This window comes from Indicator indicator, chromosome 28, assembly GCF_027791375.1.
Source record: "Indicator indicator isolate 239-I01 chromosome 28, UM_Iind_1.1, whole genome shotgun sequence".
Lineage (NCBI taxonomy): Eukaryota > Metazoa > Chordata > Aves > Piciformes > Indicatoridae > Indicator > Indicator indicator.
The window spans coordinates 8,497,336-8,640,681 of record NC_072037.1 but is presented as its reverse complement, the minus strand read 5'-3'; the positions used below and the strand labels follow the sequence as shown (position 1 = coordinate 8,640,681).

Sequence of the window (143,346 nt, the reverse complement as noted above, 5' to 3'; positions counted from 1 at the left end):
TGCCCTCTCTGCAGCAGGCTGCTTTTTCCAGAACGTTTCCTAGAGGCAACACAACCTACCTGCAAGTGTTTTTTCAACTCCTATTTATAGTAGTTCTGAAGATTAGAATCAGAGATGGCTTAGACTTGGTACATGTACCTTCTTGATCTGAAGGGTGTATAGCACAAACCAGACCAGGCTGCAGCCAAGGGGATGCACAAAACCCACCAACCAGAGAGCTGCTACCTGCAGGAAGAGCCAACTCTACCTGGGCCATGCCTGCATGTTTGTCTTGTGCTTGAGAAGTAGCAGATAGAAAATGGGACAAAAAAAGGGCAATTAGTTCTAAGCACATCTTCTCTCTAGCACGTCTTCTCCCTTGTGGTTATTATACTCTTCCAGATCAATGATTAATTGGATTCAGACCATTTTTCTTCTCCTTTTTGCTATTGGCATTGTAAACTATCTATCACAGACCTGAGCACTGGAGTCACCTTGCTGCAGGCCATTTGACATCAAGCAGCAGGAGAGGATTTGATCCTGTTACAGTTCTGCCACAGGGGCAAAAAAAAATAGCAGCACTACATAAAAATAAAACTTCAAAGCAGCTCCAGCAAACAGCTCTCCCAGACCCCTCTCCAAGGCAGGTTTTATTATGATGCTAATGTGCACCCTGTCTGCACGACAGACTTCACTGAATCTCATCCTGAATATAAATTGCAGCTACTTTATTTTTAAATGTGCTGATATCCATGCTCAATGATTTAATTCCACGGAACTTTCATGGGCTTTTTTAAATGCAATTCTGAGCTGAAAAGAAATAATCTCTTACCACATTGTAAAATCTGGATTTCTGCCAGTTGCCTTAAACCAGCCACAATTTGTGCCAATTCGGTAATTTTTAATTACAAATTCTTTATTTTTCTGCTTATACTACTTTTTAAATCACAGTTCAAAACAGATACAATTACAAATTCTTCTTTTTCTATCCAAGATCCATTCTTGCAAGAACCCACTGCTTACACAGAGACATTTGCATTTCTTCCTGGTGTTCCAAAGTGCCTTACATAAAACTTGCAATTATATTTAATCATAAAACATGGCATTACACTGGGTCATATATTTAGCTAATGATAGTCTACTTTCCTCAAAATTAAAAAATAACAGGCAAAGTAAGCAATGTGTGAGAAAGTAAACGTGTTGTAGTATCAAATTAAATACATAGAGAGCGCTCCAATAACAACTAAGTACAGAGCACACACATTCACTGTGCTCATTTGCACTATGTACATGGCTTGAGCAGCTCAGCCACACCAGCCTGTCCAGTAAAGCTTTTTCTTCACCCTGCATCATCTGAAGGTTTTGTGCTTGCATTTGCTATAAGCTGTTACATTGTTAATGACTTCTAATGCCATAAGCCAGGTTATCTCACAGTTATATAGCATCAGCTTTGCTGGAGGCAGGGTGAACATTAATGGAAGAGAAACCTTGAAAATTATTTCCCTGTATTTTAATCAGATTTAGGAAGGAAGCAGAGCACAAACGAAAGGCTGAGGGATTTCGGGCTTTTTAGCCTGGAGGAGAGAAGACAGGCTGAGGGATTTCGGGCTTTTTAGCCTGGAGAAGAGAAGACAGGGGGAATCTTATCAAAGCTTATAAATATTTAATGGATGGGTGTTAGGAGGATGGGGCCACTCTTTTTTCAGTGATGCACTGTTGCAAGGTAAGAGGCACAAACTTGAGCATAGGAAGTTCTGCCTAAACATGAGGAGAAAGTTTACTTTGAAGGCGGTAGAGCACTGAAACAGGCTATGCAGAGAAGTGGTGGAATCTCCATCTCTGAAGTCATTCAGTACCTGCCTGGATGCCATCCTGTGCAACCTGATCTAGCTGAACCTGCTCTGGCAGGTCTCCAGAGGTCCCTTCCAAACTCACACCGTTCTGTGATAATAAACAAACCCACTTTAACAAAAACATAATCACCAATAAACAGTAAGGACAAAGGTGCTGGCGGGAAGCGTCACGTGCAGCTGCTGCATTCAGTAGCAATGTTTCTAAAGAGGCAAACAGGCTCAGCCAGTGCTGTCCAGAAATGGGGATCACCTTGGGCTTTTGGGACAATGAAAATTTTAAAGATCAGTGTCACTGGGCAACTAAAACAGCTAGAAGAGAAAAATGAAAGGAAGAGAGCAATGCCTAGCACAAGAACATCCCACAGTACAACTACACCTACTGGTCCCCAGTACAAGTGGTTCAGTCTATTTCCAGATCACTGTCCTCACTGTAACATGCAGACGGATTACGTATAGAAGTCAGGAGCACTAGGTCTTTTTCCGGAAGCAAACCACACTCCTGCAGAAAAGCCTCCAGGTCTACAGCAAAAAAATCTTCTCCAAGCTGGTCAGTGATTCGCACAAAGTTGCCAATGAGCTCCCCTGCCTTATAGATCAGCAAGGCTGGCAGAGCATTGTTAGTGAAGCGAGCGCTGGCGCCGATGAGCGAACTCTTGACTCTGCAAAACTTAACTGTTGGATACTCAGCAGCCAGGCAGATCATGCAGCCATTCAGGGACTCGGTGCCAGGAATATCATCTTCATAAATATGGATCATGATCAGTGTGCTCTTATGCTCTTTATCAACAGTGTCAAGAAATGCTTCTCCACTGGTAATCTCAAAGACCTGTTTGAACTGCTGCCCACTGTACAACTGCTGTCTCATCTCCTCCATTCTCTGCTTCCTGTATCGCTGCAAAAATTCCTCATCATCTTCATCGTTGTGAATCATGTTATATTCTTGTAATGTCATCTAAAACGCACACAAAGATACAGGAAAAAGAGATCTGCATCACTATACGGGTCACTTATATAATGAGAACTGAAATCAAGAGGATTATGTGGGTCGTCTTTAATAACAGCAAAGTGCCAGCTGTGAAGGCTCAAGCACCCTCTATATTCTGCTCCATTTTGATCTAATTAGAAACCACGTCCAGGGACAACCGGGATCTCAGCTCTGGGTATTCTAGTTCCCACAACCTGCATTAATAACACGAGTGGCTGCTCCATGCTCCCACTTTAATTCAGGTGGCTATGTGCTTTCACTGAATTGTAAGCACGGATTCGGACACCATGCCTCAACTAAGTCTAGCTTCTTCTTCAGTAACTTTTTAATTTCATTTTTCATTTAACATTTTGTGGCAACTAAATGCATTATCTTGTCTGTAGAACTAAAATTAACTTAATTTGCTTTGTTAAACATATTTACATCACTCAATGTATAGGACAGTGTGGCCAACTTTCATCATCTGAAGCAAGAAACATTATCTGCTGATTAGTAACTTTTCTGACTAGAACTGTAGGAGCTATTTACACAGCCTGGTTGACTAAAACCATTCACTACTTCAAACAGCTTCTGTCTTTGGATCTAAACATAAAACCCAAATTCTCACCATCCACTTGCTAAATTCAAAATCAAAAAGGACTCCCAGTTCTTGGTTTAGATAAGGGAGGCAAAAGAAGGCAGTATTCACACATATGCTGTACAAGCCATTGTTATGAGTCCCCTGAGGTTGACTTATTTGATAAACAGAGAAGGGAAATCCGTGGAAAGGATTTGGACTTCTTTTGTATAGCTCTTAAATTGCTTTGAATACCAATTGCTTGAATTGCTGGAACACCACTAAAATGCAAAATAATTAAACTTGACAACACTTGGCAAATACAGCTACAATGCACCTCTTACACTGCTGCTGTGTCCCCGTTAACTGGGAAGAAACAACACAGATCTACTACCAGAACACGGGCTCCTATCTGCTTCACGTACACAAACAAGTGAACTGAAAATGTTAAGTATTTAAGTAGTATTTTAATTCTTTCATGCCATGCTACCTTTCCATTGATTTTTTCCTGAAGCTCTTTCTGTTTATGTTTATCAGTCTCTTCGTCTAAGTGAGATCTACATGTCATAGATAATTTTTTAATCAGTCGTTCCATTTCTCTGCGCTGCTCCTGACGCTGTTCAGTTTCCAGTTGCTTAAATCTTCGCCAGTCATTAATGACTCCCTTGGGACCTGAAATTAAATATGCAGGTATTTCTTATAAAAGGGTAATAAAATGGCATCCATGATTAAAAATTCAGGTAGTAAAATGTAATTCAGCAGTAAAATAGCTTCTGCTATAAACTTTCTGTATACTGTGCAAAATGTAGAAATGAAACAAGCAATTTGCCACTTACTCATCCTTGAGCATCTATGGTTTATTATTAATAAGACTAAATCTGATCTAACTAGGCTATCCTCATAATTGTCCCAAAGATTATTCCAAAGATCTGTGCTCTTGAAATAGAACCACCCTCAAGAATTACTCTATTGTTAGCATGGCTTTTATAAGAACAAAAATAACCATGGGAAGGTATAATCAAGTTTGTCAACACTCCGGTACAGAAGCACATTTTCTGATGTACAGTAGTGTTAGCTCTTACAGACTGCAATTTGCTGTCACCTTGCTGCTGGAGCCCAGTGGCTTTACTTTTTCAGGTCCTCTCTATGTAAGCCAGTTTAGTACTAGAATTTTTCTGTTCTTCCTTCAGGTGAAGGATTTTTCAGCATTCTCAGAGAAACCATAAAGTACAGAGGGACAGTATTTCTTAAGAACCATCCTCTGGATCACACCAATGATCCACATTGTCTGATACTGGCAATAGAGAACATTGTTTTGGGAAAGTCCAGTGTAATGGTTTAGTGCAAAGGCCAGCCACTTTCTGCCTATTCATCATGTATTCATTCAGCACCTACTGGTTAGTGGTTAATAACTGTGTGGTTTACAGGAAAGAAATTTGTGTGTTATCAACTAAACTGTACCAATCAGCTTTGTATGCAAAGCCTAACTGCTTTAGATGTGATGCTGAAGTGTCTCAGAGAAGTCAAACAGTAAAAGAGCACTACCTATTAAAAAATACAGTTAGACTATAGCCAGGAAATGATCCATCCCTGACTCAAGATGCATAAAGCCAGGTCTCTAGGTTTGAAAAATTTTAGAAAACCCCATGAATCTCCCAACAAACAGTATTTACAAAACAGTTAGTCTGAAATGATGATACCTGTGTTGACTGCACTGCCATCACTGCTAAGCTCTACTTCCCCAACACTTTCAGGAACGGTGCTTTCCCCTTCTTTATCTTCTTTCTCACTGTCTTCATCCTCACCCTCACTACTGCTGTAGTAATACTGGAGCTTCTCACCAAGCACTTTATCATCCAAAGTAGTCATTCTGCTCTAAAAAATGAATTAAAAAAATAGAGAACGAATCTTGCATTTGATTTTGCAATGCGATACCACTCACAACGATACAATGGTAGTCCTTTGCTTCCTCAAAGCAGTTTTTTAGCCACCTAAGAACAGTTTACCATCTGCTATTAAATACACTACAGTTCAATCAGTTCATTTTTGCCACAATTTAAATTAAATAAAAACTTTTATGAACAAAACTGCTTTCAGGCTCATTAATGCAGAAACGCTTTATGCATGTTCTCATTCACAGAGAATTGATTTTTCTAACCCTGCCTGACGGAGGAATCTTAACAGGCTCACTCAGCTCTATGAAGTTTATTTCCCAGTTATTGAAATTTAAATTTCCAGTATTATTTACATTATTTTAACAATGATTTATCTGAGATGAAAAACAACCAATATAATTAATCAGATTAAAATGTTCTGACCTTAATTCCTTTCCAGTCTTTCAGAGACAAGCCTCTGTCGAAACCTGGGAGAAGAAACTGCAGATTACATTCATTCAAATTTTCAAAGACGATCTCAAAGACATGTCTGCATCAATCCAGCACACTGATAGCAGAACAGTTTCTCTGCCAACCGCTGCCAGGTTCTGCAAGAGTTAAAACCTGATGAAGAAGATTAGGGAAGGGGTGGCCAGATGTCCCAGAATTACGGAGATTACTCCTCGGAGCGCTGCAGAGGACGTGCCCCAGCAGCCCGAGCTGCCGCGGGGCCAGGCTCACCCACAGGCATGCCTGGGCACGGCCTCACCGCGAAGCAGCGGATGCTTAACGCAGCTCCGCACCGGGCGGTGCAAAAGCACAACGCAAAACGATGCAACAGGAAAGTGCGAGGGCGCTCAACGCCCGTTCCCAGCCGCTACTCGGCACGGCCGAGCCCGCCCCTCTCCTCCCACCTCCCCCTTCCGGGTCCCCCAGTCCGCGCCGCCCAGCCTTTCCCCACAGGAGCTTCGGGCCCTCGCCTCAAGTTGCGCTCACCGCCCTCCAGCTCCCGCCCCACCCTCCCCAGTGGTCTCACCACTCTGGGCCCGGCTCCGCCGACACCCACTCACCCGTTCCCCACCGCCTTCCGGGGACGCCCCAGCCAGCGCGGGGCAGGGCGGGAAGAGGCGGCGCGGCGGGGCCGGGGCGGGGGCAGCGTTAGAGAACCAGCAGAGGAGGGCGCAGGAGGGAAGGAAGCGCTGGGGAGACAGCGCTCCGGAGGCAGGCAGAGGCAGCCGCGTTCGCCCCGCCCCGCGTTTCTCCCTCCCCAGCCCCGGTTGAAGGCAGAGAGGCGGGTTAAGGTGGACAAATAATTTTTATTCGTGCATGCAAATACATGTCAATACTGCAAACTTCGTCCATCGAGTCTCTCAAACACCGAAAACCAGCTGCTCTCCCCCGAGACCAGCCAAAGCTACAACCTCTGCACGTCAGTGCGACAGCGAACACACACGGCACCGCCCGCCGGCCCCCCCCGCTACCGCTACCACCACGGGAAACATGACCATCGGGAACTCAAAACCCAAATAAACGGAATAGAATTTACTCCCCCATATATCCCCATTTCATTTTACAGATTTTTATTTTTTTTTTTAAATTATAGTTTTAAATAGAAGCTGAGAATGCGCCATAAAAATGAGCATTAAATCCATCGTAGCGATGGTGCCTGCTTTATACATGATGGGTGTACACCATCTTTTATTTCATTTACATTTCAATCGAACAATAGATTTGCAAAGAAAATGTCTAATACAGACGTAAAAATATTCACACTAGAGCTTCACAATCGGTTGTACAATTGACAAACAGGCCTCTTTTCCCAAACTTTCCAGCTAAGCAAATTTATAAAATGTAATCAATGCAACAAGAAAAAAAAAATACTTTTTTTTCCTTTAAAACTTCCAGGGAAAAGAATATGCAGTAAACAGTATAAATGCAGACAGCAGATGCTGCAAGCTAACCACAATACTTCAGAGTGGCTGTACAGTGGGTATGTGCAGTACAAATAAAAGCCACATGTGTTGTATCACAACTACCGTATAATGTACTTGTTTGCCCAGCTAAGAAAACGCATGCATTCCATGCCTGGGTTAACTGAGAGCTACTCTGGGTAAATCCATGGGCTATGTGCAAATGACCTTGGCTTTTGGCAGTAATAAATGCAGCCAGGCTCTGTTTTATTTCAGCTTTTACAGCAAAATCTTGAGTGATTAAAAGCTTCCACAAGCATCCTTCTTAAATAATGGGGTGTGGTATTCTGTTCAGGTATTGGTCATTTTGATTATTCAGGTTTGTTTAATCTCATCACTGACAGTTTGGGGTGGTTTTTTCCCCCCTTGTCGTGCTCCCTTGCCAGCAAAGAGAAGCATGGTGATGACCACTGCCAAAGTCAGGTGGTTGTTTATAGTGGAAAATTGGGTCATTTCAAAAAGCACATTTACTGTGTTCTGCTTGCAGAAGGGGTCCCTTCAAAGAGAGGGAACTTCCTAACAAAGGGATTAAACTACAACAAAAAGAATGGACTTTTACATACTATAGGTAATCTGATCATTTCTCATTGTTACACTCTCAAATTCAACATCTTCCTTTAATAACAGTCTAATAATAATGCAAAGTCTGTTCACAAATATGATCAAGGAGCTGCTGGTATACAGTGTTTATGTACAGCAACAGGTACAACTTGACAACTTGTGCTTTAAAAAAGCAAACAAAAACATGTTTGGAACTATTCTGAGTTGAGATCAAGTTATTTTAAGCATTCTTTCCTCAGCTATTTCTGACCACTGTGCATTATTTTGTACCTCATCCAGCCTAGTACACTATTATACAAGAACAGCATTCAGCTCTTGAGTACAGGATAAATTAAACTTCCAATTGTGTTATCAAACCTTCCAAATCAGAGTTCTACAAAGAGCAGTTAAGAGCTTATTTAACATAATCAGCTGCGTACAACTTCTTTATTTTCCTAAATCAAACGTCAACCTTTAGTGTCCCTGTACTAGACTACCAAGAACCAGCGCCAGTTTGCTTTGCAAAGAATCTAACCTTTCCTTTGAAGGGTCTAGTATACATTCTACAATGCAAAATCTGCATAAACACTAAGATTCATTTCTTGTCACCTGTTTACAGGAACAAAGTATCAGTAGCAGGGCAATCACTCTGCTAGAAGTATATGTTAAGAACGTACAGATAATTACTTTCTCATACAAGCACTCTCCCAGCACAAGCATTAGTCTCTATTAAGACCTATGTGGGAAATGAGGCAAACGAAGGAATGAATCCAGGTAGTGAGGCAACACAATTAACTTAGATACTAATAATTCCTGTATCTCTTGCATGTGAAATCCCTGCTGTACCCCAAAATGGGGGGAAACCCCCAACAAAACAACAACAAAAAAACAACAACAAAACCAAAACAACCTAAAATGCTTGTCCAAGCAAAGCAAAAGAGCCAATCTCTTTCCCCAATCTGCTATGGGCCTTTTTTTTTTTTTTCTGACAGCTCAGCTAAATTAGGCCAACACCTACAGGGGAATCACTGCTATTAACACACAAAGGTAAGTCACTATATTTCAGTGTCAGAAAGTGAGCCCTTCCACAGCCCAAAGGCACCTGATTTATAACTACACAAATGAATACATACTTGCTCATATAGGATCAAGGGCTGAATCTTCACCAAAGACAGCCAGAACTAGGTTCCCACCTGTAGCTTCTTGTCAGGGCACTGGAGGGCACAGTTTCACAGCAAAAAACCCTACACAGTCAGTGTTAAAACTGTAAGACAAAGCTGGCATGTTGTTGAAACCTCCAAATAATTCTTTTGCCTGTCATTCCATCTATTGAAATTCCAACTAATAAAAACTAGCCTCAGTTAAGAACCAACTTTCCAAATGAAGTGTATGGTCATCCTAGACAACTGCTATACCATGGGACCTCCAGCCACAGACAAGAGTATATTAGTTATATTTTTTTTTTTAATATGCCAATATGGTTGGCAGGAGTACATTAGGCTTATGTAATTTCACTGGACAAACAGGCAAATGTGTGTAAGCAGCTTATCCCAACCCCCCTCCAGCAGAGCACAACCAAGTTCTTAAAATCGCAATTTTAAAATTAAAAAGTTAAGGTAAATACACAATCAATTTATGTAGTATATATTCACCCTCAGATCATGCTGAAGATGTTCTGTGGAGTTCTGGTGCACAGAGGGCTCTTTCCCTGAGGGCAAATAAGGACTTCTCAAACCTTTATATTTTCTCTATTTTTTGTAACAAAATAGCAATTTAAAATTTAAAAATCTTTTAAAAAAATTACATCACCTTCAACATGGAAGATCTCACTGTTTAAATATCCATGAAAGAGACATACTTGTTTGCATATCTGTTTTGGAATTACATTGTACAGCAAATAATAGTATCTCAGAAGCATTTCAAAAGTAATATAAATTCATATTTACAGAATGGTCTTGGTATAAAATATACAACAATCATATTTATGTCTAACATTCTAAGTTAAAGGTAACATTGATAGGAAATAAGTTAAGGTGACAAATGTGGTCTGGTTCTTGGATCCATTCACTTCAAGTTGCAAGTGAAACAAAGCATCAGCCTAATCCTAGCTATGAGGTGGCACTGGCTATAGGAAGGTACAGCAACAGCCAAAGGAAACTAAGAGAAGACTACTTGACTGCTTTTCTACATACATTCGAGTATTAAATAGATGTGTAAGATCTTCCATACTGACACCAGAATATCAAAACTAACCCTTGGATTTTCAGGCATATTTACAACATAATTATTTCATGGACAGGTTCATTAGGAGAGATATCAAACACCAATATTTAGTCTAATCAGTAACCCTCAGGGAAATGCCAACCCCCACCCCCCAGAAGCGTGCACAAAACAGTTATCAAAATCTTACCCGACCACATAGCTGTGATTTTGTAAAATAACAACTCAGACGACCAGTAACATGATCCTCTTTAAGCATTTTGCTAGCAGGAAAAGCCCTTACATGCAGTACACCTGGTGAAAGATCAGCTTGGCTTAAAATATTCCAGTACAATTTTCAGAGTAAACAACTTCACAGAAGTTAATAAAAACGTAACAGAAAAAAAAAAATCATGTACAACTTGTCACAAAGAAAAGAAAGAGGACAAACAAGAAGATAGTAATCATCAGGAGGGAGATGCTTTCTTTTCCAAAAAACAAAAGTGGATTTTTAAGCTTCTCAAATAAAAATATGCCGAGGGCTCTAGTTTGTGTGTATTTTATGAAAACCAATTTTCATTTGAGATGTCCAACATGATTCTAAGTCACATCTTAACAGGGCATAAATTCATACACTTTTCAGTACTCTGAAGGTCAGATAATGCTATCTTATTGTATTTTCAAGGTCTCTGAAAATAAGTTGCCACTGAATTAGCAAACATTAAACCTGAATACAAAATTATGATTAACAACATTTAACAAAGGTATTACAACCACATCAAATTCCCAATATTTAAATTAAAAACAAAACAGTACAAGAAACAGCAATACCATCTTGTTAGTCAGTGCAAACACTACATACAGGGTTTTCAAAGGAAAGCCAAGAGCACCTGATACTTTTTGCCAAGTCATCTGGATTCGATAACCTCCAAGTTAAGAACTATCAATAAAAAAGAAAAACAAACCTAAAATTGCTGTTACATTAGTGCATAACTTCTCTGAATGGTTGAAAATTGTTTCACCTAATAACTTGGGGAAATCAATACCTAGTACATTAGCTGGAGGACTTAGGCACTTGGTTTACTTCTGGTAACTTTACTTGGACAAGTAGCCTGCGTATGTGTATCTACAGTTCTAAAGCAGAAATTGGGGGAGGGGAAATGGAAACAAAAAGCTGCAGCAAAGCACTGCACCACAGACCTGCAAAGAACATAGCAGTGCAAAGCTAATGGTGTGTTAACCCTGTATAAGTCTCAAGTCCAAATCTCCACCTCTCAGTCTTCAAACAGGAAACAATACTCCATGCAAAGTTCCACAACTAAAGAAAAAGCAGCTGCAATGAGACACAAGTTCTTCTCTTGTGAAACAAAAGAGAGACAAATAAGTTAGTCTTACTTTCACTAGATGTATCATCGTAGGATCCTGCTAGTTTAAATAACTGAGTTGTTAGTTTTCTACAGAAGCCATTTTAAACAAGAATGGCTCAGATACCGCACCGGATTGCTACAAACTCATAAAAAGCTGCTTTAAGCTTAAGTAAAACAATGTCCAAATTCCATTCAATTGTGGAAAGTGAACGCCTTACTCTAGTAAAGTAAGTTTTTTTTTTCTTCTTCAGAATGCTAATGCGAGAGGGGCTTGAAGTATCAAAGAGTCCACAGGAAATGCATGACCCCAATATTATTTTTTTTAAAAAAAATATACATTATATAATATATATTATATATATAAAAAGCTAGTGTAAATGCTTCCATGGTGTGGTCACAAGCTGGAAAGATGAATGCCTTTCAGCTGTTAACCATCCTGCCATTTGCAACAGGCTTTAAAAAGTCATTTTTATCCTCAGACATAATGTGAGCTGTTTTCAAAATGAGGCTGCCAACACTGACTGATGTGCTGATGGGCAGGCAGCTTGCATTGCTAACAGATGTTGTGATCGGCTGACTGAAGCAAGAAGTTACGGGCAGGATTGTTTTCTGCTCCTCCCTGAGGAGAAAAATAAGTTACACAAATATTAAACAAGTACATGCACAAGTATTCGGAACTGAATTGTGTGCATTAAATAAATACTGACAAACTCATTCTTAGCAACAGGCTAAACAACCTACTATGGAACAGTACGCTCAGGATGTTAAATGTAATCTGCCTCATTTCAAAGGCTGCATTACAGATTAGACTACAGAACATATAAACCTAAAACAGTGTATTTTAAAAACTACCTCTCTGTGGAGATTTGTGCAAACGGTATGACATTTAACCTCTTGAAGTTTTTTCTTCATTTCCATTAACTACAAAAATACTGCATTTTTTGCTTACTGAGTGTGAAAGGTATTTAACAGCTGTGACATGTTTCAGTATATATGGTTACAACAATGCATACAAACAATGGTACCATCCTGCGGCTTTCAGATTTGTGACTTAATTCTATTTCTGAACACGTTCTTCTCACTTCACCTTGTATACACAATGCAGGGGTCTAATCCACGTCTGAGCAGGTACATAGTTCATCCTTAAACCAACCATGCTTCAACTATTCTGATGCTGCTGTTTGTCTAATACTGGCAGACACTGCTGTTTTGTCTAACACTCACAGAATCACAAGGTCTTCACCTAAACTTTGTCTCTTCTGTTCCATAGATTCTTTCTGGTGCTGCTTTAGTGGATGGCCATTCTCTACAGTTGTTCCATTGAGCAGCTGATCATCTTGAGAACTAATACCTAGCTGTATATCCAGAATCTCCTGCAGGAGAAAAGGAGAAATGCCCATCAATATAATTGCTTCCAATTTTCAATTTTCCTATTACATTCCACTACATAAAGCTGATGGAAATGGAAGTCTCATCTTAAAGACTCTTCATTTTTATTTCATACTACTGGAATGTCTACCACATTTTATGATAGGAAAAAGGGAAAAATTATTCATAAATGGCAGTGAATGACAACAGCAGTTGCTAGAAATGGCTTTTCATGTGGAATACAAAGAAGACCACACTGAGAGCTGTTTCGATGATTAGGGGGAGAGGAAAGGCCAAAGATAAAAGATCCTTCCTTTCATGTCATGGTGATTCACATACTACAGCACTGCATCACTACCACACAGACAGAGAAAACAAAAGCAGTGGCCCACTACTGTAGACCAGTATTGAAATGTAGTAGGGAATATGTTCCAGACAACCTTCATGCGCTTCTTTTAAGTGTATGATGCTTTAAAATAAGGACAATTGATCCTAATGCTTGGAATGAGCATCGGAATATTTTATGACTGCGCAGCAAAGAAGGAAACAGCATAGAAGAACCTGGAGCAGAGATACAGTATTACAGTGAAGTAGCAGCAAAAGAACACTGGTTTACAGTGATTTAAATGACTTTACTATTAGAATCAGTGAGCACAAGGTTTAAATTAAATGACCATATTTAAGTGTAAACTTGAATGTTAAACGTTCTTAACTAGTTTCAGCACTGGAGAGGAAGGGGAAAGGGATGGACTCCCTATCATTACTAATGCTAGCAAAAGACAAAAAGCAAAGCTGAAAGCTGTGACAAAGAACACAGTGAGCTGGTTTTAACTTTGGTTATATTAACTGCCAGGTATCCAAAGGAGAAGTATGAGACCCCTAGTGTTAAAATAAGGAAAATGTTTGACCTCACTACAAAGGCTAAAACCAAAAGGCTTTGCTATCAACAGAATCTACTAATTCAAGTAATTTTTAGAAGTTTTTAAACATCTAATGGGAGGACCTAGTAATCTCTTTAGACGGATTTTTGTACTCACTTCTATTTGTTCACCTTGACCATCAGGCTCATCTGTATCAAGGGCTGACAGCTCCAACTCAATGTCTCGATCTGGCTTTGTGTCTGCAGAGTCTTCAGTATAATCAGTCTAAAAAAATAATTAATACATTCTGTAAATATCAAGTTGGCTTTCTACCTGCTTCACACACTACTGAAGTATTAAACAGAAGATGCATTTTTAGGACACAACATTTCTACAAAGAGCTAATTAAGACACATATAGAACTTTGGGCATAGACAACAGAAGATAGAAAGCTAAATCTAATCACATTGAAGTATTGAAACAGAAATAAAATGAACAGTGAAGCAGACATTTCCATAGAGTTCATTGGCAGAATGTTTAGATTTTTAACGCGTACAAGTAGAATGAAAAGTAATGATTGCATGAAAATGGATTGTCACATTCTTCCCATTTTGTAAATGGATGATTGGAGCAGCAACATAGCAGGTGCACCAACTTGATCTCAGGGAAATAACTGAGTGCAACAACAGTGCCTTAATTTGCACAGAACATGCTATAAACATTTGGGAATGGCAAAACTAAGAGCATGCACTTATGCATATATAAAACACCTCAAGATCTGTTTCACCCCAATTGCCCCTTTATTTACCTCACCATTCCTCAAATCAATTTCCTTGCTTAAAAGATTTAAGGTAAGACGACTGCCTTCATCTAGAGAATTCCATTTCTGTTGCATGGCAAGTGCATTCGCCTCTCTCTGAAGTAATAATGAGTTACTCTTGGCCTGTGGAAAGAAACATCAGTTACCAACAGATACACTTAAATCATGAATTGTCCAATGGCAAAAAGCTTTTAAAAAAGCCATTCTCTTGCTGGATGGGTAACTCTCTATTCCTCTAATGCACAGCATTTATTTTGCTCTGTATTGATGACAGCCTTACTGATGTCAATAGAACAGCTCCTATTAATAGTCCTCATGCATCATAGTAAGTGTTGCAGGACTAGTGTCTACTTAATTCTTATTGATCATTTTGTCAGTTATACTATTTAATAGGCTAGACTAAGAAAATTAATTTTAAATCATTGTACTAAATAACTTTTGTTTAAAAAAAAATTAAAACCCACATAATGTAATATCTGATCTTACCTGCTGTAATTCAATGCTCAAAAGATCTCCAGTGCTGGAATGCTTTCTATGACCAGATAGATCTGTAACAATGAACCTGTCCCTTTAAGAGGCAGAAGGCAAAACTAGGAATTAAAAACAAGTTCTCTAAAACAAAGACATCAGAACCTTCATCAGTCTGTCAACATTACATTTTTGGACAGAAACTACATGACTAAGATAAAGTGCTCTTCGTTTTTCTTTGGGCTTACAGTACCTGAAGGTATTGTATGAAGCAAACATCTTTATTTTACATTCGGGTAAGATGTGACAAGAAAACCTGAGCGAAACTACTCAAGACTGCAGATTATGACATGACAGCTTGGCAGCACCTGACTCCAATTCTTCAATTAGGTCTCAAGGGATATATTGCTAGTAACTGGGTATTATTAGCTGCCATTAAGTATTAAAGACTACACAAGTTTTAACCCAGTTTTTCCAAAGCTTTATACTGGGTAGGGAAAAAAAGAAACCTTCTACTTTAAAATCAGGAACATGTATTAATTGCAGATTTTCCCCTCACATTTGAGACCTTGAAGAACAGCAAATTACAGAAAATGCTTTTAACAGAACAGAAAAAATGGTCCATACCGTTCTGCGTAACGTGCTGATGAAGTAGACTCTGAGCCATAGGCACTCCATCTTGAGTCAACAGCATTGACGTAAGGGACATAATCTGTAACAAATTAAGAAACCATTCATTACCTTCTCTGTTCTTGAAGTGAGATACACAGGGAATTCAGCGCTCTGCATCTTCACAGTAAGAATGAACAGGATGAAATGCTCAGGATGGATGCTATATTGTCATATGAAGCCTGTACTTGTACCTGATACACTGATGGGCTTAGTAGCACTTCCTTGGGAAGCAGTGGCCTGAATAGGATCTGTCGTGTGATAACCTGTGCGGGATGACCTGGAGATCGCACCCCACTTGGAGATGATCGGTCCGTCACTAAATGGGATTATAGGATCTTCCTCCTTTACCCTTCTCTGAGTTTCAAATAAATGCACTCTCCTTTTAACATCTCCACTGTCCAAATCCTACATATTTAGGAGACAAGACAGATTGACTCATTTGAGATCATTCAGATTCTTCAGTTGGCCAATACCTCTCTCATTATTGCTGAATAAAGTGCTGAAAATACATCCAACTGGAAAGCCAAGATGGGCCTAAATGATTTAACTCGTCTTTTAATGGCAAACTGACACCTAGAAAGCTATTGCCAGTGTTAGAAGAAATCATTTTGCTTTGCCATGCTTGTGCTTCCAAGCAGAAAAAAATCCAGTATGCTTTAAAAATCCTTCAGTACCCTTGCCTATACTTGAAGCAGGCAGCAAAGAAGACTGAGTGTATGAGATTTCATACATCATAGAATCGTTTTGGCTAGGAAAGACTTTTCAGATCAAGTCCAACCATTATCTAACTCCACCAAGTGTGGTGCTAAACCATGTTCACTTAGCACCATGTTTCTGTGGTTTTTTTAAACACCTCCAAGGATGGGGATTGGGTTACATTTGTTTCATAGAACATAAAGGTAACCTGGTACATTATATAGCAAGAAGTCTCCAAACAGCATGCGCTCCTACCCCTCCAGAGGCAAGCTGTATGCCATAATTCTTACTACTGTTTCTTGTTCCCTCAAGTCTTTCAGTTAGCTTTTTATAACTCTCAAGGAAACTGGATGATAAAAAAAGAAGTTGTATTTTATTTTCTCAGATTTGCTGCTACTAAACTATTTATTAGAGAAGAATGTGTCTTCCAACAAGTTAGAGTTGTAGTCTAAGAAGCCAGTTCAGACAGATTCTCTGTGGCTACAAAACAGCCAATATTAAGTTCTTGCTCATTATCCTGGCTCCACAATATTGCAACTTTTCTGTGAGAGTGTGTGTTGCTTTTAGGATTAAGTTCAAATTACAATTTTCTGAAACAATGGCAGCATAACAGATCTCAGAATCCTGAAAAGGCCGGTGATTGGTTCATACAGCATGGACTACTGCACTTAAGCCAAACAGGAAATGTATTTCTGCACTGGAAACACCTGGTCTGGCCTAGCCATGATGACCTGTATTAACCAGTCAAGCCTGTCACTACAACATACTCTGAAACTATTTTAGATGCCTAAGAAATTGTTAAGCACTTGCATATACACATATGCAAAGAACTCTAAAGAGAGACATACAAAATTAAGCAGTCAAAATTTTTTATGCCACTAATAATCAGAGAACACATTTTAAAATTACTAAGTTCTCATCTGTTTACAGCCCATTTACTCAAAATATTTTGGCTGCAAGCTTGATTTACAGAGATCTATTACTAAAATAGCTGTTTCAGGCAGATGAGAATTTTATTCAAGGCACTGTGTTCTGTCACTGAAGTTAAGTATATTGTTTACTAACAAAACTGGGAAAAGATATTCCAAACAACTTCCAATGGCCAGAACTACTTCAGGATACTAAGAACAAAAGATACCAACTTTTAACAAAAGCTTGTTTAACCGAACAGAAGACACTTCAGCATCTAAGTATCATTACACTAATGAGATAACATACAGAAAACCCCTACCATTAGCACAGCATTTGAATTGGCAATCACATCCTTGGGCTCCGAGTCGATAGCATTTATACAAGAGCCAATAGTGCCACAAGACCATGGTGAATAGTGAGAGAGGTGGTCTTCCTCAAATTTAGTTCCACTCAAATCACTGACACTTTCTGAGAACTACAGAAAAGGGAATAAATAACCAGTGAATAATAAAACCAGGGAATTCAGTCTTGAAATAAGAAAATACATTTACTGCTATTTAATTAAATTATCTCAGAAGTAATTCAAGAGATTCTAGCCTTATTCAAGGCTTGATCTAGGGACAACATAACCCGTTCTGTCAAATTTTAAACCAGTGCAGCTGACAGCCGTCAAAGAACGGCAGGCTTTGTCACAAGTAACTGCCTGGTCTGCCATGATGAGAGACTAAAATTAGTGTTACTAAGTTTGTGGCAGGTCTCTTACAGGCAGATACCTACAGTAATTAAACTGAAAGACAAGCACTTTCCCTTAATATATGAGCCAGTGGCAGATGCAAGTATGGCTTGGAACCCTCCAACCTGGATGAAAAGGATGAAATTCTGATCTACTTTGAATGCATCTGTAAGGGACTTCACGAATATCTACTTTAGAAGGCCTTTTTTGAATAATCAGTCTTATCAACTCAACTATCACCAATGGAACTGTCAAACCACAGCAAAGAGAGCTTTGCACAGTGGTTATCAAACTACTTTCTTGGATACATTTAATTTGCACATATAGAAGGACTCTTTTTTCTCAACAGCATACTGTTCCTATTTATTGAGTTCCCATTCTTTTTTACAAAACTTACCATGCAAGTACACAATGCTCTACACCCATGCCTTTTGCCATATTCTTCATAAAGCTGGTATGGGACCTTATTTTGGATTTGTGCTGAAAACAGCATTGATAATACAGCAACATTTTCATTGCTACTGAGCAGTGCTCACACAGAGTCAAGACCTTTTCTGCCTCCCTACACAAAAATCCTGGAGGTTCACAAGGCCAGTTCAATAAAACTACATTTAGTGAGGGTAAATTGAATCATTTCACTTCTTGACCATTTCTCCCCACAGTCATGTTTAGCATCACCTTAATATCAAAGTGAACACGTTCATGTTTAGAGATTACTTCCCTTTCAATATAGGATTAAGTTAATTTTATGAACAAGAGATGGTGGGCAGAAATCCTTTACTAGAAATATTAAATGGCATTTTACAGAAACAGGAAAGGAAAATAAAGTTCTTTGGCTTTCCCACCTCTGTGCTGAAATCTACACTGAAGAGAGGAGAAGGTGGTGTTGGAGATGGTGTTGCCATAGGAAGGGTAGATGATACCAGAGGAGTTTTTTGTGTGTGGTACTGTGCCCATTGCTCTGGCTTCCGTCTTAGCTGCTCCTCATAACCAGTCTTCAAATGGCCACAAGGCTCCTAGTAATAACGAATACAAGATTGTATATCCTATCATACTCAATCAGAATGAAAATACTTGCATGGTCCTACTTGGAACTCCAAATTCCCTTGAGTCTGTAACCTTCCATTCATATCACTAGAACAATTTCAGAAGGCCTTCCTTGGAAAAGAACTTAATCCATGTATGGCAACTCAAAATATATGCAATTAATTCAAACAATATACATGGGAATTGAAGAAGCAGAGAAGCTCTTGTTTCTAATGCAGATTAGGGTGGTCTATTTTATAAGCTATTTTATTAAGGTTAAAATCAAAACAAGAACTTGGTACATGTCACTTGTCTTGATCGTTCTAACCCCAAATAAACAGAAAAAAGTCTATGCTAATTATTTACCAATTTTGTATTAACAACCTTCAGAACCAAAACTACATCCTTCCCTTTCTGGCTGTCACTTACCCTCGGTAAAGGCACCGTCCTCTGTTCGTTTGGAGGTTGACAAGCTACAGAGTAATACCCATCCAAAGAGTTGTACCTCTCACGCAATGATGTCTGATAGACAGATGAGTGCATCACATCCATGGGAGGTAAAGAATTGCTCCTAATAATATCATCTCGTGGGTACATCTGTGGGCGCCAGATGCGCCTGCTGTCATAAACTGGAGCATACATTCCAGAAGGGACAGGAGGAACTGGTCCATACGGCTGCGGAGGAGGAGGTTGGTAAGGAGAATTCAGTCGATCTCGAGGGGGAAATGTACTGTAATGATCGGCATATGGCACGGAAGCAGGTGGGAGGGAGGATTCTGGAACGTTATTGGACCTCACAAAGCGAGGAACACAAGGAGCCACACCAGCTGGTACTGTTGGAGGTGGTGGATAATATCCTTAAAAATTGGAAAAAGGCATATTTAATGTAACCACATATGACCCAGAATTTTACACCTTCTAGAACTGTAAGTAGTGCTCATAAGACCTCTAGAGAATGAAGAGTCACACTTTACAAACTTGTTACTGACCCTATCTTTTTCTGTGGAATATAATTTAACACACAACCATCATATTTGTAGATGTAGTACTGACCCTTTACCATCTTGACCCTGAGCTTCTCTGCAATTGCTCCTTTGTACTATGGTATGACTATGGAACTGGAGAGACAGTATCTTCAGCACTTCATTATAGGAAGACAAAATAGTTCTCTCTAAAAGTAAAAACTATACTGCTAAAAAAAAAAAGTAAGTCCAAAGGACCATAAATAAGCATTTCACACTTGGCTTATTCTTTTTTCTTTTCAGAGGGTTGTCAGAACACCTCTACCTTTTGTTTGAGAGCCTGTAAATGACCCGAGTCATAACACCCAATTATTTTCCTGAATATAAATGGACACACTGCAACCTAAACAGAGACCAAAACCTTTCAAAAACATTTGAGAAGCACAAAGATATTTAAGTATCACAGTAGAAGCAAGCTATGTCTCTGGGTCTGAATCCTGTCTATGGATAGCCTCACGGAGAGGCCATGAGGTGAGCAAGTCTAAATAAATGCAATTAAATGCTAACAAAGGGAAAAGCAGATGAAAGACCTTGAGGTTCAAGTTCTTCTGGATGCTAAGATAGAAGTTGCATAACATACAGCACACAAAGACAAGAACCACAAACAGTGGAAGCAAACTACAGGTCCCTCCCACACTCAGCAATAGACCAGAGTAGTATTCCATTAAGTGAAGATTCAGCTGATATTAAAAGATAAATCTACAAGATTGACATTAAAGTTACTTTTTCCGCACTCAGATTATCTAGAGAAAAGTTCAAAGCTATTTTTGACCCAGTACTCATTTCACTCACCTGTCTGTGGGTACTGTGGAACTTCATATGACAGCTGAGTCCTGGGATCTTGGAAATATTGAACATTATCAGAATGTGGAGGGTAGACAGGTACTCTGGGAACAAATGGGCTGGATTTTGGAGGCACAGAATTAACTTCTGTTCCAATATTAGGAGGACCAGCTGAGGTAGCAGCTGCCTGGCTTACAGGAGTCTTGGGTGGAGAACCGATTTTACTGAAAAGGATTACCATAAAATCATTAAGCAGATCTTTACTTATTTCAGTTAGTCATCTCTTCATGTATGCTCTCATGTAATGTAGAAATTTGGGCCTTGCCATTTCCTCTGTAATTTTTTATACCCCAAAGTATTTGTATTATGTCTCAGATGTTCCCCTAAGGGAAGTCAAAAGCAGGTATTTTGGAATAAAGACAGAAGCTTACACACCACTTGTGAAGTGTATTCTGGAAAAGGCAAAGGCTTTGAAAGGTTGTTTAGAGGCTCAGTGCTTCGGAGAGAAGTATCTGAAAAGTTTTGAAGGAAACCCCCAAAACTAAAAGCTTCCCAAGATTATTAAGGCATTGTGCACTATAGGCATCCTTCTTGACATCAGGAAAAGCCAAAGTTTGAGTGCCATTTTTTAAAATCTATTTGTTTGCAGTAACTCAATACCAAGTAAGATACCAGGCTGAGAACACAGTAAAAGGGAGAGATTTACCATTTTATTTATATTGCATGGCAGTAGTCAACAGCTATAACAACCCATGCTAGCTCTGGCAACTTGAATCCCCAGACTTTGTATAACAGTATCTGCACTGCAGTAGATCTTACACAACTCTGCAGCCACTGAGCACCAGCAACAACTCCAAAGCAGGGCCAGAATTGAGTAACTATTGTGTCAGTGTGAGCTGAAATTCCCCCCACACCATCGCACCTATTGTTTGCCATCCAAAAGCTCTATAATCTAAAGGTAAGAAGTTGTGCTTAGTTGTCTTTATGAAAAAAAGTTACTTACTTTTCAGGTAGTGATTCTGTAGGGGATCCAGAAACATTTTGGCCATTGACTCCACTTTTCCCTCCCTTCTTGGTGTTCTCCAAAGCTCTCAAGGAGGTGTCTGCACAGCGAGGGATCAACTGGGGAACACCACTTTCTAGGTTAGTCATTCCATTAGTACTTGGCACCATCTTCCCTGTTGCTTCAGGACTTCCTATGACAGATATTACATTTCCTGTTGTGGTTGAGACAGTGCTATTTACACCAACTTTATTTAGTAGAGGGAATGTTCTCACTGTTGCACTGATTTTTTTGTTCCTCAAGCGGTATCTATAAACAAACACATGTACAAACACACAAAAGAAAGATGACTTCAAACGTGCTTCTGGTGAAGCTTAATGTATTTGTAAAACCAGACAAAGGAAGGGATAAAGAGGCACATGATAAAAAAATTACAAGACTTCAGAAATGTGTGCTTATTTTCAACAACCTGCAAACAGAACATCAGTGTCTTCCTTGTAAGCAAAGATTGTCCTTTGTTAGAATAGCCACTTCTGCAGTACTTTGAAAATGGATTTGGGTGAAAACAGCTTCAAGAATGCAGATATTGTACGCCGATCAAATAACTCACTTTATTTCTTAATCAATTAAACTTTAATCATCATTCTCATTCTTGTAGGTAATATAATCAATCCCTGACAGGCACTGAGCCGAGACTCATTTTTAGGAAAAGAAATTTTACTTCATCTAAAATTGAAACTAATGCGCAGACATTGCTTTACCATATCTTCATTTTCATGTAAAGAGTTGTCACTTCAAGAGGATTCACAAATCCTTCCAAATGCATAGACATGCAGAAGAAATTGGATGGAGATGACAGGCAAAGGAAGGGGCCAAAATGATAATAATAAAAAAATATCTCCCACACTCACTTTTCAAGCTCTTCCTGAGAATGAGCAAATGTACAGTTTGTTCCTCTTGGACAGCCCCCTTGCTGTCGAAGGTCTCGGCACATACTTGTTTTATATTTGCTATTTGGTTGTGGCTTAAAAAAAAAAAAAGAAGAAAAAAGAAATAAACAATCTAACATACAGTGACAAAAATAGGCTTAAAACACACAAAACATATCCATGGTAGATTTGTTTTACATTTGGCATCTTTAATCAGAAAACCTAAGGAAACTTCTTGTTATGCGCTATGTGCATTGCCATTGTGTGGATCTCATGACAGCAACCTCTGCTGCATTTCACTTTCAGAAACATGAAGTTCTCAAAACCTGAATGCAGTCATTATTATTATCATCAATTATTCCACAGAAAAGACCACAAATATTCCAATCAACAGTAATGTTTCAAAGTTGCACCTTTCAGTCAATGTACATTAAGACATATAATGCAATGACTGAACACAGCTACCTGTGGAGTTTCATGGCCTTTTCTACTGTAATTCTGGATGAAATCCACCAGCCCATGCACCACAGTCTTTACAGCCACCATTGCGTTTTCCAGCTGCTCCCAGGTTGGAGACGCTGCATCTAAAATGATTCAAAGCAGAGTTGTCAGTCTTCAGTAATCCCTGTAGTATCATAAAGAAGAGGCAACTCTTCTAGTACTTCAAAATACCAAGTACTAGGACAGGACTCGGAAAGCCCTGAATAGTTTATGATACAGTATGCTAATTAATGAGAATTCTGAAACCAAGAATGGAGTTTATCATCTCAATTTACTTTGCTAGATATGAAAAATATCATTTGCGTACCTGGATTTGGATCTATGTTTGCCAGGAGCTCTAAATGAGGCCTCAGCCTGTTTAAGTTTGCAGGATCCCCTGTGCGCTGCAAGACAATTGTCAACTCTTGTACACTCTTTGCAAAAGATTCTGGAGATTGGAGCTGAAAACAAAGTGAGCATTAGTGTGCTGCATCTTACAACTGTGAACTACTGAGCTAAAAAAGATTCTCAATATGCAGTGTCTTCAGATGGCATCTAGAGAGAATCAGTGGAGAGAAATTTTATTCTCAGCTCAGAATCTGCCCTATGAAGCTTCATCACAAGACACAAGAAAGGGAATGTCAAACTACTGAAAACCACAATGTCTTCATATGAAGAACACACAGCAGTGGGGGAAAAAACCCTTCATTCTTTAATTAATATTTGATATGACTAAAGACAAAAATTTATCTCAAGCAGTTTTTTTCACTGTAATATTTAATAGCAAAATCTAATTCTACAAAGATATTAAAATAATTCCTTTGACGAACCTTGTCAATAATGGATTGCATGTGTGATTTATGTGCCAAGTCACCATAAAGAAGAGAAGACCATTGTTCTGGTGATATTCGAAGTCCTGCTTCCATCGCAATGTGAACTATTTGGGCATCGTGCTCCCTTCGCAAAGCCTCGTAACTACGAAACTCTTCTTTAAGCTGCATCAGAGAAGAATCTTCATCTCTTTTAGTGACCTAATAAATAGTAATGGTTAGTTAAATACTCCTCCTTTAACAACAAAAATCCCCATTAGAAAAAGACAGCACAAATCACAAAAGTATTGGTTTCCAACCAGGAAATTGATAGGATTTGCTCAAGTCACAGGAAATACTACTTCCACTAGTAGCTTTTGCTACACAATATTAAAGGATGACTTAAAGAAATAGGAAAGTCTCCAGAATTTACTTAAATGAAATGTTTTAAGATATCAACATTTAAAGAACAGAAGAATTAACTGAGAGCCCACTATAAATGCTAAATAAAACTCTTAGGTTATAGAAGAAATTTGTCAAAGGAGAGCAGAGGTTTTCATTATTTTAATGATTATCACAGCATCACTAAACCAATCAACATTTCACAGTGATTCAGAAAAAGATCCATTGAATTAACTTTTCATTCTTCTCCAGGCAGACCTGGGAATATTCAGTTTAAACAACCCAGCCCTAGATATCTAAATTATAGCAGCTCTTCAAAGCAAGGCAGAGATATAGACAAAACAAAAGACAGTGACACAAACATGTGGCAATACAATGCCGGAGTCCCAGCTGACAGCACTCTTTGTATGGTGCCACTCTCTCACATCTGGCACTCAGGCTTGTGAAGCTCTCAGTTACAACACTCCAAAAGTTTTTCTTGGAATGTTGTGATTGGATTCTAAGCTTTGGGAGCATCCAGGCCAGTGTGGCCATGGTCAGCTCTTATGAATCTAAATAAAGTCAATAGTGATTATATTAATATATTTAACTTCTTCCTGAAGCAGGCTGGGAGTGCCTTCAGAGTCTGGTTTCATGCCTCTTTCAGAGATGATGAGGAGCAGCTAATCATGAGGGCAGCAATTTTGGAATCTATTCCAGCTAATTGCATATGTGACTGTCCTTTTTTTTCAGGGAATTTAAAATATCAAACAACTACTTCGTGACAGCTCTAGATAAAAATCTTACAGTCTACACTATTCAAATGTGTGGAAACTGAATTTATGTAACATTTTACAGGTGAAAGATACTATTTCTAGCTCAGGTTCTCTGAAGCTGCATGAATTCACAATAACAAACTTCAAGGATTAGTATTTTACCTTAAAGCATGATGCTCTATACAGTAGCTGCACAACATGACCAATGCTTGTTTTAGAGGCCTGAGGAAATCTTGGTTCTAGCCTTTGCACAACAAAAAGTACCAGAACTTTTCTTGAGAGTGCAGAGCCATCTTCCAGTGCCAGTAATACAAGCTTCAGTGCCTCCTCTTGCATAGCTTTAAGACACAAAAGACAGGAAGTGAAATGTATTGCCAGAAAATAGCAAGGCTAGCATATATTAACATGACAAGTAAGAGCAGCTGAAACATCCTGATCATAATTCCTTTCTTATTTGACTAATCCTAAGAAAAAAAGATCTTTGTAAACATTAAGAAATTTTCTAGTTTAGAAGTATTCGGAAGCTCTCTAAGCTCAAATTTAAAAAGCTAAAACTAAGTTTCAATAATACATACATAAAAAATGCATTTTTTATGCTTTTCTCCACTGTGCAGTCTTGTAGTCCTTGTCATTTTGGAATCAATGCTACACCACAAAACTGTATAAAATACTCCAGGACCAGTACAGAAATGCTATCAGTTATTAGAATCAGAGAACTACTTCCAGTTTAAAAAGAATTTCCTTTTCATTTCTGGGCTTGCCTTCAGCAGCATTCTTAACTAAGAATTTGCTGTTTCTGTCAAAGATATAAACATGATCACTATAAATTTATAAAATTAAGATATACTGCAACTAAAGTTAGGCTGATTTTATTTACCATTAGAAGCACGAATGAGAGTGCGTTTGCTGTTTTTTTATCCAGTTCTAATCACAGGTAGAGGGACAACTAGCCTGTGTTAGTTACAGTGCACTGTGCAGAAGACATGCTTATCTACTCCTCTGCTAGGATTTTTGAAATACTTCCTCACAGTTTTGAAGAAGAGTTAATAAGGAGGGAAGTAAACCCTGTAACTTTAAACCAACAGATTTTACTGTCTTTTTTTTTTTCCTCTCTTCTTTCTTCCTGGCAAAACGTTGAAAAAAAGAAGTAATTACATCTTCAGCTGAACAGAAGATATTTCTAAAGAATTTTCTCTTAAAACCAAGTACAGATAAATATACTCTGTGGCAGACTCTACAGGTACCTTACCTGGGCCTAGAAATTGGCATCCTCGTGCCCTGACAGCAGCCCAAAGATTGGCAGAAAGCTGCTGAGGATTTTGGTGCTGCAAGATCAGTTCTGTAACAGTTCTCTCTCCCAGTGATCGAGCTGCCCTCATAGCTCTAACCCGACCCTCTTCCTCCACCAGCTGACAATTCACCAGTGTCACAAGCTTCCTTTGCATTGGACGGCTCAGTGCACTCTGATTCAAGCTTGCAACACCTTCAAAAAAAAAAAAAAAAAAAGAGAGAAAAGTTAACTATTGCTTCTGATCAAATTTACCTGAGTAAGACAAACAAAAAAGCTTAACAGTCTGTGTCTTTCTCTAGGACTCGGGATATTAGCCAGAAGTACCTTTTCTTCCTTTCTCTCAGGCAACTCTGTGTAATTAAGTAAAATTCTTTCTGATAATGAAAGTCTTAAAGTGACATCAAACCCATCCTTTGAGGATGTGTTCAGCTTTAGTACAAAGTTAGCCTGAAGGTATTACTGTTAGCTAAAGAATATTTTGTAAACTTAAAATAAACAAATAGAAAAATCTTCACAGGTGTGGATAAGCTTTTAAAGACAAAATGGAAATCTTATTACAAAAATGAGGATTATCCCACTGATATCTAAAATCAGTACTGAGAACGCAATGCTGTCAGAAGTAAGCTACATCATAATTCCACTGTTCAGTACAGACTCACCTTTCCCTCCACTTAATGGCTTTAAGTAGAGTGCCAAATCCTCAACACACTTCTTTGCTACTTCATAATGTTTGTTCTCTCCTACATTACTCAACTTTACAGTTTGATGATCAGGTACCTAAGACAATGCAAAGGGGAGGAAGGGGAAGCAGAATTACATATACCAGCTGACCTACCCAATATGCCTATGATGGTACCAACATCACTACTGTTAATTATATAACACTGCAGATGCACACAGCTTTTTAGAGAAGACAGGACCCACCCATAACAAAAAGGGATGAAGATGAAAATCATGGTGATGAAAGATTACTTCTGTTAGTACTCAACAGAGTAAAACCCAATAACCAAGGTCTAATGAGAAGGTACTTAAAAGATGAATAAAGAATGTAAGACTTGAGAGGATGGTCAGTATACAAGATCAGCACGATTTACTATACAGGGACAAGGAAAGGTAGAAGACAAAATTAACAGGAAAAAAATTAATCAAAAGCAAAGTTAAAAGTAATTTAAGCATAATTTGGGCATAATGAAATCTTCAAAGAGAAGAACTAGCAAACTCAACTTGGTGGAAAAACCTCAAAGTAGAATAACAAGGTCAGACAATGAAAATAGAGGCAGTATTAGCCACAATACAGTGAATTGTTTGAAAGATATTGTGAGAAGTTAGGAGGACCAGGAAAATGAATGTTGTAAGATCAAGGCAGTGATTTGACACAAACTGAGAAATAAAAAAATGAAAGGGAACATGTATGCTTGAGAAACAAACCCTATTTGACACAGTGTCATTACCAATAGCTGTGTCAAGACGTAAGACATTAAAAGGCAAAGTAAAAAACATCTTACTGCATCCCCCAGGTGTTACAGAAAGAGTAAAATAAACAAACACATGAATCAGCATAAGGTGAACAGACTTATTTAGTCTCCATAAAGCACAGCACTGGTTATATAATGGCTGTTTTGCCACTGCTACGAGACAGCACAGGGAACATTCCTGGCCTGATTAGCCAGTGTCTGAAAAGGCAACTGAAAAGCTATCATCATGCATATTTAAAAAAAAAAATTATACACACACTTCTGAAACATGGTTGAACAGCTGGCTACTATTGAGCATGTGACAGGTAGAAGCCAAAATCCTTGCAAGAGTACAACGAATAAATCCAATTTGCAGGTTCATTTTTCTAATGACAGGTGTGACAGATAATTGTCTATTTCCTAGTGGGTATTTTTCTCCAGTCACTGCTCAAGAGCCTTTTAAAACAAGAATTCGACTTACAACCAGAACACATTTTTGTTTTATGAGGAAGTTGTTGAAAAGGTGTGGTTGTTTTAGAGTATGGATGGACTTCCAAATATTAGAATAAAAGTCTTATAGGGTTTTTTCTTTATTTTTCAAACAAGAAAAAAGGTCAGCATGTACTGCAACTGGCATGTAAATGCTTTTAACACAAAGTGGCAAAACAAAGATTTGCTTAAATCATACCTGGGCTCCAACTAACTGAAGGAGTGCAAAGTTTACAGGAAGCACATCGATGTCTGTATTGATGGCAGTCTGGTCGAAAGGACATGCCTTGCGATGAAGCTTGTTCAGGCAGGTCTTACAGACAGTGTGAGAGCAACCTAAGCTGATGGGTTTGTGCACATTCTCATCAAACTCGTTGTAGCAGATTGGGCAGGACAGAAATTCTGTCCACTGAGCTGCCTGCACAGGCATTGTGGAAGCTGGACACTTGTTTAGCAGGCTAGCAGACCATTATTTCACTGTACTATGTTTTGGCAGCTGTAAGTGAATAACAGAGTATTTAACACATGCTTGCTGTTAATTTGGAATGATTTTTAATTAAAAACAAAACCCCAAACATCACCATTCCAGTATTTTATACAGTAAAACCAAATCATTATGTTGCAAGTACTGAAAAAACCCAGCTTTGCGTTAGATTAACAATTACACCAAAAAAGGCTCATGAACTGAATTAATGCAGACTACCATAACTTGAAGTCAAATCTATTCGCAGTACATGGCATTAAAGTTCTTCTCTCAGCATTAAATACACCTTTAGTGTAGGAAGGCATTTACTGGCACAGAAAACATGAAGACATGAATCACAGTAACCATCTCTCACACCATCTCAACTAATGTCAACTTTTCAAAATCCCTGAAAGCTCTCCCTGGTTGTAAAACAGGCCTGGGGTAGGGTCAAGGCATAGATTTTTTTTTTCTGGAGGGCTGCTATAGGAAGTTAAAAATGTTATTTCCATTTGAAGTGAAGCAGAAGGATGTCTTCCTTCTGCCCACCTTATTCAGGCTTAAGACACCAAACTAAATGCAGCTTTGCAATTTTTTTTTAAGAAAGAGACATTTTCTCCTTCTGTAAAAAGCAAATCAATTAACAAAAGTTACTAATTCTAAGGAAACACTAAAAGAATGCAGGATTAGTTTTTAGTTTTATGATTCTCTTTCAATGCTTCTGCCCCTTTTCTCCCAAGAACCCACTGGAGCACTTGAGGGCAGAGATTGATGTACTCAGTTTTGCTTTATACATCTCTATCTTACGCAATCACACAACTCCATTTCCATGAATTCACAGTGAGGAAAATCTCTGATGTGGTAAAGTTCAGATAGTTAGGACAAAATTTATGATAAGGCAAGCAATTTGGCTTGCTATTGTTTTTTCTTGAGACATGTCACTCTGTGTAGTAGTGCCATGCAAATCATTTACATAAATGTATCCTGAAGAAAACAGAGATTTACAGAAATTGTCCTAAAAAGACACCCCATCTCATGAGGCCCAGGAAATTCATCAAAACCATTTATGTTAAAGCTTTCATCATGAAGGTTTAAATTCACACCTCCATGGAAGAGCTGAACAGCCCCACCCTTCACGGCAATGAGCGATGATGTTGACTTTCCATGCAACCTAGAGACCAGTTAGTTCACTTGAGGGCTATGAACAAGCTTCTCCAAGCAGCTTGTTAGAAATGCAAATACACAAATGTTGTAGTTACAGATTTAACATTCTATTTTTTTTTCTTCTGATGACAGAAAAAAGGTAACTGTTTTGAGGAAGCTGAGATCTCCACTCCGCATTTGAATTTGGTAACTCCTTCATGCAATTTCATTGTTGGCTGTGCTACAGTTTAATTAATGATGAAGTATCAGATCATTGAAATAATTACTAGAACACCAAAGAGACTATCTGTGGATGTATTTTATGTTAATTATGACCATCTGTTTAAAAATTCTATTTAGTACTATGAACATTCAATGCCCTTTAAGTAACAGGATACTTGTACAAGATGTCCTTATCTCAGAGCTTTCCAGCATTATGCAGCAATTCTTCCCCCAAATGAATTCCCACAGTTAAGTACAAAAGACAAAGTGAAAGTTGAACCTGTCCCTTCAAAACCAAACTGCTGAGGTAACACTTTCAATAAACCAGAATATTCACATGCACTGGACAAAACAGATTTTGATCCAACTTCTAGGAAAGCACAATCAAAGCTTTTGCTGGGATGAAAACAATTGCAGTCCTCTTTAATCTGCTATTGCTACATGTCTTTTAACCAAGGAAACTCAGAAGGAAAATAAACAATAGCAAATCCAAACAATAAGCCAACGTGCCTAGAAAGATTTTAAGTCCTTGATAAAGAATCCCACCATTTCCTTCAGCACACCTACTTCAACTTCCCTACCAAAGAGCAGAACAGAAGACACAATTGCAGCATAAAGCCTTGCAATAAAAACTCTCCTTAAAGCTTCTTGCCAGCATTACCAGAAATGAAAAGATATGGACACCAGCACTACTTCTGCCCTAGGAACCATATTGGTGATTTTTCACCTTTCTGACTGCACACCCAGGTCACAGCACAAACCATATCTGGGAAGTGTGCTATGGCCATGACTCACACAGGGAAAGGTTTAAGAAAAGGTTGGTACACACACAGCTCAATTGCTGCTATGGTGTCAGTCACTAACAATCTCCCAGTAAACAGTCTTCATTTCCACACTGCTCAGTAATTATCTCAAAAGCAGGAATCTCTGCTCCAAGACAGTACCCAACTCAGTTTCCACAGATCATTGCAAGTGTCTGCAGTAACAGCCACCTCTATTTACAAGCTTTCAAAATACAGTTTGGTTTCCGGACCTGCACAGAAATGAATGCAACGAATTCCTGGAGTGTGCACCACACTTTTTGAAGGTCTATCTCTGGGTATTTAATCATCATAAATGACAGATTCTACTAAGAATTGTACTGACCTTCAGATTTCTTTACAGGAAAAAAAAAAAAGTCTAATAAAATCTGCAAACAGGTGGGGAAAGCTCTCAACTCCTCAAACTTCAAGCAGCCATAGGGAGGGAAGTCTCCATACTCTATTAAGCATGCCAGCTCTCCTGCCCTTCTTGCACTCCAGTGTGTTAAGAAAACAATCTCACATCTCCCAATTATCATGTCAACTTCTACAAAAAGCATAAGCCAAATCTTTAATAGATTCTTGCTCCCTGTCAGAAACAATGTATTTCAGGGATGTCCTCTTGAGGAGCAAATTGCTCCAGTGCTCTGAACTGAGCAAACACAAGGATGAAAGCATAATAAAGGCAAACTAGAAATAATTTTGGGGTTGTTTTTAGCAGGCACTACACTCAGTCAGAACCACTACCGTAGGTCTATCTGCTCATCCTGGCAGGTGTGCTATCTAGCTCTACACATATACAGAGCTTCCTTTCCTTGTTCCATTAGAAGTACCCTGAAAAAAAAAAAATCCCCAAGAAGTAGGCTGATACAGTAACTGGCCAAACATACATGGCACAGAGAGATGATAGTTTCTGCTTAAAAGATCTTTACATAGTATAGTTAGAATAATTTTATAGTATTACTGTTAGAAGCAATACTTCAGATGACAAAATGAAAACCACACAATCCTAAATTCTGAAAACATAGAAAATTCCTCAACTGAATTTATTTTTATTTCTAGTAACGTTTTTTCCACTGCAGTAGTGGTTGCAATGGAGTAACAATGATGAATGACTGACTTTTCTCATTATTTAATTTTAGACCAGAATTATATGATGAAATTGAAAGGTGGTGTGGAAAGGAGAAAGGTGAAGCTCTCAAACCTTCCTCAAACAGCTGTACCACTTAAAAGTGATGGAAGTTGTAATTTAGATTTTTTTTTATATTAACTTATCCTAATCCCATGACATTTGCTACAATTAATCCAAGTCCTGTACTTAATGACCTTTGTACATGATAAATGTCATTTAATCCTGGCTTCTTGGAGGAACCAAGCTGTGATCATGCTGTTCTGTTAGTTCCTCTCACGCATCAACCTCTGGGCCATGTTTGAGCAAATCTCAGAGTGATGCATCATGTTTGAAAGGCACATACATTCCATGAAAACTGGTTTGTGGAAAAACTTCAAATTCACAAGCCTCTCAGGCTACAGCACCAGGCTCACCAGTTTTCTGTCTACTTCTCTGACTTATCAGCATATACACACCAGCCAAAAAATACCACATTTTGTTCAGCTATAATAAAGGGCTTTTAGAAGGGAAGGATATGACACAACCTGCAGGAATTCCAACAAACTTTTCAAGACAGGGGGCTTGATCTATGAAGACCTATGTTGACCATTTGGTATTTGGCCTCAAGTTCTTGCTTGTTAAGCAAGGCAAGGAGAGGTTTCAGAACTCCACGGCAGGACACCAAGCCAGCATACTGAGTTGAACCTGGCCTGGACTAGCTCATTAGAAATTCTGATGACAATATTTTAACTTAAAGTCTACCTTTACCCAGGGCTTAGAGGCCTACCACCAGAAGGAGATGTTGACTTCTTCACAACAGAAGTGAACAAACTCAGTGAACAAACAACGTTACACAAGAACAGAGAAAGGGATTTCTTTACTTAGCTATCCCAGTCTGCCTTACACCTTAACTTCATGACTAGATTCCTAACCTACATTAAGAGATACAAATTCAATTACTTCTAATCCATGTTCCCATCTCACAAAGCAGCATCATTGAGAGATGGGGCCATTTCAGTTCCTCCCCTTGAAGCTATTTCTCAAACATAAAAGAGCTGTATATTTATGAGGTAACTCATCTCATCTTCAGCTGTCTAAGCAGACAACTTGGATTTTGCTTATTTTTCAAGATAATTTGTACATTTTTACTAATCAGTCATTCCATCAAACCTAAGTATAGTTCTTTGACCAAGAAAAAAAACCAAACACAATCAGTGCCTCCTCCCCAGCAATATGCCCTAGCTCCTAGGCAGCATGGTGAGCATGAGTCTCAACCTAAGAAAACTTCCTTCTCTTCAAAAGGTTCAACATGAGGTAGGGATCAATCCCTACTGGAGCTGCACATTGCCCTGAGTCAGGGCACTTACCAACATACAGATGCACAAGTTCCAATCCTTTACAAAAGAAGGGTTAAAGGGTTGAACTCAGTTCCACCACAGCCTGGGCAAACGCCTAGTTAAAAAAGAAGAGCAGCAGTGTCACCAGCAGCCATGTTTGTGAACAGCAGTGGCAGCCTGGCAGCTTCATGTGAGGGCTGCTCCACGCAGGCCTACTTCATTAGATCCTTTATGGGACACAGGCAAAAGGGAAGCCTAACCAGCAGAGCCTGAATGAGAATGCCACATGGAATAATTCCATCAGTGCTGAACAAAGACAAGTCTTCTCTACAAATAAAGGAAAATCTTGAAAAACCTTGTCAAATCACAGCATTTTCACAAGGTAGCCCAATTAAAATCTGTCTGTGGATTTAAGCTTAAGTCTTAGAATTCAATTGATTTTTAATGACTAAATTAAATAGTCCTTGATATTGACTTTCTCAATGCTGACTGCAGAGATCATGGTATTTTCAAAGTGACCTCCATTATAATTTTCCATTTATGCAGATTAATCGCTTGTTTGCACTACAAGGAGGCAGCTTTTTCAAGCCTTCCTTCCTAAGTTATGTAGCTGTGACAGCTTGAAATTAAAATAAATCCTCTTTACAGAACATATTTGCTTATTTCTACATTCCATAGTATGTCACATGTAAATCTCTCTATATTGTGTGCATATTTTATACGTAAAACAAAGTCTTTAACACCCATTAAAGACAGTTTTTCAATGCAATTTTTTTTCACTGAACACTAATAACACTGGTAGTACCTACAGTCCAACTTTCCAGGAAAGTCATTATCAAAAGACATCTTGGTGCCATAATAGAATATTTATCTATCCAGATTATGCTCTGCCAAGACACCTACAGGATGCTTTACTTGCCATCTTCTTAAAAAATTAAAACTTAGATCCCCTCTACCTCCTGAAAATATGTGGCTACAGAACAACTCCCTGTGAACAGTGGCACAATTCATTAATACTACTTAAGTTTATGGCTTCTCAGTGACTGCCAAAATTCACCCCATTTGGAGGTAAATCCCTGCAAATCAACACTGAAATCAGTGTATCCTCAACACTTATCACCTGCTCTTTCCTGTTTAAGCATTGATAGCAGAAATCCTGTTACTACATTTTCAAAGTTTCCTGTACATATATGTAATGCCACTGGGCAGGTTTTAGTGTTCCATAGGTGTCACTCAAAGCAGTCCTTTTCCTTGCCACAAGCCCAAGAGGCATTCAGGATTGACTGTTAAGGACCAACTAAAGGGTAAATAAATGAAAAATTTTCTCTGCTACTGAAATCAGTTGACATTTCACTGAATGCAGAGAATCTATTTCTAAGCAGACACAATTACTTTAAGAAGAGACACTGAAGAATTCCTAACTCTTCATCAGTATTTTCAGAAAATACGACTCTTGCATATGGCTTAGTTCCTCATGCCTTTATATTTTTCAAACATGACCTCCATGCTTAAACTATACATTTTACAAAGGAGAAAATCCACATTCTACTATGTTTCAAATAATTTTAATGAAATACTTATTTCATTCTAAGACAGAGGCACGAAAATAGAGGAGTAAGAAAGCCTTTCTGAAGTTTGTACGGAACAGTTTAATATGCCCATGGATAGAAGTCTTCCTTTTCGTAAGGAATGATGTCAGGAAGGAGAGACCACTTCTGTTCATTGCAGTGAGAGGTATACAAAATCTTATCAAACAAAATGTAACCTACACCTAACAAAATAAATACTAGTAGCTATTACCCTCTGGATATTGCAAATATTCAATCTGCTCTGAATCAACGAGGCCCTAAATAAAAGGGGCCATGCTAAGGATGAGGCCTTAACTTTAAGATCTCAAGCACTGAGATTAGTGGAATTTAGTATTTTTTTAGATAAATGGTCATGACCTCAAATAAGACATGAGTTAATATGAAACCTTTCCTTGTGGAAAGCTTTGCTTACATTGCAGAAACAAGTTCATTAACATGGCATGCAAGTTCTCAGGCAAGTGATTAATTACAAAAATTAAGAATTTGGTCCTTCACAGAATACTTCTACTAGCAACACCAGCTTCAATTTCTAGAACTTCCACTGGTATTTTCACAGACCAAAGGTCAAAAAACATTATTTTGATTCAGAAAATTTACAGTTGTATTTGTTGATTCTCATTTAGAATGAGAATATCTTTCCTGCCACAGTTACAAGCTGACACCCTTGCCGTCTTAAGGGCTGTTTCTAATTTTTCTTTCAACATTATGATGTAGATATACTGGGCATGAAAGAATGATTACAAGAGTAAAGGAATTACAAATAAACCTAAAGAAAATCCCACGTTTGCACTGGGAGTGAAACAGCACTACATCAGAAATTTTCCTGGCTGTCACCCTAAACTTCGTAATTTTCTCTCATTAAAGATACATGCTACTTTACTCAGAACCTGCCTGTAACTGAATACTCATCACTCTCTAGTCACACTGCTGCCTGCTCCTATGCTTTGTGCTGACTTTCACGCTTAACCTAAAATCCTTAGCACACCTCTAGCATCAGCAGAACCGAGACACGCTTTTCCTGTTCAGGTGTTTTGTTTTATTTAAACCACTTTAATTGTGACACGATGGGTGCAGTTCTTGGGCCTGTTTGCCATCATGACTCCTCTCCACCATTACCCTAACACACAGCTCCACAGGAACGGGAACGCTCTTGATAGCGGTGCGATTCTCCTCCATGCTGGAGGCCACTACAGAACAGGTACCTTGGTGTTGCGGCCTTCCTAACAGGCTGTCGGTGAGGTAACCGGGGGCCTCCCCGCCTAACGCTCGCCGGTGCAAGCGCAAGGATCAAGAAGCAGCCCGGCGGGTCCCCTTGCAGCCTCATCCCTCTTCCGCCAGGCCGCTGTCAGCCGCCACTGGCCTCAACGCGCACCTGTGCCCGGCTCCAGCTCTCGCCGTCATTTCGGAGCCGCCACCAAATGGCTGCCCCAGGTCCCCCAGCTGGCCCAGCGGCCTAGAGCGGGGCCGGCAGCCCCCTCCCCCGCGCCGCAGCGGCAACCGGTGCCCGACAGGGCGGGGGTACTGACAGACCACGTACGACGGGCGAGGCCCGGCCCCATCCCGGCTCCCACCCGGATTCCGCAGCGCCGGGACCCCGCAGGGCGCCGGGAGGCGGGGGAAGGGAGGAAGGAAAAGGGGGGCGGGCGGGGCCCCTCCGGGTCACCGCGTCCCCCGCGCCGGCCGCCCCCGCCCAGTCCGCTCCTACCTGCGAGGCGCGGGCGGCGGGGCCGGGAGCAGGCGGCGGCCCCGGCCTCTCACACGCCATGGGGCGAGCAGCGCGGCGCGGCCCGGCGGAGGCAGCGGCGGGGGCCTCGGCGGCGCCTCCTCATCGCGCTGACAGCCGGGAGAGCCACCCCGCCCCCTCTCGCGAGATCCGCCCGCCGCCGCGCGAGAGGCTCGCGGCCGTGCCGCGCCCGCCACCGCCCCGCACGTGACCACCGCGGCGGGAGGGGAGGGGGTGTCGCGGGGCATTGTGGGAAACTGCTAGGGGAGCTGCCATCGAGACGGCAGCCCAGACGCAGTGTCGGACGTGCGCCATTCCATGGGGCAGAGGCGGCCATAGAGATGGTGTAGCAGAAAGGCAATTGCCACCGCCGCCTGCGCCCCCTTGCGGCTCGCTTAGCCTTGGGGGTGCGTCGGGCTTTCCTCGACGCGCACTGCCAGTGAGGATTATTTATAATCCTTTTAAACTTTAATAAATAGCTTTGGTATTACTAGCGCTCAGAAAGATGATGGGATTGAAGGCCCTCTCTGCCGTGTGGCGGTTGTCCTGGGCGCCCGCCATGGCCTCCCGAGAAGGCGGGAGACGAAGTGGCCACACAGACCGCGAGCCTGGTGAAGCTCCTCCCGGGCCGGCAGGGAACGAAGGCGGTGTTGGCAGCGGCTCTGTGCTTTCTCCCAGGTTGCCCCAGAGAAAAATCCTGGTGCAGCTCCTCTTTCTCTGGTCACTTACAAAGATCAAACCAGTTTTCCTATGGCCGAAGCAGGGTGGAGTTGTGGTTTCTGAGGAGAAAGCTTTTGCCTGACAAGTAGGTCAGACATCCTTCTGAAGGGCTGAAAAACTGCGTTACTAAATGACTGCCACTTGAACACCATATTTTGTTTACAACATCGTTTGCTCAACCTTGCAAGCCAAAATACCAAATACTAAGGTATGCACAATGTAACTGTGATAAGCGTTCTTCTAATGCATTTCAGGGAGGACGTCTTGTTTACATTTCATTTATTGTGTTATGACAGGATGAGTGGTTACATGTATGGACAGGGGAAACACCTTTAATGTGAACATGTGTACAAAATCTAGTTTTGTTCGCAAAGCTTGCCACGACACCTAGCCACTGAACAGAACATGCTATTGGCCTGTCACACAACTCCCTCATGCCTACATGCAATACAACAGACCAAAAGAATTCATAATTCTGCTCACATAGAAGATGCACTTCAGAAGATCAGCCTCTTTCCCCTTTGACACAGAAATACTTGGTGGATACGCCTATAAACGCCAAACAAAAAAACAAGCACAAATCGTCTGAAGTGTTATCAATGCTAATTAACAAATTGAAGCAGAGTTGAACCAAATCTGTCCCATAATGCATAATACATTTATTTACTGAACTACAGTAATAGCAGCCCAATGTAGAAAGGATGGGGGAGAGGAAGCAGACTTTGGTTTATGACCTCTTCCAAGGGTGAAGGAGTTCTGTAGATGTGAATGAAAAGCTACATACAACCCTGTATGCACAGCCAGGTGAACATCTGTAAATACAGTAAGGGCAAGTGCAGATATTACCATGCTTTAGAAAACCAGGCTCTTAATTTTTTAAGCAATTAATAACCCAAAATTAATGGTATTCTGTCAAATCCAGGCAAACAATAGGACCAATAGGCTGCAAACAGTGACAGAATAATGAATGCAAACAGAAGCAATAAAATGCAGGATTTTAGCAAAATGTCAGGTTACTGCACCATATGCAACTCCCAAAGCTTTAAACTGCAGGTATTGTCATGACAATTCCTGCACTTAAAAATCACCCAGAAAAAAAAAGTAAGTGAGCAACTTTAATATGAAGTAATAGGGGAGATTGTAAAAGTTTGGGTCTTGTACTTAAAGTCTTGTACTTAAAGCTCAGGTGATTTTAACCCATAAACTTACTGGGAGTGTCATTTCTGTCATTCACAGTCACACCGTCCTATGCAGTCTTGGCACACACACCTTTCCAATCCAGTACAATGGGATACTTCCCAAGTCAGCTATGTAAAGTCAGACATTTCTGAGAATTTTGGGAGGACTCTGGCCCTAGTGGCATGCTCAGTTGCACAATACACAACTTGCCCATTTAGACAACAAGGTCTTGAGAAAGCTGTATGATTCCTGCACAACAAGGCACAGTATGAACTGGAACCTGCAAAATATTGCTTTAATTTAACTACTATGTATTTTAAGTGTTACTAGTATCATATAAAGAGCTTTAAACCCCCCATCATGAGTTTTAAAAAACTGTTCAACTGAAAATTCTAAGCAATGAAGACAGTAACAGTTGTGTTACTGTCTGTAACAGGAAAGTGCACCTTAGACATTGTACTCACCTAACCCATCACGTGGCTGATAAATTAAGCCCAAACAGTGGCTGCTGCACTCATAGACACAGGGATAGAAAGTAAGTGAAATCCGTTAACTGACATTAAAAACTCATCTTGTTTTTTAAAACCAGCCAGGTTATGAAGCACACAGGCCAGACTTCGGGACTCAGAGCAAAAACTTCGTAACAGCAATTCTGAAACTTGAACGAAAGTTACAGACAGGATAAAGAACTACAGCTTTTGGAGAGAACCTAATGTAAGCACCATTATCTCGTATCAACAACTGAGTAGATTCTTTATTCATATCACTTAAAGTGGAAGAAACACAGACCAGTCAAAGACAGGTACAGGATAAAGATTCTGTGTTACAGGGCTTTCAATGCTTGTGATGAAACTGAAATGACCTTTGACAAAGTACAAACACACCTATCCAAACACACATAGTTACTGGTTTACTGTATCACAGATTTAGAGTATGAGGAGACTTCTATGTCTAAGCTGTTCCAAGTAAGATAGAAAGGATTGTTTTTCCAAATTAACATAAAAACTGCCATTACCTAACAGCACACATCTTAACTTCTCACATTTATGAATGTATCTAGGATTTGTAAAAAAACATTGCAACTCAACAAACAGGATTAACTTCAAATTAGTCAGATACAGGTGCAAAACACTGGTATGACAGAAAAAAAAAGAAAGAATTTTAGAAAAATTCAGAACTTAGTCAATAAAACTCAAAGCAAGTCCTTCCAATGAGACTGTACACTTAAAAATGAACTGCAAGGCAATACCATTTGTTTCATTCTTTTCTACTAATTCTCTATTTGCTATAAGCAATCTGAAAGCTTCCTTGATGGCTTTTTGTTTGTTGTTTTTTCTTAAATATCAGAGGCTTGAGTATGAAAATTGGGCAAGGAGATAATCTCACCATAAATGATACTTGCACTAGCTGTGAATTACTGACTCCTTAAATAAACACAGACATCCCCTTTCTTAGCCATTACAGATCAGGAACATCATGGCTCAGGCTTCAGGTTATTGCAGTATCAGGAATAGTTTGAAAACCAGCAGTGCCTGCCCTTGAAACAGGAGAACATAAAACATAAATGGGGGAGGAGGTGGAAATCAGAAATGTGTCCAGAGTAACAGAAGAATGACATAATTTCCCATATTTTGCAGTTTACTTTCAATTAGTAAACACCTTTTTCACACTTACAGCAATAGCAACCTCAATGCAGCAGGCAAGTTTGCTACTCACAAGGCCTGCATTTGATCACCAGTCACATCTTTGTGCTTCTCTCCATTATGCGGGGATCTATGTCTAGATTTTCATCTAGAATTTCACTAGGCGGGAGCTTTTTGTGGAGTCTGGCTCCACAACTACCCATTTGTTAATCATAATCTATTTTAACTTTCGTAATAGTGTTCAGGTTCGATTTTTCACTATTACTCCTTCCATGAACAGAAGTTAAATGCTTTTTAAGAGCAGACTTGTGTTTAAAGTCCATATCACAGCAGTGACACTTGTAGGGCCTGTCACCGCTGTGGATATTCAGGTGATCCTGAAGTGTACTTTTGGCTGTGAAGGTCTTCAAGCACACCATGCACTGGAATGGGCGGATGCCCATGTGCCCCCGGATGTGTCTGTTGAGATTTTTTTTTTGAGTAAATGTTTTGCCACACTGCAAACACAAGAAGAGTTTGTGCATTTTCAGATGTCTAAGATAGTTCTCAAGATGCAGAAATCCCCTTGGACACTTGGGACACTGGTGCCGCCATGAGTTGCCGTAATCATCCAGGCTTTGGAACCCATTCATCACACTAGAAGTTCCTTCTGGATTGTCACTGACAAAAGCTTGCAAATGATTTCCTGACATTTCTGTGTTTCTGCTTTCAACTGTAGAATTTATCAAGGAGTGTTGGGTTTCTGGAAAATACAAATTTGTTTTAGAGGATGTGCAAGGCTGAGGAAAATGATCATTTTCTACGTTGGCTACGTTCACAGAATCCATTCTGAAGATACAGATCTCATCATCTTTATATCCGATTTCAACTGTTGATATTTCTGGAGTTTTCGTGTCCTTCCTCTCTGAGACCAAACTCTGCACTTCAGTCTGCACTTCAGGCTGGGAGACGTCTCCTTTCTCCTGTTTCACGGGGTATTCCACATTCACTGGGCTGTCTTCAGAGATCTCAATTATTTCGCAATCTTTATCTAAAGCTTCATCCCCGTTTCTCAGTTCGGCGTCTGAGGAGTGACACCTCTCCACAACATGATTTCCGTTCTCCATGGCGGCGTCGATTTCTAAGTACTTTGACAAGGCTTCCGTACACTTCTCCACGATGTGAACCATCTGGAGATAACTCGCGGCTGTGAGGTATTTCAGCAGCTCCTTTTTCTTGACTTCCAGAGCGCCTGTGTAACAGGAGAGCAGCAGCTTTCTGCCCACCTCGGCGCTCTGCAGGATAGTGATCCGCACCTGCTTCGACTGGTTGAGCAGAAACTGGTCCCTCATGAAGGTGGAACAGGCGGCGAAGATCACCTTGTGCCCCTGGAACTCTGTGTCGTTGATGTAAATGGAGACGTCGCAAAAGAGGTTCTGCTGCCGCAGGAGGTTCATCTTCTGCAGCACGGCATCGCCCTGCTGCTCGAACTGAAAGTGCAGCACCTCCGAGTCCGCCGCCATGGCACCGTTTCTGCGGGGGAAGCACCGGCACCACCGGACAGGATCACGCCGAGCCCAAGACACCCCTGCTGTCAGGGCCGAGCCGCGGCCTCGCTAACGGGCCCCGCGGACCAGCCCACCGCTACCAACAGCCGCTACCACCTTCCCTTGGCCCCACTCACCAGCCGCGGCCCGGCCGGTTCCTGAAGCCGGTGCGTGCTCCGCTGCCGGTGCTGCAACGCCCCGGAAGCGCTTCCTCCCGCCCCTTCCGGAAGCGGCCCCGGAAGTGGCTCAGTACCGCCCCCCCGATCCCGTTACCGCGAAGGGAAATGAGAGGCGGCGGAAGACAGAGTTAGCAGCACGTTTATTAGAAGACTTGGCACTGCTACAGCGGGTGCCGCCGGGGAACACCGCACCGGCACCGGGGCGCGCCTCGCCAAACGTCCGGTAGAGGTAGCAACGTATCGGCCCAGAGCGCTCCGGGCCGCTGCCCCCGTAAGGCATTCTGGAGAGCAGTCGCCCGGGGCTCCTCCTCACCCGCCCGCCGAGCAGCGGGTTTTCTCCCGGCCACCGGCCCGGCCCCGGAGGGGGCATGCGATCCGACAGCCGCTGGCCCGCCTGCTTTGGTAATAACACGTAGTGTAAGACTTCTGCCCAGTCATTGAAGAGGTAGCTAATGCTCAGAGTCCATCGATTATACAATCTCAAGGAAAAACGTCCGTTCTGCCTTCTCACCGAGTCAGGAGGGGCGAATACTTTACTTTTTTTTTTTTTTTTTAAATCAAGGTGTAACACGACTTTACAATTCTCAACAGTTTCAGTTTGTATCATATTTTGATTCTCCCTCCTCCTCTTTACTCCTCCCAATGACTCCAGAACCAAAATCAGCCCCACACAATTATTTTATGTTACTTCAACAAAAGTTCAGTGGCAGCTATCTAAGTTTTGCCAAAAAGCTAGGGGAGGAAATGACTGACACTTCAAATTTATCAGTTACTAACTTGCAAAACATGTCTTCTAAAACAAAAATAAATTAAGCACTCATCCCTGATCTCTACAGGAGGCTGTGCAGCTGCACTGCATGCTGCAGAAGCACTTGCTACACAAGCTGCCACCACTGAGAAGTGGTGAGCCTAAACCTCAGGTAAACCTAAGAGTTCTAAGATTTTCTTCTATATAAAATAAATAAATAAAATGCCAACATTAAAAAAAGTCCTAATATATTCAAGGAGTTATTAAAATATTTTTGTAACAGACTTCAGTTATTTTGAGGATATGCAGGAAGTTGTACAGCACATTAAGTCGTGAGACTATCCACTTACCAGCAAATAGTATTCTACACATTAACACACAGATTATGATAACTCCATAGTCCTCATCTGAATATGCAGCATCAGTAGCAACAACCAATGGATCTAGTCTCTCACTAATAGGAACACTGCAATGAAGACAACATTTTACATACATGGACAATTAAGTTCATCTTACGCTATAATCGAGCTGCCTCTGTATATTCCATTTATAATAATTCTCACACCATTTAAATTTGTAATTCAGAGAAGCATTAGCCAGATTTTTCTTTTCTAATACTTCTTCTATACTCTTCACTTGTCTGTTCCATATAGGAGCAAATCTTAGATGAGCTTTACCACCAGCACACTGCATGGTGTCATCAGCATTATCACACTCTTAGATCTCCTCTGGAGTCACTCAGCTGTCTCCTGCATACAGCTTTTGGTCTGCACCCTTTTGTCAGGCCAAAAGCACAAGCATTAGTAAGAAGTCACTTGTCATCCAACAGACGTGTCCATTCTCACTGAAGAAGCAGTCTTCTGCATTTCTGCTTTTTCTATTTATTTCTGCCATGGTCTCACCAAATGACCACAAGCAGCCTTATAAATGAAGGGCAGTCTCAGCCATCTCAGAGGTTGACATCACCACATCAAAGGGTGGATTATAAACCTATATATCTTGACCAAATACTTTTTTTTCTTAGGAAGCCCCTTGTCTTTTCATACCAGCTCCAGGTCACCAACAGCTACTTCCACAAGCTGTGTTCTTACAGTAATAATTCCACACCAAAAACCCACTTCCCAGATAAACAAAGCTTTCACTACTGTCCATTTTGCTGCCACTTTTCCTATAATTTGCACAGCTTTATTCCTTTCTCTAGCAGAAGACTATTTTCTTTACCGTGTCCATATTCACATCTGGTTAGAGCACTCACTAGTCCCTTTCAGCATGCTGACCTGGCTCTACAAGCTCTTATTCTCCATGTCTATCTTCCTTTTTGACATTAGCACTATAACCTATTTCCATATAGTGAATAATACATTATCAAAATGTTTGAACAATGCAGAAGATCGTGTCTGAAGACAAATGCAAGTGTCAGATGCAACTTTCATGATCGGTTTTAGCTCAAAACAATTCTGAAAGCATGTGGCTTTATGAGGAAAAACACCACTTCTTGCCCCCATAGAAACCTATCTTCTGCTCCAGGAACCTGAACAATAATTTTTAAAAGTTCCAAATAATTAAGAGTTTAGGCCTAAATATATCTGCTACAACTTGAAAGGTGTAATGCCCTGATTCCACTTCCATTGTTTACTTCATAGCTGTCCATGTAATAGTTCATGTAACAGTCAAGTACAGCAGTTTAAGAACTCAGTTCCAAAACCCAATTGATTCACAGAATCACCTTGCTTTTCTACTCAAAAGTATGTGGATTTCTGAACATGTCTTGCAACATTAACACTTTTTTTTTTCCTGTCATCCATCAGTGTAATGTCTGTGGAAGGAAATCCTGGCTTCTCCACACACAGATCTGAACATCAATACCAACTTTTGCTAATCACATATGAAATGTTTTTTTGCTCTAGCACACCTTTGGTCATACCTGTTAAGTAAGCATTTTTAACCACACAATTAGCAGCCTTTCACCCATACCCCTCATTCAAACACACAAAGTACTACTTTTAGGTAGGAAGCATAATCTCAGCCTCATGGCAAACCTTGTGGAAAAGAGCTGCATCGGAAGAAATACTTATTCCAAATACAAACAGCAGTTCTCTAGAGAGGATCAGCCATTTAAGTATTGGTCTATGCTACACTTCAACATAATTAGAGTGCTGTTCTACTGGGAATGGTGTTCCTCAGATAAATTAGGGGATGCGGATAATTCCACGGCACTTTGAGAATCAATATGGTATAATCCCAGAATCCCAGTTAACTTGCCATTCCCGCTACATTTGATGTTTAAGGCGGTATATAAGAGGTATTGCTGAGTACAGTCAATAGCTGATACATTAATCTACAGAAATTGTGCTACCTATACCTCATCCTAGACTCTCTAAAACACTAACGGTCATAAATTATGCAGGTCACTTAAAAGTATTTCTTCAATGTCCAAGAAATAAAAAAACTTTGTTGTTAATATTCTCTAGCAGGCATTTGTTTCTTTTTTTCAAATTAGCTGATGTGTGGCCCTTATTAGATATCTACAAGAACTACGAAGGTGAAAAAAAAAAGAAAAAACCCACAAAGCATGGAATTGTTATACAGCTTTTAAAACAGATTCTTTTCACAGTGTCAGAAAGCAGTATTTCTCCACTCCAGCTTTGCTCTAAAACCAGCAACTGTGGTGGCTTGTGTGTTGCTAAATGTATGGAAGATGGATGATAATTTTTTAGTTTTTTGTTTAGCTTGTCTCAGTACATAGGTTGGTTAAGTGCCCTTTAAAAATCCTAGGTATGACAGCATAAGAAATAGGTCATACTTGCACTCCAGGCACCGACCTCTCACATTCCAGAGATGCAATTTATTCTCATTTTGAACAGTCTATGCAATGACCCTGCCAAATCTTATCTTTTTGTAATGCATGTCAAGGTTAAAAACCCTGAGAGCTTTTAAGATAGCAGTTGATTGGCAGAAGAAGTTTTTTTGAAACGTTTAGAAAGAGCAAAAAAGTGACACAAAAATACTTCATTTCAACTGTAGAGGTCTAGGGGTAAGATCAGAGAAAGGTAACTTCAAGAGGTAAGTTAAATTTAACTACATGGAGTGCTTTCAGTTATCCAGTGCTTAAAAAAAAAAATAATCGGGTTAACTCTCAGACTTGTCCTCTGTGCTCTTTCCTCCATCTGCCCAGACAGACATGCCTCTAACTATACAGCAGATGGTTTACTTGCAGCCTACACAACAGTCTTTCAAAAGGTGTTAATCTTGAGTCTCCTAATGAGAGAAAAACTAAACCATTAACCCCATAATCCACAGTAGAGACACAGACAGAAACCTGAAGGAAGATCACTATTCACAGAAAATATCGAGTAAGACTAACAATGGTGGCTGAAGACCTGCCAGGGCTTGCAATCTAACCTGCCATCCATCCATAGCCTTTCAGAACATACCACTAGTTTAGGTTAAGAGTCCAGCCAAACCTTTTGCTCCTCTCAGTCACAATCCCTACAAAGGGCTGGTTTTAATTGCTTAATTGACGCAAGTACTATCATTTCTTAAACTGAGCACAGCCTGAGGCAGCTTCCCTGCATCCAGTACCTGGCTTGCATCAGTTTGCTGACAGACCTTACTGTCTGTAGCAGCGCTACATGTGAATGAATCAAAGTCTACTGTTATGTCTTGAACGTTTCTTTCATTGGCATTGTCAAAGCTATTTTTACCATGTAGCTGTTTAAGATGTTTCCTCAGAACGGGTTTATGCGCAAAAACCATGTCACAGTAGTTACACTTATGGGGCTTGTCCCCACTGTGCAGGTTGAGATGGTCCTGTAAGGAGCATTTCTGAGAGAATGTTTTCCCGCAGATCTTACATTGGAACGGTTTGATGCCTGCATGCACTCTCATGTGCCGGTGCAGATTGCCTTTCTGAGTGAACGTCTTGCCACAGAGAAGACACATAAATAGTTTATGCATCTTTAAGTGATTAGCATAGTTTTCCAGATGCCGAAATACTCTTGTGCACTTTGGACACTGATGGTGCCACTGGAGGCCTTTGTCTATACCTCGGTTGTTAGGCCCAAACGTATCTTTAGAGGCTAGAATGATGTTGTCACTGCCAGCGTATGAAAGGGCATAGTTGTGGAGGTGGTTTTGCTCTACTTCGCTTGCTCTGTTTTCAACAGTGGAGTTGATAAGAAAGTGTTGAGGCTCTGAGGAATGCAGTGCAGTTTGTTCAGAAGAAATAAACTGGTTCTGATCCTTCTTGTTCCTAACCTCTGTTACCTCCCCAATGGACTCCACCTTGATGATCTGAATGTCACTATCCTCCATGTCCATACTGTCTTCTGAAGGTTGAATACAAGGTGAATCTTGCTGCAGAGAGTCGTCATCTCCTTGATGCTCCTTCAGGTCAGAGGAGTCACTTTGCTGCTCACACTCCTTGCTCTCCAGTGGTTGTTTCGGTTTTATAAACTTCCAGAGAGCCTGCGTACAGCGCTCAACAATGTGGCTCATCTGCAGAAAGCTTGCGGCGGTCAAGTAGTTCACCAGTTCCATTTCAGGGAACTCCAGGATGCCGCTGTAACAGGACAGAAGCAGCTGCCTCCCCACTTCTGAACTCTGCAGTATGGAGATTTTCACATCCCTGGAGTCATTTAGTAAGAACTGATCTCTTAAAAAAGGAGAGCCAGCAGCAAAAACAATTTTATGCCCGTGAACTTCAACATCATCTATATGGACCACGACATCGCAAAATTTATTTTCTTCCCTCAGCTTGTTCATTTTCTGTAACATCGAATCCCCATAATTGTCAAATTTGAAGTGAAGAATGTCTGATCTTTCTGACATTTTGGCACACCTAAGGAAAAGTAGCAAGAAAAAAAGACAAGTGAGAATGCTTTCGTTTTCTAAAATGCAAGTTATAAGGGTCTAAAGTCAGAATATAAAGTGTGTGTTTAATCAGATGTTTTATCCTAAATACTACAGTCTGTTACAAGATAAAAGTAAAAATCATTGAGTTTGCAGCTTAATATTAAAATGTGAATATAAAGTAGAAGTGATATGATAGAAATTCTCCTGAAGAAGTATCCTAAAGAGTTAAGAGGTTTTCCACACTACTTGTCTGGAATTTAAAGAGAAACCATGGAAACATTTTTATCAGCCATAGGTTAAGCCTTGATTCCACATTAAAACTCCTCAGTTTTGTCCTTACCAAGTTAAAATAATGTTCCTTTAGCTTTTGATTCCTGCTTTAATGTCTAGAGAGCTTTTACAACAAATGAATTCAAAGTGAGACAGAACTTGGAACCTGCCAGACATACAAGCATTCCTCTTAACTTCCTATGTCTACCACATTTGCTCATAAGAGTTACAGTCCAAGAACAATGGCCACTTCCTCTAGGACACTCCACAACTTGTAGGAACACTGACATAGGACAAATCTCTGGCAGTAACTATAACAACCCAGTTTTCTAGTAGGAAGGACCACACCAACTTTGTGGTATCTGCAGCACTGTGTTCAATACATTGTTTCAAATTGTCTTGTAAGTTTTTCTGCAGTGGTTGGTTTACTGTGTATTGTTGTTTTGTTTTTTTTTTTTTTAAAGATCACAGAAAAAAAAGTCCTCCATATGGCCCCTCCTTGTAGAAATCATGTCTTCTACGCTCTGTTTCAGATGCCTAGGAAATGTAGGAATTCTCATTTCATGTCTCCTTTGGCAGATCACTCCTCTAGGAAGTTTGTTCTCGTTTAATAGTATTTGGAATGAAGAAGAGTGGATCTTTCATAAAACACTGGCCTTTTTGTCTTTCCACTGTTCTTTTAAGAATTGATAAGACTATACTGATTTCTGGTGAAACACTGTTCATACAATTCTGCCAGAGAACTGGGATTGCAGGAAGTGAAGAAATCACAGGATGCTGCAAGATTTGTTCAGATAAAATAACAAAACAAAGCAAAACTTACACCTCACAACTGTTACAAACACCACATAAACCTTGAAAGAAGCTTTGAAGTTTATAGATAAAAGCAGATCCTGCTCTCTTGAGGCATGAACTATCAGCTCAGTGTACACAACAGGAAATGGAGCCACGGCTAGTGTAAATGAACAAATACATAAGAAAAGGGTGCAAAGAAGATGTTTAGAAGCATCTGCTGATAATCAAGAGTTATTTCAATTTGCTGATCAGACATCACTAAGAGATGTGACCTCCTTACTATCCAAGCCCATCAAATGTGACCTCCTTGCTATCCAACTGTTCTTCTACTGTATGGCATATAAAATTAGAAAAATCCAACTGTTCTTCTACTGTATGGCATATAAAAATTAGAAAAGTATTTCAGAAGCCTTCAGAAACAATGAGAAGTTAGGAAAGAGGGGTAGCATCACTCCAGAGTACAACCAGTTCTGATGCAGAAAGCAGAGGCACTATTCTCACAGTTATCCTGTCTTCAGTGTTACCTGACTCATCCCCATTTCTAGAGTAAAAAGTATAATTTTCAGCGGCAACAGCCTTGAAGAAATAAAAATTGTAACAACAGATCATCATGAAGTACTTTCAGTGGATTTCAGGCATCATTGAACTGTTTATTTTGTTTTCACTTGGAGGCAGTGCAGGAACTCTGCTTGTAAGCCTATTCTTTCCACTTCAGGATACCACATTTATGTAAATGTAGTTGTAGTGCCCATGCCAAGCTAACGCTGCACTGTGCCGCTAACCAGACACAACTACTCCAGTCAGAGTTCCTCGGGCAGACTACAAGAGTCACATCACGAGAAACTGAAACCAGAAAAGAACTGACTTGTCTTGACCAACACGTTCACCTTCCACAACCACTGATTTCCATGGACAGAAAAACATCAGATGAACCCCAAACCCTCTTTTCTCAGCACGGTGGCAGATCGAGCCTAACTTCTGCTCAGCCGAGACCCTCCAGGCAGTGCGGGGTGGGCAGGGCGCTCAGTCCAACACCTCTCTTCTAGAAGCAGGTGCTCCCTCGGTCTTTATTGACTGAAGATGGGCATCGGCTCCCGAGCACGTATTTGCTGACAACTGGGAAAACGATATCGCCGGACAGTTCGTCCGAGAGCCTGCACGGCTTTTCGTAAAGCTGCCCAAATGTGAAGTCCTTTGCAACAGGAGGAGGTCCCTGCCTGCGCCCGCCCCGGTCGCGCCGCGCCGCCCCGACCCCGCGGAACGAAGGGTAGAGGCAGGTACCTGTAGCGTCGGGCCGCGTCCCCGCGCTGGCACCCGCGGCCGCTCCTACCGCAGCGCACGCTGCGGCCTCCGGCTATGGACCTAGAGAGGGGAGGAGAGCCGCCGTGAGCCGCCGCCCGGGCCTGGGGTCGCGTCGCCCCACCGCCGGGCCGGGCCCGGCCGCCAGTCGCAACTCCCGGGCGGCCCCGCGCCGCGCCGCGCCCCCGGCCTGGCCGGGCCGCTCTCCGCACTCGGCCCGCGGCGGAGGCGAAGGCGGCGGCAGGGGCTGGTTGGGGAGGAACAGGAGCCGCGGCGCGCTCCGGCCCGCGCTCCGGGGCCGCCGCCCGCGCCCCGCCAGCCCGCCGGGACCTACAGCTGCCGCCACCGCAGCCCAGCACGGCGACTCGGAACCGCATTGTTCGAGGACCGGAAGCGCTCGCACGCCCTCCGCCCCACACCCGGAAGCGCCTGGCGGGACGCCCGCCCCCTCCGCGCGGTCACGTGGTGGGCGGCAGCGGCGGCCCAGGCCCGGCACCGGGAGGCGGCGGCGGCGGCAGCGGCCGGGGTAGGTGGGGCTCGCGCTGCCGGCGGGGTCTCGTTCGCCCTGTCCCTCCGCCCTCGGGCCGACCCTCTCCTGCCGCTGCCCCTGCCCTGTCTCTGTCTCTGCCTCTGCCCGGCGGCCCCGGCCAGGTACGTGCAGGCGCTGTCCTGCCGCGGCTGCGGGACTTCACCGCCGTTCCCCACCCCTGACTGGCGAGAGGCGTGCGGGAGCTGGGGGCCCTCCTGCACCCGTTACCGGCGCGTTCTTCCCCTGTCTCCGGGTCGTGTCTCCCTCCTGGTGTTCTCCCTCCTGGTGTTCTCCCGTCCCCTCCGCCTGCCGGGGGCCGCGCGGCCTCGGTGCAGAGCCGGCCAGTAGCAGGGGCGTCTGGAGCAGGGCCGTGAGGCCGCCCCAGGTCGCATAGGGCCGGGTGCTGCAGGGTCTCCGGGCCGTGACCCGGGACAGGCAGGGGGTACCGAGCTGGTCCCCTCTTCGCCAGCTCCATTGGCTCCGGGTAGGGGGCACATCGGTGACCCGCCTGTTTCCTCAAGCCTTTCCATCCTGGAAGCCCATTAGTGCTCCCAGGACCTTTCTGCGCGTGTACTGGAGCTGCCGGGTTTCACCCCGGCGTCGGGGCCGGTCTGTGCCGGAATTACGTTCATTTGCCGGCCAGGACGCCCGCTTTGCCTCTCCGTAACCCGGCTGTGTCGGTTGTTGCCTGTTGCTTCCTAGTGGATCCTAAAATGTGGCATTTCATTGCGTCCAGACATCTTTCTTTGGTTTACATATCGTATTGGTGTTTCGCTCGCGTTTTTTTTTCTCCTTCCTGTTGGCAAGGGCACGTTTGTTTCACTTAAAACATCTCCAGAAAATAATTTTTAGTGTCTGATTGTGTCCATTAGTGCTGAAAATAAAATATAAACGGACTGTGCTAAGTTGGTTTAAAAACACGCATCACCAGAAATTAACTGGAAATTGAACTAGTAGGAGTTGACTGTGATTTTCATCTGTGTAGTTTTGCCTGTTTGAGGTATTTCGGGGGAGAGGAGGAGGAAAAATAGAGTTTTGGAGAGTGAAAAGATGACGTTTGTTTCTTAAATACAAGTTGGGAGAGCAGGTACTGTGTACCTGTATTGTTACATAGACATAGCTTGATCTATATTCCAAATTTTATTGTACTTACAGGATTTATTAAAGCACAACTTGATGGGATTTGTGAGACTTTTGGCTACTTTATTAGAAAATGGGTAGCTGCACATCCTTTCCCATTGCTTGTTAAATTATAGAAACACTATATTATTTTAAAAGGCCTCGATTTAACATTAAAAGGTCAAGGACCTGAGCAAACTTATTTTTGTGTACACAGTAAACAAATTAACAAATGGAGCTTGGCATAGGCGTTTCCTCTTTTCCTAATCCAAGTGCATGCAGCTTTCAGTAGCATGCCCTGAATGTAACGCTTCAGTTCTCAGCACTTTCACAGCATGTTTTTAAAGTGCTGTCTGGTAAGCACAACTCTGTTGCTGTTTGAGTTCTAATGAGGGAGGAACTCCAGAAGTTGTAGAGCATCATGTTCAGAGTTTGTTTAGCCTTCGGCTGCACTGCTTCTGTCCCAATCTCCAGCCTGTGGTATGTCTTGCATGTCCTGCTCCTCTATGTAGATGTACGTGGTGCTGGTGGAGCATCAGCTGTGGAGTGTGGCTGAACCAACTGTTCAGAGTTAATTCATTCTAGTGACGTTCTTGTGATGGGCTGGCTAAAGCAGTGTCAGCATTTCTTTTATAAACCATGGTTTCCTAGGACCTGCCACACTGTTCTGGGGTTGGGGAATTTGCTTATTACAAGATCTTAAAATTAGATTTTTGCCCTCTAAGCAGATCTTTCACATTAAAAGCAACATTTTGTTGGCAATAACTGTTAATGATTGTTAACAGAGATTGCATTAGTGTAGCTCTTATGTTTTGTCTGAGTCCTGATTTTGCACACAACGTCTAGTGATTCACTCAGCATCCTGAGATCTGCACTTCTCCACTCTTGAGAAGGGGAGGTGAAATTTGAGGCAGCATTATCTCCAAATAATGGTATCTTTTTCCTGCCTGGCTCTTGGTTAGTGGGAACATCGGTGGCTGTCAGCGTCTTTTAAAATGAACAGAAATGTTAGTATCATAGTTGCCATTTTCTATTAATTACTCTCATGAGTCATCCTCAGTCAATTTTCGCATGCAGTATTCCACTGGCTTTCTTACTTCGTTTTGAGTACAAAATACTTCATGTTGCCTTTGAGAGTGTGTGTTGCACAGGGAATGTGAGTAAAGATCAAATATACAATTATGTAGACTAACCACATGATAAGCAAAAAGAAGATGGTTGCTGGCGAGTGATCTGTCTTGCATGTTTGTTTGGTTTTCCTACAGCTGCAATTAAATAGAGGCAATGTCTATATGCTCAGAAAAAGTCAAACCACAGCTGCTTTGCTCCCGTCTGTCAGTGTGACATCACTTTTGCTCTTATTTCTTACACTGGTCAGACTGAAACACCTGGCACGTGCCTGTAATGACAGAATTATGCTGTTGCGTTTTCCACTTTTTTTTTTTTTTTGAGGACACACTGTGTATCTGTACAAAATAAGTATACACTTTGAATTGTGAAGGTAAAAATGTCACATATGTCATGACTGTAAGGAGCTCAGAGTCCTAACAAATGCTGTCTCTTGCTGTAGCACAGCTTTATGAAGTACATTGTAAAACTTCTGAATTCTGCTACAAATTCCACTTGTCACCCACACTAAGATGCTAATGATGAAAACTATGAAAGTAGAACTGTGTTTAACTTGAACTGTACTGGAGATTATTAAGCTATGCATAAAGCCAGACAAATAGAAAATACATTTTTTTCAGGGAGTTGGTTTGCACCAAATCAGTCGTCTCAGTGTCTTGGTTGCGAGCTACCTCCTAGTTTTCCATGTTTTTTTAACGTTATAATTAGTGTTTTATATTTTAAGGGATAGAGAATTTAAATTTATTTTGAACACCCGGGTTTTCTGATTTTGTTCTTTAAGGCAGCTTCATGAATCGCACTGTTCTTCAGTTATCTAGTTAGTGTTGCTGCATTGTTCTTCTGTTTCTGGTGCGTTCTTAATCAGCTACACTGTAACTTTGTGGAGTCACTATAGGAACTGCAACTGAAATACAAAAGCTGAAGAAGATCTGAATGGAGAAAAAAATCCTGTCTTCTCTAGTTTGCATGCTATTCTCAGGCTTATTCTCTTTACTGCTCCGAAAATCAGAGACTTACGTATCTTCTGTGATGTATTTCCCTTTGAATTCCATGCTAAAGGTACTACATCTGCTGTTGGCTCAAAGAGTACTGCTGGTTTAAATAGTCCAAGAAGTTCTCTGCCAAAACTGTGATTTTTCGGCTCACCCCCTGACTTTTTGTGTGGGTGCGGATGTTCTAAAGACTGGAAAATGGGCAATTCTTGGAAACAGTGAGACCAGCCATAGTTAGGAGTGCCTTGCTTCACTTGTCACACGTCTCGGTGGTATTCAAGCCTCAGTCTCTCACAGTAGTGCAAAATGGAAGGTTTCCTGGTCTTTGTTTTTTATATATTTTGTTTGCTTTAAGCTCTTTGAAATTCATTCTGGCAGTACTTACAAGGAAAAATTTCATCACGCATTACAGGTCAGGTGTCAAATGCATGAGAAAGGATAGGAAAGTAAAGGGTATAAATGTTTTATACATCTGTGTAGCTAATCTTGAACTTTGATAGGTTTGCCTTCCAGTTGTTTGAGATTTTACTATAGGGAGTGGTATCTTTGTTGTTCTCCACATGTTGTCTTTAACAGAAAGACTAAGATGGGTTGCTGCTATTGTTGTTTAGTTGCTTTATGGAAGATAATATGATTCTTGGACTCTCATTGTAGCATTGCATAGCAACAGCAGTGAAGGTGAATTGCACTGAGAATTAGAATTTCAAATAAAAGAGAAAGCAGTGACCCAATAGCCAACTGTGTTGACTTTCTCACTTTGCAGCTTTTTCTATTAGTCTTTTGTGTGAGGAGAGGCCAGGATGCCCGTGTAATTACACAGGTGAGCAAAGAAGTTAAAAACTTGCCTCTTAGTAAGCATTTTATGTAGACACTCTGTCTCCTGTAAAGGTGTAAAGACACCTTCAGGCAACTTCTGTGTTATGGTGGAGTAATTTTGTGTCAGGAACTAAACTGCTGAATTCAAAAACTCCTGTTTTATTTATGTTGAAACAAACCGAAGTCTCCTTCCTTGTAAAGGATAGGACATTGACTTCTTCTGAGAAACACCTTAAAGTTGAGATCTACATTTGGCTGGGGTATTTTCTCTAAACTGTGAGAAGAGAAGGCTTCAATTCTTAGACAGGTTGCAGGTATTACTAAAGAGCTCTGTCACTGCTGCAGTGTGTTTTTGCTTTTTGGTTCCAGAGGAATCATAAGCCTGACATGTTTAATTGCTCTGCTGGTCTTTGATGTGTGCCCTTCTAGGTTGGTCCATATTTTAATGAGCTCGTAGACTTTCTGTTGTTGATTCTGCCGTTGTGAATTTTCTGACTGGGGGCAAAATGATCCCTGAGGCAATTTGCATGGAACAAAGTGATAGCAGGGAAGAGAGGAAATAAAATGCCTGCATAAGGAAGTATGGGGATATGGAAATCTTGGTTAACTTCAGGCAAGACTTTAGCATTTGTAGTATTTTAAGACTGTGCTTTTGCATATCAACTATTTGAGCATTAATCTGATGAATCTCTGTGGCAGATTCCAGTGTGGTTGGGTAATTCAGCTTCACTGGTACATCACTAGTAAACAAAAGCTTCTTGCAGTCATCTGCTACATTGTCCGCTTTCCTGTGCTCTCTTATCTTGTGCAATTTCAGTAAGACTTTTGCTTGATGTAAGGTTGGGAAAGTTGTGCTAATTGGGACCTTCTGTTGCAATTCTCTATTGTGAAACTGCTGCAGGGGTTAGGGTAAGCCAGCTGTGCTCTGGGACTCAGTGCTATGTCTGCTTGTACCATGCTACAGAAAAGGAGCATGCAAAAGCACATCATACTTTGTCTTAGATTGAAATTAATGTTGGTGAAAGGTGTCAGACTGGAAGACTTTGGAAACAGTCTCAAGATAGATGCTCTATACCAAAATAAATTGCTAAATTGATCCTTGCCTAGATGATCTTTACAGCAGCTTGTGATCAAAGTCCACTCTTCCACTCGTACTCTCTTACTGTGGCAGATGCGTTTGCACTGTTTGAATGAAAAGAGTAAAGCCAGAGGGATATTAAGTGTTTGAAGCTTGTTTTTATTCTGCATTTCAATATATTTGATATAGTTATTTTCAAATGATCTCTGTATGGTAGAGAAATGTTTCAGTATGAATTCTTTAAACAAAAGCAAATTTTTAAAAAATGAGAACTCTGCCCTATCTTTATGATATATGTGAGTAGAGCCAGAGAGACACTTAGAGTAACTCTCACTGAAAGTCAGTAGATCTTAAAATGGTTTTGAAAAAGATCTCTAAATACCTTACATGCTTTTGGAAAGGAAACTAAATAATCATATGTGTATTGTTATTCATGAACAGCCACATTTGTTTGTCCTTTTACGCATTGCTTCAGTTGTCCAGTGAAACAAGTTTCAGGACCATGAAACTTCTCGATTGGTAAAGTCATCAGGTTAAAAATAACCCAGAGGAAAAAAAAACAAAATTGTTGTCCTCCTGGCAGTTTTCATGTCATGTTGGTGGCTGTGGAGAGAGGGGGTATTGATAGAAATAAAAGCAGGCTTTGCTATTTTTGGTGCATTGTTCTTGGTTCAGTGAGGAATGTGATGAGCTGTGCTTGTGGACATGCCAGGTTTTGCTGTTGTTGGCTTCTCTGTTGGAAGCTAGGTTGGGACAGCATTCTATCAAATGGAAAGCAGAACTTGAGACTGAAAAAGCACATGGTTTTGGTCATGCTTGGGAGTATATAAAGACCTGAGGCATTGTGATAAGGGTATATTTGAGTTTCTGAGAAATTTAATCACCCATTTTTATCACAGCAGTCTGTTTAGAGCAACGGATTCTGAGAATCTGTAGTGCGGAGTTCAGGTGTGCAGCTGAACTTCACCTTTTGTTCCTTTCTTCAAATGCCTCTCAGTGCCAGGTCCAGCTTTATAAAATCCTCTGTTGGCTCAGATTCCCAGTACTGAACCAGCCTACACTGTTCTTCCTGCTTCTTGGAAGTCTTTTATTGTTCCTTTTGAGTATAGAAGATTTAACATAGATTCATAATGACTGTCCCAAGGTTTTGGAGTGTCCTTAACACAAGGTAGCAAGAGGTAGATCTAACTTCTGTTTTGGACGAAAAGAACATGACTGGGGCATACAGTGACTTCTGATAGCTACAGAGGTATTTTTTGCATGAACATAGGTAAAGTTAGATCATCTGAGGAAAGTAAATGAACTTTACAGGTCTGGCCTTAATACGAGTCCTTTGTCAGCAGGCACAGTGTACGTTCCCAGGGCCTGTTCTGTGCTATGTGTAGAAAATGGTGCCTGACATGATCAAGAAATACTGCAAACAATTTGTTCCCTTCCCTTTTGTGAGCTATGGAAACCAGTGCGCTAATCATAGTGTGCTTCTTAGCAAAATCAAAGCAGGACTGTGAGTTACACTGCCAGAAGAGTTGCAACTTGGTTTTGCTGTCAGATGCATTACTTTTTATAACTAGTCAGCAGGTTTCTGAAAAGAAACATTTGAGCATTTTAGCATGAAGTTTTATATAAGTATTTTTATGATTTTGTTTTTCAGGAGTTTATAACATATTTAATCTCATTCATGAATCGAACTTCCTTTTTAAGTCATGGATGACAAGGCTTCTGTTGGAAAAATCAGTGTCTCTTCAGACTCGGTATCCACTCTTAACAGTGAAGATTTTGTCTTGGTTTCCAGGCAAGGGGACGAAACACCATCTACAAATAATGGTAGTGATGATGAAAAAACAGGACTGAAGGTAAGAATCAATATCCTGAGTTTGTTCCCTATTCTTCTAAATCAAATTAACCATAGAGAGCTTAAAGAGGGACTTCTTTGTTGTGGAAAACTTGACAGAAGGGAGAACTTAAGAATCAATTTTGTCACTTATTTCTGCATTGCTGTTGCTGATGTCAGAGGTTACATTAGGTTTTGAGGAAGAGCACTCTCCATCACTACTTGTGGGTTTCCCCCCACTTTTCAGAATCCTTCAGGAAGTACATAGAATGAAACAGACTGTCAAGAACTTGGAGCTGTGATTCTATCTAGATTCTATCTAGAAAGCCCTGTAAACATACACTTGATTTGACCATATCCTTTATTTCAGACACATATTAAAGTTTTCCCCAATGTGAAATGTTCTCTTTAAGAAATGTAGAAGTGTAGTTGTAACTAACAACTTGGCATGAATCTGAGAATACAAGCCTAAGTGGTAGGCTTGTGTGAATTGGAAGGGCATTGACATCATCTCACTTTTAAAAGTGCTGTTCTGAAAAGAGACCCTTGTCACTCTCTTTCTATCCTTCCTTCTTTTGGGGAGGGTGGGAAGGAGGGGGGGACTGGAGGGGAGGGGCTTGTTGGCTACTTAAAGACAATCTTTCATCTCAGTTTGTATTTCAGCAGTCTTTGAGCAAAGTGTCACAAGTAAGGCAATCACTCCAAATTCTGTCATTTCAATGTGTTGAAAACCAGCTCTTTCCCAGAGTGAGTGAAGTTAGTATGTTCTTTGTGGGAGATGGAAAGAGTATTCCACCACTGCAAGAGACTGGTGTCTACAGTCACATCTTTGTCTTCAAATTAATGTCTTTAAAGATGAGAAGAAATCGTGTGGTGTCCCTGTTGGAATGGGTGTTCCTCTTTTCCTTTGCAACAGTTGTAACAGAGATTTTATTGAACATTTCTTGATGCCTTTGCTCTTCTGCCTTTACCTCCCAGCTGCTCTGTCTGTTTTTCTTGCCTTCCTTTGAGTCCTGGACAAGACATGCTTTTATAAGTGGCTATTTTCTTTTACATAGGACTTCAAGCTGATTCTGTTAGTTAGAGTCTCAGGGTCTTGCTTTTGCTTAATCTGGCAAAAATGTTCACTTCTATTTTATTGCTATTGCAGAAGATTGCCACTTTACATCTTAGGGTAGTCTTAAAAAAATGATGTTTTCTTGAACAATTGGCCTGGTGACTTCTGAAGCCTGGTGCTTGTTTTTCTAGATGCTGCAAATTCTAGCAGGTGTAAATACTTCAGAATTCAGATTAGTCTCCACAGCGATGCTTACCTTGAGAATGCATATGTGGCAGTGTATGTAATTATCTCCCAAAGTTGTGGTGTGTCATTCAAGACCCCAGCAGACAGAGATGGTCAACCGTATTTTCCATTCCATCCTGGTTTTCCCAGTGAAAATTTGGAAACATGAAATGCCACAGTCTGCAATGCTTCTTGCTCCATATTGGAGCTCTCTGTATTGCTGGTCTAATGATTGTCATGCAGTGTCAAAGAAATTGAAGAGACTTCTGTATAAAGTCATCTTCCTAAAGCTTGTGAGTTTTTCAGAGAATATTCTTAATCAATTTCAAAGTGACTCCTGGAGCTTGCTGCTTAAATTTTCCTCGTGTGTTTTCTACCAAGGTGGTTTATGAAATGCTGGCTGCAGATATACTGTTTCTTTGGTTGAGAAAGGAGAACATTAGTGCTTCTGGCTCCCAGTCATCAACAGTTGTAAAATAAAGTTACATTAATGCTCCTGGCTCCTGATCATCAACAGCTGTAAAATAGTTATGCTGTTCCCTGAGTTGGCACTGAATACCACAGAGCTTTGCAGGTCTTAAAGATAAGCCTCTTTATGAATTTGGTGCCAAGACTGAGCACAATCCTTGAACAAAGTGATTCACCTTGAGCCTTTCAGTGTTCTGGTGTTTCAGAAGTGTACTGTTTGGTTATTGGCTGCAATCTGTGATTAATGGAAATATTACACCTTAGATAGGCAGTCCGTATGCAGTCTAGATTCTCCTATACAGGGATCTGTCTGTTAACCTTCTTCCTTCTGCTTAAGGAGGTGAAAACTTTAAAAGGAAATGGGGAGACTTGTTACCTATTCTTGGGGACAGAATTTATCTTTTGATGGTGTTCTACAAGAGAAGAAATGGAGCCTAGTTAAAGGCTTTGTTTTTTATAGATATCTTTTTTTATCTTGCAAATAGTCATTCATTTGCCAGTTATACTGTATTAATAAACTGCTTATTGTGTGCATGGATAGGTAGAGTTGTGAAGGTTATCAGGGGTATGTTAAGGGTACTGTTACCATGATATCTAGAAGCATTTAAGTAGCATATGCAAAATTAATAGTATGAGATGAGAACTGAAGTTATTTACGTATTTTAGAGGAAGAAATGCTTTTTTTCCAGGAAAAGCAATGGCTGTGGTACTTACAACCAAGTTAATTTGTCTGAGGATGTCAAAACCCATTTGCTTTGATGTGCTAAGAAAAGCAGAAAAGAAGTTCAGTTCATACTTGACAAGGTGTAATTTGTGGGATTTTTGTTGTTGTTGTGGTGTTTTGTTTTGTTTTTTTTTTTTAGAAAAGCAGTTTGAGGATCTTTCATTTGCAAAGAGCAGTCTGAGGATGGTGCTAGAAATTTAGTCTTGTGTTTGCTGAATGTGATAGGATGTGAAATTTGGACATCAAACCCAAGGCTCTCATTTCAGATTTGTTGATATGCTGTAGTTTTAAGTGATAATACTGTACATTGAATCAATGCATACTTTAATTTTTGTTAGAACTTCTAAGTACAATCAGGAACCCTATTTTTCTTCAGTTGGTCATAATTCTTAAATGTGTTTTTTTCTTTTTTGTCTGTGATGAAATACTTGGTTCAGTTTAAAAAGGGATTGTTTTCCAGAAATACATTTTTCTAGCCATTCTGATGTTGTTTCTGTGTCTGCTTTTGCCACTGACAGTGGAGCTGAACTGGATTTACAAAAGTTTTGCTTCTAGAGCACACTGTAGAACAGGAGTTCTTGAACTCCATGGTACAATGAGACCTCTTACAGCAGAGGCCAGCAGCATGTGTGTCAGGAGAAGGGAATAAACTGCAGTTCTAATAAATCCCTTAGGATGCAGTGAAATTCCTTTAGAGCAACACATTTAAAGGTTAAGTGAAGCTGGTCTTCAGTTTTGTGAGAACTGGAGAAAACAAGCATTAGGGTAAATGATTTCTTTCCTCCATCTCAAGCAAACTTACCTGAAGCATTTATTAGGTACATCTTATTCTTCCCTCAGCTTTTGGTTCTGCTGCACTCTCTCATGCTGCCTCTTACTGGCTTTTTGGGTTGCAGAAAAGATTCAATCAGGTTTACATCTTAAAGTGCACTGTTCCCATAACTGTGATGAATTTATGCAGTTGCATAAGAGACTTTGATTGACATGAAGTTAGTTTTAATTTGTATTTTAGGCCTCATTTCTTGGGCGACTGGTTTGTTGCACCTGACTCTCTGGGCTGTGAGTACAGCTGAGCTCTTCCAATCCAAAATTCTATTTATTATGTCTTTCAGAATTCTTTCTGAGGGTAGTCTGAGCTTAGGAGGAAGGCTTTCTTGCAGGGATTCTTTTAAATTAGTTTTTAAGTTAAGATTTCGACTATGAGGTTTTAGAATATTTACAAGACACATTTTTGTCTTTTAGGTGCCTATTTCCTGTCACACCACAAACAACCTGCACTGGTGTTTTACCTGTCACTAGTATTTTTAGGAACTTCTGTTTTCAAGATGATGTTTTATAGGGTGGTATCTAGATATAAGTTATTGATACTGATTATTTTACCAAATACAGTAGATCACTATTCAGACTTTTTTGGCTTGTAGTCTTGATGGAATGGAACGTTTTTCATGCAGATTTTATAGCTGATACCTTTACAACATTTAATTCTCATTGGACTCCTCACCAAATTCCAAATCCAAACTGAAGTCTGTTAAATCACTGTGAGGAAGAGCATGTGAGACGCAGGCTCTTGCCAGAGTGAGTTTTAAGTTCAGGTTTCAGAGAAAACAGGTCCTGTAAACCAGAAATTATTTCAGTTTTTTAAATATATAGGCTTTAAGGTGACTGGCAGGACATTGTAAGTAATTTGTTATATTTTGTTGCAAAACATATAAACTCTGTGCAGTAAAGTAACATGGTGCATCTTCCATCAGCATTATCATCATCATCTTTCTGACAAATACCTATGAAGACCTAAATAATAAACTTGATACTTAGGAGGATTATGCTTTTGATGACCACGTGCTTGTGCAATGTTTTTCATTGGTTCCATGATGAATCATACAAATGAATACTCAAATTATTGGGAAGAAAATGCAAATCTGTGGGTTCCTCTACCTAGTTACAGGTTACTGATGCTTCCATGGCTGTGCAGCTGTGTCCTACTCATGGCAGTTGATCCCAGACAGCACATGAATGTGTTTTAATCAATACTAAAAAATTTCTTTGAGCATGATTTTCAAGAGCATAAATATCTCATGGATTATTGTTGTTTAAATTCTGTAGTAAAACAGTCACTAGGTTGTTACTTTTATGTCCTTCCTGCCTATAGGATCGTGTGTGCTTGCTGTTTTATTCATTACCTGTGAATTTCATTTTTTGCATACTTTATTCTGAAGAACAGGGATCTGAAACTTCTTTTAAAGTAACTGTATTCTGCTCTATTCTAGAGTAATTTCAGGTCAAAAGATTCTGTCCTTTGTTAATATTATTATATATTAAATAATTATTTTCAACAGAAAACTAATATGCCATTTACTTCTTTAATGCAGTATAGATAAAGGCTGCTGTTAGAAATAATTATTTGGAGATTGTGGGTCTGATTACAGAAGAGAAGACACTGAGTAAACATGTTTCTTTATTTTCCTTCTGAACTGAAAAGTTTGTCTTAGGGATGTGATGGAAAAGACTATGTGTCAGAATTCTGCTTTGCCTGAGAAACCTCTAATCTCACTGTGATTATTCCTGAGACATGCCTGGTGGAAGTGCACGTACAAATATTTAAATGACAGCTGATGTTTTGTTTAGAGCATGCTTAATTTGTTGCAAAGGTAATCCATGTGTGCACGAAGTTGTTCTATTATCTGTTCCAGTGTGATTTCAACAATCCTAGCTGGACTTCAAGTTGATTTTATTTACTGTTAAAATGTGAGAACCTTGACCATTACTTCAGGTTCTTTCAAGATAATTTCATTTTCTACTATGAGATGTGAGTTTTGAGGCAGGTGGGATTTGGTTCAACACTGAGATTGCATTATGGGCAGATTTCTGTCTGCTCTGTATTCCTTCTCCTGTTTCTAACGGTTTCCTTTCTTTGCTATCGTATTTTACAGATTAAAAAAGAACATTGTCTTTTAATAAGATTTCATTTACCCTCTTCTTAAGAATTTGGAGTAGTTGTGCAAGTTGGATTTTATTAGCTTGTGTGTAGCATCTGAAGTCAGTCAGCTTATAGAAATGCATATCTGCTCATGAGGTTGAATTTAACCAGCAGCAGCAGAAGTGTTGGAATCAAGTACCTTTGTCTGCCATCTGGTAAAATACTTCTGTAAATTGTATTTCCGTGCTTAATTTCTGAGCTATGTAAAGCATCAGTCACTTCCCTGTTAATTGCAGAGGAATGGACAAAGAGTTTCCTTACATACAGTTTCTAAGAGTTTCCTGAAATTAATGTCTTTATTCTCTGTCTAGCTTAGCACCTAATTTCGCACCATTTAGGTTGCTTCATGATTTCATGTTGACTTCAATGAGTACAAAGTCAGGCTGTAGATGAGTGTTCGGAAATAAACAGCACTACCTCTTCTCCTCAGCATGATGGCATAATCCTGTTCCAGATTCTTCTCTTCCTGTGAAACTTTGCTATCTTACCCATGAACCACGTAACATATTTAATTATACTTGGCCCTTTCTGGTACCAGTCTGAGAATCTATAATTATAGACTGCTGTACTGTGGGCATCTGTCAGTTTGTTCTGTCATAAGCTAATCTTTGTAGTTGGTGATTAAAGACTAGTTTGAAAGTAATAGCCTCTCTTTTTCCAGTGATAGAAAATTCCTGCTTTGAGCTTATAGATTTGTTGAAGGAGGGAGGATATAATCTGTCCTGGTGAGCATTTGCACATTGCAGTTTGTGTTTACCGTTGTAACTAGGTTAAATTTGTTAACTGCTGCTTTGGTTGGCAGAAGCAGCTGTATGAACGACCTTGTGCCTGAGGGTTGGTGTGTTTGTTGGTTTTGTTTGTTTGTTTTCCATTTGACAAGTCTTTTTTTGTGTCCCAACTCTGTTTCTGGCTCTTAGATTGTGGGGAATGGAAGTGAACAGCAGCTGCAGAGGGAGCTTGAAGACGTGCTGATGGACCCACCCATAGAAGATCAGTCGAGTGACCGGGACCATGGAGAAGACGTTAGAACGGATGGAGATGGGGAAGAACCTGTTGTCCTTGAAGCTTCAGCATCCTCTACCATTAACCCAGTGTCGGTGGCAGGACTTCAGAAACCAGAAATGAGTTTGCCAGTGAAAACACCCCAGGGAGGTTAGAAAAAAAAATGGGGAATGCCTGGTGGTACTTTGTGAGCTAGCTTTTTGTGGGGAAAGGGAGGAGAATTTAGATGCAGGTCTGTCTACCACCTTTGCTACTTTCATTCCATTATAATCACCTAGTGAGGTAGATTCCAGGTTAAGTGATGCAAGCATTAACCTATGCTGAGCTGTCCTCTCTTCTGAAAACACTTGCTGTGTTAGCCTGGAGATGTGTGCAGGAATATTTTACTGGCTTGCCAGGCTGTATAAAGTATTAGTCTGTTCAGCTTGTCTATGCATCTTATTGTAGTAATAAAAATTGGTGCACTCTTACGTTTAAAAGAAGCCCTCTGAGTGAATTGGTTGTAGCTGGGATAGCTAAGTTGCTGTCTGCCATCAGAACTCACTTTCTGGCAGTTTTCTTGTAGTGTTTTGGCCTGACCTGACTGTAGTGTGTAATACGTTTCTTGGTTGCTTTTGCCATTTAGTTACTGATGTGTTAATCTCTGATTATTTACTTATGCCTTGTCTTACTTCTTACGTTCAACTTTTTTGTTACTCCAGACTGTGAGGATTTGAGCCCTTTCACACCGATGACAGATGAGGACAGTGTGGTGTTTAGCAAGCTCACCTACTTAGGCTGTGCCTCTGTGAATGCTCCCCGGAGCGAAGTGGAAGCCCTCAGAATGATGTCCATTTTACGAAGCCAGTGCCAGATTTCTTTAGATGTGACTCTGTCAGTGCCTAATGTCTCTGAAGGGACAGTGAGGTATGATGCTCACTTGGGTATATTCTCTGACTCTGTGGATTTAATCTTATTTATTTTTAGCAAAGAAAATAAGCCTTGGAGAAGACACGAGCAACTTGGGATTTTGTTTACTGGAAAATGTGGGTTTTAAAGAGATCCATAAAAAGTGATGCTTTGAATTTGTTCACCAAAGACATCTTATGCCCAGGGGTCAGCATAAAATACTGTGGTGACACAAGGTGTCCCCAAAGCCATAGTGGGAGTGGTTATTGGGGTACACTTTGGAAATAGCCTGGAAAGTATTCAGTTTGTAGGGCTGGAAAATGGCTGATTACAGGACGCTTACCCAGGGATGAGGCTGTCCATTGCTGCATGTTAGTGTAGCTTTTTGAAGGGTAAGCCCTGAAAGCTGTGGGGAAAATTATTGGTGGGAATGTCTGTTGCGTTGTATGTTTTTATACTGTTGAATTGAAATATAATTGTTCTGGTCAAGCTTTGCAGTAAGTGACAGTCAAATGCAAGCTATGAAATTGATAATGTTTGCAAGTTAATATTTGGCAGAAGGAATTCCTCTACAGGTGCAAGCTTTGGGTTTTATTCCTCTCTCTTTTAACAGACTTTTAGATCCTCAGACAAACACAGAAATAGAAAACTATCCAATCTATAAAATCCTTTTCTGTGTACGAGGGCATGATGGAACCCCTGAAAGTGATTGCTTTGCTTTCACTGAAAGCCACTACAATGCAGAACTCTTCAGGATTCATGTCTTCCGATGTGAAATCCAAGAGGCTGTAAGTTGAATCTTTTTGTCAAATGATAACTATATACATATAAATGTTATTGCAGAAATTAAACCAAAGCATTTCAGGCACTTTAGGAGTAATGTAATTCATCACTTTCAGCTGTTTTCTACCTGAAGTTAAGAACTGAAGCCTCAATTACAAAATAATATGCACATTTAATAGTCTGTCCTTTTAAGAAGTGCAAATAAACAGTTAATTCGATGTTAAAACTGAATTCTGTTTGTCCAGTCGCTTCTCATCTTAGTCTTTAGTGGCAATTCAGGTAGGATTCAGGTGCTGCATTCTGTCTGTCTGTAGCTTTATGACCTTTCCTTGGTGCTGTCTAAATGCAGGTGAGCCGAATACTATACAGCTTTGCCACTGCCTTCCGTCGTTCTGCCAAACAAACTCCACTCTCAGCCATTCCCACCCCGCAGACTCCAGACAGTGATATTTTCACCTTCTCTGTGTCACTGGAAATCAAAGAAGATGATGGAAAAGGTTATTTCAGGTATAGTTCTTTCATTCCTGTGCATTCAGCCTCTGGCTTTATTAGAAAGTGAGTGAGTAGGGAGCATGAGTCTGAAGTGGCCCCTAAATATTCCTTTTGAAAGTTCCCATTCTAGTTCAAATTAATCGCAGACAAAAATGATTTTAAAAATAATTTTGCTGATCCCAGAGTTACTCTCTAGAGAAGTATTCAGCCAATTCTGTTTGCCACAAGACACATTTAATATCTAGTATAGGGCTATTACTGCTTCATCAGCTGAAAGCTTGATGATCAAGATCTCAGACTTGTTCCCACATTTCTATTCCAGAACTAAATAAAGGTGTAGTTGTCCATAATGGGGTTTTTGTCTGCAGAGATCTGGCTCTCTGTGCAACACAGTGTCAGCAAAGAACCATAGTGTCACGAATTTGAGATCAACGAGTGTCTAGAATTTATTTTAATAATGTCATTTAAAGCCCTTCTTTAAATAGTTGTTTATCTGCAGTCATGGGAAAGATGTTGTGTGGAGACAGAAGGTTCAAATACACAAGGACACAAAAACCACTTTGTGTTTTGACTTTGGTCATTAGCTTTGCATTTGTTCCATGAATGGGATGAATTCCATTTAATCTTTCTGAAATATGTTGATCAGAGAGAATTCTCTCGTGAAGTTTGAGAGCAGAATGTAGTAGAACAAATTATATATACTGGACTTTTCTCTCTTTACATGATAGTGCTTTGGTAGTTACTGGAGTTGTATAGTTCAAGCTCAGATCTTCCAGTGCTGCCCAGGAAAGGTAAATCCTTGAATGGCTTTGCCTCTAGATGTTCTGTTATTTTTATCCTAGCGGAAGCTCAGCTTTCTTATTTTCTCCTTTGTGACTGCAGTTTCTAGTTATGTCATGCCCTTCAAGAATGTAAAGAATAAGTCCTTCATCTGTTCCCATTTCCTTGTGATTCTTTAGAACTGATCTCTGCATGAGCTAAAACAGAAAAGGTGGCAAAATTCAAATTCATTGTCAAAGATCATCAATATTAGTTCTCTTTGGTTTTGCTACGATCTGTTTCATTGAAATACTCATTTTTAGTGATCCTCTTTATCAGTATCAAAAAATCTTTCTGAACAAAGCTGGACTCTGTTTTTACCTGATTCTGTTTTAGACTATTTTTACCTGATTCTCTTTTCTAACTGAGTTTTCAGAATTTAATTTTTCCTTTTTTTTTTTTACTCCTGAACCAAGCAGTGATGTAGGATGAGAGCATTAGAGCAGCTTTTCACATTACATCAGTTAATGCTGTTTTCATGTTAAGTCTAATGGTTTCTAAAAAGACTTTTTTTTTTTTAGTTTATGCTAAAAAGTTATTTCTTTTCTGCTTGGCCTATACACAGTGCCCTTAGAGGTTTTATGTCACCATTTATAGTGTTCTGTAATTGCTGAATTGTCTTTATTTCAGTACAGCATGTCTGCCAAATACTCTGACTTAGTGAGCATGTTGGCTTGTAGCCACAGCTTCGGAGATGTTTCTCTTCATGGATTTAGATTAATCTCAATTTTTATTTATTAAATAAATAAATAGATCCCATTAAATAATCCAATATTTATTTAGCACTGCAAAGGATTGCACAAGTGTTGAAACCAAAAAATAATTTATCTGAGGGCCTGAGCCTGGAAGATATTTACTGTTCTTGGGCTTGGATGCAGCAGCAGCCCTGGGGTTCAGGGCAGATGGAAGCGCAGCTGCAGCACACAGCAATATGCTGGGTGAAGGTCAGTCTTACTGGCTTGGTACCACTGTCAGCATAGCACAGCAGTGCAGGTAATGTGAGCCAGACTCGTGTTTGATGCTTACATTGTGACCAGAAGTTGTGCTGCTGTTTCAGTCCTACCTATCTTGAGTATGTCAGCATGGACTGTAGACTGAGCCTCTGCCTTTGTGGATGTTTCTAAAGGTCTTGTGAGCCTCGAAAACAGTTGCAATCAGGATGGTACAGGGCATTTTTTAAAAGCTGTGTACATACTCTACACAGGGAAGAAAAATGGACTTTTGCCTCCAGCTAAGCAGAATCCTACCTGCATTGGGTGTACAGTAGAGGTTTTAATTCAAAGAGCAAGCTTTATCAGTCTGACACTAATCCTTGTGTGACCCTTCATGTGCAGACTCGTACTTACCTGGAAGTTGAGAGAACACTTTCCACATTGACAGTTGCTGATAATGCACTTGATCCTGTCTTGGCTCATCTGACTTCACTTGTCAGCCTGGGTCACTCGCAATGCATTTCTTTCTTGCTGGGGAAATGAGCTCTGATGGCATGTCCTGACTCTAAGAACATGAGTCCACTGTCCTCGCCCTGGAGACAAAACTCCTGCTGACAGTTGGAGGCACTCTGCCATTCTGTGGCCTGGGCAAGCACCTGCTGTCAGAAAACAAATCCGGTTTTGACTGGAGGTGTTAAATTCTGGGTAATACTTCACAATCCATTTTGCAGCTCTTCGGGGTAACTATGCATAGTTTGAAAGTCTGAAATAAAATAAGGATTATTTTTACATCCAAGGGAAAAGTTAACATGTGACTGACTTAAAATCAAAACCCAACAGTCTCAATTTGTCCAGTATTTAGAGTAACTATATTGCTCTGCAGGGAATATTAATGCTAAAACATTAGTGTGTGTGTGTTGGCATTGAAAGGGTAAGCTTAGGTTTTTCCACTGTAGCACGCTCTCCTCTTTGCAGCATTTAGGAGAAGGTGCTCTCTAGAGAAAAAAATAAGGGAAATAATCTAAAAACGGGTGCAGTCTCTTGGCCTGTTGACTTGGTGTGCTCCCCAATAGTCACCTGCTTTGTGAAAGAAAGTGATATGCTGTTTCTTAGAAGTAGCTGCTTAACAGATTAATACTTGGTGTTACCTGGAGAATCAAGACTTAGAAACTCTCTTGAAGTGCTGCTGGAAGTCTTACAACACTAAGCCACAGTATAAAAACACAGTTTTTGTTCTGAAAGTTGTCCTTGGTTTTCACCTAATGATGATAAAATAATGTCACCTTAATTATATTGCCCCTTCTTTCATGTCATTCATACTGATTGATGTGTGCAAGGAAGAAAGGTCTTTAGTGATTTTGGGTAAAAAGCTGGCTTCACCAAGAGTCTGATGATAGGTTTGATACATGCAAGGAATGCAGATAAATGATACTGAGTTTTTTTTCCTTTCATGGTAACTCACAGTGCGGTTCCCAAAGACAAGGACAGGCAATGCTTTAAGCTCCGTCAAGGCATTGATAAGAAGATAGTGATTTACGTCCAGCAGACAACTAATAAAGAACTTGCTATTGAGAGGTAATTCCATGGATTTAAAAAAACCCTCTTTTTCTGTTTGATGTTTTATTTCCTCTGAGGCAGCAGATAAGTAGTTGTTCTATGACCACTCCATCTGTGTGACTTAAGACCACACCTCTCTTGAGTTGTGTAGATCAGATTGGTTTGGTCAGCATGTGGGTGGCAGGGGCACAGTACAGGCACAGTCGCAACTTGCACAGATCTGTGGTGGAATGAGTGGTTGCATGCCTCTAAGTACCCATGTCAAACTCTCTGTGAAAAAAATACTGCTTTTATTTCAGTGGCCAGTTTGCCTTAAATGCTGAGGCTATAATCAGTGTGACTGAGTTACTTCAATTTGCTTTCCTTTCATCTCGCCTAACAATATTGTATGTGTGCTTTGAGTCTGCCACAGTCTGGAATTCTACAACATTGAAGTGTCTGTGTCAGGAAGGGGAGAGCGCAGACTTCAAATCTTTCACTACTGATAAAAGTTTTGTGCTGCTCATACTACAGAGAAAAGATGCAGCTTCTGCCAGCCTGCACAGTCTGAAATGAAGTACAGGACAGTGTGGGAAATGAGAGGCTAAAGTGGAGTGTACTTGTGTGGGCCAAAAGTCTTTGTGAAATGAAACCATAAAGACAGGTCCTTGCACTTCATCTGGAATTTCCTGATTCTTGTCTGTATCAAAGAGTAAATTCTATGCAAATATGTCTCCAAAAGGAGGTGGGGGGGGGGAACAAAGCAACCCAAAAAAAACCAGGGAAGAATGCAGGCCAAGTTGTCCTGCAGGATAGGAAACTCTTGTTAGCAGTGTCTGTTCTACACTGCTCTTGCAAACAAAGATAATTCAACAACTTTCCAGGCTCTTGTAGGCAGGATAAAATCATATAGTAAATATGCTCCTTAAAATATGGTTTGTTGTTTTTAATGTCGACTTGACATGGTTTTGCTTGTTGTGCTTGATGCTGCTTTCAAATGTCACGGTTTGTTGACGTTTGTTTTTGGATACATGGGCTGCTTGTGATGTATGACTGCAAATATTTAGGTAGGGGGTGTTAATGATTTTTTTTATGACTCAAGCTAATTTTTGAAGTTTAATTTTTTTGCCTGGCTTTGCAGATGTTTTGGCCTTCTCCTTAGTCGTGGGAAAGATGTGCGGAGTGGTGACATGCACCTTTTAGATTTGGTAAGGACCTTTTGTTAGCAATATTCAGTGATAAATTTTATTGCAATTTTGCATGATTTCAGGATAGACAGTGAAGACAGTTCTGCACGTTTGTTGATGGGGCTTGATGCTGTAGCTTATGCTATTAAGGGGCAGCTGGGTTGAATCCCTGCCTCTGCTGCAGTTGGAACATGACCTGATGCTTGGTCAATTTAGCAGTTAGTCATGACTGTTCTCAGGGGCCTGCAGTAAGAAACATGGAACTTTACTGTTGGAAAGTGCTGAATGTTAAAGAGCTGTGCTTTGAACACTACAAATGTTTTATAGCATACTTATCACTGTAAAAATTGAGTGACTTAAATACAGCACTGAGATTACTGGGCGCTTTGTTTTATGACTCACCTTTCCATCTGTAAAACAATGATAGAAATCATCTGCCTTCACAACTGTCTTGTGAAAGCAAACTTGTTAGAATTTATGAGGTATCTGCTTGATACAGTAGTGACTGCCCAAAAGGTCCAGGTAATAATGAACCCAAAGACTGCGTGGGAACTCTATTCTCCTTAGAGATAATCTCTGTTACAGGACTGTGTCATGTAGACTTCAGATGGTTGCCTTTCTCCTGGCAGTCTATAGTTGTTTTATGGGGCTGAAACTTAATAATCTAGAGATTTACTGAATTTAAATAAAACTACATAAACTTACCTTGTTTCTAGGAGTCCATGGGTAAAAGTTCTGATGGGAAATCATATGTGATCACTGGGAGCTGGAATCAAAAATCTCCACACTTCCAGTTTGTAAATGAAGAAACACCAAAAGGTATGAACTTTGCCAGATGTTACCCCAGCCAGGGCAAATGCCTTGTATGGTAGGCATCAGGATCAATTCTTTTTTCAGGTGAACCTCACAAAAGACTTTCATAGTATGGGAAATATTCTCAGAAAGTAGCATGCCAGCTATTACATAAAAACCTAAACAAAACAGGAGGCTACCATACAATTCTTGTGTTCAGTATTAATTCCTTGTAGGAATAACTGTATCCCAGTAGGACGCTGCATAGGTGTGGGGACAGGAGGTGCATGCTTTGCACAGCATTAGAGCTTCTTAAGAATCCCTTTGAGAATGGCACTAAATGACTGTTGCAGATTCCTTCTTTGCTTGGTTTCCGTGGTCAGTTCAGATTTCTCTGAATCGAAGTTTTTAATTAGAAAAGAAGGGTATCTGTACAAGTGCTCCCAACTGTAATCTGAAAATAGCTGATGCTGCCTTACTCTCTTGAGTCCTGAAACACATCTGTCATTACTTCTTTTAAGATGTCATCTGAATTATCGTCTTTTCAATCTGTTGTCACAGTTGCATGTCAGAGGTTGGGGAAGTTAATAGGAATTGACTGGGCGAAGTCATAAAGTCAACTGCTGGGTACAGCTGGGTACAGTCTGTTGCTAGATTGAATGCCATCCTACCTAAAGGACACAATTCATCATCTAATACGAGAAAAGATCTCATAGATCAGTGAGTCCTGTTGCCTCCTTTTGGAGTATCATGCTGTAGAGTGAATTTTCTGAGTCTCATAGCTGAGATGGTCTTAAATGCTGCCTTCAATACTGTGGAACTTAAAGCATTGTCAAAGTAATTTCTAAAAACAACTAAAAGATAATTAGAGTAGATGGTGAGAGATCAGCACTGTTGAGTGAAGTATACAGAATTTTTATGATATTTTATGAAGATTTTTCATACCTTTCACTGGAATTGGAAGAAGCAGAATTTTTATTCACTTTAACAAGATCATTTTCTTGGTTTCAAGGCTTAAGCTTTCTTACTCTCTAGTGGATAGTGCATTGTCACCTTATTTTCATGTTTTCAAACCGGGGGGCTTGAGATGATAAATTAGAAAGAAAAATAAATTCATTTTGCAAAAAAGTTTCTTTTGTTCTTTCGTGTTACCGGGAAAATATGGAATATTTTGTTTGAAATATTTCTTTGAATACTCTTGCGTTTTTTTGTTGTTTTTTTTTTTCTCTCTAGATAAAGTATTGTTCATGACTACTGCTGTTGATTTGGTAATAACTGAAGTCCAGGAACCTGTTCGATTCATTTTGGAGACTAAAGTCAGAGTTTGTTCACCCAATGAGAGGTTGTTCTGGCCCTTCAGCAAACGCAGCTCTACTGAAAATTTTTTCCTAAAATTGAAACAGGTAACACTTCAAAATATAAATAAAATCTACAGTTAATTTGGGATTTGGCAAGGTTGTTTCTTAAGTGTACGTATGGTGTGGTCAATTATATTGTCTTGAGACTGAAGAGGTAGGTCTATGGTGTAGTGCTGAATAAGTATGATTGCATTGGAAGCAAATTATAGTTAGTGGTGCCTGTTGGCAGATCAGAGTTTCACTGTGGTTGTTTATCCCTAGAATTGGTAAAATCTTTGCTACTATAACTTTCATATTTCAACATTTTGCGCTTGAACCCAAGGGATTTGATAAATGCTCTTCAATTTTTGAAAAGCTGTCCTTCGTTACGCTAATCATTGCTGGCTATCTAAATTTCCCATAAAAAGCTGGATGTCCTCATTTCAAAGCAAATTTTGATAGCTTTGAGGTTGCAGAGTTTCATAGAAGCTTATGGATTTTCCAGCCAAACCACAGAAATAAAAGAAACAGGATTTATCTGCAAAAATGCTGATTGTTGCCTGCATAACCAGTAAGTCTGTAAAGTTAAGGGCTAAGAGAAAAAAAGGCTTTATTATAATCTTGGTGACATGCTATTTGACATGTCACTGAATTAATTTTATCATACAAATCCAACCTTTTTAATGAGAAAACATCCACCTGGAATTAGGGGGAAAAAATGCACTTTTTGTAAATGTCTGCTTTTGTCCTTGTAGATGGTTGGAATCAGAGATTTCACACAATCTCCAAGTTTGCCCTGGGGGAAAAAAATCCAAGCAATCATAAAAAAAAAAAATCCCTAGAACTTGTTAAAAACTTTTTTTACTGTTTTTTCCAGCTTACTTTTTACTCTATCTACTAAAAAGGAAAGGATCGTTTCTGTCCAGGATATTCCTAATAACGGTAGAAGGCAATAATTTAGTCCCAAAGTAAGGCTGCAAAGTTGAAGGTCCAAGTCACTGAAGAGATCAATGAATAGTTTGGCTTGGAAAGGCCTTTAAAGATCATCTATTTACAACCCCTGCCATGGGCAGAGACACCTCCTACTAGTCCATGTTGCTCAAGGCCCCATCCAACCTACCTTTGAATACTTCATCCACAACTTCTCTGGTCAACCTGTTGCAGTGCCTCACCACTGAGATGCTGTACTTGAAGTATCTGCCATTCTCCTGCTTTAGACATTCTTGTTCTGAAATATTTAAAGAAATGTAAATACATGCAAGCAAATAGCAATGTGCTCTCTCAAGCTTTATTAATTTTGTGTGCAGCCCAAAAAAGCATGGTTGGGGTCTTGATTTCTTGATAGAATATTTATTTGAAGAAGTTTTGAATGAAATAAAAGGCTTCTCCTAGTTCTTTTTTGCGCTCATCTTAAAGCATTAGCAATTAATGGTAATAACAAAGATGAGATTCTTTTTTGTGTTTGTCCTATTTTTAAAGTAAAATATAAATAAACTTTTGGAAACTTTTGGTAAAGTTTTCCTTTAAAATTTAAGGTGGAACAATTCTTCATGGATGAAATCAGTCTTTTGAATTAGGGTATTTTTTTGAGATGTGAAACAGTTAAGACTCTTGGGCTATAAATACTCTACAACCTCCAACAAATGCCTTTTCTGTTTGGCAGTTTAAAGGAAACTTAGCTAATTCTGTATCTTTTGTCTTACCAAATTCACAGCCATTGTGGCTTATCTTAGCTAGTTCCCTTTTTTCCACCAGCACTGTCAGGTTATCCAACTTCCAGTGTTTACTAATGGAAGATTATCAAAATTCGTAGTGGAAGCAACAAATGTAGACTGTCCTGCTTGATAAGTCTGGAAGGGAAACCTGTTTCTATGGAGGCATGATTAGCCTATTAAAAATCCAGCTGCATCGAATTGGCTTATCTTCCTCTGGCAGTGTTTCTGTATTCGGAAATGGTGAAAGCAGAGGGATTTTGTTTGCTCAGATTACATTTAGTGATTTAGTCATTTTTAGTTTTGATGTGTTTCTCTTCATTTTTAATATTCCAGAGGATAAAACTGAGCACTGGGAGCTTAGCGTAGAGTATAATTATGAATCCGATTTCCCTCTTTTCTTCACCTTTGCTTTTCTACTCTATTTTTATCTATTTATGAAAAAAAAAGTTCTAAATCCTTAAACTGTATTAAAATTTTTAGAACCACTTCACAAAGAAGAATCTTCCCTTAAATGAAAAGAAGATACCAAAGCAATGAAAATTAAGGAGAAAACAGAGGCATGTGATAGGCTCTGGGACTCAACAATTTATGTTCCTGGAGCAGTGTATCCACAGATATTACTTGGAAGCATTACTAAAGACATTTACCAGAGTGGGAAAATAAACAATTTTTATTAAAAGTGTCCTTCTGCCACCATCAGCATCCCCAGAAAGTTAAAGATGGAAATTAGACATAATTTTAAGGATTTTACTTTTGAATTTTCCACTAATTTTTAAGTAAAGGCAGAGTTGCTTTTCAAATCTATGCATTTCTGTCCAGTCCATTTATGGCTGAAGAATGAGCTACCTCTGCTTGGCACACTCAAGTAGCTTCTGCTTTACCTGTAACAAACATATATTCATGCCTTTCGGGTGCAGCAGGCTCACAACTTGTTCAAGAGTGTTAGGGACAGAAGCACTTGCAGGCCTTCATGATGCATTCAGTATGCTTCAAGGTCTAAACTTTCCTCACTGTTGAATGTGTCTTCTATTCCAAAAAGGAGAAGTGATTTGGGTATTTGTATAGCTTGTCTCAGTTAAATGAAACTTCTTGTTTCCTAGATAAAGCAAAAGGACAGAAAGAATAACTCGGACACGTTATACGAAGTTGTGTGCCTAGAAAGTGAGTCAGAAAGGGAGAGAAGAAAAACTACAGCAAGTCCCTCTCTTCGCCTGCCCCAGTCTGGGTCACAGGGCTCAATGATTCCTTCTCCTCCAGAGGATGATGAGGAAGAAGGTAAGAAGAGGGTTGAATGCTTTCTGTGCTTTGAAAGGAAGGACACTTGGTAAATAACAATGTTATGAAACATGTCAAATCCTTTGCAGTCAGAATCTGGCCTACTGATTTTTTTAATTTTTTTTTCTTGCTTTAATGCTGTGAGTATTCAATAACCAGTACCCCTGCATTCCTGGATCAGCCTCTCCCTTGTCTGACACTTCTGAAACTATGCTTTTCTCAGCCCAGGCCTCTGAGGCCTCCAGTGTGATATATTTGGAACAATGTGAAAAGAGGCTGCTAAAAATTTGAGATTATCATGTAGCTTCTGCCCCTCCCCGAGCAGCTGTGAACAGATTTGAGTGAAAATGAGAAGCTGGTATTATTTGAAAATACAAGCAAGTAGCAGCCTCTGTAGGGAAGAGGAGAGTATAGACATCTGTAATACATAAAGCTCTACCAGGACCTTTGAAGCTTAAGGCATTTTCAGGATCTTTTTTTCTGTTTTTAAAAAATTCTCTCAAACCAAAATATGGTCTAGTTCTGAGTATATAAACATCTGGCCTTACAGCTCTGAGCTGAAATGTAGGTGACTTGAATTTCTACCCACCCTCCATGTGGCCTTGAGTAATTTGTTTCACTTCTGTGCTTTAATTTCCCTTTCTGGGGGTGGGGCAGGGAGGAGGGGAAGGTTGGCTTGAAAAATTAACTAATTTGTGAAGTGTTACTCATTAGCAGTCTCTAACCACTACACTAAACCACAGCCGTATTCTTTTAAAGACTATATATATTAGTTTACTTGTGCAACTTGTAGCATTGCAAGAGTTTGCTGAAAAGTTCAGATGACAGCTGAGAAAGCATAGGTTTAATGAAAAAGAACGTCTGCAAAACCAGTGTTCACTACTTAATCAGTGAAATGTGGTTTTTGTATACAATACCTGCTCTGAGTGAAAGTATCTGGGAGTACATGGGTATTGGTTTTAAAAAGAGTTACTGTGATTATGTGACTCCTCCCCATTTGTTGCATTTTTGATTGTGTTTCACTCAAAAAGCTGTTTAATTTAAGCCAAGGAAGTTACCAAACCCACTAGCTTTCAAAGCAAAATACTAAATGGTTAAAAGTACAAACCTTGTGGACTGTCATGGATCTGCAACAACTGACAAGTCTGCAGCTGCTCAGCAGAACCACGCTGATTTTTATTGTCTTTTTGCTTTTATAGTGTTGTAGCTTTTCACATAGAGGAAGTTGTGTTCTTTGAGAATTTTTGTAGTCTTCCAAAAGTTTGGGGTAATAATGGAACTGTTTCTGTGGGGAGACACATCTGGAGGTCTGTAGTCCTGCCTTCCCCTCAGTGTGACTCCAGCCAGATAGATTGTTCAAGGCCTTGTCTTGTCTTGTGACTGCCTCCATTGATGTTTCCGTGGCTTCTCTGGGCCCTGGTATCATTTTGATCACTTTCATGGTAATTTCTTTTTCCTGATTTTTAACCTGAATTTCACCTGTTGCTGCTTGTCTCTGCCTCTTGTCACATCACTGTGTACCTCCAAAAGCAAGTCAACTTCTGCCTTCTCTGTGTTGCATGCACATGTACCACCATCCACAAATGAGGAGGGGTTCTTCTTGCCATGCTCCGATGCAGTTAGAAGAGAGACATTTAAATCTATAATAGCTGTTATCTCGTAGCATCTCCTCTGTTCTGTTGGCAGACAACGATGAACCACTCTTAAGTGGTTCTGGAGATGTTTCCAAAGAGTGTGCAGAAAAAATCCTTGAGACATGGGGGGAGCTGCTGTCCAAATGGTAAGTGGCAAAATCACACTCTGAACATTACAATTCTGAATACTCTCATTCTGTTCACTCCTTCTGCTTCGTGTTTTTGTTATTTCCAGAACCCAGTTGAGATGAGATTAGTATGAATTTAGTTCTCTGTCATCCCTACAACACCCCTTATTTTCTGCCTTCATGTTTTCTGATTTCTTCAGAGAGGGTTTTTTTAAGTTATTTTTGGGTGCAGGCTGAAATACTGTATAGAAATTCACTTACACTTGTGTCCTTAGCTGGTTCTCTCTTAAGCTGAGTATTTTACTTCTCTGTAAGTTTCATTAAGCTAAGTGGCATAAAGAAAATTCAGCTCTCTGCCTTTATCTTTCTTTTGCATAGATCACTTCCATTCCCTTTTCTAATTCTGGTGTAGTTCACAGCCAGTTTTCCCTGCGGCTGTCAGATCTTAGTAACTGTAGCTTAAGAATATGGGAAATTTGTACTTGGATAGCAAAGATGCTTTTTCTCCCTTATCTAAAGAAGATGGCTCTAGAGCCTGCTAAGAAGGAAGTACATGAGCTCTTCTGTTTTTTCCCAATGCCAATTTACAAGAACAGTTTCTTGACATCAAGTTGTTAATGCAACACCTGTCCTCTTTTCAGAAAGATCTTTTCTTCATCTTGAAGTGGCCTGAACAGTTCTAAGAAAGTGATGCTGGTTATTGCAAAATTCAGTGTTGGGTTGTTGTGAGTTTTTTGGTTGAGGGGTGGCTTTTCTTGCTGGTCGTTTTTGTTTGTTTGTTTTCTTTCACAAAGGGAGGTGGCAGGCACAACATCAGATTGAGCTCAAATATGCTGCATTTTGACTCTGGCTGTAGTTGTTGCCTTCTGTTTCCTAGTGTTACTGAGGTGCTGCGGGTGTACAGCAAATCAAAGATCTGAACAGAATGTTAGATTAAAGAAGCAAGAGAACAGAGATTAGGATAAATCATGCACTTTAGATGAGAAAAAATACTGATGTGCTTCTTTTTAAATTAAGATTGTAAAACTTTAGCATTATATTTTATTTTCTGCAGTTACTTAGTACTTATTTGAACAAATACTTTTACTTCCAGTTTGGTTTTTGCACTAATACATTGTGCTAATTTGGTAGGAAAGCAGACATCAGAAGTGGACACGTTTGTAAGGGAAAGGCTGTGGTAAAATGATCTATGAGTCCTTTTCCCTCCCTCTCCTAGACTTGTAGAAACATCTTTAACAGATGAGCTCTATGCATCTGCTGCTGTGAGAAAGTTTCTTTCAACTTGAATTATTTTTGTAATTATTCCAAAGGCTCAAAGATAATTAAGCCACCTGACTCCCCTTGAAAATGTTTTGGCAGCTCTAAGAGGATATGAAGTGCTCCTGTGCTAATGCTGGCAACAACTTTAATATGTGTTAAAGGGCTTTCCTTCTTAACGAAAAGCGAGTATTTGGAAGTAATGATCCTTGAGCTTTTAAGCAAGAGGATTGAAAATCATAAAAATTGGAGTTCAGGTAGTTCCATGCTAGCTTTTTGGAATCCTGTAATTAGATTTGTATAGGAATTAAATATGCATTGATATTTTGTAATTTCTAAATAATATTTGGCTCATATTTTGTAACTGCTGAGTCACACAATTTTCTCATTCCAAAAGAGTTCAGAAAAATCTAGTGTGTAGCAGAGGAGTTTTATAGGCCTTTACAAGATCTATAAATATGATCTGTAAGTCTATCGATATGAATGTTTAGAGAAAGCAGAGCAAAGGAGGACATTATGGTGCTAGGTTCTGTGTAATTTGTACTGCTTTAAATGTCCATGTTTCTAGTCTCCAGATTGCTTTGTTGGAGCACTGTAGACTGGAGAAAGGCAACAAGGAGTCCCAGTCTGTGTACCATTATCATCTGTGTCTGCTAGACTGCTAACAAACACTAATGAATACCAGTTTATTGTTAAGAACATATTGCAATTGATACAAGTTCTGGGTTTTGCCTGGTTTTGTCTATCAGTCCTCCTAATCATTTTGCCTAGAAGCCTCTGTCTTTTGGGGTTTTATGTTTAAGCCATGAATGGACTGTTCAGCTTAGCTTTCTGCAACTGCATAAATTATATGTAGGTTTGGTTTTTACAACTTACAGTGCTGTAATTTATGAGCTGTCACTGGTCTCACTTGAAGAAACTGTTTAGATGAGACTAGCTTGTACAGTAGAAGCCTCTAAAACACATGGATAGCCATGTGAGATGTTTTTATAGCTCTATTTGTCTGTCTTCTCACCCTACGTCACCCAAAAGTTTACCTGCCTGCAGTACCTGCTTCTGCAAACCAGGTCTTGTTTCAGTGTAGTTTGAGCTTGGAATCTTACAATGTGGTACCTGTCCTCCAGTTGTAGGTTTTGCTGGACTGTTTTGGTACATTAAGTGTTTTATACATTTATATTATAATTAAATTTAATGAGAATGGAGGTAGTAGTTTGGAAAGTCCAAGTCTGTTGTGTTTTGTTGTTTTTTTTTAAGTAACTTAAATATCAGTTACTCTGGCAACATAAAGTCTTGATATTCCTGTCAATTGACGTGTCTGATGTTACACGTTAGTTGTTGCTCATGCACTCATTTATTTGCATTTGGATGATAGTAACAATGCCTTCACTTATACCCAGGCACCTCAATTTGAGCGTGAGGCCAAAGACATTGTCAGCGTTGGTGAGAAGTGGTGTCCCCGAGGCCCTAAGAGGAGAAGTGTGGCAGTTGCTGGCAGGGTGTCATAACAACGATCATCTGGTGGAGAAGTACCGAATTCTCATCACAAAGGTAGAATCTTTTTTCGTCTTTTCCACCCCCCATATCCTAAGGAATAGAAATACAGAGATGTCCCAAGTGTGTACCTTCTTTCTTAAAAGTTTGTGAGTGTATCTGAGTATAGTGTTTAGTGTATCAGCTAGTGAAGGTAAGTCAGTCCTCCCTCCAACAAAAACAACCCTAACATGCAGTGCTAGTTATAGCATTGTCTCAACTTAGAGTGTTTTCTTTTTAATAGCCCTACTTCAGTTTCACTCAGATGAGTTTAGTGAAAAATCAGTATTCTATTAATTGCTTTCATAATTGACAGAGATTCAACAAGCTCATTTCCTTTGCTTGTTTGTCTTTTCTGAATGAAAGCTGCATTTTGCTCTATTGTCTTAACGTTTATGCTAAAAATCCATTTCTAGTTGAAATTGCAGCCTGTTTCTGATAGAAGAAAAACAGAACACTTTGGGCATTTTTGCACTAGACAGCAGTTTTTAACTTTGCATCTTGAGTGCTGACATCAGTAATGTGGGAAAAGAAAATAAGACTTGTATATGCAGACAGTACTTGGTGCTTCTCGAAGTTCTAGAGTAACAAATTAGTCACAAAATGAAATGTCACTTCCCTTTCCAGAAAACCAAAGTGTTAATTTGGATTTGGCCCATTACCTATATAGATATGTTGTGTTTTACTACTTCCATCAAACATGCAAGTCTGGAAGGACTATATGAGAAATTATTAATGATGGAACTTTAGTACAAATATATCGAATTATTCACTAGTTAAAAAGGCAAAACAACTGAATCAGCCTTTGTATATCTAGGATGAGATGGCACAGGTTTGGAAGGAGCAGTTAAAGGCCTTATTCTGAGGGCAAGAGGGGTTCTTGAAATTAAGCTTGGGTTCTACTGGAATTGTGCGAGAAGGATCCTACGTGATTTGAATGAATCACGTTAGATGAGCTAAAAACATTCTGCCAGAAGAACTTTCACGTACATAGTGAACGTAAAAGCAACTTGATCTGAATTCCTTAATATGGGTAGATGCATTATAGAGCTATAACTTGGACTTTGTGGTGAATAAATCATCCCAATATTGTGGAGGTTGAGCGCTTTGGCAAGGCGTGCATCACAGTTAGCCTGTTGTGTTATTTTAATTACCTAGTGAGTGGTTGACAGTGTCACTCGTTTCTCTGTTTTGGTATCAGCATGGAGAAGCTGATCTCTCTGTGGCACAGTTGGTGACATGAACTGCTACTATCTTTGTGAGCTAGAAAGCAATGGTGTAACATTACATTTTTAAAACTGTGAAACCTTTCCGCTCATTTGCATTTGGCAGAGACAAAGGAAATAACCTGGATCTATTGCGTTGAAGGATCTCTGGAGTAAAGTAAAAGGAAAAATAGGCTAACTCAGCACTATGTGCTACAGCAGAAGTACCAGCTATACCTGCAACAGTTATTCAGTGTGGAAACTAATTAAGAAATTAACCACTGAAAGAAAGGACTGAACGAGCCTTTTCAGACTCTGCTGTAGTCATATGAGGTCTGTAATGTACTACCAGCATGCTGCAATAACCAGCTCAAGCAAATGAAGGTGGAGTCTCCTTTAACCTGGTAGTGCCACATTAGCCCACTGCTGTGGCTGTTTGCCTTACGATGACTTAAATGTGAAAATGAGCTGTTGCAGTTTCTGTAGAATGGACAAAGGTTGGTGCTTTGGGAGCAGAAGGGTCCGGTTGGTTCACAGTGAAACTGTAATTGCTTCAACCTGCAGGCAGTAGAAGAGTGTGGTTTCAAAGATGGTTCTCAGTGACTGTGTGGAAGTACTAGAGCTGAGAACAGGCAAAGAATGCAAAGATGATATGGGAGGCTGATGACAACATGAACTCAGGACCCAGGAAGATAACATTTGCAAACCCATTGCATAGTATGTGCCAACAGTAGAATCGCACTGTACCTTGTTCTTACTTTATTTGTTTTCGTGTCTTTCATAGATTATTTGATAATTTTGAAGTTTTAATGTGACTGATTCTTACTGCTCTGAAAATAGCAGCTCCGTTACAGCCAGTGTACACTAATGCACAGGAGTAAATGTGTCTGGGATAAAGAATAGAACTTGTTAATTATGTGAAGGCAAGGGTCCTGTGTAATATATTGCTTTACTATCCTTGTAATGCTTCACTGTGGTTTGCATGTCACTAATACACATTTTATCTGGCAAGCATGCAATTGTTTGCATTATCATGCATTGAAAATGGCTTATCTGAGAATAACTGCTGTGGCATAGCACAGAAGCACAAGGAGTTGCTGTAAAGCCTTTGCTCCTCAGTGCAAGTAGGAGATGCAGTGAGCCTGCTTGAGTAGTCATAATCCAGTGCCCCTTCTCTCTGAATGCTGACCTCTTTTCCTGTAACTGCATTTGATTTCTGTCAGGCTTTTCATGACCCTATGCGGCAGCACAGTCCCAAATTAATAAGGATATGTGTTGACAGCTGCTTCAAAGGCTTCTGGCCTCTTTCAGGGATTTTTTTTTTTCCTTTGTGCACAGGGTGTTGGATGCAGGCACCCCAGTATCTCTTCTGCTGTTTGCTCTCCTGTGCAGTTCTGGCCCTTGGTGCTTGGGGAATTTATTTTTGCTTCTGCAAATTAACTGCTGCAAGGATAGGTTTTCATTTACCCTTGATGTGTAGCAACTGAACGATTGAAAATGTGTTCTGTTGTGTTCTCCCAGTGAAGGGTGTGTCTAGGTCTCTTCTGGAATCTGACATGAAAAATAGCATTGAAACTGCCTTAAGGTGTGCTCATTGTGTTCTCGTCATCATGATAGTGTTTATTAATTATTTGCTCCTTATTTCTTTGATAGTTTCTATCTGGGTTTTTGTACTCTGCTTTTGTTGTTGTGGTAGTTTCTGAGTGTCACCATTGTGGTGCTTCCTCAAATTACTTTAGAGAATTTGCACACCATCTGCGTGCAATAATAAAGCTTTTAGCAACTCCAGATTGCTCTGCTCATGGAGTGTGGATGAAAGCCAGCCCAGTGAATTAAGGTCATGTCCCTACTGGGGACAGAAAGCAAATTCTAGGTAAAACGATCTAGACAATCCCTTTGGGAGGCATCTGTTCCTGGTAGGACTTTGGCAATCTTGATTACGGCTGTTAATTTTCAGGCTTCCAGCCACTGAAAGGTAGAAGAGCAGCCATGGGGACTCACTCCAGATATTAATGAACACCTGCAGGAGAAATACTTCATGTTTTGGACAGTCATAGGTGGATGGAAAGTATTGTTGAGTAGAAAACCCGTAAAGTGAATCACACAGGTAAAAAGGAGAAGAGATAAAAATGCCACGATACAAAGCAAAATAGACAATAGCTACTTCTCAGATAAGGTTTTTGAAAGAATTAATAACACGTATTGAATCTCTGAGACCAGTGGCAATCTCTTGGTGGAGAAATACTTAATGATATAAACATTTTAAGAACCTGACATTTACAATATTGAGGAGAAAATAAAAGCTTTTGCATACAGGTCTGTGTAGGAAGAAATAATGTCAAAAGGAAAAATCCATGAACTGTTTTACCAGATAAATATGCTATATTAAGAAAATTACAACGTGAGAGGGACATCTTGTGGCACAAATAAAATAAAATATAAAAATAAATCCAGTGGCAGGAGGAGTGTCCTGGAATGTGACACTGGGGCCACCATCCCTGGTAAAAATTCTAGGCCTAGTAAGAGATTGATTTGTCCAGTTTTTCTTGCAGCAGGACTCTTGCTACCCACTTTCTCATATTTCCACTTTTTTTTTTTTTGTCTCCATAAGCAGATAATTGCAGTACACAGAAGTTCTGTCAAATATATTCATCTGTCTTGGTGAAAATGATACTGAGCTTTAATGAAGAAACAGATTAAAATGTCAGTACCATTATCTGAATGTGTTGCATTCACAGTGCCATAAAATGTAGTAGTACTTTAGCTGTGGGTGGTTAACACTTATTTTCCACTTGTATTACAATCACATTTCCATATGTGCATCTAAATTAAGAAGAATACATTTAATTTTCAGGAGTGCAAAGGGCCATGATTGTGTATGATCAGCTGAAATTAAACCTAGCATATGCCTGTGAATCAGTATAAGCAGTATGATGTAGCCTTGCTGTCAGTATGCCTGAACCTCGAGATCTCTTGTTTGATTAGTTTTGATCACGTGGTGATAAAAGTTTAATTATCTTTTACAAGCAGTAGTTTTCCCAAGAGTTCTCATGGCAGCTTTGAAAGATTTTTTTGAATACCTTTCAGAAGTCTGATGAGGTTGTTGTGTCACTCCTATAGAGCAGGAGAGCCACCTGAACCACAGGTTCGCGTGGCTTTTAGAAGTGGTTTTTCACGGTAAGCTGGTTGTATACTTGACCAGAGAGCTAGGGTAGCTGGCAGGTGGATCTCCAGACCAGTTACCTTCCAAATGCAATTTACACCCTTCAGGTACTTTGGCCTGACTTCTGGCATTAGAGATGTTTGAGAGAATTAACTTGAGGTACTACTCATACTGCTCATTGAGGACTAAATTGGGGTGCTTTGAATAGAGTTACTGCTCTCAGCTTCAGAGAGAGAATAGAATGTCAGTGAAAGGAAAAACCAAACCAGTTCTCTTGCTTCTACAGAATCATCTGTCAGCTGTAAAGGAGTTAAGCTTGTACTGGTAATAAAAATGGAGGAGTGTTCGATTTGCTGTGTCTTTTGGTTTGAAATTTCAGTGACCAAACGGTGTTTTGGTCAGTCTCAGGATTTCCAGTGCTAACTTGTTTCTCTCTGAGAGATGCTCAAAGTTCATCCGTGTATTTTTCTTACGGATGTTTATAATGTGTCCATTCATGCCTAAGGGTCCAGAAATACTCTTTGAATCAATTGGTATGTGAATCATTCTCTGCTTTGGAAAGATAGGAGATAATTTCTCCAGCAGTAATTCAGTCTAAGCTTATTTTTTGTATAACCACAGTACCATTGCCTAAATTTAATTCAGAGTTTGTTTCTTAGCTACAGTTCTAGTATTTCAATTGCCATGAGTAGAAACCTCATAAAATTCTAACAAAAATGAAAGACAATAATAAAGGGTAAAGATAGGGTGGAAAAAACAAGTTTTTGCTTTCAGGGTTTTGCACAAGACTAACTAAAAATGTGCCAAGTCATGCTGTTGTCCAGCACAGATTTTTGACCAGTATAAGTGTATTGTAAGTTTTGTGGGTTTCCCCCTCCCTCCCCCCCTACTTACAGGTCAGCTAAAATCCCAAGCACTGCAGTGTGATTGCTTTGAGTTCTGTCCCTTGGGCTGCAACTCATTTTCCTTTAGGTGTCCACAGAGTGACAAATGTTTAGCTTGGATTAACCAAAACTTTGGTATGTTGGTGTCAGTTGAATTCAGTGTATGGACTTCATGCTCCAGGGATGCCAGCTGGCGTCATGCTTTGATTTTTGACAAAAGGATTTTAATTGCTGAAGAGCTTCTCTCCAGTCTTTTTACTGGTTTGATTAGTTCAAAGGCCAGTTCCCACAGTTATGAGCTTGTCCCAAGAGGTGGCAGTGGAACAGTTTGGTATGCAGGTCAGAGATGAGCTTCTACATACCATGCTCATGTCAAGTGAGTAAAATGCTCTTGACAGATAAGATATTGGTATCCTGTGATGACATCTTCACCTTGTATGCATCTAAGAGGTTTTTCTGGTTAAGTATGCATGATGGTTATTAGCTTATGGTATGAACACAAGTTGAAATGCTGTGGTGTGAATCTCTTGCGTGTTTACTCTCTGGAATGTCATTGGGTTTTCTAGTTTGTCTAGTTGGGTGTAGGTTGTTTCTGGGACAGTCAGGCGTTAGCAAAGCCTTTGTGTTTCGTGTATATATGTGCAGGAGGTGCTTACCTGCCTGAAGCAACATCAGGGTTAACAGTGGGACACAGTTCTCAGCTTGGCCTGTGGATTTAAGTGTCTCTGAAACAATACAAACTGCACCCAGGAAAGTCAAGTGTTTATTCCAGAAGCAGCATTTCCCCTAATGGAAATGGAATGGAAAAGCTCTAAATTAGGACTAACTGTTGGAATTCACATCCTTGCTTCGACAGTTGTCATTCACCTTGCAGAGGTGCTGAGAGGAGGGCCAGGGGTGCAAATTCGGTGTGTATCTGTGTGACCAGGACACGGATGTCTTGGTCTGTCTGTCTGTTGGACCCAGGCGTGGGTGTGTGGTTGTAGGATCAGAACATGGGTTATATTTGGTCTCTGTCTGTCTGTGGGACTGTGACATGTGTGTGTTGGTCTGTCTGTCTGTAAGACCTGGGCGTGGGTGTGTCGGTTAGTCTGACTGTAGGACGGGGGCGTGGGTGTGTGTCTGTGAAGGACCGAGGTGTGCAGGACCGAGCCCGTGGCTGCCGCCGCTGTCAGCGTGGAGCGCGGGGATCCGCTCGCTTTCCTGGAGGCCGCGGGGTCGTGCCGGGTGAGGCACCTACCGCCGACAACCACTCGTGAAAGCGGCTTGCGGAGCGCCTTTTGGGTCAAAACACGCATTTCCGAGGCTGCGGGCGGCGCTGCTGGGCTCCCCCTACACACCCCACCCCGGCTACCGCCGGCTGCCCGGGCCGGGCTCTGGGGCTGGCTGAGGGAGCGGCCGGGGGGCTGCGGCTCTGCTCCCCGCCGGGTCTCCGCCGGCGCCGCGCCCTCCTCCGCGCTCCTGCCCGCCTCCCTCCCCTTCCTCCCCGCCGTCCCCTCCCCCCGACTCCGCATCGTCGCGGCCGGAGCACACGCCGCCCGTACCAGCGCTCGGCCGAGGATGCTCCCGGGCTTTTGTTCCCCTGCGGCAGGTAAGGCCCGGAGCGGCGGGGCTGGGTGGCGGGCAGGGCCAGGCGGGGGGCAGCGAGGGCCGGAGCGGCGCGGGCCGGGAGAGGCGGCGAACAAAAGCGGTCGTGCAAAATGGAGCCAGGAGAGAAGGGCTGGACCCCCCTCCCCGCCGCGCATCCCTCCGCCTGGGTAGCCGGCGGCAGGAATTTCGGGGAGACTGCTTCGCTACCAAGCCTCCTCGCTTTGCCCTCCGGCCAGAGACCAGTGCCCCGGGCCGAGGGCGTGGGGAAGGGACCGGAGGGAAGGAGGCGGCAGCGAGAGCCTGGCAGGGAGCGGGGGCAGGCGGCGGCTGGAAAGCGTTCGTTGTAGCAGGGCGTGGGGAAGGAGGGGTGGTGATGGAGGTGGCAGCGAGCGCGGGGGGAGAGGCGGTTCTGTAAAACACTTTCCCCTTCTCTTCTGTCAGCCGTTAGGAGGATTCTGGTTCTGACTCGGTGAAGGTTCCTTCTTCCTCTGCCCCCAACCCCTCATCCCCTCCTCGGCGAGGCAGCCCACCCAGGAGGGCTTTAATATCGGCTCTCTCCCGTGTGCGTGTGTGAAGTTGCTGACATGACTGCTGCTGGGTCCCGGTGCACCAGTGGCGGCGGGGAGCCGGATTTAAAGGGGAATTGTGCTGCAGACAATGCACAGCAGCAGCATCTGGAGCAGCCCTGGGGACTGGAGCTCCGGTTTTGACATTGCTACACAGACAGCACCAGCCGCAATGACAGCAGCTGCCTGGAGTGGCTGCAGGCAGCAGGCGGGAGCATGAAGTAAAGAGATCACTGCAGTGCTCAAGATGAACTCCTCTTTGGTTGGCAACCAGAGTGGCCGGCCTTTCTGTCTCCTGGCCATTAGCTATTTGGAGACCATCAATTTTTGCCTCCTGGAAGTGGTTATCATCGTGTTCCTCATGGTGCTGATTATTTCAGGCAACATTATTGTGATATTTGTCTTTCACTGTGCACCTCTGCTGAACCACCACACCACCAGCTACTTCATTCAGACTATGGCGTATGCTGACCTCTTGGTGGGTGTGAGCTGTCTGGTGCCTTCTTTGTCTCTGCTGCACTACCCTATTGTTTTGAGTGAGTCCTTGATTTGCCAAATCTTTGGTTATGTGGTATCAGTGCTGAAGAGCGTCTCCATGGCCTCTTTGGCATGCATTAGCATTGACAGATACATTGCCATCACGAAGCCACTGACCTACAACACACTCGTTACCCCATGGAGACTCCGAATCTGCATACTGATCATTTGGCTGTACTCCTGCCTGGTCTTCTTACCCTCTTTTCGCTGGGGAAAGCCTGGATATCATGGGGATGTGTTCCAGTGGTGTGCCAATTCCTGGAACACTGATCCCTATTTTACCCTCTTCATTGTGGTGATGCTCTATGCCCCAGCCGCGTTCATCGTCTGCTTCACTTACTTCAACATCTTCCGCATCTGCCAGCAGCACACCAAGGAGATCAACGAGAGGCGAGTGCGCTTCAGCTCTCAGGATGGGGAGGCTGGGGAGGCACAGCCCTGCCCGGACAAGCGCTATGCCATGGTTCTCTTCCGCATCACCAGCGTCTTCTACATCCTCTGGTTGCCCTACATAATCTATTTTCTGCTGGAGAGCTCTAATGTCTATAGTAACCGCATTGCATCCTTCCTGACCACTTGGCTTGCCATTAGCAACAGTTTCTGCAACTGTGTCATTTACAGTCTGTCCAACAGTGTCTTTCAGAAGGGGCTTAAGCGTCTCTCCGGGGCTATTTGTGCCTCTTGCACTAGACAGAGGGTAGCTAAGGACTCCTCTACCTCTAGGAGCAAAAGATCTTCCAATGGATGTCATGTCTAAGACGCCTATCAGCTGGACTGGGAAGTGCAGGGACAATTCCTTAAGTTGCAAAATAAGTTAAATATCATTTTAAGATGTCCAGATTTGCAAAAAGGTTTCTGATGTAGAGGAATCAGGAGCACATATCATTGTGGTTTCACTTTTAAAAAATGATTGCTGTGGAGGAGGCTGTGGAGTTTCACCTCCATATTCATTTTTAAGAATAAAGCTGTATCTTGACACTTACCTCTCCAGCTGGTGTGACTGAATGGAGTGGGTGTCTGAGAGCTTCAGCAAAATGTAGTCTTTCTTACAGATTTACTGGGTTCTTCTGAGATTCGTGCTTCACATGTAAATGATATATCTGAAGCGGAAATGTCACAGTGTATGGTATATTACAGGGATTTTTTTAATATATGCCAAAGTATATTGACAAAAAGTTCTAGCATCATAACAAAAGGGGCCAAACAATTTGTTTTTAGTGCTACCTAGACAGGACTTCTAGAACAGTGGTGAGCAATGTGAACGTTTTAGCGTGATCTTAAAGTCTTACTGAGCCCTGAGAACAGCCTTGTCATCTGAACAGTCATATTCTTAGGAGGACTGGTCTGGCTTCCCTGCCCCATTTCTCTGGTAGGATGCATGTGTGTGATCAGAGTATGGCATCTGCATTTTCCTGTTTGTTGTGAAGTAAGAAGAAAAACTTGGATCAGACCAAATTTTAGCAGTTAAATTGTGTTTTGATAAGCTAAGGGAGAATACATATTGCTTTATGATACCAGAGTTGTGGCAGCCACTTGGGGATGATGCCAACATGTGAAAATTATTCTCAAACCGGTGGAGAAATGCCACGGTTTTGTATGTGGAAATTTTCTCAATAACAACTTTAAAAATAACATGTCTCTTTTTTTTTTTTTTTTTTAATCTAAATTCTTCTGATATTTTACATACTAGAACTTAAGGGGAAAGGAAAGAAAACAATTGTCTTCTAAACAGCTAAGGGAACTATGCTGTAAATTTAACTGTAGTATTTGAGTTATTCATAAGTACGCAGAGCTAAATCAGAGACATTTTTCTTTAGCCTTCATGGGATTAAAGATAGTTCGAATATAGCAGGAGCTAAATCCTGTTGCCAAACACATATCTAACTGGTCTAACACAGTATCAGAGAGACAGTCTCATTGACCACAGCTTTTTAAGCTAGCTTAGATTAAATATTTTTGAGTATTGGAATGCTGTTAAGAAGGCAGTATGGCCTCAGACTGATTAGTTTGTCCTAAATAATCTTTGTAATTCTTACTGATGTCATATTGGAAAACAAAAGTGAACTAAGTATTCCTGTCATAACGGATTACAGTCTGCATCATCTTATCTCACCCTGTCCCACTGCACTTCTGGTCTGAGAGCAGGTTACACACCATGACCATCCCCAGTTTGCTTCCTCCATTGTGCTTCCAGTCAGTGTGTGGGACTGCTGTGAGCTTGGGGAATTCTGTGAGCTCCTGCTTTATGCTTGGTGTGCACTGGTAGTGGGAATGAAAAAAACACTAGGGAAAAGTAATTTGATATTTTTTTTTTCAGTATTGGGGTAATTCTCTTGGCCAAAGGGAAGACTATTTTTGTTAAACAGTTTCAGTTCTACTATTGTTAGAGATCAAGATCATCCTCTCTTCAGTACTGCACCCTGTCTCTTCTGCAAGCATATATACACCCTCCTCTCTGGTCTGCTCTGAGCCCCAACCTCCTGTCTTTGCACTGTGTCCTTGAGGAATACAGTTTGTGTCTCTCTGTCACACACAAGGATTGCTGCAGACCATCCTGCTTGCTGCCCATCCATATTTACTCCAGTACAGTTTTGTTAGGCTGCCAGTGGGGAAACAGTGAAGAAAAGAAAGAGCAGCAGGATGAAGGAAGCACTCTGGCATAGCTTATACTTGTCAGCAGCACATGAGTTCCTGGTAGGAATATGCATGTGTTACCTGTGCCTGGGGAGGATGGGGCAGAACCACCTACACTGCTGCCTGGGTTTGGTTTGAGAGCCCTGTTACAAAGCATATTTACATCATGGTTTGCTTTCAACATATTTCATCTGTAGTCTGAACTTCTGAAGATAAACTTTCTCCTCAGTTCATCTGAAATGCTTAGAACGTAGATTGTGTAAAGCCTGGTGGCTTCACAACGACATTTCTTGTTATCTTCTATAATAAGACAGTGTCTAGAGCCAGGGCTCGTGCTGGGATCCTTGCGCAGGCACAATAGAGGTGATTGGTTCTGCAGAGCTCTTGCAGTCTGAATTTTGGTTAGAGACAGACAGCCGTGGGGGGAGTGCAAGGGTGTAGTGAGTCATTTGTAAATGGTATAATAAGCTCACAGCACATCAGCTGGCTAATTGTTCTCAAGTGTTTTGTAGGTATTACGGCTAAGGTGGGCTTTGGGGAACAATTTTAGGGCTTTAGTCACTAATGTATGAGTGTGTGTGCGTGTAGTATTTTTGGAACAGCCTCTCAGGTAAACTCCCAGTAGCTTTTCTCAGACTCTTCACCTCATCTAACATTTCCAAGTCTTTGAAGTGATGCAATTTATCATTGAAACAGCATTTGATTAAATTTAATAGAAGAAGAGAACCTGCTAGGGCCTGAAACTCTAAAAATGGCAGTTTCAGGCTTAAGTGGAAGATGGAGAGCAAAGATTATTGCTTTTTTCATGGCCCAAATAGAGGGTTTAAATAGGAGCGTTGTATGCTAGCTTTTGAGAATACGGAAAATTTTAGAGACTGGTTGGGGGTCTAAGTCATGACATAAGAGATTTAACTCGAGATGAAGCAGTTGCTACTTCAGCTATAAGCCTTAGAATTGTCCTTAAGTGTAGTGGTTGTTACAGATGCAGATGCATGCTTGCAGCTGTTGTTGCTTTGCAGCTAAGGTTCAGTTATAACATTCCAAACAGCCTGGCTTTTGTTCAGTTGCCTAGCTGATCTCAAAGTCCTCGTCAGCTCAGATGATTTCTGTGAGAGGTGAAAATCAGAATCTGGTAGTCTCCAAGAGATGAGGACAGAGAGGAGTTGCAGCCAACTGATGCTTTCAAGTTTCATCCAGTGTTTATACAGATACTTTTAAATGTTGCCTCAGTAGTTTAGTTGTAGTGTCAAATATTTCTATCTTTGTCTGTGTTAATTTATTGGTTTTTTTAATTTAAATTACTTTTTTTTTCCTGTAAGTTAAGTTAATGTTGTTCTGATTTGTATGTGATTAGATGTTTTAAATATGCATAACGTTTGAGTTTGTTGCCTTCAGTGAGATTGCATGGGGGTGAATCTTATTCACTGTGCCGACTGTGGAAGAAGTAATTTGGAAATACATAACCTTGTTTGCTCAGCAGTCCATTCAACATCCTTTATCACAGAGTTAACATGAGGCACAGCAGTCCTTTTCATCACAGTCTGTGCTAGGAATTGTTAGGCAGCAAACTTTCCAGTTGGATCACTTTCATCATTGTACATATGAAACTAATCCTTTCTTGGCTATATTTGTATCTGTGTGTGCCTGGTGCTTTACAGATTGGTATCAAGAGCATTTCACAGATAAATGCCACACTGAGGAGAACACAGAAATCAAATTACATCTTCATAAAAATTGTGTTGTGATATGATTTAATGAACTAATTTTGAAGTTCCATCTCAGACTATAATTTTTTTTATTAGCATTATCTGCCTCACTTTCAAATTAAGCTGCTAGAGGGTTCAATTTGCAGGATGCAACTAAGTGGCAATTTTTAGTGCCATGGGAAGGATTCCTACACACACAGCTTCTCAGAAGGTGATAATTTGCTTCATCTTGTGATTTTTATTTTTAAAAGTTCACCCGAAGCGTAGGTTGTGATTTTATTGTAATTTTCCAAATAAACTGGGAGCAAAAAAATAATATTTTTTTGTAATTTCCAATCAAGGTGACAGTATTTTTTAACTTAACAGATATCTTTTGTGTGAAGCAAAAATTATGCTGTTATCTACTGTTAGTTTGGGGTTTTTTAACATTAAATGTTACTAATTTCTGCAGTCTTTATTTGCTATTAGGAGTTTTGTACTTGTTTTTAAGCTTCTTATCATTCAGAAATTTGTTTTTTCTAGTTGGAGTTCTGTCGTGGCTCAGTGTCAGAGTGCCAAGGGGCAGTCTGGAATATTTGTCTCAAGTCTTTGACAAAAAGAAAGTGGAACAAAGTACCGAGGCAGAGAGAATTGCAAGAGTAGCACAAAGTTGCGCAAAGACTTTCCTTGCAGCAGACTCCAGTGAGAATTCTCAAATGTCAGTATCGTGTTGCATCTCTGTGGCATTGCTCCTTTTCTGCTCTTATATAAGTTTTACCTGTAACAAGTCCTAAATCTCAGCAGTTTGTCTGTTCTGAAAAAGACACCAAAGGCCTATATGTAATGTGAGGTCGGTATATTCAATATACAAGTTTAATAAGCAGATTTTTCGATATTATTGTGTTGTTGCCAACTGCTGTGCTGCTAACAGGTGTACTGAACCTCCATGAGTCAGGAAGTCTGGAGCATTTTGGTCTGATCTTACTCCACATCAGGTTTTAAAGTTGACAGAACTTCTAATTCAGGTTGGTGCTTCAACAAACTTATTTCCTAGGAACTAATATCTGTGCATAGGAGTCTACCTTTGGATGTTACAAGCAAAAGGCCCATTAATTTTTTTAATTACTTGCTTCATCTATCATAGGTAATTTTGATATGAGGAGGTGGAGGATTTGGATTTTGTTTTTTGAATGCATTTTTAGTTTGGGGTACTTGATACACCTGCTAAAGCAGGTGCTGACCTGCCTGACCTGGCCCTTATTTTGTTATTTAGTTAAGAAACCTTTTTCTTCCCTTCTATGACTTCGCAGATCCCATAACACATCCTTTCTGTGGGGTCGTTCAAGATAAAATTGGATTTTACTTCACTATCAATACTGTCTGAAGCTGGCAGATAGTATTTGTAACTGGTGCCCTGCTGAGAACCCAGAGGTGTAAAGGCCTCTGGTTTTCACGCTGATTTTAAGTAGGGGAAGAGTAGCTGTGTTCCCTTATGCAACTTAAAGGAATGGATACTTGGCAAATGCTGGGGTGTGTCTCTTGAGCCTTCCAGGAGCAGAGGGCTGCAGGGCTAACAACAGAGAAATGCCCAAGTTGAGTCCTTTTGTTCTCCTGGTGAAACTCTGCTTCCTCTGTGCTGTCTCAGCTTCCCTGATTCAGTCTGTTTTCTGCTCTTCTCTTTGCTGTTGCTGAAGTTCAGAGCTCTAGAGAACATGTTTAACATAAGGCTTTTTTTTTAATATTTGGTATTCTTTATACTATGAATACTGTTGTTTGTGTGTGGCTGTGGTCTCAGATCAATATATTCAATCTGTAAATCACTTTGGGACCCTCTCAGACTTCATAGTTGTGTGGGTTTGAAATATATTTGGCTGAGATCAGGTTAGACCTGGGAGAAGCTGCTGCAGGTCAGGCTGCTGGGCCATCAGGGTTTACAGACCGTCTCCATCCAACAGCCCCTCCTTTAGTGTGGTGGTAGAGTTCCCCATCATGAAAACAACCCATTTTGCACTAGGGGAGAAGTGTTCTCCTGACTTCTGGAGGCTGCCGTTTTAAAGCTGCTCTATTATTTCCTCTGTGGCCTGCGTTTTGCAGAGGTACCACTGCAGACATTTTTTGCAGATGAGCAGAGGCAGACAATAATAAAATTATGTATGTAGAATGTTTATGAAAGACCTTGGCTCTTCAGAATTAAAAGTTTGTATGTGTAAAACCAGATGGAGATGTGTTTAGAGAGAGAAACTGAAAGTTGTGGCCAGTGGAAACAAACAAAGGAAACCTGCTGGTGGTAGGATGTGAATTGCAGCTCTGTCAAAACAATGGAGTATTTAATTTGATCATATTCTTTACAATATATTTCTTCTAAAGATGGAGTTTAAATGTCTTGCTTTTGCTTTCCTGCACTCTGAAGGCAGCTTCTTTGAGCCTTTGGACTCCTGCTCCCACATCAAGCAGGTTCCCTTCTGCTCTGGTGTGGCAATCCTGCTCCTCCATTTCAGTTCAGGTAAAATGGGGTAGTACCAGTCTGTGTCACAGTTGTCCATCTGAGGCATTCCAGCAATAGGGAAGTAATCTGATTTGAAATTGTCTAGTCAGCTTTTCAGGGTTTTTTTTCTGTGACACATTTTCTAGATAGGTGAAATGTTTTGCTTATGCAGGCAAGTTTGCTGATGGTTCTCTACTCAGTATTAGCTTCTGTCACCTTTCCATTTTTATTCCCACTTCAGAGTTTAAAACAAGCCACAGTCTGTCTGCTCTACATGCATTTTAGTGGTGGTTGCAAATGGAAGTGTTTAAGGATTTCAGCCATATCATATTTTTATCTCCTGAGCTTTGGCAGTTAATGAAAATGTTGTTATGTTCCTAGATGCTGATCTGGGTTTTTTGTTTACAGCCTCTGGTGTACTTCAACAATCTGTCCAGTGAAAACTGATTCCCTAGATAATGGATTTGTGGTTATTTAAATTGAGAAACAGGAGTTGTTAAAGTCATCTTTGTTTTGTCTTGAAGATGTTGAGGGGGGAGTGTTGTCATGGAGCTGATCAAAGGTACAGGCTCTGCTCAGGGGAGAGACCAGGAGGCCAAGTCACTCTGGGACTGTGTCCTGTATGCAGGTTGATAACCAGTAGCTTTATTTGCTAAGAAGTTTTGAGAAGTGCTGAGTGGGTGCACATTGCTTTAGGTTATATTTAGAGTCTGGGTTTAGATAGACAAACACATTTTGAAGTCAGCAATCAGTGCTTTTGTGGAGCAGTCCTCACCTGGGCAGTGCCTTGGCATGAGACAGCGCCTGAGATACAGCCTGAGGGTACCCTCGGGTGGTTAGAGAGAGGGAAGGGAGTCAGAACTTTTTGTTCTGACTTCTTTCTTTTTATGAATTTCTAAGATGAGGATAGCAATTTTATAATTCAAAGCTTTGGCTTCTCTCTGATGGTCATTACTGGAGATTCTTTAATTAAAAAGTTAAATAAATTCAAGTAACTCCTTGTAAAGATGAACTCGAATCTTGCTGTGCATATGTGAGTCATTCCTAAATGTTACAGAGATCATGTGACACATGCAATCAAATGCTTAATAAACCAAGTCATTACTTTTATGGTAAATTGAAAAAAGTTCTTCTGGGATTTCAACTGTAAATGAATCCTTGAAAATCAATAATTAGATTAGTAAAGGATGACATTTTAATATGCTGGCAGGAATATAGAGGGATTTGTCAGGGGAAGCAAAAACAGACTTTGCACTAAAGTGGCTTAGGTATATTTATAGTGCTAGTGATTTTGTGTGTGAGTGTGTGTGAAATCTTTGGACTATTTTAATATAACATAAGGCTTTGAGCTTTAGCTAACTCAAGTTGCTTGTTTTATGAAGTTACATTAGTACCACACTGTGAAGTATTTTTAAATATTAGCATTATTGAGTATTGAAAGTATTTCATAAAAGCATTTTTTAAAAAACATTTTCTGTAGACACTGTCAAAGGAGTCGATGTTTAGTGTACAAAGAAATAAAACCTTGAGGGCTGTAAGGTACCTGTATGTTTCTGATCACCTCAGTTTTTGAGGGATTAGGTATTTCTTGAGGTAAAATTGTTGTCATTAAAACCTACTAAAAATAAGGGTGCAATTAATCCTTTCAGATAACAGGAAGCAGCATTACCTCCAACCATGCTTTTGAGCTATCTGGAAGGAATTGCAATTGCAAATATTGTCTTCACAGACAAATGTCTTTAGAAATGCTGTACAGCACAGTGTTTTGCAAGTTCCTATGTTGATAAATTTCTCTCCATATGTAACCTTTGAAATCTAGTTTCTATTGTAATTCTAGCATGTAAACACTAGATTCAATTTTGTATTCCTCTAATGAATGCAACGGGATGGAAACGAGTCTGCAATTGCTAATGATGAGCTTTTTACTGTCCTTAATACTCGTGGGTATGTCTTTTCTTCAGGGATTTAAAAATTGTATTAGTACTTTTTATAATTGTTATTTTTTTCCCACATGCTGTTTACAATTAAACTGCAAGCATGGGAGGCTATGCGTGCATGTGCTTTTAGGTTGCTTTGCTGAAGAAAACAGTGGAGCGATCTTACTTTTAAGGATGCTCACTTTTCCTTGTGTCCCACCTGTCTCCTTGCTCCTTCACAATAACTGGGACAGCAGAAGCCACTGCTGAGATTATTTCAGTGTGTTCTGCGGAGATTGGACGTTTGTCAGAGGGGCTATGTTTGGGAGACAGTCTGGCTCCTTACACGAGTTGTGTTACAACTGGTAGTTTTTCCTGAGTGTCAGTGAAAAGGCCAAGAATAGATAAAATCACAGGTAAGAATGTGTATGTTTGCAAGAACCTTGTGCACCTTTTAATTCTGGAAATTGTTAGAAGATGAGAAAGAGGTGTGAATGTGAAACCTTTGCTTTGAAGAACTATGGGAAAAATCCACCAAAGCAGATTAGAAAAGCAAACAGGTGAATTAGAGCCAATCTGACCTTTAAGACTCTAATGCTGTGTTTAATGCTGACACAGTGGGGAGTCTCAGGGTGTCAGTCTGAGCTCTCACTGTTCTTCATCTCTGAGTTTGCTCTGGTTTGTACTTTGCAAGGGAATGGAGAGATGTTGATGATGGGTGTTTTGATATGTAGGGCAGACAAAGTTACTCTTGTGGCTCCAGAATTACCTATTTTGTGCCAACTCAGAATTGTTTTTAAAATACAGGGGAGAGAGGTACCTCTACTCCATCATTTTAATAGACATTTCTGTAGCTGATATTTCAACTAAGACTAATAATAAGAAAAACTACAGTTGAGCCAAAAATGACAAATGTTACTGATTTAAAATAATACTTTCATATTTTTAAATATTAAATGAAACTAGAGAAGTCAGAAGCATGTAAATATCTGATTCTAAATCTTTGCATAATGATTTCCAAGAGATAATTTTGCTATGAGCTCTTAAAACTCAAAAGAAATGTTGTATTATTCCCTTTGAGATGGTCTGTACCCCAGTTGTGTCACACATCTCTTGGCTTGTTTCCTTTTTGCTGTAGATGTACATATGTGTATATATATGTGTACTGGGTGACTGTACAGCTATTGCCCTGTTCAATTGTTTGGTTTTAAATACACATATGTATTTTACATATACATGTGTGTGTGTATGTATTTTTAAATGAGCAGTTTTAACAGAGCAGTACCTGTATGGTCACACAGTTTAGGCCTTTGTACAATATGTAATTTTAAGAATGTCGGTGTGGTTCTTAGCAATTTTATAAACACTTTTCTGACTCTTGTTATCAGCACTTCCCATCCTAAGACAAACTGCACATTTTTCAGTGATTGTTCCACAGGTTACATTTTTGTCTGCCATTTGTTCTGGATTGTTGTTATCTTGATACTACTAAAATTTCAAGGGCTGTTGACGCATTTCACATAGCCTAGGATTGCCTATTCCCCAAATACATGGATCATGCATCAACAGTACTAAGTAGCCTTACTGTTTTGCCTAAAAGCCTAGCTAATTTATTTAATATTCTCTCTTTAAAGAGAGGTCTCTGGAAGGGGTAGCATATTTTAGGATGCTCCTTCTCTTTAAAGGGAAGCTCAAGAATTGAATAGCAGTACTTGTTGATCAGTGACATTATTGTAGCCAAAGGATGCATGGGTGGTTTAATAGGAAGTTTTTGCTTCAAGTTTCATGATGAAATGTAGTGTTCTACAGAGCTGTGTGAAGAGTGTAGTTTTTTATTCTGAAATGCACTTGTACACTTTATTTGAAAGGTCTGAATGGATCATAAATACGTTTAAGAAATAAATGATACATCACATGTTTTCATGTCTTGTCTCGGATTACTTTTGTGTAACTGTGCTGATAAAGGTGTGTTCATCTGGCAGTGGGTGGGGTTTTTTCCTCTTATCTTGATTGCTCTAAATAGGCTTGTACGTAATTGCCAAGGGCAGGAAAACCTTTCAGCACGTGTTTTGTATTTATGCTTTATCCATACATGATGTAGGGCACTGTGGGCAAACTCCTCACTATAATTTTCCTGTGGGAAACTTGAGCCCTAAAAGGAAACGAACACAGCAAAAGGGCTAGATATCACAAGGGATTCACTTTTATTTTTAGAATTGCACTATATTGCCATATTTGGACTGAAAGTATGCTGTATCAATGCACTATTGTACCAACTGCAGCTGTCTGCCCATTTCAGATTTGTTGAAATTATTCATCTTTTTCTACAAATATGATTGATTTGTGAATCAATGCTAACTGCAGGTAACAAGTGTCTGTCGGCAGCATTTCTTGTGAGAAGTTAACAAGTGCATTGCTTTGGAAGTGACTGTCTCAGTAACAGGTGTAATTCTTACTGAAACCTTGTCAAAGTGGTTTGGTGGAAGACAAATGCAGGAAATGAGGTCTGTGTAAATGGTGGTTATTAAAAGTCACCCTCTTGTAGTTCAGGAATGCCTGCAAAACAGAGCTGGTGACACTATGCTACTAACAGTGAAAATAGCTATCAAAAGGCCTTTTAATAATTTTGGATGCCCTTAAAATGTACAGATCTGCTCCGAATAACTTACCCCCAATGTGGAATATTACTTTTGTTGCTGCTTATGAAAGCAGCAGAGAATTTTGGCTTTTTCTGCTTGTTGAAGTTGCTGAAAGCTGTCAGCTGGCTTGGTACTCTCTTGTCTGGTTTGGTTATGCCTTGCAACATGCCCCATGCTGATGTGACCCTGGGCAAAGCAGCTAAAATTCCACTGATCGATTGAGTCTCTAGACTGTTCTCACAGTAATCTTTGATCATGTGACAAAATCCTTCCAACTCAGTGGGACTTTCCTAAGAAATAATTGCAATGTGAAACTCAATCCCGTTGTGGCAAGAGTGAGAATCAAGCAGAGTTTAGGTTTTGTGGTGGGTAACTCCTCCCCAGTGAGGAAACTTCCGTATTTTTAATAATTTTGGGGGTGGGGGCAGGGGGAAATCTAAAGTTTGGACTTCACTATTTTTCCATTTTTATGTTGAAGTCAACCTGTGTCTAGGAAAAGACCTCATGTTTTATGCCCCCATTAGATTTCACCTGTACCTGGTGCAACAGGATTTCATCTCTGGACAGTAAGCCATTCCAGCAGGCAACTTCCTCTGCCTCTCTGGAGACTCCTTATTTCAGATTTTTTCCATCACGGATCTTGTTCCGTCACAATTTGCTGCTGCTACTTCTTCATCCTCTTGGGTTTATGTAGGGGATTAGGAAGAATAAACCTGAGCTACTGAGGTGTATCAGCCCCATGAAGAAGACCTTCAGCTCTTCCATGTCTCTTATTTGCTGCTTAGGCTACAGAAAAGGCATCTAAAGTTAACACAGTCTCAGTCTGAAGATGTTGATTGAGATTGTAACTGCACAACAGGGTTTGCAAGTCCTGAGACAGTCCCTGGAAGATCATGAAAATGCAAGGAAAATGTCTTCTAAGTGTGTTCTGTTTAGGAGGTGGGAACCAATATGCTCTTATATACAGGCTGGCACAATAGATGAGCTTTTATCTGCTGGACTGAGTCCTAGTTTGCATCATTACTCATGTAGTTATCTTTAAATCAGTTAGAAGGGAAAGTTTCAGCGTAACTCCCCTAATATTTTAAAGTACCTAAAAGAGGGGGAGGAAGGGTATGTTCTTAGTCTGAGCATCTACATTTTTCTGCTTTTCCTTCTGATCAGCAAACTGCTGTGAGAATTCTAATCTTCACTACACTTGCCTCAGTTCTCATGGCTGTTTTCTGTTCTGTTTTCTTTATTACTTTCTTTTTCTTCCTGTCATTCTTAGCTTTCTATTTTTCAATCCCAGTTTGCGAAGGGTGTGGGTTCAGAAGGGTTTCCTTCAGTTCCCAGTCCCCTGAAAGCATGAGAAATTGCCCATTGAGCCAATTCTCACAGCAAGGTATAAAAATAGGAGTAAAGAAAAGGTTACACAATGCTTGGATTGCAGCAGTTTGTACTAATGGGGAGATTTCAAAGCCATGGTTTGAAAAAACATTTTTTAAACCTTATCATTTCCGTTAATTTTTCTCTCCCTAAGCCACGTTTCAGCTGCAGGAACCAGTGGCACAGATTACTTGAAGAATTGTCCTGAAGCACAGGAGTCAAGTGCTGAACAAGTCACGCAAAGCCAGGGAGAGACCACTAATTGGTTCTCTTTAGCCATAATGAGTGATTTGTTTGAGAAGCCTATCCTAAGAGTTTCCAACTAGGTGCTTTGGTCTCTGCTGTTAGATAAGGGGATTAAAAGACAAGTGGATTTAAGTTATGCTGCCATTGCAGCAGAGCATAGGCACCACTCGGGAAACCCACTTGTTTGGTACCACAGATTGCTGTTAGCAGTGGATGGTATCTGTGCTCCTGCAGAGCAGGGAATGTCTCTGCAATTCGGTCCTGCAAACTCTTAAGAAACTGGAAGTTAGCACTGAGACTCTATGTACTTCAAAGTCTTCAGACTTGTTTCTGAGTGTTGTCTTTCTCTACTTGCAAAACTAGCTGGAGCTAACAGCCAGCAATAATCATACTTGCCTTTGTTGACTTTAAAGGCTTGTAGTTATATGAAATCTGTTTAGCATTGGATTTTGTTTGTTTCTGATTTCCCTATAATGAGACAGACTTCTCTGGAATGTTAATTATTATCAAATTGAAATGCTGAGCAGCACTTTTGATATAATTTCCAAAACAATCCAGTAACTTGATTCTAATAGCAGTGTAATGCTTTCCTAATGAAATGGCTGTATTAAGCCACAGAGAGGAGCATTAACCTTGGATTAAAATCAGAAGAGAAAATCAAGCACACTGTGGGAATTTTGTTGTTCTTATTTGCAAAATCATTTTGTGAAGGAAAAGATCAGCTACAAGCTGTATTTAATGATCTTCACACTGATTACATCATGTACTTCTTTAGAATCTCTTCTCACCTTTTTTTCTGTTTGTCTAACAGAAAGGTGGGTTATTTGGATCACTTCTGTTTTACTTCCACAGAGCATCTTATCTGTTTGCAGTGTTAACCTGGACACTGTTACATGCCAATCTCACACATGAGAAAGACTGGCTTTTTCATTTGTGTGCTCCATCATTGCCAGGGAAGCCACCTAAAAGGGAACCTATGCTCCTTTCGCTCTCAGTGGTTGCTTAATGATCATTTTGGCATCTTTTCAGATGATGTGCTGCTAAGGGACATGATTTAGGCCCACACTTGGTAAAGTGGATAATGGTTGGTCTCAGTGGTTATTCTACGATTCCCACTACCAAGGAGCTGTTGCTCTCATGAGCTGCCCAGGAAAGTAACCTTTTAAATAGTGAAAAGAGGGACCAATTGCAGGCAAAAGGAAGTACCTACAGACCAGCAAAGGGTTTTTGTTTCTGTTCTATTTTTGCAATTTGGGTCGTAGCGGTGGTTATAGTAATTGGCTAGATAACAGCTAGATCCTGGCTGCCTCAAAAGGTATAAGGCATTATGGTGAAGCACCACAATAAATCTGAAATCTGGTTTTGTGTCATTGTTCAGTGTCTGCTTTTAAAATAGATACTCCTTCTGTTTTCTGTATTAAAGGAGGATGTATGATGTGTGAGCTGTTTCCTAAATAAGCAATTTTTACAGTTTTATTTCTGTTTTCAAAGAATACTTTTCCTTGCAGTTGCTCTGAGCTCTGACTTAAATGACTACCCTAGAAATAGTCTCAAACTGAAGTGAATGAGATGGCTCAGCACATCTTGCTCAGTCACATGTCTAATATTGACAGGGACTTTGGTGTAGGAATGGCACCTGCTTATTTTCTCATTCAGAATGTGAATTTGTTGTAGAGAGCAAATTGGGATCAGCTGGACATTGTTCACAAATGCTCATGGTTTCCCCTGCTGGGCCTGACAGGATGTTTTGTAAACTTTTTTTTCTAGATACTTCTCCAAGGTAGGGTCAGGATTTCTTCTAAGTCTTCTTCAGCAATACTGATAATTCCTACTAGGGTGGGCTATTTGAGGCCAGTATTGCAAACTCATTTCATGGAGATATTTGGTGTTGAAATCACTCAGTTAAAAGCTAGGAGGAAAAGGTCCTAAATTTCACTTTTGCTGTTTAATGTTTTTAATTGTTAAGCTTTGCCAAAATCCTTTCATCTCTACCAGGAGTTTTCACTGCTCTTTGTGTATGACTTGCCCTTGATGCAAACTTCTTGGTGTTTCCTCCAAGTGGTCTTTTCAGTCCATTGTTCACATTTACTGGTTTCCTTAATTGTCTGCTATTTGTTATTGTTCAGCTTTCCAAATGGCTAAGGCATCTGAAACTGATTGCATCAGAGCAATGTAGTGAACAAAGTTCTATCACTGAAGTGCCCAGTTCATACAGGCAACTGTCCCCCATTATATAATGTTTTACTGTATGATACTGCCTTTTCATGTGCTTGTACTCAGTTTTTTAATTGTCTATTGTCTGATTCTGTGGAGGGGATGAAGAGTGGTTTCTCCAGCTGAACCTAAGGGACAGAAGTTTGGACAGCATTGTGCAGCTGTTCACAACGGACTGCTGCTCTCCACTGTTGAGAGAGAAAAGAAATGCAACTGGGTAGCATTCACCCAGCTCAGAAGTCTCTAAGGGAAGGCTGCTATCTGCATTGCAATGTCCTGGAACACTTCTGTACATGTGCTTTTTCTGCCACTCACTGACCATTCCCAGATGTACTTAGGTAACCAAATCCTTCAAGATTGTGATCTGGAGTCTGCAGGCAGCCTGTTCTGGTTGAATAGACTGTGTTTTGTTAAATTTAGAACAGCATGCAGAGCACAATGCCAATCTTAACTCTCAGTCCTAGCATATTGAATTTACATTCTTTTGATGTGCTTTAATTTACATATTTATTATTTTTTTTCTAATAGGAGTCTCCACAAGACAGTGCTATCACCCGAGACATCAATCGAACATTCCCTGCTCATGATTATTTTAAAGATACTGGAGGAGATGGCCAGGACTCTCTGTACAAAATATGCAAGGTATTCTTTACATTCTTGACTGGTTTTGGTAACTTAGAAGGAAGAAGTTATCAAGAATGGGCAGCTTGTTGTTGTTTTCAGTTACCTCACTAGAATGTTTTAAGTTTCCAGCACTTTTCTTTTGTGTTCCTAGTGTTTTTCTCTCTTCCTTAATAGGCTGCAGTGGTCTTGGTGCATCACTGTAACCAGTCACTGCCAATCTGTATCACAATTGGGTTTTCACAGAGGTTATCCTCTCATTAGAATGGCAACTAATGCACCCTGTGAAGATTCTGTGGAGCTGTGTTCAGGGCAGTGTTTTGTTTTCTTTGTGTTTGTAGCTTGAGACCAATATACTACAAAGTCTTTATTCTTTTTTTAGGCCTACTCAGTCTATGATGAAGAGATTGGTTACTGCCAAGGCCAGTCATTTCTTGCTGCTGTGCTGCTTTTACATGTAAGTGGCAGGGTTTGTCCTTCCCTGGTTTTAAACTTAAGAATAAATAGTGCTTCATATGCCTGGAACAAATGCTGGTAACTCCTGAGCTAGTAGGGTTGCATCCATTGAAAACTCTGCAGTCTTGTACTCATGATCCCTAGCAGGCATGGAATTTGTGTTTAAGACAGCACTAGAAATGTTTCTATTAAAGAGTTCAAGGTCAGACTTAAGCTTTTTAGAAGCTATTTCAATTGCATCAGTTAGAAATATGGATGGTAATCACCATATGTCTTGTACACACAGAAGTGTATTTCTGACACGGATGGGCTGTCAGTTTATTGGGTGTCAGTGCTTTGAACTACCACTGCTCAGGTGGGCTGTTGTATCATAGGGCTTTGTGCTTCTTGGTTTGAAAGGGTAGTGATGGGTAATTATTTTTTTTTTTTAAGATACTGAATTGTGCTTTTTAAAACTTAATTGTTGGTAGAAGTGATCTCCTCAGAGTAATATCCTTTAGTGGCTTGTGTTCAGAACTAGAGAGATTTATAGTTACTGTATATCAGAAGCAAAAGTTTTAGACTGACTCATGCTTGGGAAATACAAGAGGATTAGAAATCTGTACAAATTATTTATAGACTGTTCTTTTTTTTAAGTAATGTCTACTTTTTATCAGTGTTTTTATTGCAAGCATGAGCAGCTGAAACTGAACAGAGTTCCTAAGCCCAGTAGTGTTTTGAGATTTCCTTTTCCCAGCTGCCATAGACAACTAAGTCTGAAGACTTCTCTGCAGATTTCAGTGGAAGTTTGATCTTCAGTGGAGGATTTTGCATAATGTTGTAAAGTCAGTGGGGGATATAGAAGAGATTGTCAACTCCATCCTTTTCAAAGAAAAGTCGAATCATTAATGATAACAACTTTTTAGTTCTTTGTAATCTGAAATATTTACTTGATGTGCAATTAATTCTTGATTACTGCACTGAATCAGATCAAGAAGGGTGATACATTCTGGTAGCAGAACTCAGCACGTTTACTGAAACATATGTGCTTTCTTTTAGCTTTTTCATTGTCCTGTGTCCATTTTTTTTAAATACTCATTGTATCACAGACTTACTATGAAGAATGAACCACGTCATTCTAGAGTTCTTTCTTCAGCAGTGGCTGTTCCTTATGGAAAGAAGATATGGATTTAAAAAGGCTACATTTCAAATAAGTTGAGGGTTTTTTTGGTTTTGTGTTTTTTTTAATTGGATTCCCTTTGAAGTCAGCCTTTGGAGTGTGGCTGCTAGGGAAATAAATATTAAAAAGAAATATTGTAGAAAAGGAAATGAAGTTTCTGCAAGCTCTTCGCTACCAGTTTGGAATGTCTCAGCAAAGTTTTCAGTTTTAACAAGCTCCATCTGTAGATTAATAATAGAATATTTGAGATGGATATTCTGTCCTTTAGAGGAACAAGTGATTGACCTGAAGTCAGACTTCACTACAGAACTATGAAAACTGATTTTTTTGTCAGGGAAAAATGTCTAGACACTGAGTTTTGTTGAGTGTTTCTTCAGTTTTTGGTAGGAGAGGGGTAGTGAACTTTGCCAAAACAATGTTGAGTTGTGATATGTGGAAGTTTTGTTAGCAGTTACTGGTCTCTCTTACTTGTGCCATCTAGTAAATAAAGTGTGATAATGTCATTTAAAAAGGTAAAAAAAATTGTTAAGAATAAGGGAAAGATTCTGTTTACCATCCTCTAGTAATACTGCTTAGTTACATAGGTGACAAAGGCTTAGGCTGTTCAAAATCTTTAAGTTTCTGATTCTGACATGATTTGGAACAAAGATACCAAGAGACTGCTTTGGTCTTGCTCTATGAAAGATTTATTTGTAGTCAGGTGATTGTTGAGATGTGGTTTATTTCACAGAGTAAGAATGAAATTCCATTTGCAACACTGCTCCTCACTTTGTGTGCTAATACTCTTGTTTACTTTTAAACTGGACAGAGCAGATTAAAAAGTAGTAACCATTCAGCTTGTCTTTAAGAGGGAGGAGAAAGGAGGTAAGGGCAAATGGACCTGATATGAAAGATGTAAATGCTCTGTGATAATACACTTTCATCTCTCACAGATGCCTGAGGAGCAAGCTTTCAGTGTTCTGGTCAAAATCATGTTTGATTATGGACTCAGGGAACTTTTCAAACAAAACTTTGAAGATTTGCACTGCAAATTCTATCAGCTGGAGCGCCTCATGCAGGTAGGTGTTCAGATGTGCATGAAGTGCATGGGTCAGAGCTTGCAGCTCAAAACTAGCATTTTGTCTTACATGTGAATAGCATTTGTGACCTCTTAGTAAGGATGGAGAGTAAAGACTATCCATATCGAAGCTATTGTAAGAATAGAGAATGCTGACTTCAAGACCAGGCTGATGCTGCCGGCAGCACGCAGAAAGTTTGAAGGCACATCTGGCACAGCACTGGCTGCTGAGCTAACTGTGGGTACTGTGTAGAGTGGCTTTCAGTGTCAGCACATCCACTGTTTGGGTGTCCTGCTAACATAAGAGCTTGGAGTTTGGACTCCTGGTGCATATGATTTAGTATCCTTCTGAGCATCTCCACTATGACAAGCCTTCAGCATCCTTAGAATGACCTTTAGCAGGTCAGGCAGCTCCCTTGTCAGGGTGAATACAGAAGCCTGCCTTGCTGCACCAACTGTCATTCCACCCTGCTTGTTCCTGTTGCTTTGGGATTTCAGCTACAGTTATAAAATAGTATAAATTAACTATGAGTATTGATGTGTTCTTTTTTATTAGGAGTACATTCCTGATCTGTATAACCACTTTCTGGACATCAGTCTCGAAGCACACATGTATGCTTCCCAGTGGTTCCTTACCCTCTTCACAGCAAAATTCCCTCTCTACATGGTCTTCCATATTATTGACTTACTCTTATGTGAGGTATGTGTTGTTACTGGAGACTTCTACTGCTGGCAACTTTTGACAGTGTCTCAGTGTCTTGATTCATGTCCTTGTTACTATCTGTTCTTTCAGAGATAGGCATGTGGTAATTATTTTTATTTAGAAGGGTTGTGTTTCTGTAATGAAATGCCAATGCAATAGAAAGCAACAGATGGTATCAAGAAAATGAGTTGTATTTGTTTAGAAACACATTTTAAATTCATAAATAGTAAATGTGTCCATAAGTGAAGTTTAAGGTTTTTGTTTGTTTGTTTTGAAGTAATAGGGAAAGAATAGTTTAGTGAAAAAAAAAGAAAAAGCAGAATCTCAAAACAAGTTGAATAATGTGTCTTGATTATCAGAGGTACCCCTTAAGAAGATGCATGATACTACTGACTAGAAGACCAATAGAAGTAAACAATAAATGAACAATATAAGTAAAACACTTCTAGCAAATAGTAGCAAAATAGGTGATGTGGGACTCTGTCCTAGAGTGAGTCACTTTCTTTTTCATTACATGAATTATCTCGATTTGTGAATAACAGAACTTTATACATTGATGTGTATATTGCTGCCCTTGAATTCAGTGTTTGCAGGAGCTGCTGTATGAAAATTAAATTATCTTGAGCTAACCAACTAGTCATTAAAAATACGAAAGTGCCTTTATTTCAGAGTTTCAGGCTGCTGAGGACAACCTGTGCTGAAGCATCATTTTGCTGTCTATAACAGTTATGCAGTAAAGATACTTTCCTAATTTGATTTAGTATGTAGTCCTAGTTCCACTTGTCTCCACGCTCTTTTTCACATAAACTGGACAAATATCAAACTCTACCAAATTACTAAATATCTAGGCTTGTGTATACTGAGAAATTAATTTATTTTGCCATTATTTTTCTTTCCAGGGAATAAGTGTTATCTTTAATGTTGCACTGGGATTATTAAAAGTGAGTATACAACATCACATCGTGTTTTATGCATCATCATGCACCATATTAAAAATGAAGATGCCTGCTACAAAAACAATACACTTTTTTGTGGAAAGCTAGCAACTTCCTGCGTGACATGTGATGTTGTCTGGAATGGCCTGTACAACACAGAGTGGGATGGTGGGGAAGTAGAAGGTTGCAGAAGTAGAAACAAATACTATTTGCAGATGGTTAAAAAGTAGTTATGTTCTTGGAGCTTTACAAAACTGTTGTTGCTTTATTGTTTCTGGGAACAATAAAGTTCTTTGCTAATGTACAATATCTGCTTTGTAGTTACTGTTTTTTCTTTCCTTGTCTCTAGACTACCAAGGATGATTTATTACTGACTGACTTTGAAGGGGCTTTAAAATTCTTCCGTGTGCAGCTGCCCAAGAGGTACCGATCAGAGGAAAATGCAAAAAAGCTGATGGAATTAGCGTGTAACATGAAGGTAAAGATGTGGTGATAGCAACTGCAAACATGTCTCTAATGGGTACAGTTTCTATCTCCGTATCTCACTTGTCCAAATGCAAATGCATTGCAGATGCTTTACAGTGAAACACAATAAAGCTCCAAGATTCTCAGAGTGATATGGGCCCATCTGGAGAACTCAGAAATGGAGTGGCTTTCTGAAAGCAGTACTCAGTGCTGCTAAAAATCAGAGTACTTGAAAAAAAGTCTTAAATGACTAATGCCTGTAATTAGTTTCTCTTAGTGCTATGTCTGCAGTTCTTCAATGAAATCTTTCTCCAGTAGTAGCTGCAAACAGGGCACTATCTTTCATCAGGAGGTGGTAAGAAGGTTTCATTTAAAACAGAGTAAATAATGCAGAGGCAATGTAATATTTCAGACAGAAAATGGCTGTTTTAAATTGTGATGCATGTGATGTTTATGTATTGCAGTAGGGAGCTCATTAAAAATTCATTGATAGATTTACAGATTTCTAGGGATGTGAAGGAATATGATTTGGCATTTAAAATTTCTTACAAGTCAAGCTACAGAGATGACCTTGAGGTATATGTATTCACTGTGTGAGGTTTTATTGTTTTATGGTGGGGAATGGATGCTGCTTTTTAAAAGGCATGTTAAGTTAATTTCCTAGTCAGGACTGTTTCACTTGCACTCTAGGTAGCTGGTGATAACAAGTTAATCTGTTATGATCTTTGTAGTCTAAAGAGGGTCTGCTTTATATGAAATTGAAGTGTTGGCTGAGTTATCTCTCGTCTAGAATTGCCACAGTTAGCTGAAGTATTTTAAGAATGCAAAAAAGCAAGATTTTTTTCCTGAGTAGCCCATAGGGGAGGTTTACAGTATTGGCTTCCTTGGCTTTTCATTTGAGTACTAGAAACAAGTGCTAAGATGCTCTGGTTGGAAGCAGAGCTCTGACATACCATACAGTGCTTGCTGTGCAGATGTTTCTGAACGTGAATCTCTTGTAAGTACCTGCTGCTCTCTGCCAGGGTATCTGGAGGCTAGCAGGCTCATCTAGACTGTCTTTTAATGAGGTTGTCAGAGCTGTTTGCCTTCTCCCACAAATCATTGATTAACTGTTCATGCAGCCAGTGTTTAGGAAATACTGATGATAATTAGACTTCAGACTTACATAACATAAAGCATGTGTCACAGTACAATGTCATCTCTGGTCTTTATAAGAGCCTTCTTTTGAACAGAGCAGAAACTCAGAAACTAGTGTCTGGTGCCTTCTGTAGCCTGGAGAGATGCTGTCCTGTAAATTAATTAATCTCAATAATTCCTGTTTTCTTAATATAATTTATTGCAAGAGCTTTGTGAGCTCTCCTATATGTTTGAACTTCCGAGGTAAAGAGTGGAGGGTTGCTTTCATTTGATTCTGGGGTTTTGGTTTTTTTGTGGTGTGTTTTTTTTTTTTTTTTTTTTTGTTTTGTTTTGTTTTGTTTTGTTTTCAGATTTCAATTGTCCCCTAAGCCAAATTTCTTAAATATAACTATGTAATGAAAGCTCAAGTCTTTGACACTGAGACCAGTTATATATAGCAAATATTTCATTGTCTCAGAGCAGAAAGTAAACTGCTTTTCTAATCAGTAAATATTGTAACTAAAGCCTTATATGGGCACTTCAGAAAAAGCCCTTAAGGTGAAGAGTTAGGAAGTTACTGATTTCTCTCTATAGATGGAATAGATGGAACTTTGATAGTTTATTTAGTGCATTTTAAGGAAGCTGGGACCCTTTCTTTGCAGTTTGATGTGGATTAATTTTTAGTCACATACAGTGGTATGGTTCAAAGTATCCTTTTCCCCTAAATTCACTAGAGGAATTCTTTGTAGCATTACACACAAGTACACTCCAGTGTGCATGCAGCTTCCCCAGTGTGTTAATATTCAATGCCATTGCTGTAGTGGCAGTACACACAACAGCATTCTGCAGAGTTCAAGCATATCTTCTATGAAAATAGTGTAGAAATTATGGAATAATCACAAATAAAGGAAGGTATTTTAGATCCCCAATTGTTCAACATTAACCACAGATTAAGACCACATGCAATGAGTGCATTTGCCTTTCATGATCCCAAATAATTCCCTCTTCCCACTGCCCAAACCCCTGTGTTCCCAGTGCTGTGTAAAGCAAGCAGGCTTCTGAGCAGTACATGGCAAAGGTGTCCACTGCCTCCTTGAGTGCCGTGTGTGTTCAGGGGCATTAAATAGGAAGTTATGGGGAAAGTGCAGTCTGTGCAGCTGTACTCTATACAGATGCTGAACACTTCTGTATCACATCCTTGTGTGTTGCCCCTGATGAGACTGCTGCATGTAATTGCTTTCTCCAACCTAAAATAGAAGTCCTTTGCTGTCAGGAGAAATCTCCGGCTCTGTATGTGGAAGTGTTTTTGAGCGGAAAAGGGCCCGATGTCAAAATAAATCATTTATAGGAAGGGAGATGTAGCTTGTGTAAGGCATTGTGATTGCAACAGCATTCTGCTGGAAAGGAGGTCAGTAAATGATCAGCTTGAGACAACACTAAATTTTTAAATTCACTCCTCAGCGTTGCTGTCAAATGTTAACAGTGCTGCTGCCTCTTGTGCCCCTGAAAACCTGTGGTGGGACTTAGGTGTTCCTTTCCTTTTTCTGTCACCATGCAAATCCAAAGGCCTTGTTGACTTCCCCAGGACATGGTTCCCACTAGGGCTCTGGTGACAATAGCAGATCTCATCAGGATCACCTCATTATTGGTATCTAAAGGCAGAACTGGCTTAATGTGCTTGGAAAAATGAAAATACAATGGTGTGCTTGCCTGCCTTCCTGCTCACATGGCTGGATACCTCACTTCTCACTTTACATAGCCTGGGATTTGTTGTGTGAAACTGAATAGTTTGGGCACTGTTTGAGCAAAGGCAGAGCAGTGAAATAATCTGCTCCAGTTACTGGCGTCATGGTCAGTAGAGGGTTAACACTCTGGGTGTTTGTCTGGAGTGCTGAGTAAGAATAACTTGTGCAGTTGTGATGTGGCTGGACTACCTCCAAATAGATTGGCTGGCATCTCCAAAAAAATGTCAGCTAAGTAGTGAAGTTTTTTTGTGCAGCTCTCACTAGAGGGAGCCTAACTACCAGTTTTCTCCAGTTTATTTCAAGTAAGGTTGTTAAAACCAGAGAACCAGTTAAAACTAAACATCTTTTCCATTCTGCCTGTCATTAATGCATGTAAAATTTGTTTAACATATTTCTCAGGCAAGGTTTTTAAAAAGCCATAGCTTTTATTTGGTTAACTGAACTGAAAGGAAAGATTCAACAGCAACTTTTAATACTAGAGATTTAATTTAGATGCATCCTGAGTTGCGTGAGAAACCCTGACAGTGCTCTTGGCATGGCCGGTGTTGTTAAACCTTTATAGCATGTGGCACAGCTGACAGGTGACAGTGGGAAAGATGCTGGTCATGATCTGTTACAGGTTCTCTTGTGATTTCTGTAGATACAGGACTTGAACACTGCACAAAATACTGAATTCAGCACTACCTTCCTCTCCCTTCTCGCAGAAGGGGAAACTGGGACCCTCAGAGAGTCACTTTCCTAGCGTTGTATGTCAGAGCCGAGGACAGAATTCCAGCCTTCAAATTCCAGAGCAGCAGAGGACAGCATACATGCGTCTGAGTCGTTGCTGCTCACTGAGACACCTAAGCAGTCCTGGGACTGGACTGTTTTCTGCTGAGCTTGAGTGACACTAGCAGAAATGTCAGCTGAGCCTGCACTTGCCCTTTCAGCTCACGCAGGCTCATGTAAAGTAAACCAAATACTTCTGCGTGATGATAAATGTTACAGCTGAAAAAGCAGCTGAAGAAATCTCAGCATCATATTCAAAAATTGAACACATCTTGTGGGTTTCCAGGCAAAGGCCTCTGCAGCATTTGGAGAATGAAGTAGCTGTGCAGCACCAAGGAGAACTCAGGTGGCATGCTCCTGAAGATGCCTTTCCAAAACTTTTCCATGTTCCACAAAAGGATAAGAGGGAAGGTTGCATCTGTCATTATACTGAGTGGAATAGAAGTTTTAATCGTCTCTAAGGGTGCAATGCTCAAAACTGAGAGAAGATATTAGCTGTTCGGTGTGGAAGGCAGGAGTTGCCTAAAGCTTGTACTGTAACCCTTCGTGAGTTGTGTTCTTTTGTTGATGTTCTGGGCAGGAACTAACGGACTGCTTTAATTTAGATTAGCCAGAAGAAGCTGAAGAAATACGAAAAGGAATATCATACCATGAGAGAGCAGCAAGCTCAACAGGAGGACCCTATAGAAAGATATGAGGTAACACTTACCTATTCCCATCTGAATTAACACACAGTGCAGGAAGTGCTTACTTTGACTTCTTTGAGCTGATTTTGTTTTGTGACCACTTTGGATGCATCAAGAGAGGCAGCTGCATGAACACAAAGTGAATCTCTCTTATATTGGCAATGTTAACCAGGGTGGGGTTGTAGAGAGCTTGGCTTCACAATGAAAAAAGGAATAGTATGAATTTATATTTGGGCCTATTTCACTAGGGCCTGCTTACAGCACTTGTGTAATGTGCTGACTGCCACAAACACAAAGAAAATGCCTAATTGATTTTAACTCTTCAAGTGATGTATTTTACAATAAATATATAATTTAATAAATATTTTCTTTATCAAGTAAATATAAGAATGAATTTTTTATGTGCAGTTATGTATGTGTATATGTAACACAATAACACCCGTACCTACATTTTTATATTTTAAACTGAAGGATTTTATGTAAACTTTCTTTAATATCTATATGCTGGGAGCTGAAAAAGGAGGTAGAAAATAGAGTGGTTTTCCTAGGACCCTCCTCTGTCACTCATCTCCAGCATGCAATTGTCTATTGAGCCAAAAAAAATTAGTACTTGTATTACCTCCTGGCAAGGTATTGATGGCAAAATGCTTCCCATGTTATTGCAGTCTTTAAAAACCTTTCTGTAGCTCAACAGGTACCAGCTGAGCAGAGTTGTTTATTTGTGGTTTCTTCTTGAGTCTGATATTTTATTTATTTTATATTTACAATATGGTAAGCTAGTTTTATCCTCATTTCACACAGGTAGTGTTGTCCTTACATACCTAAGCCATAGAGTAGGCAGTTGTGTTTTGACACAGTAAGCATTGTGTTTTATAGACAAACACCTGGGAAGACCTTTTTCTTGATTTCTTTTGTCTCCCACAGCGTGAGAACCGGCGCCTGCAAGAAGCAAACATGAGGCTTGAGCAAGAAAATGATGATCTTGCACATGAACTGGTGACCAGCAAGATTGCCCTGCGAAAAGATTTAGATAATGTAAGACATGTCTTTATGATGTCTAGTGGAGACAAGGTACCAGGGCTAATTCCTCATGACTCCTTCAACTGGACAAGAGAATACACAGAGCATTTTTGTATTTAAGTGGGGTAGGATTCTTTCCTCCATGCCCTGTTGCAGACTGATGATCTATAGGCCTGTGTCATTGGTCCGTGCGGACTGGGACTGCTGACTGAAATTCTGATTACTCTGAAAAGCATTCAGAATAAATTGAGAGAGTGGAGAGGTTCTGTGTAGTTGCTTTTTTCTCTATATTGAAAGTCTAGCAGGAGCTAAGTCTTTGAATTGTTGCAAAGATGATAACATGGATGCTGCACAGTTTTCCTTCAACTGATATTCATATGAATAAGATTCCATAGCACACAGGCTTTTGCAAAGTGCCTAATAACCTTGAAAGCCTGACTCTGGCTCTCAGTGGAATCAGATTCTCAGCTACCTTAGGCACTTCTGAAAATGTTATTGTGGCTTCCTTATGGCTTGTTGAAATCTGCCCATGTAAACTCATCTTCTCGGATTGTTTCCCATATCAGTAGAGCTCTCTCAGGAGGAAACCTTTGGGTTCTCTTTGTGTTATAGGATTATTTCTTTAAGCTTCCTGTCCCATTCCCTTCTTTACATGCTCATGCTTGGGAGATTTTGTTAGGATAAGCTTTTTATTACAGGGCATGCAGAGGCAGAAAGATACCGGCGTTTGCAGTGCACACGGTGGGCTAGAACCATTTATTCTGTCTGCTCGGGGAGATGAGGGGAAGAGTTCAAGTGCTTGTGTTTTGCCATTCTTGTTCTGCACGGAGATAAGTGCATTTCTGAAATCTCAAAGGAAAATGACTTTTTAAAATCATACAGTGCAGGAGTTGACAGGCTTGAAAATGTTTCATCTTATCTGCTTCAGAGACTTTAAGGTTTCCCACGGTCTCCTGGAAATTTTCTGTTGGAAAAATGCTCGTAGCAAATGTTGATGCTAATGGGTGAATGTTGCTCTTAATGAGGTTTAGTTTATGACTTTCAGGTTTGTTACATCTACTGCTCTTTAGTGTTAAAATCATAGAAGTATGTTCTAGAAGAAGGCTTTTCACTTCCAGTTGCCTCTGCTTTCTCATTAAAGACAGCTCACAGGAGGCTATGCAGACTGGCCACAGGTTGCACTCAGGGTGGGCTCCAACAAAAAAAAATGTACTGAGGAGGCTTTTTATATTAGATATTAACTGTTGTTTGTGGCTGCTTGAGCCTGTGTGAGACAGTTAATGCTTTTACATTGATTCGTTTAAATGGAGAGCTGGGAGAGGAACAAAATTAAGCAAAATCTTTGAGATACCTCATTGGATATAAAGTAGTCATGCCTTCAAAGATGGTAAACGATGTTGGCAGCATTTGGGTTATCCCCCAGGTGGAGATAGGTAGGTTTGATCCTGCTTCAGGACCTTGATTAATTCTTGTAAATGGATTCTGAAATGATAAGTTTCATTCTACCAGCCAGATGTTCTGAAAGAAAAGTACCAAAGGACATTGTTTAATGCACCTTTTCTATTACATTCATGTCACAAATCTTGCAGCCTAAAAGATCAAAGCAAAACATTTGGAAATACAATAATTTCCTTAATATTCTTTGCACTAGACCAGAAAATAGGCTTCATTTTTCTACTGTTGTTGAGCTCCCACATCCCAGTTTTCTTTAACTTTAAAACAGCTTAAAACCCACATATAATGAAAAGATGTTCTCTTTGCCTTTGCCATCTGTTTTAAAGGATCAGCAGGACTTTAAGGGACTAAAATCCACTTTTTGATTTTCTTCCTTTGAAGAGAATCAGTACAGCTACTTCCTGAAGATTTTTTTATATCAGTTGAGTTATTGATCTATTTTTATGTAGAATTCATACACCTATTGGAAAGTACTGCATTGCTATGTGCAAGCCAGGAAAAGGTGTCCTAATTCAGCAGAGAGTTTTTAGTGGTTTCTAAAGAGCCTGAGACTTTTCAACAATACATTGTCATTCTTACACTGTAAAAAAGAATTGTCTGGTTTCTGGTGGGACATCTCTCTTCTTATGGCAGAAAGGAGAGAGAGGGGTCTGACTCATGTTTGCTTTGGTAGCTAAGTGTTTTCAGGCAGTGTTTTCTGGGTGGTATAATAAAGGTGCAGTTGCATCCATTATAGGTGCCAGAGTTCTGGGAGGTTTTGGAATGTTCTAGAGACATTTTTCATTAATTCTGTTTTCATTGCAAAGTTGAGTTTTTGCAAATTGAACTTACACCTGAACTGGTTATAATCTTTCATTGGTCTTGCACATTGTGAGCTGTTCTGTGCCTTTGGTTGTCTTCAGAATGTATTGGTCAACTTCCAGTAAGGATGAGAAAACAAAGCTTACTTCTGTTACTGGATTTCTTTGGAGCAATCTCTTGCTAAAACTAATCACAGAATTCAAGGAGGAGTTTTGGAGCAATGGAGTGTAGGAGTACAATTCATTAACTTCCATTTGCTGCTGCTCTGCCATTGCAAATGGTGATGTTAGAAAAATAATGTTCCTGATGAAGTTTTATTGTTACTAATGCCAACGATCAGACACTTATTAATAGGAATGAAAAGACTGCAGGCTTGGCTGTGCCATCTTGGAGCCTGTGTCCGTGGCTGTCCAGCAGTTACCAGCACAGCAAGAAAGGCTTCAGTGCTTTCTGCATGACACAGGTTTCTTCAGTGCTTCCTCCACTGTTTGTGTTTCAGGCAGAGGAGAAGGCAGATGCTCTGAATAAGGAACTGCTGATGACCAAACAGAAGTTGATTGATGCAGAAGAAGAAAAGAGGCGCCTGGAAGACGAATCAGCTCAGGTTGGGGCATTTCTCTCATTTTCTTACTTCTGTGCAGTACAGAAATCTTCTTTTAAAAAGCAAACCAAGACAAACCCCAAAGTCACAAGTGTGGGAAAGGCTTAATGTTCTAAATCACATTCGTTCCTCTTGTGTAGTGTAAAGGATGTCAGCAAAGCAGATTCTTCACTTTCCTGCCAGGTGCTTCACAGGGTAGTGATTTTTTTAACTTCAAATCACAGAGGCACAGACTGTGCCCGAGATTGCTGCACAGAGGGGCAGGACAGGACTTCAGCTGTTTGCACTTGATTTTAATGCTTTCTTCTCTTAGGTAGTCAGTTTTTCTAACAGTGATGGCCACCAACATCCAGCTTTTCCTTCTCTGCATGGAGCTGAGCTAGACCATTGTTCCCTGCTGTCGGGTATAGCAGTGAGGTTAAGCAGGAGGAGGAAATACCACCTGGTTATTTTCCAGACTCTACAAATAAATACATTCTTTACTTTTTCTTTTCTGCAGCTGAAGGAAATGTGTCGTAGGGAACTAGATAAGGCAGAGTCAGAGATCAAAAAGAACAGCTCTATTATTGGTGACTACAAACAGGTAAGTGGTTTGCTACCAAATTGCAAGACTTTCTCAGGTACTGTAAGAGATTTTGGGGATAAAATGTAATCTATGCCATGCATTTCAGGAGGCATTTTAGCTGTTTTCAATGGGAGGCTTGTGGTTGGTTTTGCTTTTTCTTTTGTTGAGGTCCTGTTGCTAGGTGGTCAGTTCTGTTTGTCCCTGTTGCAGGTATTTGTAGGTCATCAGTCACCACAGCCTCAGTTACAGCCTAACAGTGTTCAGATGGGCTCTTGTGTATCAAAGGTTCACTTAATTCCAAAGAAATGGTCTCTCCCAGCTTCTGTTCTTCAATCAAATGGTAACTGCAGTTAGGAAATAAAAAAGGTGCCTTTTTCCATTCAAAGATTTTTTTGCATTGGAATTCAAGCTCCTGACTGTAAATATCAAGGGAGCAAATTCATATCTCTCTCTGGTGGGCCCACAACCTCCAGAGCATTCTTAAGTCTGCATCACGCAGGTTTCAAGAAATGAACTGCGTTTTTTACTCCTCTGGCTGTCTTGCTTGTTTTAAGCCAAAGGCAAGAAAAAGAGCCCTGCTAGTGCTAACCCTTTCTGGTTTCTTTAGTTGAAACTGCCCTTTTTCCTGTGGGCAGAGAATAATCTGTAGAGAGTGAGAGTATTTACAAGGAGATAACTTAATGCAGCATCCCAATTTTCCTGACTTTCTAAGAGCCCTCAGACTATCCATGTTAATATTCCTGTAGCATTTCTTTGTGCTTTAGCATTCATTTGGGAGAGAATTTACATTTTAAAATGGTCTGGTAACATAATTTTGCTTGTCAGATTTGTTCCCAGCTGAGTGAGCGACTGGAAAAGCAACAAACAGCAAATAAAGCTGAAATTGAGAAAATACGGGTAAGAAACCAGATAGATTCACATTCTACAGTGTTTAAATCTCTTAGCAAAATTGTAACAGAAAGCACATATTTATTGCTGAAATGGTAGCAGAGAGTTCCTTAGTGACTTACAGTTTGGGAAAGAAGGCCGTAAGGGGGACATCTTGGAGAAGGGATGAGTAACTGTCAGCCCTCTGCTATGCTTTATTAGTTACATACATAATCCTGGGCAATAAGAACTGTTAATTTTTGTTTTGAGAGGTCTTTTTTGGGGGGGATTTCTCTATCTTTTACCATGAAGTAACATATAGGCAGTACAGAGCCAGTTATTGTAGCAGTGGAGTGTTACCAAAAATACAGCAGTGTTTTCCACAGCCCAGAAATCTGAGGGTGGCAGAAGTTCCTGCTTGGCTGTGCTTCCCCAAAAGTTCCTGGGTTTGTAGGTCATTAGTTGTCCCTCTTGTCTTGTGCTGCTCTTCCAGAGCAGGGGCAGGGAAAGGCTTTGATCATGTCACCAGCATTTCAATGCAAGCATTCACAATCAGGTATTTATTTTAGCAAAAAGTGGATGACTGCGAGCATTGCCGGGAGTTCTTCAATAAAGAAGGACGGGTGAAGGTTGCTACTTCTGCCAAGGATGGTTCAGATGAGGACACAGATGAGGAGAAGGAAACACTGAAAAACCAGCTGAGAGAAATGGAGCTTGAGCTAGCCCAGACCAAGCTGCAGCTTGTGGAGGCGGAATGTAAAATACAGGTAATGCTTTGAAGGTTCATTTTGTAGTCTGCTTGGTATGTCTGCATTCCTATAAAAATGTGTGTTGTAGAAGGATTGGAACAGATCCTGTTGGTTGAAGCTGTAACCTGCTATTTCCTGCATGGGTTATTTAACCAAATATTGGGTCTGAAACTTTATGTCTGCAGACAGAACAATTGACATCATATGAACTGTATTTACTAGCTACTACAACTTCCAGGCATCTGCCTGGCTGCAGTGCAGCACTCACTGTCTGATCTTCTCTGCAGCTTCTTGGAAGGAATCCAAGTTCTGACAAAGCACTGAATCATGCATTTCTTTATCTCACAGTCAATGTTAAATGAAGAAGTAACATGACAAATGTTAGACATGTTTCTTAAAACACGATTGGAAAGCATTCCAGGTATTTGAGGTAAAATGTTACAACATTGTTCTTGCACCCTAAAACCAGGGCTTATTGTTCAGAGAAAGGTAAAAATCAGTTTTAGAAAGCCCATTTCCTGTGGGGATAGCTCTTTCTCTGATGGGAAAGAATTAAAGGGTTTGGAAGAACTGAAGAAAGCTGAATGTTTTCCTCAAGGCAGTGACACAAATCTTGGTTTGCATTTCAAAGCTTTTTTTTTTTTCCCCTCCTGTTTTATCCGCTTGTTTTGCTACTTTTAATACATATAAGACTCGTTAAACTTCTCAAGTGGCCAAGAGATTGTAGATGTCCTCACACCTTCTAAGTTTAACTCATATAACCTTGTGCTGTGAGTGCATAACCAATGAATGAAATTACTCTTCTGTTTGCAGGATTTGGAGCACCATTTGGGTCTGGCCTTGAATGAAGTACAAGCTGCAAAGAAAACGTGGTTCAACAGAACAATAAGCTCTATAAAAACAGTGACTGGAGTCCAAGGAAAAGAGTCTTGTTGAAAAGGAGTTCTGTCAAACACACCTTCTTAACACACCTTTTGTTGCCTTCCTTGGCCAGATGTTTAATTCTGTGACATGAGAGGACCAGAATGTAAATAAAATAGAAACACAGCATGTCAGGATTTCAATAGGTCAGTGATAAAGAGGATGGAAACACAAGAAAGGTTTTATTGCTAGACATGGGATCTTCATACTACTGATATTTAACAGGTGATGTAGCTAGGTTGAAGCTCTTCAGAGAAACACTCCATTCTGCGGTCTGGCTGGAGGCTTTTCACAGACTAGGTACGAGAACTTAACCAAACCCTAATTGTTAAGTTTACATACGATAGGTTTTTTTACAGTTATAACCTTTTTTAATATTTTATTTGAAAGGAAAAGTGTCACTAACAAAGGAATAAAAAAAAGAAAAACAAAAAATGAAAAATGAAAAAAAAAAGGAAAAAGAAAAAAAGAAAAAAAAAAAGAAAAAACAAACAACAAAAAAGACAACTCTAGCAAGAACTACATCAGTGCCAGAAAACAGTCCTCAGAGGTAGGATATAGAGTAGGAGGTGACACATTTTGCTTTATGAATGGGGATGATTTCAGCATTCCTGTCGAGCAACCCCACTTTGTTTTAGTAGATGCAGCATCCATCTCTCTGTGTTTGGCATTTCTTTCTGTTACTAATCAATTCTATGCAATTCTGGGCTTTTTTTGGCATGGGCTGCCAAACAAATTCACAACCTGAGGCTGGGAACTTGTCTAAGTGCTAGACAAGAATAATCAGAATCCTTGGCAAATTTCTGTTTCACTCCTGTGTCATATTGTTTGATCCACATATCAATAGCGTTAAAATCCCCAGTGCCAGGACTGCTAAAAAGTACTCAATATGTGGTTGGTCTGACATTTAATTGAGTCTTTTCATTTGTTATTTTTTGGTTTTTTTCTGTCCGTTTGTTTTGGTTTTGTTTGTTTGTTTTTACCCAGCTGTAGCAGGCCTTCTGTGAAGCTCTGAGAAAGCTTCCAGGGTTTAGTTTTGCACATAGGTATGAATGGGACAAAGAAACAATAAACTGAGATATATATGAAGCAAAAGTCACTGTGTGAATGTTAACTGCCAGAGCATCTCTAGCTGTCCAACTTGCTTCTCTGGTAACATGTTCAGAGGTTGTGTAGGTCATTTTTCATGCTCGATGCAGTTGCACTAATAGGTGCTAAACATGCTTGGATTTCTTCTTCATTGGATTGTCTTGAGTTCTCACAAGAAAGCTGTAGAATGGAGTTTTGCACCTTGTAATTTTTTTTTAATTTATAATGGTTTGTGTTATGCTGAAGTATCTATTGCATCAGTGGATAAATTTTGTGTGCAGTGTGAGTATAAGCTGGTAACAATAAGAGGCACTGGTTTGTATATAAAGATACTTGGTTTATTTTGTATTTCTACCTTTTTCTTGTTTACTGTACTAATGCTAGCTAATGTACTCTGTAACTACAGAATAGAACATGCTATGTCCAAGCTTTTTTCCTTAACTGTATACATTATCTCTATTGTTTAATACCAAAAACAAACAAAAAAATTTATTGTAACTCCATCAATATTAGATGCGTGGACATTGTGGTAGCATAGTTGCAGTGTGTATACTTTATGAATTGAAATATAAACTAGTAAAATTGTATAACTATTTTGTGGTTACATTTAATTTGAACAGAAAAATTATTAAATATTTCACAATAGAAAAATAATTCGCTTCTTAGGAGCAGTAGCATCCACAAGCTTCTCTCTAGTCATGCTGCAAAGGGCTTTGCTAAAAAAGTCTGTGTATTCTAAGTGTTGCCAGGACTGCTTTATGTAATAAAACCTAGGGTTTGTTTTAAAAAAGAAACTGCAAAAATGACCTTCATAGAATCACAGAATTGTCAGGGCTGGAAGGCACCTCAACAATCATCTAGTTCCAACCTGCCTGCCATGGGTGGGGACACCTCACACTAGATCAGGTTGCTCAGAGCCCCATACAGCCTGGCCTTAAAAACTTCCAGGGATGAGGCTTCCACCCTCTCTGTGCGCAGCCTGTTCCAGTGTCTCACCATCCTCGTGGTGAAGAACTTCTTCCTAACATTGAATAGGAATCTACACACTTCTAGACCTTGTGAGGCTTGAGCCTTGTGCCTCAGGAGTTCTCAGACATGTCCACTTTAGAACTCTTTTTCCTTTAGATTTTTTGTGGGGTTTTTTTTGTTTGTTTGTTTGTGGTTTTTTTTTTTGGTTTCTGTGGCCCTCCAAATTCTGCTTGGATCTGCAAAAATAAATGTAGACTAGCTCTGCTTATCATCATCAGTAACCAATTCTGTGGGGTCAAGTATTGTTCATATCATCTTCAGTAGCATTTTTGAGTCATAGCTGAATGTTAGGGTTTAGCTGTGCAACTGGATGACTGCGCTAATTGGGTCACAGTACAGTGCAGGCTCCCCTAGCTCTGTGTGTTCTGCAGAGATAACAAGGAGTAAAAATGTATTTTTTTGTCACCAGAAAGACTAAAGGTGACTTGGAAAGCAGCCCTGTTCTAGGAAGCTGTTATCACACTGTCACTTTTTCTACCCATACTTCTGCTTTAAGAGACTGGCATTATGAGGTTGTGCATAGCCTTTGCTGCTGTGTCTTTCACAGAGGTGCATCCCTTGGTAGCTTTAGCTCTGCGGCTTCTCAATAATTACAACTTTAGGAGCAAATTTGAAGGTAAATAGGGGAGAGAAAAAAGAATGCAAAGCTCTTTATCCACTCGTCTTCCCCAAAGGGACTGGGAAATAGTACTTTCCTCTTTCCTTCAAACATGAGGTTCTTAAAGTAAGAAAAGTTGCTTTATTGTTCAGATCCCTTCCACTTTCTAAGTAAATATTACCTCAACATATACTGAGGTACATACATTATGAGAAACTAATTCACAGCATTTTATACAAAACATTTTATAGCCAGTTTCCAGTCATTTTGGATTGTTTTAGATACCTTCCTGACAGGTTTTGATGCTTGAAAATAACTACCAATGTATTTCACATCTGACTCCATCTAAAATATCCACAGCTAAAAGAGAAAAATGGATCCTGTGCTGAGTTGCTCATCTTTTGAAGTGCAATTACACGTGAAAAACAAGGAAGCAGATCATTTTAAAGATGAGGAAGATGAATTTGCAGATGTTCAAGACTAGGAAATACACAAGGTAAAAAAGACATTGTGTAAAAGCACAAGTGTTTTACAGACCTGTAAAAGGAACATATGTGTTTGGTAGCATTTTTGGCAGTAATGATATGGTTAGTTATTTGCTTGTAGTCAATCACCTTTCTGTTCACATATGCCTCTCAGCTGGCTTTGTGCAGTGAACTCAAGATAAGTGCCACTCTGCTGATGCTGGGTTTTAAGTCTCAAGTGCTCCAGGCTCCAACTTCCTAATGCTTTGCGTGTTTGTGCTGTATCATTAAGTTCCTGTGGTCTCATCGTGTGGTAGTTCTAGTGTTATGATCTCATTTGGTTGCAGAGCTTCTTGGCTGCTCAGGGTCTGCAACTAGCGGTGAATAGTCAAGATCTATCAGAAAGTTTTACCTTTAAGCATTGCTGGTAAACCTTCTTGAAATTTATATAACCACCTCCCTGACTTTTTTTAGCTGCCCTTCTTATCCACGGCAGTTCCTGTTATCAAGAGGAGGATTTCACTCCATCTGTTCAACAGCTTGGCTTGCGTTCATCCAGCCTAACTTTAGACACTTTGGAGGTGCCTAATGTAAGAGCTTAATCCGGAGAGGTTTTCAGCCTTCAGCAGGAGAGGGGATGGCACTGCAGGGCTCCTGGCTTATCCCAGCCACGAGCCTGGTACCCTGGTTGAACAAGGAAGATTCTGTGAGCCAACTAACTAAACTGAAGTGCCTTCTTAAACAAAAACAATAATGGAAATGCAGTGTCTGTGCTTTTGCTTTCTGGTTTACATTATCCTATTTTCTGGGAGAAGAGACCAACATCAGCCTCACTCCAACTTCCTTTCAGGTAGTTGTAGACAGCAATAAGATCTCCCCTCAGCCTTCTCTTTAGACTAAACAACCCCAGCTCACTCAGCCACTCCTTGTAGAATGCCCTCCAAACACCTTGACAGACTCATTGCTCTTCCCTGGACACACTTCAGGACCTCAGTGTGTGTCTTTTTTTTTTTTTTTTTTTTTTTTTGTTATCCCCCACAGCAGTGGCCAGGTTGAGTTCTATCTGGGCTTTTGCCTTTCTGATGTTCTCTCTGCATGTGACCTAACCAGATGCCTGTACTCTTCTTGAGTTGCCTGCCCCTCTTTCCAAAGGTGGTAAAATTTCCTTTTACCCTGAGCCCCTGCCACTGAAGGTATTGAAGATGGCAGGACAGCAAGGGCTGTGTGGGAAGTGTGAATTTTTTTTTTTAAATTTGCATAGATTTAAATGTTGTTTTTTTTTTTTTAAATTTTGTACACAGCTCCATAGGCCACTCAGGTTGAAGATGGTGGTAAATTACCTTCCTCTGTGGCATGAGCACCTGATATTCTGGGGAGATAATTTACATGCCAGCTTGTCACAGTCATAGACAGGTTTGTTCATTTCTTGTGCCAGCTTTGCTGAGAGGTGAATTGAGGCCTCCTGAAGTGGAAAGCTTTGAAATAGGATGTGAGAACTAATAAAGCACTACGTGCTTGAACCGTTTGATCTATAATGTGCTGAGTGGTTGCCTTGTACTGTTCTGCCCATGGAGACCCTGCACAACAAGAAGCCAATCAAATCACTAACTGCTGAGCAAGTTAAGGCAGTTCATGGTTTCCTCCTCCCTGTTATAGGCCCTGCTGCATATTGGTTGTATTCTGATGCTGGAACTGGAAGGACAGAAAGCTTGAATAAGGAAAAACAAATTCCACTTTTGTAAATCTTACAGTCACTGAGGAATGCATGTGTAGATGTGTAAAAGGAAGTTAGTTCTGTGCAGTAGATAATGGGTGTAGAAAAAATCACTCTAGCTTTTGTGTTTACATCTGAAATGCAGACAAATATATTTATATAGGGACAAAACTGTTGTAAAGAGAGCTTTTCTAGGTTTTGTTCCCAAAGTAACAGGAGGGAGGAGAATATGATTTATCTGATCTCCCCCTTAGGACTGCAGAAGCAGTTTGCTAACCAATTTTGTGAAATAGCGTGTGGTTTTAATTGAGTAATTATGTTACAGGGTTTGCCCAAATTGGCATAAATGAAATTGCTGCAGATGGCACTGTAAAAGTCCTGGACCCTGCAAGATTTCTAAAGAGCAGTGTTAAATAGCAAGGTTCTTAACAAATCATCTTTGTTGAATAATCTTTTAATGTTGAATTATAAACGTTCTCTATCCTTTCAGGGAGATGAACTCTATTTCAATAAAATTCAGCAATTAGGTAATTGAAACAATGAACTAATAAAGACAGAATCTGTCAGGATGCCAAATAACATCCAGTCAGAACGGCAGATTTCGAGATAATATTTCTCTTTGTGCTGTCTTATCCTTACTCATGTATTATTGAGTTTGTTTGGCATGTCTTATTAATTCTATGTATGTCAGAGAAGAGGGAAAGAAAGAAAACGCTTGCAGGTTCTTTCTTGCAGGTGCATTTCTCACACTATACTTTTCATTTATTCGTTGGGGCTTTTTGCCTTAGGATACTCAAATGTGTGCTGGATTTGCATGTGAAGTGAGCACACTGGTTTAGTTACAGTGTTGCAGAGGCTGTGTGATGAAAGTAATGTTTTTTAGGAAGGTTCTACAGCGCTTTTGATGGAATCATAGCCACTCTGGACTCTTGAGCTCCAGAAGGTGCAGAAGAGCTGAAACTTGCAGGTTGCCAACTAAGAGCAGAAGCCCTCATCTTGGAAAGTGCACAGTTAGTGTGTACCATGAATACATCAAGGTCATGTGTTTAAGCTCCCTGCTGTGAGCATCTGTTAATGCACAGGGTGGCCCTAGAGCCACAGTCATAAATGAATTTTAGGAGGTGACACTAGAACAACCTGTGAGGGGTTTTCTAATCTGTCTGGCTGGTTATCCCATGTAGGGAACAGAAAACTGCTGTGCAGATTTTATTCCATTCCTCTGCCTTAGAAAAGGCAGTGAAATACTTGCAGAGATGAGAATGAGTGCTGTGCCACTATCAGCTTTCATGATGTGAGCAAAGAGGTTTTATCAGTTCTTTTAAGAGTACCACAGTAAACCACTGTGATTTTGAGACATTTCTTGGCTGACAAGAAAAGAGAGGACTGACTTAATATCTTCTGTGCCCTGAAGGCTTATGCTACTTTAGAAAGTGGTTTTATGGTAATTCAGTACTGGTGGACTGGAGCGAATGGATGGGAAAGAGGAGGAGGATGAAGGATTTTTGCTTACAGAGTAGCATACACCCAAGTTCTTCACCTGCCCAGGGCATGGTAGGACTGCTGCATAATTCCACAAGAAGCTCTCCTCCAGCATAGAGGGGAAAGGATAGTATGACTACGAGCTGACGACTGTGCGTCTCCCGAAGGTGGTTTTTAGCATAGTACAGTGAAAAACCCAGCGTGCCAGAGGGGCTGTGGAAGCCTCTGCCAGACTTCTATGAATTATGGATGAGATGTCTGCTGCTAGCAGAGGCACGAACAGCAAACTGTGCAGCTCCTTGGTGCCTTTGGTTTCAGCATTACAGCAACAGACTGTTTTTAGAATCCACAAGCAGCACAACAGCCTTTCTGATCTCTTCATGTCTTTAGAGGTTATGTGCACCACTCATTTCCATGGCTGGGACAGAATGGGGAGGCCAGTAATAAGTAGTGTAAAGGGGAAGTTCTAAATTTTATCCAAGTTTTCATTCGTTTGTTCTCAGAATAATTTAATGCACTTGGATTTTGTTTATTTGTTGTTTTTCACCTGAATGCTGCTGTGTTTTTCTAATCTGGGTATGTGCTATAGTCTGGCTTTAGCGGTCTCTTTGTTGTTGTTTTTGCAAGGGAGGGTGTTGTGTTTTGCTTCAGCTGTGTCATTTAAAATTTGTTCCAGTATTAAAATAAGCCAGTTCATTGTCACAAACAACCCTGAGGTAGCATAGCAAATAAGGTGAGAGATTAAATAGAGTATAAAGTATCTTAAAATGGCTGCTTGGACGTGCAGCCTGGTCTTGGGAGACCAGTTCTGTTGGACTTCTCTCAGTTGCTGTGAACAGATGCCTCCTTTAAGGAGCTCTGTGGTTTTTACCCCCAGCTATATGCAGAACAGAATTTGTAGAATAAAATTTACAGAGCAAAGGACTGGAATAATGACAAAGAACCTATGATGCTGCCCTTTCTGTACAGGTCATCCAGAGCTGTGAGGGACAGATCCTTGTTTGTAACCAGCCATTGCTGAAATGGTTTATTGATTCTGTGCCTTTGGCCTTAAGGTACAAAGCTGCTGCAAAGGAACAGTCCCATCCCTCAGTCAGGCAGGGTGCAGGCAGGGCTCTGACTTCACTGTTGCCAAGATGAAAAGAACTGAACCAGAATGAGGTCTGCCAGTTGAGACTGAGGTTTGTGAACTGGCTCTCGGCTTTCTCAGCAAGAGCACCTTTTTTCTCAGACCACATAGTCACAGACAGTTTGGAGCAGTTTGTTGCAATTTGGCTTAATTTTTTTGGGGATCTTTAATCTTCACCATCCTAAGGAAGATTTTTGGAGTATCTGTATTAATGGAAAATGGAGGAAGCTCTCCTCAGCCTTCCTCCAGTCACTGGGATTTGTTCTCATCTTGGTCTTCAGGTTAATTAGTTCACAGTGTACACTGAGGCACCCACAGATCTCTGCAGTTCCCAAGCTGCAGACAGAAGCTGTCCTCAGCATGCAAGAGCATCTTTCTCAAAACCACCTTGTTTATCTAACCCAGGATAAACTGGTGTGTGCAACTCAGACCTCTCTTCCTAAGCTTGCTTTATGCTCTGTGCAAAAGTCCTGTTGCTACCTCAAGACCTGCAGTGCCAGTAATACAGGACTTTGTGTGGAACTGCTTTGCAGGGCAATGTAATTTGATTTACTGATCTGTAATTTGTCATCATGCCCTGTTTTGGACCTTCCTTTTCTTCTGTAATCAGAAGTTACCCAGATTTAAAAAAAAAAAAATCACTTTGAATAAATCACAGCCAGCAGAGGGCTGAGTCTGCAAGCAGGAAATCCCAGTTTTGGTTTGTGTCAGCATCTATGCAAAGGGTAAGAGGGAAGTTTTGTTTGTGCTAGGGTATGTGACCCTTTTTTGAGATCCAAAGGCCTTTCTAGGGTTTTGCCCCACGTTTGCGCCTGGAGCAAGAAAGAAAGAACCTTTCTGTGTATTGCTGCACCATAGTACCTACAGGCTTTCCCTAACTTTACAATTAAATGTGCTGGAATACATAGCCCAAAGTGAAGATGAATTCAAGGCCCTGGAAGTGTTAGCAGCTCCATCTTTTCTTGTTTGTTTTGTTGAAGGTACCAAGGAGCGGGGTCACAAAAGGGAAGATAATTTACAGCTTAGCAAGTGGGGAAGGGAAAAATTCTTTCTAGCTGACTTGCTGGAACTCAATCCTGCAGCAGACAACCAAAGTCAGCATTATGTCCTGAGGAGTTAAGTGAGGTGACATTTCTGTTCTTGCATAAGAGAGGTGCTGCTGGTGAAGAATTTGTGCTAGTTTAGCAGAGGGGACAGCTGTGGTGAAGAAATTACTCTTTTCTTGAAGGCTTGCCCTGTAAGGATAGCAAAGATCAAGTAAGCATTAAAGTCCCAGCAGGGAATTCTGTATCAGAGGTGGTGATTTCACTGGCACTGGGAAGAAGTGGTGCTTGGTGGAGGACCTGAAGGCAAGTGCAGTATTTGTGTGGGTCTGCAGCTTGAGGGTAACATTTACACCATTACAGCTAGCATCCAGTGGTCAGTTCTGTAATCTGGCTTCTTCCATGCTCTTTGTGGAACAGGCATTGATTCCATGTTTAAATCTTTGCTCTGAGCAGCAACTGCTTTTCCTTACCATTTTGCAAGTCTCTTAGAGCAGCACGAGGGATGGGTTGTGTTTGCTGTATACAGAATGTAAGCATGATTTTCAGTAAATGGGAGCTGTTTTCAGCCCTCAGTGTCCCAAATGCCTCTTACAAAACCTTGCATTTGGGATCTGTTGTTTTTGCAGGAGAGAAGGGAACTGACAACTAGATAAATCAGGCTACTGAAATTAAGAGACAGTAAGACACACAATTTCCATTGTTTGGTGGTGTGTGTGTGTGTGTGTGTTGTAAAGTGAGGCCTCCTTCTCTGGGGTTTGGGGCAGGTTTATAGATGTAGCAGTTCAAGTGGAAGTGACAGGCTGGCGTGTTAATTTCATAGACATCAGTCAATATTTTTTTTTTCCTGCTTCTTCTGTAACCAGATACACTTTTTCAAGATGATGTTGATTGCAGCAAGATAAACTGGGCATCCTGTGTGTTAAGCAGATGGTTCCTTCTGCATGGATTCTTTCAGTGCCAGCAAAGGATGGGGCTAGAGTGTCCAAGCAACATTGGGGAGGGCCTGCAAATTATGAAGGAGCTTTCTGTTACAGATCTCACTGCATCCATTCATTGGCAGGTTGATAGTGAGAGATATTGCTGGGAAAAAAATTGGGCATTGTTTGTTGGTTTGGAGGGGAGGGAGAGGTGGTAACAGCTATGGGTACAAGGGACTAGAGAGTGCAGCTTCCCTGTTCTCCCAGGGAAAGCCCAGTGTAACTGCCTGGGCACAGTGGGGTTAGCTACAGCAGGACAGGAGTAAAACTAGGTAGATGATGTCAGGCAGTTCCACAGTGAACAGTCCAGACTCAGTCTTCTATTACTCTTCCCATGCACCACTCCCTTGTCTACCTCTTGTTTCATTCCTGAGGCCACAGAATGTCAGCCAGCTGCTGGAGTGGGCCCAGCTCATTTCATTAGCTGCCACTGACCAGCAGTTGCCAGGCTACTGCTGAAGAGCTGTTGGCCCTCTCAGCACCTCTGAGATGCTAATCCTGAGGCAGTGTTCTGAATGACCTTTTAATAAGCCAGCTAGCATTAAGCATGTACATAGGTATGGTATTATGCTGATAGACAGGGCAAAACTGACCTCAAGTTCAGCCAAGTGTTAACAATGTTTTCTTAACTGACTCTGTTCAGTTCTTTATGGATCTTACTTGCTAAATATTTGATGCAGCTCTGAATTTTAAGTGATGCATGGTTTAGTTGGTTTTGGTACAGTGGTCCCTCAATAGCTCTTACTGACTTGTTTGCTGCAGAACAGCAGATTCAGCTGGTTGTACACCGTTTTGTTGAGTGCAAAAGTCTCACACCAAGCCTTATTCCAGTTATCACATATGCAAGGCTGTGTGGTTCCATACAGCTCATTTTATTAAGAGCAACCTTAGCTTTTTTAGTCAGCTCACAACAGCTCTTAATCCTTCCTCAAGGTTGATGTCGTCTGAATTTGATTAATGACCTCTGCATTTAGAACTAAAACACTGAAGACCAGAAAAAAAAACACTTGAAAGAAGAGGTAAAAGGTAAGAGCATATGATAAAGTGACTTCTTTTAGCTTCCTGACTAGAATAAAGCAGTGTTCTCTTAAGTCCAGGCAACTGGACATCCTTGTCTATTCCAGGAAATCTTACCCCGAGCTGCAGTCTCAAACAAACAACAGCCACAGAATTCCCATGGTATCCTCAAATCCTGCCCTCAGTGGCTCTGGATGAGGAAATTACTTGGAATTGCTTCAGATCTCAAGAGGACAAACTGGGACCACAGGACTGTAATGTTTAGGAAATACAGTGAAATGAGAGGGGCAGGAGAAGAAAATAGTTGAATAATCTCATTCTTTGTATATGTAATTGATCTTTTAAGAAAATAGCCATTCAGCTTTTCTAATTAGCTGAATCTTAGGGAGTGCCACATGTTAATTCTGAAGTAAAACTTGCCTTCTTAGCTGGTCTCATCACAGCCTTCTCTGGGCTTTCCTCTTACTGCTTCCATTGGCTGTCTCCCAGTGGTGGTTTGTGTGCAGCAGTCCTTGCACAATTCCAGCCCTGTACGTTCTCTTCACTGCTGCCTTTGTGAAGGATGCACTCTGCCTGTGACAGCATAAATTGCTCTGTGTATACATCCCAAAGTCACAACTTTGCCAATCATCATTTCTGATAAAACTGCAGCCTCAGGCAGCCTGTCTCCCATTTCTGCTGAGCTATTACCTGACTGAAGTAGAATAGATTTCTGTGATGAGGCCTCCTGGGCTGCAAAACCCCTTCAAACCAGTTCCCTCACTGTAAACACCACCCCCCAAACCAGTCACGAGGCCGTAATTCCTGTTTAGACAGAGATAAGCCTTTATTGTGTGCTTTTAGAAGCAAATGGGACATGGGTACAGTTTTATATACAGAGAAGTCTGTAGCATTGGGTTACAATCAGTGGCAAATGAACCAAGATTACAGTGCAGAGCTGAGTGTTGTGTACAGTCAATAAGAGTGGCTGGCATACAAACCACAACACAGAAGCCAAATGAAGCAGCGTGTACAGGGTACAGCATCACGTGAGGAAGCAACTCAATGTACAAAGAGCATTCCATTTTCTTGACATTTGCAGGCTTTTGGCTAGGGAGAGATACAGCTCCATTTGAAATTCACTGTGCAGTGATTTTTCTTCCCACTCAACTGTTACCAAATTAAGACAATTTTGAATGTTCAGATTGCATTTTTAATGCTATAAATAACTACAGTGCTTGCCAAATTGCTTTATTTGACGTTGCTTTATTTACAGCATAGTCAGGAATAGTTTAATCATCATTGTTGTCTACAGATTACAAATCCTATTTTGAAAGTAGTCTGTAATTAAGACCACAAGGATCTCTCCCTTTGGAGGTTTAATTCTGGGTACCTTCTTTTGTTTGGTTGGTTGTTTTGTGGTTTTTTTTTTTGTTGGTTTGTTTAGGTTTTTTTGTTTGTGTTTGGGTTTGTTCTTTGTTTTTTGAGAGAGATCTCTTGGGAAGAAAGATGGAATCATCCACCATATTAAATACTAGAACAAATTCCACAACTGAGTAGTTTAGAGAGTTCAAAGGTCATACTCCTTTTTATTCAATGCCATACCTAATCTTAAGTGTAAAAATAACCACTCTGTCCTCTGTGGATAAATAAAGCCATCTGTTGGCTGCAGGTCAGACCTCTATTGGTGGAAGAGATTTAGAAAAATAGACCTTTTCTTTAATGTTTACTGTGCTGACCCACAAAGGAAAAGTGAAATTCATTCAAGTCTAGAAACAGAAATACAGTACAAGTGATTTATAGAATTGCATTCCTTCCCTCTAGAAACTTGCTGAGCATGAAACACTGCCCCACAGCACTGCCTCCACCTTTTCCTTGTCTTGGAGAAGTAATTGTCATCAGAAAAAAGTTACATCATACTGTACTGCCAGATTTCTTGTCTGCCTTCTAGTGTGCAGACTTAACAGGGATCTGTCCCCTGTGGAGTCTTAGCTTAAGAATTCCTTAGGTGGGTGGGTGGTGGTAGTTTGGGTTATACAAGAGGGATGTTTTAGCCCAAATTAGTAGCAATTGATTTGCCTGATGGTGATTTTTGGTGGGTGGAAACTCAAGCATTAAAAAACAAAACAAAACAAAAACAAGCTTATGAATTTGACTTGGAAAAAAACATCCTTGCCTCAAAATATCCTCTTCTGAGAGTGCCTCCTACAACTGTCCTGCTCAAGGGGCTGGTACATGTGGCAGTACAAGTTTCATGCTCAACTTCGTCACCAAAGGCTGGACAGGACTTGAAAAAGTGTACAGCCCACTGGACTTGCTCTGCTGCAGTATTTCAGTGCTTTTGACAGTCAGGATTGCTCTCTTAGCAGTGCAAGTGTCCCAGGATGTCTCTGGGACAGCTGGACGACCGGTGACATTCTTGAGTGGAAGCAGCAGTTAAGCACCAGTTGCTCACCCCTGCAGAGGCTTGAAAGAACAGAATTGCTTCGTAGAGAGCTTGTCAACCTAAAAAGCTTAGTCAGTTTGATCAATAAATATTGACTTAGGGTTAGGATCAGAAATAAGACACTGCACTTTGGAACTGGAAGACAGAATCAACTTCCTCCCTTCTCTGCCCAAAAGGAGAGACTAGCTTTAAACATTTGTCCTTAAGGACCTTTGTGATGTCTGATGTGTAACTAGCTAAGCACATATGAATGTACCTGCCCCTTTTCAGGGAAGAATAAGTGTACAGCTGGACAAAACTTAGAGGCCTTTTTCTGTGGTGGTGTTTTTAACATGTGTTGGGTGTAGTGTTGTCCATGAAGGCATATTTACCCACTCTTAAATGATGCAGCATTGCCCAGAGAATGGCTCTGTATTGAAAATGCTCTCTGCAGTACAGCCTGTTTTCTTCCAATGTGTATTTCCATGCAATAGCTGTTATTAGAGAACTACACTTGTCTTTACCCTGTTACTTTGAGCAGGGAAGCACGATACTGGTTTGAAAACACAGGAAATAATCTGTACAGCAAATCAGAATTTTCATAACTATGAAATAATCTCCTCACTAACTCCAAAAGCTGTACTGCTCTGAATGCTCTCCTTCAGCCCATCATTAGTCTGCTTTGAGCAGCACCACTTGGTCTGCTTACACACAGTTCCTTGTGGAAATGAAGGAATAGTGCTGCTCTCTCTGCTACACTGACTCCATTTGACTCAGTGACTTTACAGGCTGCCCTTACAGAACTGCAGGTTCTACTGGGAGTGCAGCAATACACACATTTCTGTATGCATAGATCATTAAATTATAACAGTGCCAGTAGTAAAGCAAAAGCTGCCAATATCGTTCTGTTCCTCTTAATCAAGCTTGATTTATATGTGCCTGTTGACTTAAGATGCATTTAGTGTCCACTGCTGCGATGACACAGTACCCTGAGTAACTTTGTATTGATTATGCTTACACAAGCTTGTGCTTTTCTAAGAACACAGAAATGAGCACAAAGAAAATAAAGTACATCAGGTTGTTTCCATGGAACACTGTTAATCAACTTATTCATAGCAGCTTCAAAACATGAAGTTAAAACTTACCTTCTGCTCTACTCCCTTTGAAACAGATGAGTGCTATAATTAACTCCCCTCTAGCTTAAAGAAATAGAAGTGGATAAATGTCAAAAGAGGCCTTTCTGGTAAGATGAACCAACTTTGTCATAACTAGCTGGTGACCTGAAATATGTACATTACAAGATACAGTTGTGGAAGCAGTATCTGCTTTCCCTTGTGGCCACACTGTTCTCTGTTAGAATACCTTGTCCAGAATACCATGGGCATTGTAGAAATAAGTTACTGGTGCTGCTCCAGAACAAATCACTGTTATTCCTCTGCCTCCCCAAATCCAGCAGTATGCTATGTACACTGCCTGGAGCAGTCTCTCTGTTTTGGATAGGGCTGCATCAGGAAACAGAATTTGCTTATTTGATTTCTCCTGTTCCTTTTCCTCCTCTGGAAAACCTTCCCTCCTGGACTTGTGTACTGAACAGAACAACAAACGAAAAATCTCCAGTAGCAACATCATGAGCGGCTTTTAGCCTGCTGTATGAATCGTTTGAGTATCTTACCTAATTTCTTACGCACTACTGAAAGAACAGTATCATCTCCCCTGCTCTTAGTACACTAAGGCTGCTGGTTTACCACAACAGACATCAGCCTCCTCATTTTATCACAGACTCTATTAATGGACTTGGAAATGGCAGTGCAATTTCCACTCCAACTTCCTATCTATGATGGTCAACCTTTAAGACTGGCAAAGGGCGTTCTGGCTTTATTTTTCTTCTTTTCTCTCTCTCTCTTGCCTCAGTCCATTCTGCCAGGCCCAGCCACATTCAGCAAGCATGTTCAGTAGCAGCTGTGCTACACCTCGTGAACTGCAAAGCAGCGTAAGGCACCTGGAGCTTCTGGATCCAGGTAAGAGGCAGGAATGAGGCGTAAGTCCATGTGCTTTTCTGGAATTAAAAGTAATTGGAACTTCTACTCATTCCAGCTGCTCTGTACCAGTGAATGAAGCATAGCCACTTACATTCAATTAAAGCCTTTTAGAATTAACTTGTTCTAGTAGAGGTAACAGTCCAAAGTTTTTCACAAACATGCACTTCTAACTAGCTATAAAACATCTGGACGTTCTTCACCTGCACAGCACAGGAGAGACTGTACCTTTCATTATCTTATTGCCACAAGCCTTTTGAAGTTAAAAATCAGATAAATCCATTCTCAATTTGTGGTCAAAATGTTTATATGCTGCTTAAATTCTTCCATCTCTTGTTTGTCAATGAAGTATTAAACGAACATGGAAGAAAGCTCTCCCACTGAGAAGGCTTCAGTCTTTGCAACAGTTTCTATAGACTAGGCTTGATGGATTCTTTTAGAGTACACTTAACTATAAAAATACCTCTGTACAGTAGACAGATGACCTTTAATTGTACAGAATTAAGGCACCAAATACACAATAAAACATAAAAAAAAAAAGAAAATAAGAAAACTAGAGAAGAGGTTTGCTTTAGAACCGCACATCTTCACATACCACTTCTGGACATTCAACTCCTTAACTATCAAGGAGATCTATGCTCTGAATGTTTCATACAGCTACTTAAAGAACTTAAGTCTTTTACTGTGAGAAACTTTATTCTTAGAAGACTCACACAGCTACTTTCAGTAAGGTGCTATCAGACAGGCCTTGCAGGAAAGCACCCTTTCTCCTAGGAGACCCCCAGCCCAGAGGAACAGGCATGTGTCCTACTCACGCTTTTGTATTATCTCAAACATCACTTACAAATGAACAACGGAATCAGTCCCACTTCTGAGTAGAATGAGACAGGAAAACATTTCAGGAGCACTAGCAAATCTGGACATAAATAGGTATGGCTTTGGATGACACAAAGCTAAGGAGAAATAACTTCTGCAGTTAAGTAATAAAAGAGCTTTGTGATAACGATTCCATTAGCATGAAATGCTTGATTACTAGCTGAAGTACTTTATGTTCAAAAGAAAGTGCAGGTGAAAATTGCTACAATCCTTAGGCTTCAGTGCTGAGCTTCTCCAGTGAATTGCTCTAAAATGACTGTAAGAGAATTTCCACTTTACAGTAAGGATCAGATTCACAGCAGACTGGATGTGCTAAAACAGAAGAATGAACCCAATGAGCTGTTAGACAAGCTGTCTCATATACTACAGACAGGGGATGCAACTGCAATATCCCTTTGCCTGGCTTTAAAAAAGTCAATCAAGTTCCTCATTTTTCAATAGATTTATTCAGCAGGATGCCAGAGAGGATCTATGTCCTGAACACTCAAGCTGAGTTACTGCTTTTTAAGCCTGTACCACCGTTGGTAACACAGCTCCTTAGTGAGTCAGAGAGCTCATTTTCATTCTTTTGATATCAGAGAGGACAGAGTCTTAGTCAGCTTCAGGACTGAGAACAACCACCTCAATTTCATATTTACATCTCATCATGCAGCCAAAAGAATCCACTGCAGCAGAATTCTTGTGCTGTTTCCCAGAGCCACTGGGAATAGTAGCTGGTTTTGTAAGCTGCTTCTGTGACTTGGAACTCATCTGAAGCTGGGGCCTATTTTCCCCATGATTAAGTAACACGCAACTGTCTACAGAGAATTTAGCCAAAGGCAAGAAGTTCTAATACTGAATGATCATATCTCAGCCTACCAAGCAAAGAAGCAGAGGGAAATTTGGAATTTTGCCTGAGTAAAGACTGAAATACTATATTGTCTGTTTGCTCTTCATTTATACAGTTCTGGAGAGATATCCAGGAATCCCATCTCTAGACTGTGATGATCTACAGGATCTCAGAAGTACAGATGCAGAATTACAAATGAAGCAAGGGATACTGTTTCTTCCAGGGGATTGGTGACTGGAAAGATAGACACTGCCAGGCTCACTCTCCAAGGACATTGCTGGGACTGGAGCAGGGATGGCACAGTAAAGCTGCTCACATTTACTCCTATCTTGGAGTTTTAGAGAAAGTACCAAAAGATTGATGTCCCCTAGCTAAGAAGCCAACAAACAGGATTTTTTTTTCTAGACCATTTGAAAAATCTTCATGTCACTCACCCTTCATTTCCTCCTTCTTAATAGCACAAAGGAAATTTGGTCCAGGGAAATTTTTCTGGACAGTTCAATGAAAGCAAAAAGCCTCAAATAATTTCAAATTTGTGCACTTTTACCCAATTAAGTTCTTTTTCAGTGGCTAGAGGGCAGAGTCTTCTTTTGAGTAAGACACACTTCAAATCTGTTTCCTACCAGAAGGCAAGTGTTCTCAGAGAAAGCATTCTAGTCTCCAGAGATCAGAGAGATCGGAGTAGTTTTCAGAGATCTTTATAAATGAGTATAAATAGTCCCCTGGCGCATGAAGGAGTTGAAATACTTGCAGGAAAACTTGTTTCTCTGAAGTTCTTCACAGGCTGATCAAAAGTTCTTAAGGATCTGGAAACTTTTGTGTTAACAATACCCTAATTTGAGAGAATCTGTTATTTACTGGGATGCTAGAAAGTGATCACAAATAGCAGGGAAGGAGGACAGAATTCACAGAAGTTAAAGGTATTTAAGTGCAGTGAAAGTCACAGCAGCAGGAATCACAGCACATCAAGTGGGAGCTGTGACAGCTGCTGAGTCATCTAATTAGCTAACTTTGGCTACGTGCCTGCAAATTGGACAGAGCAGGAACCACCTACCCAGGCACTGAATTGCCTTTATGAGGGTTGGATTGTGCAGTGTCCAACAGAAATTGCTTGGGCAAGAGAGGCTGTGTGCTACGCACTCCCCACATGAGTATAGGCTGGCCTCCCTCCATCCAACTGGCAGCATACCCAGAAATAAGGTGACCATCTTCCAGCTCCTGAATGTGTGCTTAAGGAAGACAGCAAGCTCTGGCAGAGAGGACACAATGGCAGGAGCACCATGTACCAAGCTTTCAGCTAGCCAAGCCCTCCAAACCAAAAACTCCTCTAGATAAAACATACCTGGAGAAAGCTCATATGGCTGGAACAGTAGGAATGAAGTCCTACTTTGTTAAATACCTTATTTCTTCACAATTCACAGTTGCTTATCTGGGAAAGTGACAAGCATTCCAGCTGCCACTCATCCATCAGAAGGAAAAATGCTGAGGTATAGTTAGCAGAACCCTGTACTTAATAGGTTTCCATCTGTAGAGACTGCTGTTGAAAACTGACTCCGTGTGGAGAGAAGCTATCAGCTGATTTGTATCATTTGTATGATAACATCAGGTGTCTCCTGAGTCGTGTGCTGGCACATATCTAAACAATACTCTGTCTAGATTTCACTGATTTCAAAACAGAACACTGCTTCTAGAAAATATGACCTCACAGCAAGATCACAGCAATGCTGCTCTTAGACCAGTGCTACACCTGTGTAAGAAGTGAACTAGGATTGAGCCAGAGAGAACTGCTGGTCCTGCAAGGGCAGTTCAGATACTGGTCAGACAGAGCAGCAGGCTGGTTGTACAGCCATTTCTCCTTCATTTGCTCTCCTGAAACTCAAACTATTAGAAAAAGAGAAAAAGAAGGCAGGGACCTGACAGATCACAGGTCTGTGTGCAGGCCCACCTAACAGCAAATGCTGTTGTGTAAGACTGGAAGTGTCTGTATTTTAATGTCCCCGTTCTGTAAAGCTGCCTTGTGTTCCTCAGTGCTCACTGAGCAGGCCACTGCAGCCCTTCTTCCCAAGCCAATGGCAATGCCTTACACCTCCAAAGACAACACATTAAACAGGTCAATGCTTTATTGTAAAGCTCTGGCTTCTTTTAATCCTTTAAGTGCCAGACACCATCTCCCAAAATACACACCCATCATCTGGTGAGCTAAAACTAGACTTAAGGTGGGCAGTGTACAGGCACAGACTTTCCCTGGTGTCCTATTTATACAGCTACTAATTGAATGGAGCTTTTCCAGAATTCTCTTCCATGAAGCAAAAATTCAAACTGTAAAATAACATTTCTACTTCACTGAAAAGGTACCACACAAAGTGCTGCACAAAGTGTAGGGAAGTTTATTTGGCTTTTGGGTATATCTGGAAATACAAAGCTTAGTGGCTGTAAAAGACCTCAGATCTCACAGAAAAGCCACTTTAAACCATGCTCCTGTGAGGAGGCTTTTAAAAAGAAACCTGTGAGTATTATGCAAAAGGAAGGAGTTTCTAGTTCTGCCTTAGCAGAACACTGCTGCTTGCAATACTGATCCAGATGTTACCCCTCAGATAAGAGCCTGGTATTGCAGTTAGGTTAAACCCTACTGTTAGGATTGAACTGCTCTCTTAAATGCCAAGATATTAGGCACTCAGGGAGTCTACATCCATGACACTTCAATACACAGGAATGTTTTGCTCATGTTCCAGTGTCAGTCAGACAGGTTCCTAGGCAATCTTGCATCTCAGGATCTCATCACTGACTGCAGGTGGCTGCAAAACCCAGGCTTTAGGAGTCTTAAGAACACTTTGTGTATCACGCATCAAGAAAAAGTCTCTCTCCTACTTGAGAAGGGGTGCTGCATGGCATAAGTACTTGCATTACAAACAATGATTAGAGGAATTGAGCATATATTTAATGGAAAAAAAGATGAGAATGTGAAAAAGTGAGAATGTAAGAAAAAAAAAAAACAGCAGAAGACTGGAATGCTTTGGGATTGCAAGAGTTAAACACAGTGACAGAAAAATAGGGACATTCACAAAGCAATTCTGATGGAAACCAATACAAATGGATTAAGCTGCCAAGTACAGGCCACAAAGAAACAGATCAAAGAAGAGTCAGCAAGACATTTTATTAATCAGTCCTTGAACTGGACAGTGCTTGTCAGACTGACATCAGTTAAGCCTAGGAAAGGAATACTCAAGAGAAGTTCATTATAATGCACCTTAACGTCACCCTGACGTGTATAAAATACTGTCTGCTGAAGGAAACAGAGCAGCCTGCTGCTCCCCTATCAGGACTGCTTAGCCTGACAGGCTGAAAGAATGAATTGAATTTTAAGTGAGCTTCAGACCAAGCCCCAGGTTTGCACCTTGAAGATGACAGCAGATGAGAATCTGCCCCACGGAATGGAAGGATGTTCTGATGGCTCATCAATTGCCCCTGGAAGTGTAGTCAAACAGTTCTGTGCTTTCATGGGCAGGTCACTGGTACAGTTCCTTCAGGTCATTTCCCCAGGTGCAAATCTATAGGGCACTTGCAAGGTCAGGATTCTGCCCACAGGAGCAAAGCTAGTAATATTTAACAGCTATTTTTCTATCCAGACATATCCTGAGTTATGGATAACCTACACATGCAGTAATTTAGTGAATCTAATGTTTCAACATTGAAATGAAATAAGAGCTTATTTTGCTGCTATATTTTGATGCAAAACAACAAGCTCTGGGCCCAATATAATGCAACATATCTCATACCAAGTGTTTCACATCACTATAAACTGTGATCAGTCAGGGGATTTCTATGCTTTTGTCTCTGAAATGAGACCCTAAAATACAAATAGATCATCATCAACGTCCTCCCTTTTTTTTTTTAATTTTTTTAACCATTTTTATACAAAAAAAGAGTTGTTTCCAGCAACTTCAAGTACTGCAATCGGGCAGTACCACACTATGCAACTTTGCATAATGCAAGGTTATATAAAGGCAAATTAAAAAAACCCTCTAGTAATTTAAAACTACACAAATCACGTGCACCATATAGGCCATAATCCAAAATCATTTTAATCCAAGTAAAATATTTGTTAAAATATTTACTACAGAACTGAAAAAAGATTTATTTATGGATGGCTGTATCCTAGTTTCAAACCACAGCTAAGCAAATTATTCCTGCAGAGTTAAATCACTGCCTGCCTGCCTTCCTCTCCTCCCACTGCACCCGCAAGAGGAAAGCAAACCTGGCTGCTCGATTAATTAATTTGGCCTAATGTAATTTGATCTCTGCAGATTTTAACTGTAATATCATCAAAGATTTTCATTCTTCATTTGGAGTTTAGCTTAATAGTTTAGGGAAATAATTTCTCTCTGTATTAGTTAGAGAATATTACATGTTCCATTTCTCATTTTTATTCCACGTACCTATAACCACAGTGTGGCCAAGGCTGTGTCTTTGGTACCCACCCAAATGTTTTCTACAGGTACACAAGGAATGCAGTGCCTGACACACAGCAGTATCAAAACAGCTTTCTATGCTACACAAGAGAAAAATATTTGAAGGAGAAGAGTCTGTTGATAAAAGCAAACAATTTCTTTAAAGTGTTAAGCAGCATTTTTTTTTTAACTGGAGTATTTGAAGTGGCCTTGAAAAATACAAAGTTGGATTTAGACCTAGTACCTGTTTCAACATTTAGTTAAACAAGACATAATAAAAATGTGCCATTTACAAGATTGTCACAGGTATATGAGATTTGTAGAAAAAAAGCAATAAAAAATATTCTTTAAGCTGAAAATAAAATCTCTTACCTTTTATATCACGATCTCAGCTTACAGTCACTACATTTCTGCTTATTTTATACAAGTGCATATGGCTATGAAGGTCCAGAGAGAATGAGAATAAAGTGGTATTAACCTGCTGAAAACTGCTTAAAAGTCTTAAGCTGCAACAATATAGATGTTCCAATACCATTTAAAAAACATTCACCTTTCAGTTATTGCTGATTCACAATCTCAAAATATCAACATACCAAAGAGGAAAAAAACAAACCCCCAGTAAATTTAGAGCAGCAAAGGGTTTTGAACTGCATGTTTACCAAATTCTATGTTTTCCTATCATTTGGTGATGATCTGAAGAGACACCAAATCAAGTTGAGGTTTTGTGCCTCATATTAATAACGTGGGGAAGAGACACAAAGTGAGAGAGAGAGAATATATCATTTAGTTAGATTTTTAGAAAAAATATTCTATTTTTTTGTTCTGCCTTTTTGCTGTATTTCATGTCTGTTGACATGCACAATGGTACAAAGCACTACTGCTTCAGGGGTGACCATTGTAAGTCTTTTAAGTCTTTGTAGCAATTTTCATTGAAAACATGCAAATGTTATAGTCACAGTAGTACAATTCTGAAGGACTTAAAATAGGATTCACTGCTTAAAAGCAGGCACTCTGCTAGGTTTTGTTTCTCATTTTGGCTTTTTCCCCCCCCCCACCCTGACACACCTGTCTTTTCCTTCTAGTGTCAAGAAATACCCATAAGTATATACACATCTATTGCTATGCACCCAAAGAAAGGACTGTGGCTTGGAGTAAGTATTGCTTTTCATTACATGGAACAAAGTTCAAGAAGTGAGGAAAAAAAAAAAAAAAGGAAAAAAGCTCATATTCCATGTCTGAAGTTGAGAAACCTCAAAACGAGCCATGATTGTTCTTGCTTTTAAGACATGTACAAAATGCCATTTGGAGCCACACAACCTGATGGTTCTAGAAGTCAGAGAAGAAATCTTGAGGGCCCAAGTGAATAATAAAAGGTGCGATGCTGAGAGGCTGGCAATAGGGACTGTCAATGAAAAAACCACCTACAGTGGGAAAAGAGCAGAGAAGCAAAAACTTCATGTTAATTTCAGAGACTGGCTGAAGCTAAAGCTCCATTTAAATTTCTCTGCTCTTTCAGCTGCAAGTGGAATTTTCATTGTACAATGGGCACTTTGAATTCTTTGAAGGTATTGAAACATCTAACACTTTCAAGGTTACCACTTTCTAAACAAAGAACTGACAGCTCATTCATATTTTCAGTAAAGCAGAGAAATGTAAAATATGCAGCAAGGGGGGGAGGGGGGAGCAAATTTACAATGTGGTTAGTAACTCCCAACAAATGACCAAAAAAAAGAAATAACAAAAATGACTTCTATAAATCATCTGCAATGACTGCCATCATGTTGGAAAAGAGCATAGCGCCCTCCTTGGTTCTGAAATAAGAACAAGTTTCTTTGGCTTACAAATGTTCATTGGATGGAATTGGTTCAGAGAATGTTTTGTTTGAAATTTTACAAAGCTGGGCATTTAAAAAAAAAAAAACAAAAAACAAACAACAAACCCCAAACCAAACAAAAAACCCAAAACCACAAAGAAAAAACCCCACAAAAATCCAAAAGTACAAACAGTTGCCAATCAAGGGAGCTCCAAGAGAGGGGGCAGGTGAGAAAGTGTGCAGAGGAAAGATTCCTTTAATGAATATTTGATTAACAAAAATGGACTTTTATCAGCCATGCTTTTTCTGCTCCGTGATGGCTTCCTTTCATCCATAGGCCAGCAAAATCTATCAGTGGTTTCTGAGCCCACTCGATTTGACTACATCCCCAAGACCTTGCTCTTCGTTTCAACACTACCATGTGGATTG

At 40.3% G+C, this 143,346-nt stretch overlaps 6 protein-coding genes and 1 non-coding gene across 11 annotated transcripts; 2 read left to right on the top strand and 5 right to left on the bottom strand.

The window, feature by feature from the left end:
* Window positions 1–2,031: 2,031 nt before the first annotated feature.
* PDCL (phosducin like) lies at window positions 2,032–6,333 on the bottom strand. Of its 2 annotated transcripts, XM_054393605.1 has the most exons (5): window positions 6,318–6,333; window positions 5,692–5,735; window positions 5,074–5,248; window positions 3,864–4,045; window positions 2,032–2,784 (listed from the first exon to the last, which is right to left on the bottom strand). In XM_054393605.1, the coding sequence occupies exons 3-5, from the start codon at window positions 5,240–5,242 to the stop codon at window positions 2,233–2,235; spliced, it is 903 nt and encodes a 300-aa protein (XP_054249580.1). In that variant the 5' UTR covers window positions 5,243–5,248; window positions 5,692–5,735; window positions 6,318–6,333; the 3' UTR covers window positions 2,032–2,232. The 2 variants fall into 2 exon arrangements, with proteins under 2 accessions (XP_054249580.1, XP_054249581.1); XM_054393606.1 differs by lacking the exon at window positions 6,318–6,333 and having other exon boundaries at window positions 5,074–5,243; window positions 5,692–5,743.
* Window positions 6,334–11,703: 5,370 nt separating this feature from the next.
* RC3H2 (ring finger and CCCH-type domains 2) lies at window positions 11,704–28,725 on the bottom strand. Of its 4 annotated transcripts, none has more exons than XM_054393607.1 (20): window positions 28,495–28,725; window positions 27,012–27,129; window positions 26,311–26,544; window positions 25,224–25,399; window positions 23,926–24,126; window positions 23,424–23,556; window positions 23,081–23,199; window positions 22,598–22,710; window positions 21,687–21,995; window positions 20,693–20,907; window positions 19,308–19,735; window positions 18,698–18,868; window positions 17,439–17,594; window positions 15,703–15,916; window positions 15,467–15,551; window positions 14,858–14,939; window positions 14,360–14,494; window positions 13,729–13,836; window positions 12,548–12,696; window positions 11,704–11,942 (listed from the first exon to the last, which is right to left on the bottom strand). In XM_054393607.1, exons 1-20 carry the CDS (start codon window positions 28,723–28,725, stop codon window positions 11,744–11,746), a joined length of 3,576 nt encoding a protein of 1,191 aa, XP_054249582.1. In that variant the 3' UTR covers window positions 11,704–11,743. The 4 variants fall into 4 exon arrangements, with proteins under 4 accessions (XP_054249582.1, XP_054249583.1, XP_054249584.1 ...); XM_054393610.1 differs by having other exon boundaries at window positions 11,887–11,942; window positions 12,567–12,696; XM_054393608.1 differs by lacking the exon at window positions 13,729–13,836.
* LOC128976407 (small nucleolar RNA SNORD90) lies at window positions 23,624–23,738 on the bottom strand. The gene has a single exon (XR_008489374.1). It is a non-coding gene; the product is annotated as a small nucleolar RNA SNORD90 (small nucleolar RNA).
* A 10,484-nt stretch (window positions 28,726–39,209) lies between the features above and the next one.
* Window positions 39,210–41,727, bottom strand: ZBTB6 (zinc finger and BTB domain containing 6). Its single transcript, XM_054393384.1, has one exon. It carries the CDS (start codon window positions 41,725–41,727, stop codon window positions 40,432–40,434), a length of 1,296 nt encoding a protein of 431 aa, XP_054249359.1. The 3' UTR covers window positions 39,210–40,431.
* A 4,242-nt stretch (window positions 41,728–45,969) lies between these two features.
* Window positions 45,970–47,508, bottom strand: ZBTB26 (zinc finger and BTB domain containing 26). The gene has a single exon (XM_054393467.1). It carries the CDS (start codon window positions 47,506–47,508, stop codon window positions 46,192–46,194), a length of 1,317 nt encoding a protein of 438 aa, XP_054249442.1. The 3' UTR covers window positions 45,970–46,191.
* A 9,753-nt stretch (window positions 47,509–57,261) lies between these two features.
* RABGAP1 (RAB GTPase activating protein 1) lies at window positions 57,262–120,327 on the top strand. The gene is made up of 25 exons (XM_054393520.1): window positions 57,262–57,411; window positions 63,758–63,992; window positions 64,544–64,748; window positions 65,344–65,518; window positions 65,863–66,020; window positions 69,221–69,331; window positions 70,434–70,500; window positions 71,196–71,298; window positions 72,505–72,674; window positions 75,424–75,598; window positions 77,285–77,378; window positions 80,015–80,165; window positions 103,808–103,921; window positions 104,283–104,357; window positions 106,448–106,573; window positions 107,129–107,272; window positions 108,175–108,216; window positions 108,560–108,688; window positions 112,910–113,002; window positions 113,915–114,025; window positions 116,766–116,870; window positions 117,367–117,450; window positions 118,258–118,329; window positions 118,869–119,066; window positions 119,862–120,327. The coding sequence occupies exons 1-25, from the start codon at window positions 57,262–57,264 to the stop codon at window positions 119,982–119,984; spliced, it is 3,210 nt and encodes a 1,069-aa protein (XP_054249495.1). The 3' UTR covers window positions 119,985–120,327.
* Window positions 87,803–88,849, top strand: GPR21 (G protein-coupled receptor 21). The gene has a single exon (XM_054393522.1). It carries the CDS (start codon window positions 87,803–87,805, stop codon window positions 88,847–88,849), a length of 1,047 nt encoding a protein of 348 aa, XP_054249497.1.
* Window positions 120,328–143,346: the final 23,019 nt, after the last annotated feature.

Coding starts and splice junctions, on each gene's coding strand:
- PDCL (XM_054393605.1), bottom strand. CDS start 5,242: ATGACTACTTTGGATGATAAAGTGCTTGGTGAGAAGCTCCAGTATTAC. Junction 4,046..5,073: donor TGGCAGTGCAGTCAACACAG/GTATCATCATTT, acceptor ATTTAATTTCAG/GTCCCAAGGGAGTCATTAAT. Junction 2,785..3,863: donor AGGAAAAAATCAATGGAAAG/GTAGCATGGCAT, acceptor TGTGCGTTTTAG/ATGACATTACAAGAATATAA.
- ZBTB6 (XM_054393384.1), bottom strand. CDS start 41,727: ATGGCGGCGGACTCGGAGGTGCTGCACTTTCAGTTCGAGCAGCAGGGC.
- ZBTB26 (XM_054393467.1), bottom strand. CDS start 47,508: ATGTCAGAAAGATCAGACATTCTTCACTTCAAATTTGACAATTATGGG.
- RC3H2 (XM_054393607.1), bottom strand. CDS start 28,725: ATGCCTGTGCAGGCAGCTCAGTGGACAGAATTTCTGTCCTGCCCAATC. Junction 21,996..22,597: donor TCTCAGGAAGAGCTTGAAAA/GTGAGTGTGGGA, acceptor GTTTGTTTATAG/ATACCGCTTGAGGAACAAAA. Junction 20,908..21,686: donor ACAGAATCACTACCTGAAAA/GTAAGTAACTTT, acceptor AATCCTTTTCAG/TAAAATCGGTTCTCCACCCA.
- RABGAP1 (XM_054393520.1), top strand. CDS start 57,262: ATGGATGACAAGGCTTCTGTTGGAAAAATCAGTGTCTCTTCAGACTCG. Junction 57,412..63,757: donor ATGAAAAAACAGGACTGAAG/GTAAGAATCAAT, acceptor TCTGGCTCTTAG/ATTGTGGGGAATGGAAGTGA. Junction 72,675..75,423: donor TTTTCCTAAAATTGAAACAG/GTAACACTTCAA, acceptor CTTGTTTCCTAG/ATAAAGCAAAAGGACAGAAA.
- GPR21 (XM_054393522.1), top strand. CDS start 87,803: ATGAACTCCTCTTTGGTTGGCAACCAGAGTGGCCGGCCTTTCTGTCTC.